The 144,179-nt window shown below is 33.1% G+C and overlaps 1 long non-coding RNA gene across 4 annotated transcripts; it reads right to left on the bottom strand.

The window, feature by feature from the left end:
- Positions 1-29,335: 29,335 nt before the first annotated feature.
- On the bottom strand, positions 29,336-32,579 carry LOC139862254 (uncharacterized). 4 transcript variants are annotated; one of them, XR_011764105.1, is made up of 7 exons: positions 31,666-32,579; positions 31,060-31,240; positions 30,825-30,961; positions 30,656-30,745; positions 30,290-30,451; positions 30,064-30,196; positions 29,336-29,688 (listed from the first exon to the last, which is right to left on the bottom strand). It is a non-coding gene; the product is annotated as an uncharacterized lncRNA (long non-coding RNA). The 4 variants fall into 4 exon arrangements; XR_011764103.1 differs by having other exon boundaries at positions 30,825-31,240; positions 31,666-31,770; positions 32,370-32,579; XR_011764104.1 differs by having other exon boundaries at positions 30,825-31,240; positions 31,666-31,770; positions 32,385-32,579.
- Between the last annotated feature and the right edge of the window lie 111,600 nt (positions 32,580-144,179).

The following is a 144,179-nucleotide window of genomic DNA, read 5'->3' as shown; positions in this document are numbered from 1 at the left end:
GCGGCGAGATTTTCTGCTCCCTTTTTATCTCGGATTTCAATATCAAACTCTTGTAAGAGTAAGATCCAACGGATTAATCTTGGTTTAGCATCTTGTTTTGAAAATAGGTATCTAAGAGCAGAATGGTCGGTATAGACCACCGTTTTTGCTAGAACGAGATATGATCGAAATTTGTCAAAAGCAAAGACAATAGCAAGGAGTTCTTTTTCAGTAGTTGTATAGTTCGTTTGTGCTCCTTGTAACGTCTTACTAGCATAATATATAGGTTGAAATCGTTTTTCAATCCTTTGTCCTAAAACGGCTCCCATTGCAAAATCACTTGCATCGCACATTAGTTCAAATGGTAGATTCCAATTTGGTGTTATCATGATCGGCGCATTAGTGAGTTTTTCTTTAAGAATATTAAAAGATTTGATACATTCATCTGAAAAGATGAATGGCGCATCCTTTTCTAGGAGTTTATTCATAGGAGTGGCAATTTTAGAAAAATCTTTTATGAAACGTCGGTAAAAACCGGCATGCCCTAGAAAACTCCTAACTCCTCTAACATTGGTGGGATGTGGAAGTTTAGCAATTACATCTACTTTAGCTCTATCCACTTCAATTCCTTCTTTTGAAATTTTATGTCCAAGAACGATGCCTTCTTTAACCATGAAATGGCATTTCTCCCAATTAAGTACTAGATTTGATTTTTCGCATCTAATTAGCATTCGTTCCAGATTAACTAGACATGATTTAAATGTATCACCGAAGACTGAAAAGTCATCCATGAATACTTCCATGCATTCTTCTATCATGTCGTGAAAAATCGCCATCATACACCTTTGAAAGGTTGCAGGGGCGTTACAAAGTCCAAATGGCATGCGTTTGTAAGCAAAAGTACCATAAGGGCACGTGAATGTGGTTTTCTCTTGGTCTTCGGGTGCTATTGGAATTTGAAAATATCCGGAAAATCCATCTAGAAAACAATAGTAACTATTTCCGGCTAATCTTTCCAACATTTGATCTATGAAAGGTAAGGGAAAGTGATCTTTTCTGGTGGCGTCATTTAATTTTCTATAATCAATACATACACGCCATCCTGTTACAGTCCTAGTAGGAATAAGCTCATTTTTCTCATTTGTAATGACAGTCATGCCACCCTTCTTAGGCACGCATTGAACTGGGCTTACCCATGGACTATCAGAAATTGGGTAAATTAAACCTGCATCTAGCAGTTTAATAATCTCTTTCTTAACTACATCTTGCATATTAGGATTTAGTCTTCGTTGGCGTTGCACATACGTTTTATGACCTTCTTCCATAAGGATTTTATGTGTGCAATACGAAGGACTTATTCCTTTAATATCATGAATCTTCCATGCAATGGCTGGTTTATGAGCTTTCAACACAGAAATGAGTTGTGATTTCTCATTTTCAGTAAGAGAAGACGATATTATTACAGGTAATTCAGATTCACCATGTAAATAAGCGTATTCCAAATGGTTTGGAAGTGGCTTTAACTCTAATTTCGGAGGTTCTTCTATCGATGATTTATATCGATATCTGTCTTCTTCTTTTAGCATTTGAATTTCTTCTGTTGTTGGTTCATATCCATTAGCTATAAGTGTAGCTAACATTTCAGCTTCATCAATTGGTTCATTACCTTCTCCTAAAGAACATTCTCCTGTTCCTTGTAATTCTGGAAATTCTTCTAATAATTCTGCATGTGCATCTATAGTTTGAATATAATAACATGTATCATCTGCAGATTGTGGTTGTTGCATTGCTCTATCAACTGAAAAGGTAACACTCTCATCCTCTATACTTAGGGTTAGTTTCTTACCGAACACGTCTATCATTGCTTTAGCCGTGTTTAAGAATGGTCTTCCTAATATGAGAGGAACTTGAGAATCTTCTTCCATGTCTAGAACAACAAAATCTACTGGGAATACTAAAGTACCAACTTTAACTAGCATGTTTTCCATTATCCCTCTAGGATATTTTATTGATCTATCGGCTAGTTGTATACTTATTCTGGTTGGTTTTAATTCTCCAAGGTCTAGTTTAGCGTATAGTGAATACGGCATTAGATTTATACTAGCACCTAAATCTGCTAATGCTTCTATTGAACTAAGACTACCCAGAAAACATGGAATTGTGAAACTTCCTGGATCAGATAGTTTTTCTGGTATCTTATTCAACAGCACTGCTGAACAATTAGCATTCATAGTAACAGCCGAAAGTTCTTCCATTTTCTTTCTATTTGTGATCAGATCTTTCAAGAATTTAGCATATCTTGGCATTCCTGAAATCACATCAATGAAAGGAAGATTTACATTTATCTGTTTAAACATATCCAAGAATTTGGATTGCTCGGCTTCAAGTTTTTCTTTCTTCATTTTACTCGGGTAAGGAAGTGGTGGTTGGTATGGTTTAACATAAGGTTTATCCTTAACTGTGTTATCTTCATTAACCTTTTCAACTACCGGTTCTTTTTCCTTATCTTGATCAGGTTGTGGTTCTTGTGGAGTAGGAATAGTTTCATCAGAAGTTACAGGTATTTCAGGTGGTTTAAGTGTTGTACCACTTCTTGTGGTAATAGCTTTAGCTGTTTCATTCCGGGGGTTAGCATTTGTATCACTAGGTAAACTTCCCGGTTTTCTTTCACCTATTAACCTTGCTAGGTTACTTACTTCTTGTTCCAGATTTTGAATAGAAGCTTGTTGATTTCTAAATGCTTGAGCATTTTGTTCATTGGTTTGTTTTTGAGATGTGAAAAACTGCGTTTGAGTTTCAACTAGCTTCGTCATCATATCTTCTAAATTCGGCTTTTTATCATCGGTTTGTTGTGGTGGTTTGTTTTGAAAATTCGGTCTTTGCTGATTATAAGTATTATTGGATACTTGTTGATTGCTAGGACCTTGTTGGTTGTTGTATGGAATATTTCGGTTATAATTCTGGTTTTGATTGTAAATCGGTCTTGGCGGTTGATAATTATTCTGATAATTATTTCCAGGCCTTTGGTTTATGTATGAAATATTCTCTCTTTGTTCCATTGTTAATTCAATACTGAGACAATCTTTTGTCAAATGTGGTCCTCCACACTGCTCACAACTAATTCGTATTGAGTGAATATCTTTAGTCATCTTTTCCATTCGTCTCTCGAAAGCATCTATCTTTGCGGAAATGGAATCTAAGTCATGGCTAGAATCGGCTCTAGCTGCTTTAGATGATCTAATGATATCTTTTTCTTGGTGCCACTCATGTGAGTGGGAAGCAGTATTATCAATAATTTTGTAAGCATCAGTTTCGGTTTTCTTCATAATAGAACCACCAGCTGCTATATCTATGTCTTTTCTTGTAGTGATGTCGCATCCTCGGTAGAATATTTGTACTATTTGACAGGTGTCTAAACCATGTTGCGGACATCCTCTTAGTAACTTTCCATATCTTGTCCACGCCTCATATAGAGTTTCATTTGGCTTCTGTGTGAACGTAACAATTTCTGCTTGAAGTCTTACGGCTTTAGATGCAGGAAAAAATTGTTTAAGAAATTTGTCAACTAAAACATCCCATGTATCAATCGCCCCTTCAGGTAACGATTCCAACCAATCTTTGGCTTCTCCCTTTAAAGTCCAGGGAAATAACATGAGATATATCTGTTCATCCTCCACTTCTCGTATTTTAAACAGTGTGCAGATCCTATTAAAGGTACGTAGATGTTCATTTGGATCTTCCTTCGGCGCACTACTAAATTGGCATTGATTAGTCACCATGTGTAAAATTTGTCCTTTGATTTCATAATCTGGCGCATTAATGTCTGGATGAGTAATTGCGTGACCTTGGCCAGTGCGTTTAGCTCTCATTCGGTCTTCCATACTTAAAGGTTCCAGATTCTCCATAATTGAATTTGTTGAATCGGTATCAATAGATGATTCTGATTTAATAGTTCGTTCCTCAACAATCTCTGTTTGAATGATTGGTGGTTCCGGAGGAAAGTTTAATGGTTCAGGATCTACGAACCGTTCCTGAATATTTTCTGGATTCTCAATTGTGAGGTTGGGTTCAAAAAATGGATTATCGGTAATTTGAACTGAAGTACTTGGTCGACTGGATGACGATTCTAAAGAAAAATCAACGGCTGTTATATTTGTTAAACGATGTCTTGATCGAGTTACAGGTGGTGAACGTACAAAAGGTGATGAACGTCTTGCTCGGTGCATTCACTGAATATCTTATTAGTTTTAAAAAGGAAAGAAAAATTATAATAAGTTATCCAATCAATAGACTTTTCTGATTTTGCCCACGTTTCGAATAGCCAAAAGATGCAGCAGAGGGGCAGGATTCGTTTGGTCTCAATATAATTGAGGACTGTTTGGCTCCAATAACCCGGTCCACGTACAAATCCAACTATTACTACGAACCAGAAAATTTTGATGTCTATCAATTTAACCACTCAAAATAAATTTTCGTAATTTTAAGAAATTTAGATAAGAAGTAGAAAAAAAAAATTCTAAGTCCTAAAAACTAGAATGGCGAGAAATAAGAGAGAAAAAGAGTTCGTCAAAAAAGGTCGAAAAAGAAAAAAAATGATTGAAAAATAAAAGGTGACGGAAAAATAAAAGAAACTTATAAAAACTTAAAAATACTTAACTAATTTAACCTTATTACTACAACTAACTTAAAATTATAATCGCAAATTGAAATTACTAATTGAAATGATAATTGATACATAGTAAAAGGTCTCTAAAAATATTAAAGCTTACAGGAAAAACTAAATTCCAAATGGAAATAACTTAAAAAAGAAACTAAAATTTAAAAAGGCGTCGCAAAATTCTAAAGCACCTAAATCTTAGTCTAAAGAAAAAGTACTTAAGGAATTCTACGGCAAAGCCTAAAAATCTAGGAGTAAAAATAACTATAGCTAAAACTAAGTTTAAAATTAAATATGAGCTAAAAAATACAAATATTACGCTACAACGATTAAAAAGGTACAAAATAACAAAATATATAAAAAGTTGTAAAAAGTACAATTTTTATAAAAATATTATTTTTATATTATTTATTTAATAAAACTATTAATTTTACAATTTTAATAAAACTAATTTAATTAAAATATATAAATAAAAAGTAAAAGTAAAATTAAAACTAATAATAATAATAATAGTAATAAGGTTTAATTAATAATTAATATTAATAATATCCCGTAATTAATGCTCGATTAGGGCTTCCTTGTCGCCTGTCAGAAACCCTCCGCGAGTCGCGGCAAATAAAGAATAACACCCCGCGAGTCGCGGGGTTCAGGAATTCAGTTGACAGCTTTGTGTTTTTACGCGTTTTCTTTATATTTTTTTTTTTTTATTATTTTTTTTTTATTTTCTGTTTTTAATTTAAATAAACGATTTTAAAATAAAACTTATATTTTTATAAACTAAAATAGAAATAAAGAAACTTATAAAACTTAAATATTTACAAAATCTTAAAAATACATATATTTTTGTTTTTCTTTTTATATTTTTGAATAATTAAAACGTATTTTTACAAAAGCGAATTTTTAATAAAAGTAACTAAAATCTTTTTTTTTTTTTTTTATTAGCGTTGCGCTTCCGGCGTTTAAGAGTTGTTCCCCGGCAGCGGCGCCAAAAATACTTGATGTGCAGCGGGGTAGTATATAAAATAGCTTATATTTTACTAGGAAAAACTATTAAATACGATACAATTTTACACAAGATATTTATTTATTTATAGAATGGATATACTTAAACCTTGCTACAACACTTATAGGCAGTGTACCTAATCGTACAGTAGTGTAGTTTTTAGTAAGTCCGGTTCGTTCCACAGGGAAATCTTTAAACAAAGCTCAACGCTATATTAGTTTACTTTTATAAAAATACAAATATATATATAGGTAATATTATTATTATAAAGGGGGGTTTTTACCGTTTAATGACCGGTTTGTCGATTTTAAGATTTTAGTCGCAGTTAAAACCTAATGTAAAATATAAAATAAATACAAGACTTAAATTAAAGCGTAAAGTAAATAACGATAATGAAATTGCGAATAATAAAAATGCGATAAAATAAAATTGCGATAATTAAAAAGTACGATAATTAAAAGTGCGATTAAATAACAATAAATAAAAGTGCGATAATTAGAAGTGCAATTAAATATAAAATAAAGGAAATTAAATATGAAATAAAAGAATTATGCTTATTTAAACTTCCGTAATCATGATGTTTGACGTGTTGATTTTAGTTTTATGCCCATGGGTTAATTGTCCTTTGTCCTGGATTATTTAATATGTCCGTCTGGTTTTTGTCCATAACAGTCCATCAGTCATAAATATAAATTGCAAGTGTCCTTGTCAAATTATTATTATACCCGAAGTTAAATATTCCAACTAATTGGGGATTCGAATTGTAACAAGGTTTTAATACTTTGTTTAATGAATACACCAGGTTATCGACTGCGTGTAAACCAAGGTTTTACTACTTTGTTAACAATTACACCAATTACCCTTGAATGTAATTTCACCCCTGTTTTAATTATTCTAGTGGCTATTAATCCATTCCCGTGTCCGGTTAAATGAACGATTATTCGTACATATAAATACCCCGCCCATCGTGTCCGATTGAGTGTATATGGTAGTTTATAGGGACGCCCAATTGTAAATTTTTATATTAACATTAACAAACTTTCATTTAGTTAAACAAATATAAAGCCCATTAATAGCCCATAGTCTAGTTTCCACAAGTGTCGTTCTTTTGTCCAAACCCCAATTATGGTACAAAGCCCAATTACCCAATTTTAGTAATTAGCCCAACATCATGATTACTTCGTTTTAAATAAGCATAATAATAACTTAGCTACGAGACATTAATATAAAAAGGTTGAACATAACTTACAATGATTAAAAATAGCGTAGCGTTACACGGACAGAATTTCGACTTACACCCTTACAACATTCGCTAACATACCCTTATTATTAGAATTATAATTAAAATTAAAATATAAATTATAAATATAAATATATTTACGTATGAAGAGGAAGAGAAAAAAGATGTGTTAAATTTGATCAGAATTCGGTTGGCTTTATAGCCAGACTTGATTTTTGGGGCTCCGCGACTCGCGGCAAAATGCCCTTAAAACTCCGCGAGTCGCGGAGAGGTATTTACAGCTCACACCCTTGGAGTTTCTTGCTGCCGACGGTTTTTATTATATATATATAATATATATATAATTAATATAATTAATTATATATTATATTATATTTATATACATAGTTAACTTGTAATTTTTAGTCCGTTGCGTCGAGCGTTAAGAGTTGACTCTAGTCCCGGTTCCGGATTTTCGAACGTCCTCGCGTACAATTTAATATCTTGTACTTTGCGTTTTGAATCTTGTACTCTTGTGATTTCGAGACGTTTCTTATCAATAATTGGAACCTTTTTGATTGTCTTTTGTACTTTTGAGCTTTTTGGTCGTTTGCGTCTTCAATTCGTCGAATCTGTCTTTTGTCTTCACCTTTTATTATTTAAACGAATATCTCTTGTAAATAGAACAATTGCAACTAAAAGCTTGTCTTTCTTGAGGAATAATGCTATGAAATATATGTTCGTTTTTAGCATTATCAGGCGTCAATGGACAACTTAATTTAGCACAAAAATCTCTACTCATATAGCTTCTATCCGCACCCGAATCAAATAAAACGTAAGCAGATTTATTGTCAATAAGAAACGTACCCGTAACAAGCTCCGGGTCTTCCTGTGCCTCTGCCGCATTAATATTGAAAACTCTTCCACGGCCTTGTCCATTCGTGTTCTCCTGGTTCGGGCAATTTCTAATAATGTGGCCCGGTTTTCCACATTTATAACAAACTACATTGGCATAACTTGCTCTGACACTACTTGCTCCGCCATTACTCGTTCCGACACCATTTGTTCCTTTCGTTCTATTAACCCCTGGTCCGTAGACCTCACACTTCGCCGCGCTATGACCATTTCTTTTACACTTGTTGCAAAATTTGGTGCAGAACCCCGAGTGATTCTTTTCACACCTTTGGCATAGCTGCTTCTGATTGTTGTTGTTGTTGCGGTTATTATTATTGTTGGGATGATTGTTGTAGTTGCTGTTGTTATTATTGTTGTTGTTGTTGGGCCGTTTGTTGTAGTTGCGATTAATGTTGCGATTGTTGGGATAATTGTTGCGATTATTGTTGTAATTGCTGTTGTTGTTGTATTGGTGATTCTTATCACCGTTTTCCTCCCACTTTCTTTTGACTTGCTTCACATTGGCCTCTTCAGCAGTCTGTTCTTTAATTCTTTCTTCAATCTGGTTCACGAGTTTGTGAGCCATTCTACATGCCTGTTGTATGGAGGCGGGCTCGTGTGAACTTATATCTTCTTGGATTCTTTCCGGTAATCCTTTCACAAATGCGTCGATCTTCTCTTCCTCATCTTCGAATGCTCCCGGACACAATAGGCACAATTCTGTGAATCGTCTTTCGTACGTGGTAATATCAAATCCTTGGGTTCGTAACCCTCTAAGTTCTGTCTTGAGCTTATTGACCTCGGTTCTCGGACGGTACTTCTCGTTCATCAAGTGCTTGAATGCTGACCACGGTAGTGCGTACGCATCGTCTTGTCCCACTTGCTCTAGATAGGTATTCCACCATGTTAACGCAGAACCTGTGAAGGTATGCGTAGCGTACTTCACTTTGTCCTCTTCAGTACACTTACTTATGACAAACACCGATTCGACCTTCTCGGTCCACCGTTTCAATCCGATCGGTCCTTCGGTTCCATCAAATTCCAAAGGTTTACAGGCAGTGAATTCTTTGTAGGTGCATCCTACACGATTTCCTGTACTGCTAGATCCAAGGTTATTGTTGGTATGTAGCGCAGCCTGTACTGCGGCTATGTTTGAAGCTAGAAAAGTACGGAATTCCTCTTCATTCATATTCACGGTATGTCGAGTAGTCGGTGCCATTTCCTTCAAAATAGTCAAATGGAACAAGTTAATCATACAGAATATTAAGAGTAGTTAATAGTATTTCGTAGCATAATATGAACTCATTTATAAAAGCTTTTTCTTCATATTAGCATTTTATAAGTTTAAATTCGGGTAGTACTTACCCGTTAAGTTCATACTTAGTAGCTAATATACAATTCAACTACTTCAATTCTATATGAAAAACTGATTATAATAATATTTCGCGTTCAAACTTTTACACAATATTTTACAAACTTACAATACCGCTTATTTTACATAAAGCATGAAATATAGCACACAATAACTTTGATACAAGATAGTTGTGAAGATAATTCTAGCTAGTACACAAGTCGTTCAGCAAAGGCAATAAAGACACGTAATTCATACGTCCAGAAACAAGTCATGCATTCTGGTTTTACTAGGACCACTTCCCATCCTTGGTTTTGTGCAACATAACCGTTATGGCCGTTGATAAGACAGCGTGTTGTAACGTCGTCAAAGGGACGAGGGTTACGTAATGTCCAACAGTCCCGTAATAATCTAAAAACCTCATTTCTTACCCCAATTACCGACTCCGTCACTTGTGGAAACGTTTTGTTTAATAGTTGTAGCCCGATGTTCTTGTTCTCACTTTGGTGAGAAGCGAACATTACTAATCCGTAAGCATAACATGCTTCTTTATGTTGCATGTTAGCCGCTTTTTCTAAATCACGAAGTCCAATATTCGGATATATTGAGTCAAAATAATTTCTTAACCCGTTGCGTAAAATAGCATTTGGGTTCCCCGCAATATATGCGTCAAAGTAAACACATCGTAACTTATGGGTTTCCCAATGTGATATCCCCCATCTTTCAAACGAAAGTCTCTTATAAACCAAGACATTCTTGGAACGTTCTTCGAATGTCTTACAAACTGATCTCGCCTTAAATAGTTGTGCCGAGTAATTCTGGCCGACTCTAGACAAGATTTCATCAATCATGTCTCCGGGTAGGTCTCTTAAAATATTGGGTTGTCTATCCATTTTGTGTTTCTATACTGTAAAATAGACAAGAGTTAGATTCATAAAAAAAAAATTTACTTATTAATACAAGCAATTTTTACATATATCATAAAGCATAAGCACACTATATTACATATATTACACCACACGAATACAACTATATTATTCCGACTCGCTTGTTTCTTCTTCTTCGGTTTTGGTTCGTTTTGCCAAGTTTCTAGGGATATATGATGTTCCCCTAATACGAGCCGTCGTGATCCACATTGGTTTAGAAAAACCTGGTGGTTTAGAGGTTCCCGGGTCATTGTTACAACTTAAGGACTTCGGGGGTTGACGATACATATAAAGTTCATCGGGGTTGGAATTAGATTTCTCTATTTTTATGCCCTTTCCCTTATTATTTTCTTTTGCCTTTTTAAATTCAGTTGGGGTAATTTCTATAACATCATCGGAATTCTCGTCGGAATCCGATTCATCGGAGAATTGGTAATCCTCCCAATATTTTGCTTCCTTGGCGGAAACACCATTGACCATAATTAACCTTGGTCGGTTGGTTGAGGATTTTCTTTTACTTAACCGTTTTATTATTTCCTCCACCGGTTCTATTTCTTCTTCCGGTTCCGATTCTTCTTCCGGTTCCGATTCTTCTTCTGGTTCCGACTCTTCTTCCGGTTCCTCTTCGGAAACTTGTGAATCAGTCCACGAATCATTCCAATTTACATTTGACTCTTCATTATTATTAGGTGAGTCAATGGGACTTGTTCTAGAGGTAGACATCTATCACATAATATCAAACACGTTAAGAGATTAATATATCACATAATATTCATATGTTAAAAATATATAGTTTCCAACAAAAATGTTAAGCAATCATTTTTAAAGAAAACACGGTCGAAGTCCAGACTCACTAATGCATCCTAACAAACTCGATAAGACACACTAATGCAAATTTTCTGGTTCTCTAAGACCAACGCTCGGATACCAACTGAAATGTCCCGTTCTTATTGATTAAAAACGTTCCATATTAATTGATTTCGTTGCGAGGTTTTGACCTCTATATGAGACGTTTTTCAAAGACTGCATTCATTTTTAAAACAAACCATAACCTTTATTTCATAAATAAAGGTTTAAAAAGCTTTACGTAGATTATCAAATAATGATAATCTAAAATATCCTGTTTACACACGACCATTACATAATGGTTTACAATACAAATATGTTACATCGAAATCAGTTTCTTGAATGCAGTTTTTACACAATATCATACAAACATGGACTCCAAATCTTGTCCTTATTTTAGTATGCAACAGCGGAAGCTCTTAATATTCACCTGAGAATAAACATGCTTTAAACGTCAACAAAAATGTTGGTGAGTTATAGGTTTAACCTATATATATCAAATCGTAACAATAGACCACAAGATTTTATATTTCAATACACATCCCATACATAGAGATAAAAATCATTCATATGGTGAACACCTGGTAACCGACATTAACAAGATGCATATATAAGAATATCCCCATCATTCCGGGACACCCTTCGGATATGATATAAATTTCGAAGTACTAAAGCATCCGGTACTTTGGATGGGGTTTGTTAGGCCCAATAGATCTATCTTTAGGATTCGCGTCAATTAGGGTGTCTGTTCCCTAATTCTTAGATTACCAGACTTAATAAAAAGGGGCATATTCGATTTCGATAATTCAACCATAGAATGTAGTTTCACGTACTTGTGTCTATTTTGTAAATCATTTATAAAACCTGCATGTATTCTCATCCCAAAAATATTAGATTTTAAAAGTGGGACTATAACTCACTTTCACAGATTTTTACTTCGTCGGGAAGTAAGACTTGGCCACTGGTTGATTCACGAACCTATAACAATATATACATATGTCAAACCCCGTACAAGTCCCCCTGGACGAAATCATCAATATCTGGTTCCATTGCGTTGATCGACTCCAAGTAATGTCCTTAACATGAGCAAATGCACAGCGGAAGACTTAAATCGTACCTGAGAATAAACATGCTTTAAAACGTCAACATAAAGTTGGTGAGATATATAGGTTTGATGCTAGCAGCGTAATAACTATGGACCACAAGATTTCATATATAAAAATATAATACACTCGCAAGTGTATAAAATCATTCTGCTTATGTTGAGGCCTCAGTAACCAACCTTAACAATAATATAATAAGTCATCTTCGCAAAGATGGATATGTACACTCGCAAGTGTATAAATAATCCTCGAAGTACTAAACATCCGCCCACTAGTTCTTATGTCTAGTGCAGCCTACTGGATGGGGGTGTTAAACCCGATAGATCTATCTTTAGGATTCGCGCTTACATGCTATTATAACATATAACTAAATTACCTAGCACATCAATCCGCAGAATATCATTTTTAATCACTTGTGTCCATAACGTAAATCATTTATAAAAACAGCGCATGTATTCTCAGCCCAAAATATTTAAAGTTTAAAAGGGACTATATACTCACCATACTGTATTTTGTAGTAAAAATACATATAACATCATTGAACACGTATAAGGTTGGCCTCGGATTCACGAACCTATATCAGTTATATATCTATTAACACGTATAATGGAAATCAAACAAATTTAAATATTTTATTATTAATTATATTTCACTGATTTATATGTTTCATTATTAATCTAGTTAAATATATTTATTTTATATATTTTAAATAATTTTTATATAAAAACTATTAATATTTAATAAGTATATTTTTGTATTCTAACTCTTATTGTTATAATAATAATGATACAGTTGTATTAATGATAATGGTTTTTAATAAGTATAATAATTTTTAATATGTTAATCTTAATAAAAATATTAGTTTTAATAATAATAAAAAAATAATATTAATAATAAGAATGTTAATACTTGTAATAATAATGAAAATGATAATTTTAATAAAATACTTTTGTTGATAATAATAATTAATAAAATGATGATTTTTATTTCAAATAATAATAATAATCATAATAATAATAATAATAATAATAATAATTATAATAATAATAATAATAATAATATAGTAAATAAATGAAAAATTAGAACTACCTTTAAAAGAAAGGGCCCTAAAAAAAATTGTCTCCTCCCGGACTCGAACCCGAGACCTCTCGGTATCCAACCCAACACTCTAACCATCAAGCTATTGTCCATTTTCTGTTATAATACCCATTTCTATTTCTTTTATATAACCCGAAATTAATGTTATATGTCTTCCTCAGTTATTCGCATGAGTCCCAAAAAAAACATTTATACAAGCCCATTAATATTCACGGCCCAATTCGTTTATGAAGTCCAACCTAGCAACCAGTCCATTAATTATTTTTGTGATTAAGTATTACATAATTAAATCGACAGGTAACCAAGTGGGGTTTATTCGCTATCTTCTCCTTTTTAGTCGACAAAACAGAAAACAATACAGCTGTAAACATGATCTTTTGCAAGTGGGTTTGGTGAATAAATCTTCTCAATAATTACGGTATTTATACAGCAACTATCTTTTGAGTTTTCGGTTGAAGCATAAACACAAAACAAAGTTTATTCGATTGGTGAAGATGGAGTCTAATCACGCCAGGTCAGAGAACAAAAGCTCTATATATATCTTCGTTACTGTTGCTAGGTTATAGAAATATATACGTTCTTGCAACGATTAGCTATGGTTTGGCTTGATGGCGTTTCGTTGGTGGTTATGGTGGTGTTCTCTACCGAGACAAAAACAAAAAGAAAACGACTATAGCAGTAGGCGATCCAGATGATGAGTTGATAAAAGTGGTGGTATTTGTAGGTTAACGGGGTGGCGCTGGAATGGTTGATCGATGGTGTTCAAATGGGTGGTGAGGGTTTTGGTGATGGTAGTCTTTGGTTACTCAACAGAGATAAAAGAAGAGCAACATCACACTCGTTTTCATTGGGTTGGAGTGTCGAGTAGCAAAATGGTTAACATAAAAGAATGATGAGTGGTTTGTTCTAGTGATAAAAGAAACAAAATTAGTTGGGTGATCGAAATAAAACTCAAGTTGGTTTCGATTAATGGGTTATGATCAAATGGTGGTTCTCGGTTTAGGTTGGCAAACGGACACAGAAAAAAAATAAACAACAAATAAAATGGTTTGATGGTGGTCGGTGATTAACAATGAGCATAAAGAAGAAGGAAGATGAATAAGGTGATTCGTGATTGTGAAGGTGATTTCCTTTGGTTGTGGTTTGTTTTATAGAGAAAAATGGTTCGACAGGTTCCATCTTGTGAAAGAATAAGAGAAAGAAAAAAAATATATAAAAAAACAAAATACAGCTCGATACTCTTATCTGATTTTGGTTGTATATACTTGTTTTAATTGACTGGAATCAATTTAGAGATAGAATCCAAGATTAGCTACAGAATGATAGATACATATATGTAATTCTATTTCCAAATCCATTTTACACGATGTATATGAAAGAGTTTTAATAATTAATAATTATAATCATAAAAATAATCTAAATAGAAATGATACTGATTTCTAGTATACATCTACATATTATTGTATATACATATATTATATATAGTTGTATATATCTATCTCTATATATGCATAACTCCTATCTTTATATATTTATTGTTATGAATTATAGTTAATATTATTAATAAATATAACTATAATAACAATACCCTTAATATTATGTATAATAATAATACAATTCATAATGATATAATAGTAATAATAATATTACTAACGATAATGATAACAATTACTATAAATGTATAACAATAATATTGTTAATAACAGTAATACTAATTATACTAATATTATTAGTATTAAGGATGTTATTAATAGTAATAATGATATATCAGTTTATATATATCAACTTATTCATATAAAGTTTCAAATATATATATATATATATATATATATATATATATATATATATGTATAATTATATTTTTCATATTTATAGTATATATTATAACTGTACTACATATAACCTATGTTGAATGTTATTTACTTGATATGTTATATTCCATATTAAAATAATTTGCGACATATAATATCCATAATTTTTATATATATAAACACATGCATATTTATTTACAACCAAATGTTCGTGAATCGTCAGGCATGATCAATGGGTAACTATTTATCCGAGTATAGATTTCAAACTTTCTAGACTCAATATTACATATTTTGCTTATCGTGTCGGAAACATATAAAGCTTAAGGTTTAAATTTGGTCGGAAATTTCCGGGTCGTTACAGTACCCACCCGTTAAAGAAATTTCGTCCCCGAAATTTGATCGAGATCGTCATGACTAACAATGAAATGTTTTTATGATGAATATGAATTGATAGCTAGAGTTTTATCACCATTTAGTAATAGTGGTACCACAATTCGGTTATGTGAAGCGTACGAGTGAAGCTGTCACAAGAGATTGAGATAGAGATTTTAACTTTTGACGTAGTCACAGTGAACTTCCGGAAATTAAGGGATTTAAAAGGAAATCTTGGAAATCTAAAAGATTTGATTCTTCGGCGAATAAAGAAATTATGATCTTCTTTTGATTTATGCAGCAATCTGTTCTGAGTCTTCTGTCGAATATTTTACTATAAATCCACTCCCTCCTTTCCTTATTTTTCTACAACTCACACCTTTTATCTCTCTCCTCAATTTATACTTTATAGTATTTGTTAATATGCTCCATCCGGTACTAATTTTTGATATACTCCTAACTTTTATATATGTCATTCTTCTTTTCACCTACCACCAGAAGAATCTATTTACTTCTACTATACTCTTGTGTTTATAGTGTTTCTAGTTCTCCCGTGTCTCTATATTACTATATGCATTGGTATACACGGTTTGTAATTTCGGAGTCGTTATCGAGCTTTATATATTTTTCATTATTCTTCGGAGCTTCATGCTTTCGTTTTCTCCTCCCGATTTCGAGTCAAGCGAGTAATGGTCCAGGATTCGTAGATATGAAATTCAGAATGAACATAGTTAATGTCCTAAGAAAGAAGTTGTAATGACACGATCTTGATTTGTTAAATTACCAGAATACCCTGGAAAAGACCGAATCATCAAGAAATATTTTCTTGATAAGTTTAGAGATTAGATAGAATGTAAGAGTCGTGTAACATGGCATATAATGACGGTACTGTGAATCATCACATTCCATTAGAAACTTAACATGACTTACTGTAATATAATGAAGTTGATCAAGTTTCATTATATTATAATAATTCATGCATCAGTTCCCAACACTGCTTCAGAACATTCCTATTTTAAACTTGAAGGTTTTAGAACTTAGAAACTAACACAGTTTCTTTTATGTTGTAACGCAGATGTTACGGAGAGATAAATGATCCAAGATAAGAATAGTTGTGAAAATATCTCCAGAAATATGGAGAATATGTATAACGGAAGATATGAAGATATTTTATAATATCTAAGATAAAATGATGATAAAGAATATCATCTGGAAAGGTTTAGAATAAGGGGTAGGTTTCTTCTAACGGTTTTAGCAGGCACTGAATCATTTGGATTCTCTGAAGTCAGGTTTAGTTTTCACGATTTGTCCACGGTCTCCTTTATACTTTACTCAATCCGTTTTACAGTTCCAACCCCTCTTTTCTGAGCTTTTCCAACACACCATACTTTATCGTCAAACTTTTGACTGTTAATGTTGTTTACAGTTTTTGCTGCTTCATCAGCATTTCAAGAACTACTTCGCAGTTCAGGGTGTTTTTCAGAAACTTCACATTTGAAATATGAAATTCTTAAGGATAGACATTATAGATATAACTGGAGAAGTTCTGTGAGATTTTCAAAATACTAATTGCGGATTTCGCCAAAGAGATAACGAGTTGCTGGTACGTCTGCTGATGATGTTGTGTAATATAAAAGGTTTTCTGGTAATGACGGCAAAAGGATAAGATATAAATATCGAGGTTATAATAGGAGTAGTCTCACTGAGAAGTCGAAGTGGAGCTGTGACAAAATTAGCTTCTTGAAAAGGAATCATATGATTGTTTTTGCTAATGGATGATAAGGAATTCGACGCGGATGTGATTTAACTATAATTTCGGTTTCGAAAGTTTTTCAGGTGCATAACTGTATGCATAAATCTTTCTTTCGTAGACAAAGTGTGGCTGGTTCAACTTCTCGATCGAGGTGTTTTCAAGAATCATGAAAGGATTTGAATATGGATTGTAATTGTCGAGGTACAAATGAGGTTTATGATGAAATCAAGTGGCAAACTTGAAGAATTATTTAGTTTCATATGTTATAATCAATATTTTAATTCATTTTAATTGTTCAAAGTTAGCAGTCCAATTGACCAATATATTCATATATAAATTATATATAATATTTGATTTAATTAATACGTATCGTTACCCGTGTACCGGTCTCGGTGTCGATCACAACTCAAGGTATATATATATTTTGGAATCAACTCCAACCCTGTATAGCCAACTCCCACCTTCACATATAGAGTGTCTGCGGTTATTCCGAAATATATATATAGATGGGTCGATATGATAAGTCGAAACCTTGCATACGTGTCCCGTTATTTAAAGGGCGTAAAATAAATAAATATATATCATGACCCATTATACAACGTGTTGTCTCAGAATTAATCCAACGTATTGTTGTACATGTGTCCCGACGGTATGTAAAGTGCGGAAATTAAATAACAATAAATAAAATTGCGAGAATGTAAATTGCGATAAATTAAATGTTAATCAGTTAGCTGGGAACAGTTAGCCGGAACAGTTAGCGTGGAATTCTAACATAATTTCAATTAGTTAATTCGTTTGTTTCTAACACTTTTTATTTTGTCCAATATTTTCTTCGTTTTGCCACTTGTTGGATTCTGATAGATCAAAATCAAATTTTGAAATTGGATGAAAATGGCTATTTTTCGGTGAACGGATACGTATATCGATGGTTGTAAATAGGATAATGGATAACCGTTAAATCAGATCCGAAGAATGTACAGTGTAACTTGTTAATGTGAATTCTATATATTCCTCGGGTACTACCCACCCGTTAAAATATTTTCATCATTAACAGTTTGTACAAAAGAATTTTTAATTACAATCTTTATGAAAATATACTTGCATATATATTTTCATCGAATGTAATCATGGATTTAATGAGTCAAAAACTCATCTTATTTATCGTTAATACTAGATTACATAATCTCTATAACTTTGGAAATTACATAATCACCATGTCGAACGAGGAAAAATGAGGTAGAATGATACGTAAAGCGAAGATAGTCGATGTAGATCGATGTGTAGAACGAAGTTCATACTCGAAGTACAGATGGTGATATTGAGGCGTGTAATGTTGATATTCGAGGTACAGATTGTGATGTTGAGAGTTACAGCGTGGTTATTGTAGTGACCCGAACTTTTCCATGTTTATATATATTAATTGAGATTGATATTTACATGATTAAACGTTTCCAACATGTTAAGCAATCAAACTTGTTAAGACTTGATTAATTGAAATAGGTTTCATATAGACAATTGACTACCCAAGTTGACCGGTGATTCACGAACGTTAAAACTTGTAAAAACTATATGATGACATATATATGGTTATATATATAGTTAACATGATATTATGATAAGTAAACATATCATTAAGTATATTAACAATGAACTACATATGTAAAAACAAGACTACTAACTTAATGATTTTTAAACGAGACATATATGTAACGATTATCGTTGTAACGACATTTAAATGTATATATATCATATTAAGATATATTAATATATCATAATATCATGATAATATAATAATTTAACATCTCATTAGATATAATAAACAATGGGTTAACAACATTAATTGAGATCGTTAACTTAAAGGTTTCAAAACAACACTTACATGTAACGACTAACGATGACTTAACGACTCCGTTAAAATGTATATACATGTAGTGTATTTAGATGTATTAAAATACTTTTGGAAGACTTCAAGACATATATCGAAACACTCATACTTAACGAAAATGGTTACAGTTACTTTCCCATTCTTTTCTTTCATCAAGAATTCTAGTCGTATTCTTACCCGTATTATACACAGCTTCAAAACGTACTTACTATGGGTATATACCAATAGGAACTAGCATGGGATTCCACTCTTGATTATGTCATGTATGACTAATCAATTTTAACTTCTACCATGAGCTAGTCAACTAACTAGAACTCCTTTTAACCCCACTCACCACTCACCAATTAACACTCATCATTCACTCCATTTCACTTCCAAATCTCTTTCTAATTCTCTCTCAACACACCCACACTATTATGAACGTATTTTTCCAGTAGTTAGTCATCATCTTCATCAAAAATCACTTCAAGAATCAAGCTATAATCATCATAGGAAGAACACTTCAAGAATACTTCAAAAATCCCTTCAAGTTTACTAATTTACTTCCAAGCTTTCTAATCCATTCCAAGTAATCATCTAAGATCAAGAAACCTTTGTTATATACAGTAGGTTATCTTTCTTATTCAAGGTAATATTCATATTCAAACTTTGATTCAATTTCTATAACTATAAACTATCTTAATTCGAGCAAAAATCTTACTTGAACTTGTTTTTGTGTCATGATCCTACTTCAAGAACTTTCAAGCCATCCAAGATCCTTTGAAGCTAGATCATTTCTTGTCACTTCCAGTAGGTTTACCTACTAAACTTGAGGTAGTAATGATGTTCATAACATCATTCGATTCATATATATAAAACTATCTTATTCGAAGGTTTAAACTCGTAATCACTAGAACATAGTTTAGTTAATTCTAAACTTGTTCGCAAACAAAAGTTAATCCTTCTAACTTGACTTTTAAAATTAACTAAACACATGTTCTATATCTATATGATATGCTAACTTAATGATTTAAAACCTGGAAACACGAAAAACACCGTAAAACCGGATTTACGCCGTCGTAGTAACACCGCGGGCTGTTTTGGGTTAGTTAATTAAAAACTATGATAAACTTTGATTTAAAAGTTGTTATTCTGAGAAAATGATTTTTATTATGAACATGAAACTATATCCAAAAATTATGGTTAAACTCAAAGTGGAAGTATGTTTTCTAAAATGGTCATCTAGACGTCGTTCTTTCGACTGAAATGACTACCTTTACAAAAACGACTTGTAACTTATTTTTCCGACTATAAACCTATACTTTTTCTGTGTAGATTCATAAAATACAGTTCAATATGAAACCATAGCAATTTGATTCATTCAAAACGGATTTAAAATGAAGAAGTTATGGGTAAAACAAGATTGGATAATTTTTATCATTTTAGCTACGTGAAAATTGGTAACAAATCTATTCCAACCATAACTTAATCAACTTGTATTGTATATTATGTAATCTTGAGATACCATAGACACGTATACAATGTTTCGACCTATCATGTCGACACATCTATATATATTTCGGAACAACCATAGACACTCTATATGTGAATGTTGGAGTTAGCTATACAGGGTTGAGGTTGATTCCAAAATATATATAGTTTGAGTTGTGATCAATACTGAGATACGTATACACTGGGTCGTGGATTGATTCAAGATAATATTTATTGATTTATTTCTGTACATCTAACTGTGGACAACTAGTTGTAGGTTACTAACGAGGACAGCTGACTTAATAAACTTAAAACATCAAAATATATTAAAAGTGTTGTAAATATATTTTGAACATACTTTAATATATATGTATATATTGTTATAGGTTCGTGAATCAACAGTGGCCAAGTCTTACTTCTCGACGAAGTAAAAATCTGTGAAAGTGAGTTATAGTCCCACTTTTAAAATCTAATATTTTTGGGATGAGAATACATGCAGGTTTTATAAATGATTTACAAAATAGACACAAGTACGTGAAACTACATTCTATGGTTGAATTATCGAAATCGAATATGCCCCTTTTTATTAAGTCTGGTAATCTAAGAATTAGGGAACAGACACCCTAATTGACGCGAATCCTAAAGATAGATCTATTGGGCCTAACAAACCCCATCCAAAGTACCGGATGCTTTAGTACTTCGAAATTATATCATATCCGAAGGGTGTCCCGGAATGATGGGGATATTCTTATATATGCATCTTGTTATTGTCGGTTACCAGGTGTTCACCATATGAATGATTTTTATCTCTATGTATGGGATGTGTATTGAAATATGAAATCTTGTGGTCTATTATTATGATTTGATATATATAGGTTAAACCTATAACTCACCAACATTTTTGTTGACGTTTTAAGCATGTTTATTCTCAGGTGATTATTAAGAGCTTCCGCTGTCGCATACTTAAATAAGGACGAGGTTTGGAGTCCATGCTTGTATGATATTGTGTAAAAACTGCATTCAAGAAACTTATTTTGTTGTAACATATTTGTATTGTAAATCATTATGTAATGGTCGTGTGTAAACAGGATATTTTAGATTATCATTATTTGATAATCTACGTAAAGCTTTTTAAACCTTTATTGATGAAATAAAGGTTATGGTTTGTTTTAAAATGAATGCAGTCTTTGAAAAACGTCTCATATAGAGGTCAAAACCTCGCAACGAAATCAATTAATATGGAACGTTTTTAATCAATAAGAACGGGACATTTCAGTTATGGTTTAGGGATGATAAGGGTACTGTCGACGTCGATGATGGTGGTACTGATTATGCTGTTGGTGCTGCTGCTGGTGTTCGTAACCTTCGCACCAGGTTCTCCAAAGTCGTTACACGAGCGCGTAGTTCATTAACTTCTTCTAGTACTACGGGATAATTAACGGTTGAAGCGAGCGAATGAATAAGATTCGAAATATGGGATAGTATGTAATCGTGATGAAATACTCGGAAAAAGGGGAGAGAAAATGGTTTCTCGAACAGGTTCGCCGGTAAGCGCTTCAGGTTGAAAAGGGCAATTTGGTGGATGGAAGGGACCTTCGATGTGAAATGATTTTCGGATATCAGATAATATTCTAACTATATAGAATATCTATATATAATCCTAAGGATTTCGTAGACTACAGAGGAATTTACGGCATATGTCAGGAAGTCTACGAATGCGCTAAGATATGAATTTTGTCTATACACTATCAATGCACTAAATGCAGTAAGACGAGTCTAGACTTATGAATGATAAGCAGGCAGTTTCCTAAGGGGGATAAGCAGATGATTTCCGACCAGATATGATAAGCAAAACTTTTTGACATGTAGACACGGTCAAAGTCCAGACTCACTAATGTATCCTAACAACTACTAATCAGACACATTAATGCAAGACCTGGTTCGCTAAGACCAACGCTCTGATACCATTCTGTCAAACCCCGTCCAAGTCCCCCTGGACGAAATCATCAATATCTGGTTCCATTGCGTTGATCGACTCCAAGTAATGTCCTTAACATGAGCAAATGCACAGCGGAAGACTTAAATCGTACCTGAGAATAAACATGCTTTAAAACGTCAACATAAAGTTGGTGAGATATATAGGTTTGATGCTAGCAGCGTAATAACTATGGACCACAAGATTTCATATATAAAAATATAATACACTCGCAAGTGTATAAAATCATTCTGCTTATGTTGAGGCCTCAGTAACCAACCTTAACAATAATATAATAAGTCATCTTCGCAAAGATGGATATGTACACTCGCAAGTGTATAAATAATCCTCGAAGTACTAAACATCCGCCCACTAGTTCTTATGTCTAGTGCAGCCTACTGGATGGGGGTGTTAAACCCGATAGATCTATCTTTAGGATTCGCGCTTACATGCTATTATAACATATAACTAAATTACCTAGCACATCAATCCGCAGAATATCATTTTTAATCACTTGTGTCCATAACGTAAATCATTTATAAAAACAGCGCATGTATTCTCAGCCCAAAATATTTAAAGTTTAAAAGGGACTATATACTCACCATACTGTATTTTGTAGTAAAAATACATATAACATCATTGAACACGTATAAGGTTGGCCTCGGATTCACGAACCTATATCAGTTATATATCTATTAACACGTATAATGGAAATCAAACAAATTTAAATATTTTATTATTAATTATATTTCACTGATTTATATGTTTCATTATTAATCTAGTTAAATATATTTATTTTATATATTTTAAATAATTTTTATATAAAAACTATTAATATTTAATAAGTATATTTTTGTATTCTAACTCTTATTGTTATAATAATAATGATACAGTTGTATTAATGATAATGGTTTTTAATAAGTATAATAATTTTTAATATGTTAATCTTAATAAAAATATTAGTTTTAATAATAATAAAAAAATAATATTAATAATAAGAATGTTAATACTTGTAATAATAATGAAAATGATAATTTTAATAAAATACTTTTGTTGATAATAATAATTAATAAAATGATGATTTTTATTTCAAATAATAATAATAATCATAATAATAATAATAATAATAATTATTATAATAATAATAATAATAATAATAATATAGTAAATAAATGAAAAATTAGAACTACCTTTAAAAGAAAGGGCCCTAAAAAAAATTGTCTCCTCCCGGACTCGAACCCGAGACCTCTCGGTATCCAACCCAACACTCTAACCATCAAGCTATTGTCCATTTTCTGTTATAATACCCATTTCTATTTCTTTTATATAACCCGAAATTAATGTTATATGTCTTCCTCAGTTATTCGCATGAGTCCCAAAAAAAACATTTATACAAGCCCATTAATATTCACGGCCCAATTCGTTTATGAAGTCCAACCTAGCAACCAGTCCATTAATTATTTTTGTGATTAAGTATTACATAATTAAATCGACAGGTAACCAAGTGGGGTTTATTCGCTATCTTCTCCTTTTTAGTCGACAAAACAGAAAACAATACAGCTGTAAACATGATCTTTTGCAAGTGGGTTTGGTGAATAAATCTTCTCAATAATTACGGTATTTATACAGCAACTATCTTTTGAGTTTTCGGTTGAAGCATAAACACAAAACAAAGTTTATTCGATTGGTGAAGATGGAGTCTAATCACGCCAGGTCAGAGAACAAAAGCTCTATATATATCTTCGTTACTGTTGCTAGGTTATAGAAATATATACGTTCTTGCAACGATTAGCTATGGTTTGGCTTGATGGCATTTCGTTGGTGGTTATGGTGGTGTTCTCTACCGAGACAAAAACAAAAAGAAAACGACTATAGCAGTAGGCGATCCAGATGATGAGTTGATAAAAGTGGTGGTATTTGTAGGTTAACGGGGTGGCGCTGGAATGGTTGATCGATGGTGTTCAAATGGGTGGTGAGGGTTTTGGTGATGGTAGTCTTTGGTTACTCAACAGAGATAAAAGAAGAGCAACATCACACTCGTTTTCATTGGGTTGGAGTGTCGAGTAGCAAAATGGTTAACATAAAAGAATGATGAGTGGTTTGTTCTAGTGATAAAAGAAACAAAATTAGTTGGGTGATCGAAATAAAACTCAAGTTGGTTTCGATTAATGGGTTATGATCAAATGGTGGTTCTCGGTTTAGGTTGGCAAACGGACACAGAAAAAAAATAAACAACAAATAAAATGGTTTGATGGTGGTCGGTGATTAACAATGAGCATAAAGAAGAAGGAAGATGAATAAGGTGATTCGTGATTGTGAAGGTGATTTCCTTTGGTTGTGGTTTGTTTTATAGAGAAAAATGGTTCGACAGGTTCCATCTTGTGAAAGAATAAGAGAAAGAAAAAAAATATATAAAAAAACAAAATACAGCTCGATACTCTTATCTGATTTTGGTTGTATATACTTGTTTTAATTGACTGGAATCAATTTAGAGATAGAATCCAAGATTAGCTACAGAATGATAGATACATATATGTAATTCTATTTCCAAATCCATTTTAAACGATGTATATGAAAGAGTTTTAATAATTAATAATTATAATCATAAAAATAATCTAAATAGAAATGATACTGATTTCTAGTATACATCTACATATTATTGTATATACATATATTATATATAGTTGTATATATCTATCTCTATATATGCATAACTCCTATCTTTATATATTTATTGTTATGAATTATAGTTAATATTATTAATAAATATAACTATAATAACAATACCCTTAATATTATGTATAATAATAATACAATTCATAATGATATAATAGTAATAATAATATTACTAACGATAATGATAACAATTACTATAAATGTATAACAATAATATTGTTAATAACAGTAATACTAATTATACTAATATTATTAGTATTAAGGATGTTATTAATAGTAATAATGATATATCAGTTTATATATATCAACTTATTCATATAAAGTTTCAAATATATATATATATATATATATATATGTATAATTATATTTTTCATATTTATAGTATATATTATAACTGTACTACATATAACCTATGTTGAATGTTATTTACTTGATATGTTATATTCCATATTAAAATAATTTGCGACATATAATATCCATAATTTTTATATATATAAACACATGCATATTTATTTACAACCAAATGTTCGTGAATCGTCAGGCATGATCAATGGGTAACTATTTATCCGAGTATAGATTTCAAACTTTCTAGACTCAATATTACATATTTTGCTTATCGTGTCGGAAACATATAAAGCTTAAGGTTTAAATTTGGTCGGAAATTTCCGGGTCGTTACAACATATATATCAAAGTATGTTCAAAATATTTTACAACACTTTTAATATATTTTGATGTTTTAAGTTTATTAAGTCAGCTGTCCTCGTTAGTAACCTACAACTAGTTGTCCACAGTTAGATGTACAGAAATAAATCGATAAATATTATCTTGAATCAATCCACGACCCAGTGTATACGTATCTCAGTATTGATCACAACTCAAACTATATATATTTTGGAATCAACCTCAACCCTGTATAGCTAACTCCAACATTCACATATAGAGTGTCTATGGTTGTTCCGAAATATATATAGATGTGTCGACATGATAGGTCGAAACATTGTATACGTGTCTATGGTATCTCAAGATTACATAATATACAATACAAGTTGATTAAGTTATGGTTGGAATAGATTTGTTACCAATTTTCACGTAGCTAAAATGAGAAAAATTATCCAATCTTGTTTTACCCATAACTTCTTCATTTTAAATCCGTTTTGAGTGAATCAAATTGCTATGGTTTCATATTGAACTCTATTTTATGAATCTAAACAGAAAAAGTATAGGTTTATAGTCGGAAAAATAAGTTACAAGTCGTTTTTGTAAAGGTAGTCATTTCAGTCGAAAGAACGACGTCTAGATGACCATTTTAGAAAACATACTTCCACTTTGAGTTTAACCATAATTTTTTGATATAGTTTCATGTTCATAATAAAAATCATTTTCTCAGAATAACAACTTTTAAATCAAAGTTTATCATAGTTTTTAATTAACTAACCCAAAACAGCCCGCGGTGTTACTACGACGGCGTAAATCCGGTTTTACGGTGTTTTTCGTGTTTTCAGGTTTTAAATCATTAAGTTAGCATATCATATAGATATAGAACATGTGTTTAGTTGATTTTAAAAGTCAAGTTAGAAGGATTAACTTTTGTTTGCGAACAAGTTTAGAATTAACTAAACTATGTTCTAGTGATTACAAGTTTAAACCTTCAAATAAGATAGCTTTATATGTATGAATCGAATGATGTTATGAACATCATTACTACCTTAAGTTCCTTGGATAAACCTACTGGAAAATAGAAAAATGGATCTAGCTTCAATGGATCCTTGGATGGCTCGAAGTTCTTGAAGCAGAATCATGACACGAAAACAAGTTCAAGTAAGATCATCACTTGAAATAAGATTGTTATAGTTATAGAAATTGAACCAAAGTTTGAATATGATTATTACCTTGTATTAGAATGATAACCTACTGTAAGAAACAAAGATTTCTTGAGGTTGGATGATCACCTTACAAGATTGGAAGTGAGCTAGCAAACTTGAAAGTATTCTTAATTTTATGAAACTAGAACTTTTGGAATTTATGAAGAACACTTAGAACTTGAAGATAGAACTTGAGAGAGATCAATTAGATGAAGAAAATTGAAGAATGAAAGTGTTTGTAGGTGTTTTTGGTCGTTGGTGTATGGATTAGATATAAAGGATATGTAATTTTGTTTTCATGTAAATAAGTCATGAATGATTACTCATATTTTTGTAATTTTATGAGATATTTCATGCTAGTTGCCAAATGATGGTTCCCACATGTGTTAGGTGACTCACATGGGCTGCTAAGAGCTGATCATTGGAGTGTATATACCAATAGTACATACATCTAAAAGCTGTGTATTGTACGAGTACGAATACGGGTGCATACGAGTAGAATTGTTGATGAAACTGAACGAGGATGTAATTGTAAGCATTTTTGTTAAGTAGAAGTATTTTGATAAGTATATTGAAGTCTTTCAAAAGTGTATAAATACATATTAAAACACTACATGTATATACATTTTAACTGAGTCGTTAAGTCATCGTTAGTCGTTACATGTAAGTGTTGTTTTGAAACCTTTAAGTTAACGATCTCAATTAATGTTGTTAACCCATTGTTTATTATATCTAATGAGATGTTAAATTGTTATATTATCATGATATTATATTATGATATATAATATATCTCAGTATGATGTATATACAGTTAAATGTCGTTACAACGATAATCGTTACATATATGTCTCGTTTCGAAATCATTAAGTTAGTAGTCTTATTTTTACATATGTATTTCATTGTTAATACACTTAATAATATATTTACTTATCATTTAACATAATTAACCAAGTGTATCAATATCTTAATATGATTCATATGTACCTAGTAAGACGTTGTTATAACGATAATCGTTATATATATCGTTTTCGAGTTTCTTAAATTAATAGTCTCATTTTTATGTATATAACTCATTGTTAAAATACCTAATGAGATACATACTTATAATAAAAACATGTTAACTATATATATAACCATATATATGTCATCGTATAGTTTTTACAAGTTTTAACGTTCGTGAATCACCGGTCAACTTGGGTGGTCAATTGTCTATATGAAACATATTTCAATTAATCAAGTCTTAACAAGTTTGATTGCTTAACATGTTGGAAACATTTAATCATGTAAATATCAATCTCAATTAATATATATAAACATGGAAAAGTTCGGGTCACTACATTATGTAGATATGTTTGTATGGTTGCTTGTATGTATGGATATAGGTATGTATGCACGTACAAGTTTCATGTATGTATGTAGCTTTGCTTATGTACGAATGTATATTGGTATGTATATAGGTGTGTTTTTGTGCGTGTGGGTGTTTCGGGAATGTTGTGTGGTGTGTGTTTTGGGTGTGTGTGTGTGGGGGAGTGGGGGTGTGTGTGTATGGTGGGTGAGTACTTGTGGGTGTGGGAGGGTGGGTGGGGGTGGGGTGTGTGTGTGTGAGTGCGTCTCGCATCGTTCGGTGCATCTTGGGGCTATTAGGACGGAGTGACGACCTTCTTTGCTTTTGAGCTTCGTTGGTTTTCTTTTAGTTGTGTGGCTTCGGGGATGTCTACCGTAAAAGTGCATGAGTGGTGTTTGGTTTTGTTCAAGGTGGTTGGCTCTTTGCGTGCGCAACAACTTCCACCTGGCATGCCTCTCGAGTTATGTTTACAAGGTCTTTTGGCTCTACTATTCGAGGCAACAACAAGCGTCGATTTTGTGGCGTCTTGAATGCCGCTTAGAGCCTAAATTAATCTTTCAGGCAGGTTTAAATACCCATGGAAATTTGATTTCTACCATTTTCATGGCGTATCTTTTTTACTTTTACTTTTTATTTATTTATTTATTCTTATTTATTTCTATTTTTTATTTTTATTTTTATTTTTTTATTTTATTATTATTATTATTATTTATTTATTTTTTTTTATTTTTTTTATAGGCCGGAGGTCCGCACGGAAGCAATCTCTCTACTCTGGGGTAGGGAGAGGGATGACTTTCTCTTCATATGGGTAGAGAATTTTTCTCGACTCGTGGATAGAGAAACGACTTCTCCTCTATTCTAGGATAGAGGAAGGATTGTCTACATCTCACCTCCCTCATACCTCGCATATGCGGGATTGGGTATTGTTGTTGTTGAATAATTTATTGTAATGTGAAAAAAAGATGTCTATTATAGGACGGATCTCAGTTTCGGCTGAGATAAAATTATTACAATACACATTATTAAATTTTAAAAATTCAATTAAAGAGCTTTTTTTCATACATTGTTATTTAATACGTAGTAGTATTATTTATGTTGTAGTATAAGCCTTATATAGTACGAAAAAGACCCAAATTTTATTAACTTCAATATTGCATAGCCCGGGTTAAAGTCAAAGAACAATTAAAAAATGTTTACATAAACATGGTCAAAAAATTCTAGATATACATCATGACTGCAATTGTATCAGGTTATACAAACCTAAAGGTTACTTACTTTGGGTACACTTCTATTAACTTGAAAACCATTGTTGACATCCTACATCATTTAAGCAGTAGAACCAATAACCTTGTTACCGGCCTTTGACCCACAAGGTTTGCATCCAAAAAGTGAACCATCCTTCATAAAATAATAATCTTACAATAATTATTCCGATTGTTGCTTCGCATGTGAACGGGCGAATCTGCAGTCATAGAAGAATAATTTGTTGGACAATGTATAACTCTGTGTGCGAAGGAACTATTTGGTATCCTAATCTTTGCTAGAGAATGATCGGATTTTTCAACTAATGGGTAAATAAAAAATTTGTTTAATCAAAAACTATGGCATTATATAAGCTTCAGATAACTCCATATAGATGAAAATCAAGATAGTACCACTGACATTAGTAAAATAAATTTATACCACAATAATAATAATACTCAAAAGGAGTATAAGCCTATGAAACCGAAATGTGAATGGACAAATCAAGAGAATAAACTATTAATAATTGTTGCAATAATATGGCTGTTAAATGTAAATGTCGTAATATCGTAGTTTTGGTTTAAGTGTGTTGTACCTTGTATGTGTTTGGGTTTTGAAGTATGGGATATTGTGTATCTGTTCTTTTCTTTTCCGGCGTCGGCAAATTGTTCGTTGTCCAGCTCAAGTAGCGGACGGTCTTCAAACTTACTTTTGTACCTGCACAACATCTGCACAAAAGTATGATAAAACAACATTTATAAAATAATAATAAAGACAAATGAATACCACACAACGAATACAAAATGAGATCAAAAACGTACCTACAATATTTGAACTTCGAACAGTCGGAAAAGTGCTCGAATCATGAACCATGGACTTACCAGAAGCAAGCAGAAGTACCAACATACTTATCTCGGTCATTTCATAAATAGCCTTTTATATATAATGCAGTTCAAATTGTCCTGTTTCAAGCTTGCATCCAACTGTAAATTTTCAATTAATAAGGTTTGAATTTATGAAATGAACATTAGATTAAACCACTATCAGACCCAAATTTATGAACCAACTCAAGTCATGAACACTATGTAAGTGAAATTTCAAGCAATAAATGTGATCTATTGCTCCCTTAAAAGGTCAAAGAAATTTGATATGAGTAAAAATAAAAGGAGAAAAGTTGATGATGATACCGTATTAAACGGGTGAGAAAGTAGTTTTCGTTCAAGCTTCTCAATCTAATCAACCAAGTCGACCAACTCACATTCTTCTATTCTCATTTGCTGCCAAACCCAAAAACCGACTAAAATTCAAGTAGTTGCAAATAAATAAAATAAAAATTCACACAATTTACATACTTACATACTATAAAATTTCAAAATCACACTATTTCCAGCCCGTGTATTGCCAATAGAACTCTGTACCGTGCTTAGTTTGAACGCAGATCATTAGGTGTTATTTCGTGCTTGCTCAATGCTCAAGGGCAGTTGAACAGGTACCTTCAATTCGATTTAGTATACATCACATATTTAACTCATCAAGTAAAAATAGATATTAATAGGCATGATTATTAAGGGAGCTGGTAGTATCAAGTAACTGTAATTTGGCCATTTGTAATCCAAACTGATCATATAACCCATCAACCCTCCTCATTTGGAAACCACTACACGTGCCACATGACCATAGTCTGCCATTCAATCACCAAAAACAATCTCTACGCTTTATAACCTTATGCAACGGTGTCTCATCCGTCATACGTTTGCAATAAATTCTTCCAGCTACACACGAAAGAAATTTTTAAACAAATTTCACTAACTCTAATTTGCAAAAGCAGTTGAGAATTATGTCAAAACAATGTTTAAAGGTGCCATCTTTGGGTCGATCGCATAACTAACACAAGATTTGATCCAGATTCCATCAACTACATGATACAATTTTTGTAATTTAGTGTCCCTTTTACCTCAAACACAGAAAAAGTGGAAAAAAAAGAAGAGAGAAAATGAAGGTCCTGATAATCTTTTGGGTCAAGTTCCAAATATATACCAAAATGGTTAAAGACCATATTGAAACACATAACCAACAAACATTGACAAACATGTTTTAGCGAATCAAATTCAAAAGACTACACCAATTTAAGCAGTGTAACCTGGATCAAATCATCTACAAAGATAAAAAAATTTATAAGCAAAAACTGAAAACAAACCTAATCAAACCAACTCGCAAGCCAGAGAAATCACAAATCCATTAAGAAGCCCAGTGTCGGCATCTCAACGAAAAAATTGAGGATACTTCCACCTTTCTCAATGTTCTAAGCACCAAAAAGGAAAAATTGAGGATAAAGATACGCTACAAAACGTACATACTCTACGTCATATGCACATTATATAACACAGTTTCAATAAAGATTTAGATTACTTGTTTGTCACGGGTGTAGTAATTGAATAGTGAATACTACACACCAAAAAAAGAAGTTAACGCTTTATACAACTAACATCGGCTCACAACAGAAAACACACACATACAACATATGCAACGTTAATTAGAGTTAGTGATACAAAAAAATTTGACTTACACAATTATAAGAATCCAAATTTAAAATTACTAAGCAGATAACAAAAATATAAAACTTATTGTACAAATTTACAGTAAAGTAGCTATATACAAAACTAATCGTCAACATAAATTGCAAAATAACATACAATTATCAAATCCAGTTGTAACTATTATGAGTTATATAGACATACGCAGCAGTTGTAAAACCTAATTAAGGTCCATCGAATAGTTAATTTCGCAAAACGAATTGTCGAATAACGCTCTGCTTTGATCAAACCCTAACACTAATAAAAAATGTTTATAAATAATCATAAGGTTCATACTTAAATTATAAATTGATAGATAGATATATACAAATAAGTATCAAACCGGTTTGAATCCAAACTAAGGCATACACCGCTGCAAGGACGGCTAGAGCAGCGACGGTAGTGACGGCGCTGGATTGTCTTAGCCGTCGGTAACAACGGTTGTTTGAGTCCATCCACCTCAATCCGGATGTATGATGATGAACATTGTTTGATGATGAACACTTGAATGTAATCAGATGTATGTACATAATGGTTGGGTATTGTGCGGTGGATTTTAGATGCGATTTTGTTAACCCTAATTTAGTGTTTCTGGAAGCTGGCAGTTTTTAATCTGTAATTTTACGGGGACACGTGGACTAATTATTAAAAATTATAATTAATTAGGGATTTAACATGTCAGCAAGTTTAGGAGAGGATTAAGGATTAGTTGACACATTGGATTAATCTTCACGATTAATACATATGTATAGATAGATGTATAGATGTATAGATGTATAGAAGATTGGTGAGAATGACAAAGTTTTGCGTTTGTTGCCCATTCGAAGGATTTGACATTAACCTTCTTCACCATCGTTTTCTAACACATGAATTCGTCAATAAATTGTGCATTGTTTCTAGCGAGCCAAATGTACCAAATTGTAACTGGTCTAATTAATGCCAAGATTTACCCACTTTGATTCCCATCCCCGCACTCCAATCATGTGTAAACGAGGCTAGGAAAAACGGCATAACCCACCTAAGATTCTACCACCGAAATAGCTCAGTCCATATCAAAGTGGCATTTTGAGAAGAATTGACCATCATAACTCTATTTAGGATTCGTAAGTATTTGACATCAACTTACCAACCTCAAATCTTATATCTTGAAAACAACACTCACTTTCAACTTTTAAGCTTGTTGGTGCATAATCCCTAATTCTACGTTTATTATTTGAATACATTCGGTCATGTAATAACATTTAATCTTATGACTATTAAATTGTTATGTGTGTGCTTTAATATTTTAATCAATAGTTAAACTGCAAACAAAGTCGACCGAGTGAGCCCACACACTCGACCGAGTGAGCCCACACACTCGACCGACTGAGCCCACACAGTCGATCGACTATCTTAGATAGTCGACCGACTGTGTCTGATGGCAGCATATATATGGGTTTAGACCTCAATTGTGAGGTTACTCATTCCCTAAATCCTAAAGGTGTATACTTTCGTTCCAGTCGTTTACCAACACCAAAACTCACCGAATAATCACGTAGGTATTGTTCTAATATAGATTTCATCCTAGGTTTGACTCATTCGACCCCAATACGACCCGTTATTAAATTAATCTTGTTTTAGAGTTGTTCCGCCTCTAGATCGAGTCACAAACGATTCAAGATCCTAAGTCTATTTGTCTACAAAGCTCATTAGCATGTGATATACCTTACATATTTTGGTTCTGCAATATCAGAACACGGGTCAAAAGACAATAATTTGATGAAATAATTACTGTATGGAACAAGCAACATGGCACACAAGTTACTGCATTCGTCTAAACCCCACACAACATCTCTTTAAAGCTTCCAGGCTTTCAATTACTTTTGGGATACTATATCTTTTAACACGGTTTTCTTTTAAATTTGTGATGAAAATCATATTCTAAGACGCCAATCTTATTGACGCTTTTTATTAGGAGGTGTGGATGGCTCACCGTATTGTCTCATCCCGCTAAAGAAGTCATTATACGTTTTCAAATGAATGGCTTCTTTGTTGGGATTAACGAGTTTTGCTACCGGCTTTGATTGTTTATGGGAAATGATAGGATTCGTAAAACCATCTAATCCATCGTCATCAACTTCTACTTGTATGGAAAATGACTCCTTATCTAAGTTGCCCGATTTTGCCCTTAATAGTTTTTTCTTATCATTTTTTGAAAGATGTGTTTTAGCATTTTGAAGTTTTGGATCTGACTCAAGGGATTCGAGATGCTTGACCTTTTGAAAATTAGTATGAAAACTTGAGCATGGATTCCTGCATTCAGTTGTAGGGCAAGAGGTAATTGAGTTTTTGTTGCTTGCTAGGACAATTGGTGTTATTAGTGGGGATGGAATTGACCACTGGTACATTAGAGGAGACAATCGGGTGGGGTAGGTTGAGTGGGTAAAGGACTAACACCACTTCCAGAATTGTACTTACTTTGTGACACTTTTGATACATTAGGTTCCATATGTTCCGTTTTGGAAGTATTAGTTGGATTAGGATTACCTTGGAAGTTGTAAAAAATTTGAAGTACACTAGCGTACATATCAGCCGAAAAGTCTTCTTCATTAATATGGGTTGGTAAATATTCAACTTTTTTCCCACCATTTTCATTTGGTTAGATGTGGGCACATTCAAAATTTGAAACAATAGTATCCAGTAAAGAAATGTCACTTGATTCTTTAAGAACATCCACGTCCAATGAACCACCGGAGTTGTCTTTAGCCACCGATGACACCTCGAAATCAGTGTCCGACAGTGTTTCACTTGAATCAAAATGGGTTTCGACTTCTGGCAAGGGATCTGGAGTTACACATGCAGATAATAATCTTGACACCTCAGAAGTATACTCTTCCACATCTAAATTCGAAAACATTGAGTCGTTCACACAATGGGTTTTGTATTCTTCCACCCAAACTCCACAGGTTTTAGAGTTTTTGAATGTTGGTACTTGGTATTCGTGAATATCACCTGGGTCTTAATATTCCATGAAAAACGTATGAATAACACGATTGTGATTTCTTATCAGTCGACGTGTCTACACATAGCATATTACAGTATTTATTTGCTATAGCAATAACATTACCGACCATTCCACATTCGTATGGTAAGCCTTGTAGTTTTAGCCAAATGTACTTTAAGAAGATACCCTTTCTATCTTCCATCGATTAGACCACTAAGAATTCATCATTACCCACGCCCGAACCATGCATAGCTTTAGAAAAATCTTGTGAATACTGTGCGATACATCCATACACTCCCCATATGCTGATAGAGTTAATAACAATATTCCCGTTTTTCAACCACCTGAGGACTTTATCTTTACAAGGTTGTCGATCTGTTAACATAACAGATCTCCCCAAAGCCATCGATTTGATTAACCTTGAAAGTATAAGAGAGATATTTTTCCAGCTACTATATTTCATACATTTCCTTAAAAATCTCCAAACATTTTCACTTTAAAAAATAATTACTATAAGCACTTTAATCGAAGATACATTTTGTCGTCGTATGCATCACTTTTATAATATATATGGAATATGGATGCATGTAATAGGCGTTAATTAGTATAAGGTATGTACACATCCATTGAGACCCAACGATACATACGCTTCAGTCAATATTGGGATGCAACAACCATTTTTAAGACATGGATGATTCATTATAACAAAGAGGATGTATTGATTATGAGTGGATTGTTGCTATAAAGATGCAACGTCTAAAATTTTTAATGCTTTAACTTTCAACATATATACATTTGAAGGAGGATCAAGGAGGATGCATCTCAATCAAAAATTTGTTACCAATAAGGATGCTTAAAAGCAATTCATTCTAATAAGGGGAAGATTGATCACAAGTGGTTTAATTTTTCAAACTTATAACATGGTTATTGGCTATATAATATGTTGGTTAGTGATCCAATATTAATATTCCAATGTTAACCACTTTGTTTTGATGATGACATCAAGTCTTGTGTGCTTAAATAAACATATAGAACAACACAAGTTCACAAGCCTACACAATCTGTAGCAAACGACCAATACACAAAATCGTTGAGTCAAAAGAGTCATTTGAAAAAATACTGAAGGAGCACGGTCGGTCCACGGTCGACCGCAGGTCTGACCGTTGATGCCCTGTATCTTGATTCTTCGAAACAAGGTACACAGTCGACTCCACGATCAGCCGTGGGTCGACCGCAATTTCTCTTGTTCGATTTTTTGATCGAAAAATGTTTGACTACTTCAGGACATCTATAATTTACAAAACTTATTTAAACATGCTTAGAATAGTTGCCTCCTTCATATTCAAATGGGTTTTGGTCACTAAAACACAAACTTGGTTAATCACACTTAATAACACCTTAATGACACTTTTAGCTTATGATTAATGTTAAACATTCAAGTATGGCTAAAAGTTATTTTTCAAAGTATAATTTTTTTCTAAATTAAAAGTAATAAAACTTAAAGATGGTCATTAAGTCCAAATTAAAGAGACGCTCTCCACTTGATTAACCATTAAGCACTAATCATGTGTTTAATAAGAGTTTAGTGTAAACTCCCAAAAGTCTTCATATAAAAACAAGTTAGTCTAATTTGGAAGCTTGCAAGTAGCCAATGAGAGCACATACTTGCAAAACTAATGTTGACAAAAGGGTTAAAGACTTGTGACTTGAAGTTTGGAAGCTTATGGTTATCATGGGATCAACATTCTGCATTTTCCTTAAAAGGAAATCAATGACACACCTCTAGTACAAAGTGACTTTCCTCTTTCAAGCCAAGCTCAACTTCAAAGAATGCTACCAAGACAAAAGGGGTAATGAAGGTCTTTTTAGATACTTTTGGCATCTAATTGCAGCCATCTAATAAGGAAAAAAGACAAAGTTAAAGATCTCAAACGGTTACAAAATTCAGAGATCAGAACTACACGATCGACCCACGGTCGACCGTGAGGTGAGCTGCAGACATCCGGGTTTGAATTTATCTTGCCTATAAAAGCCAAACCTTGGAGCACTTGAAGACTCACCTCTTACGCTTACATTTTCATACATTTATTGATATCATTCTGTAACGACCCGCCAAAATTGCTATTGACGCGGTACGTTATTCGTCGGTCCCATTGCGAGGTATTGACCTCTATATGATACGTTTTATAAATATTGCATTCTTTTTAAAGACACATCATCAATAAATATATAAATCCAAGGTCTTCGACATCTGATGATATCTATGTATAGACAATCACCATAAATAATAGTATACAACATAACAACTGTGATGATTTCCAAATATGATACTCAATGATAATTTTGAATGCAACGTCTTTTGAAAATATGCCATGAACGACTCCATGTAATATCTTTAAAATGAGCAAATGCACAACGGAAGATTTCTTTAATACTTGAGAATAAACATGCTTAAAAGTGTCAACCAAAAGGTTGGTGAGTTCATAGGTTTATCATAAATAATGATTTCAGTACTAGTAATAGACCACAAGATTTTGATTTCCATAAATATCCTTACACCGCAGTGTAATAAAAAAACATTCTACAACCATGGGCACCTGGTAACAAGCCTTAACAATAATAATAATGGATACCCCTGAATGTATAAAGTGCACCGAATCAAGTGCGATAATAACCTCAAAGTACTAAACACCCGCCGTCACTAGCTCTACTATCTAGTGCAGCATCCTGGGTGGCGATGTTAAACCCGATAGATCTACCTTTAGGATTCTCACCTACTATACATAGACAAGTAGTTTAATGTTACCAAGCTAGGGGATTTTTGATTCAAACCCACGTAGAATTAATTTTAGTACTTGTGCCTATTTCGTAAAACATTTATAAAATATCGCATGTATTCTCATCCTAAAAATATATATAAAAAGGGAGTAATGAAACTCACATATCAATATTGTGGTTCAATATTGCAAGAAAAGTATGCAGACGCAATGATGATAACAAACTTAAGTTTGTCCTTTGATTCACTAACAATACCCCCAAACAATACCCATAATTTCCTTAGTTTAAACTGGTTTGTAACCCGAATTAAATACCCATATATAACCTCGTTGTAGTATATAACTTCTAATACTTTGAAAATGATAGAAAAATACAAAGTATATCATATATAAACCGCTGGTTTTGGAACTAATCACCATACTTTCAAACGATCAAATTGATTGATCTCCTCTTGCATTGCTACCACCCAGTTCGGATCTAGTAAAGATTGAGCAACCATTGTTGGTTCAATCTTACTAAGAAAGGTAGTGTATAGACACATATTCCGAGTAGCCCTTCAAGTTGAAACTGGATCAGATACATCACCAATGATAAGATCAATTGGATGACTTTTAGTCCATCGGCTGTGATGTGGAAGAGGTTGTACATTAGTGGTATCCATTGAAATATCAACCTATGTTGACATTGAGCCATGATCCTCTAGTGCTGATGTAGAATTATCTAATGGATTCATTTGAGTATCTGGAGCAACAACTGGAATTGTATCAACGGATGTATCTTGAATTGATTCAAGATGATCATCAGGAGGTGGGAGGGAGGATGAAGAAGCAACAGGTGAATCAGTTGGGGTTGTATCTTCATCATAGAGACTTGGTTGAGTCTCCACATTAGTTGACTGTGATGGCATAACCGGTACGGCTTGAACATTTGAATTCCATTGAGGAGCATAAAGACTATCAAACAAGATATTCAGTTCCTATGTTTTAACCCTCGGAACACTCTTCTTCAAGAAAATTGAATTTTATGCGGAAGAAGAAGTAGCCAGGTTAGGATCGGGTTTTGAACCGAGTTGTTCAAAAGCCATTCCCGAAAATTCCTCGAACTTGACATTGATGCTTTCTTTGATCGTCTTTGTCCGTTTGTGATAGACACGATAAACAACTTTGTTTGAATAATAACCGAGAAATATGGCCTAATCGCCATGAGGATCAAACTTTTCGAGGTTGTCAAAATTGTCAAGTAAATAGCATATACAACCAAAGACACGGAAATATTTGACATTCGGACGTCTACCATACAATAACTCATAAGGAGTTTTGTAAAAGCGTTTATTAATAATACAACGATTTTGGGTATAACATGCAGTTGAAATGGCCTCCACCCACATTTTTGGAGGTAGTTTGGAGTAGGCAAGCATCGTTCGAGCTGCCTCGCACAATGTACGATTACGTCGTTCGACTACTCCATTCTGTTGAGGGGTTCGTGCAGCAGAGAACTGATGTTCAATGCCTTGGTCTTTCAAATAACTATCAAGCAGGTCATTCTTAAATTCCGTCCCATTATCAGTTCGAATGCTCTTAACATGTTTGTTAAAAGAGCGTTGAGTCTTTTTGATGAACTCAATGATAATGGCGGGGGTTTCAGATTTAGTCATTAAAAGAAAAATCCATGTAAAACGTGTATAATCATCTACAATGACAAGCACATGTTTCCGGCCACCGAGGCTAGAAACTCTCATGGGTCCACATAAGTCCATATGCAATAATTGTAAAGATGATGAAGTGCTGGGGTTTTGCTTAAGCGGATGATTAGTCCGTTTCAGTTTACCCATCGCACATGATGGACACACATGATGCTTTTCATACTGAAAGCTGGGAATACCATCAATTAAGTCTTTAGAGACTAGTTGATTGATACCCTTGTAATGCAGGTGTGACATCCGGTGATGCCATAACCACGAATTTTCTTTTGTAGAACGGGTAGCCAAACACATGTTCCCATGTGATGGTGCATCATTGAGGTCAATAGTATATAGTGAAGCACAACGTTTACCAACAAGAAGATCATTTCCATCGATGGATTGCACCGAGCATTGATGACGTTTGAACAGAACTTTGAGATCTCCTCACAAAATTGGCTGACACTAAACAAACTGCACCCCAAACCCTCAACATATGAGACCCGTTTGATCGTTATGCCATTTTTCACATAATCTCCATAATCCGTAATTGCTGCAATCTCATCATTTCCAAATGTAACCGTTCCTAGGAATTTGTCATTGAAATTGACAAGCAAGGATTTATCGCCCATCATGTGTCAAGAACAACCGGAGTTGATGTACCACACACAGACGTCGAAACCCTGTCAATGTTAAGTTTCCTAGAGTTTAGGTACCCAAAGTTTCTTGGGTTCTCTATGGTTAGTACCAACAAAAAACTTTAGATCACAAATCGATGTATCTCGTAAAGTAGCATGCAATTTTGACATTAAAGCATCATCTAAAGCTACATTACATGAAACATCATAAGCGATATCAAGTTTTACATCATCATCAGAAGTCTTTACACACAATTTATTCCAAGTAGATGTTTTGTTCACACAAGAGAATTGAAAAACATGCGATGACTTCCTAGGTCGACTAGCAGAGTTCTTGGTTTGGTTTGCTACTTTCTTAATCGTGGACTTAGGAACCCATACAGACTTGTAATTCAAGTTAGGATTATAACCTGTGACACGAAAAACACCTTTGTTAGTTAGACGTCCAAAATTTTCAGTTGACACTTGAGTATTTTGATTTTGCAAAATTTCCATTTTTATTTTATGTTCCTTTGCATCATATTCACTCAAATCAGGTTTTGGACTCGTGGTTTATTTTGAAGACTTCTTTGGTTTTGTTAAAAGACTTTCCTTTGTATGTTTTGTCATTAACATCAGAGGAAGTTTTTCACTTAAACATGAACCATCTGGATGATGTACCATCTTCACAATAAATTGTGGTGAAGGTGTAACGTTTGAAACTATTTTCTCAAATTGAGATCGTAAGGGATTTTTAAGAATGGTAATGGGTGTTGAAACTTTAGAAAAATTTGGTTGTAATTTACCCTTAACAGACTTATGAATCTCGCCAGCACACTCAGAAACAGTATTCATACACTTAGTAAGCATTTGTGATGTGTGTGCTTGCATAGCAATCTGTTGTGTTGTTGCCTGTTTTAGTTGAACTATCTTTCGATTCAAACTTTTAATCTCAAGACATAAATCTTCAGCAGATACTAAAACTTCACCTTCCTTAAAATCATAAGTACATTCTTTCTTAGGAAGTTTAGGCAATTGTTCACTCAATTCAAGCATTTGTTTTAAGTATTTGCATCTAAGTTGTAATTCTATGTTTTCTTTTTCAAGTTTGTCAACTAGATGAAACAAATCTAATTCTGCAGGCTTTTCCTCTTTAGGTTCTACCTTAACATCAAAAGCCGTTTGACCTAGTGATACTGACTCAAACAAGACAGTAAGTTCATATAAAATACAAACACAACTAAAAGAGATTCATTCTATACCAAATCTCATTTACCGGATCTAAACCGAAAATTATCAAAACACACTTATTCATATCATATCCAAATCACTGTTCAAATTTTTTTATCAACCTTTCACAACTCCAATCCAAAACACAACATGAATTTAATCAACATCATAACAACAATTCACATTTATTCGTCTTTCATCATCACTATCCAAAATTTGGAGTATCAAATTGAAGCTCAACACAACTATCTGAGTAAACAAATTCGATCCTTACATCCTACTCCAGCTTCGTGATCAATGAACAATGCTTAACAATAATGAATTAATGGAGATTCATCTCGTGTTCGTCGTTCTTCGACAACACAAGTCATTTTGAACTTTGGATCAACTCAGCATGTTTTAGATCGAATCAAGCATATATTCTAAATCATTATCGATCACTTAAGCTTCGTGATTCATCAAGTGAACAACAATTTCATTATTCGATTTGAAAAATCGAAGTCAAATGATTTGCAATTTTGGTCAACATTTTAATTAGCGAATTGTAGGATGTTTATGATGAATATAGTGCTTCGCGAGTGTTTGTGGATGGATTTAAAACAGTTTTTGTGAAGAAATCGTGGCCTAAAACACAATAGATCGTGAATTCATATTTTGTGTTCATGAGTTAAAGTTTTTCACTGTTCATGATGATTCTACAAAATTTGATGAAGTTTTGGCCATGGATTCATTTCACAATGTGCTAATCGCTAGTTCAGGGATCAATTTAAATTGATTTTGAAGCTCAATTTAAACATATTTGATCTTTGACAAATTTGTTCTTCATCAGCTTCATGATGATGACGGTTATGATTTAGATTTGGTACGATTCGGTAGTCAATTTTGCTTCGGTATTGATCCTTGATTGTGATTCAGTATTGACTCGGTATGATAGGTTTTTGCTCATTCGGTATTCCATGGCAGCTATACTGATTTGTTCTTGGATGAGGACACGTGAATTTTTTATCTGATTCGGTATTGGTCTTCTTCTAATTCGGTACTGTTGTCATTGGGCCTTCAAGTTCTACCGAATTGGGCCTGCAAGCTCTGATACCAATTGTAGGATCCTAGATCTAATGAATACCATGAATGTGAGCAATTAACCACATAAATGTAAAGAGCATTAGTCAAACTAGTCAACTATATTCCATGGCTCTCTTGAATACATTACAAATCAGTGGCTAATGTTAGTGTTTCTAGGGAGCCTTGGATCCTTTATCTTGCCCTCGTATAAAGGATCCTCCATAAGGTTAGGGAAACATGTTTCACTATATATATATATATATATATATATATATATATATATATATATATATATATATATATATATATATATATATATATAGTGAAAGGATCCTCGAAGAACTCTCCATAAGAGAGAACCCAGCGAACCACGATCTGATTTTACTAAACATCAAAATCAATAAAATTGAAAGTTAAAATTGATTGAAACAAGATTCTAAGGCAGCGATTATCAACTTCCTTGAAGGATTATACTCCAAATCATCATCAAATTCCTCAATTTCATGAAGAACAGTGACAAATGATGAAGATGAACTGCAACTTTGATTTTTACGATTCAGTTATTTTCAGACCTTGAATCCTTCATAAAATCTTCTAGTCACTGCTAATGGAACAAGGTAACATCAATTTCAAACATTAATTCGACTGATTTAAGAATCTGCACATTCGATTGAGTAGGTGAATTTTGTAGATGAACTCAATCTGTACACAGATTGAGTTCAATCTGTACTCATATTGAGTTCAATCGATAATAACATGTTTGCTTTAATCATTTCGTGTAGTTTTTATGATGTTGCAGAGTTAAATTAAAAAAAAGTTTCAATTTGTTGCAGATTGAAGGTCAATCTGCATACATATTGAAGATCAACCTGCAACAGATTGAAAATCATATGTTGATTCCATCTGTTTGATCAATCTGCACATAAGATAAGCTCAATCTGCAAGCAGATTGACTCAATCTGAACGTAGATTGAAGGTTAGTCTGAAGGTAAGTCCACTGGTTCTCTGGATTCTCTACTACCTTTGGTTCTCTATGGATCCTCACCCTATATATATATATATATATATATATATATATATATATATATATATATATATATATATATATATATATATATATATATATATATATATATATATATATATATATATATATATATATATATACTTATACATGTGGTTGCGAGACGGAAGCCAAAAATAATACGAACTAAAAATATTTAAGTGTTACCCCTAATATCTAAAACTAGTTCGGTTTAGCCCGCGCAATGCCGCGGGGTCTTTCGGTCCGCGTATTCATATTTAACTCAGCTTTATTTACAGAAGGGAAAACGGCCCATGTGTTATGCGTCGTTGTTATTGTTGTCGTCTTTAGTGTTTTTAAAATATGTTCGGTTCAAACGTAGTTAATTTTGTTTTGTTGATAAAATTATTTCGAGCTTGGCGGTGGTGGCGAAAAAATTTAACTCCTGGCGACTAGGAAGATACGGGATGTCGTTGTCTTTAGCGTTTTTTAAAAAGTGTCCATTTCGAGCGTAGTCAGTATCGTTTTGTTCATAAATTTATTTCGAGTCTGATGGTGTTGTCGGGAAAATTTAACTCGAGGCAAGCGGGAAGATACGGGCTGTCGTTTGTTTAGCGTTTTTTAAAAAGTGTCCTTTTCGAACATAGTTAGTCTCGTTTTGTTCATAATAATATTTCGAGTTTAATGGAGTGGTTGGTGAAATTTAAATCGGAGCGAGGAGGAAGATACGGGCTGTCGAAGGCGTTGGGGGGAGTTTTTATTTTAAGTTAGGGAATTGACAATTTAACCCCCTTAGTGCAGGTTTTTTTTTGTAACTTGGTAAAAGTTGAGGGGTGTTTTTTGCCATTTTTGTGAGGGAGATTTGGTCAATGTCATTTTGACCCAAAAATTAACGGGGGTGGGTGTAAAACGACACATCCTCCCACCCCTTTTAGTATATATAGGATTAATGATATGGAGTAATTAATATATATTGTAATGACCTGTCCTAATCCATAAGAACGAATACAATAACATATGATTACATCGCGAGGTAATTGACCTCTATATGATACATTTTACAAACATTGCATTCGTTTTAAAAGACAAACTTTCATTACATCGAAAGTTGACAGGCATACATACCATTTCGTAATATCCATCTATAAATGATCTAATCTGTCATTTACTTAATCATAATCTTTACTGAACTCAACGACTTGAATGCAACGTCTTTTGAAATATGCCATGAATGTTTTCAAGTAATATCTTTAAAATGAGCTAATGCACAGCGGAAGATTTCTTTAATACCTGAGAATAAACATGCTTTAAAGTGTCAACCAAAAGGTTGGTGAGTTCATTAGTTTATCATAATCGATCATTTTCATCATTTTAATAGACCACAAGATTTTCACTTCTCATAAATACACATCTCGTATCAGGCATTTTGCAAATTGCATAGAGATAAAAATCATTCATATGGATTGAACACCTGGTAACCGACGTTAACTTAATGCATAGAATATCCCCAAAACAGAACCTCTCGTCTGTATAATAATCTCGAAGTACTAAAGCATTCGTACCCCGAATGGGACTTGTTAATGTCCATAGATCTATCTTTAGGATTCGCGTCAATCAGGGGCCATTTCTCTAAATTCTTAGGTTACCAGACTTGAAGGGCGATATTCGGTTTAATAATCCAACCATAGAATGTAGTTTTAAGTACTTGTATCTATTTCGTCAAACATTTATAAAAGCAGCGCATGTATTCTCAGTCCCAAAAATATATATTGCAAAAGCATTTAAAAAGGGAGCAAATAAAACTCACCTATTGTATTTTGTAGTAAAAATACATATAACGTCATTGAACAAGTGCAAGGTTGGCCTCGGATTCACGAACCTAAATTAATTATATATATATATATTTATATGTTGATCAATATTTGTCTAACAAATTAAGTCAGGTCGTAGTATACCACAATCCTAATGCTCGAGACTAATATGCAAAAGTCAACAAAAGTCAATTTGACTCAAAATGATTTCCAAAATTTATACATGATTATTATATAATTTAAATATCGTCGTTTTATATTTTTAAATATTTTTAAAAGATTTATTAGAGTACATAATATAATTCATTTATTAATAAACAAAATTTTATATAAAAATATACTTTTATATATCTTAAAATTTGTAAAGTTCATTTAATATCATAAAATATTATTATTATAGGTTTTGTATTACATATTTATTTGATAAAAATAACATTGATAATAATACTAAGTAAAAGTTATATTATTTTGTAATAATAATTGTTATTATTCTATTAATAAGAATATCTATATTTATATTTACTAAAACTGATATTATGATAAAATGATAATCCTAATTATGATAACTTTAATATTTACAATATTTTTTAATATAATTTTATTTAAAATGATAATAGTAATGATATTTTATAATAACAATGACATTTCTATGATAATTTTAGTAAAAATATTAATAATACTTTTAATAATAAATTGATAAAAGTAATAAGAACGATAATTTTTATCCAAATTAATATCTTATAATTTTTTAATTTCATCTTGATACTCATACTCATTATTTCCTAATTGATTTGTTAGTAACTTTTAAATCGTCTTTTATATCGCGTTCATTTTAATGATAATAATAGTAATTATAATAATTAAGTGTTGCTAATATTAGTTTAATTATAATAATACTAATAATAATAAACATTATGATAATGATAATACTAATGACTATTCTAATGATAATAATAATAATAATACTAATTATAACTTTAACGATAGTAATAATAATAAAAATAACAATTTTTAATGATAATACTTTTTATTGATAACAATAATAATAATAATAATAATAATAATAATAATAATAATAATAATAATAATAATAATAATAATAATTTGATAAAAACTAGAACGACGATAATAACGACGATAATAATAATCATTTTTAATAATAATACAAAAATTCAATTGACTATAACTTCTAATCCGTTCATCGAAACCATTCGATATCTAAATGAAAAGTTCTTAATTTTTCGCTAGTTTTCCAATGACATGCATATCTTATACCTTATCTCAACCGCAGGTGTAACTAATTTAAGATTCAACATAACCTATCTAAGGGCAATATCAAAAGTACAAGCATGCATAATCCTAGATACTCGAGCACTAGTCAGGGATACACTATTATTGTGTAAAAATTTATTTACGAGTACTCACGTATCAATATTGAGATTCAATATTGCAGAAAATATACGTAAACGCAACGGAGATGATAAACACTAGGTTGACCTCACGAATAAACCCATGAACCATACCCATAACCTCCATAGCTATAACCAATAATTTCCTTAGCCCTATCCTACTCGCAAACTAGTTTTGAAAATTACACGAACAGTACTCCGTCGTAGTATTTTATGTATAAATACTAATAATAATAATATTAATACTAATACTAATAATTTTAATAATATTAATAATAATAATAATAATAGTAATAATAATAAATATTACTGAGTATAGAGAGATTTGAGAAAGATGGATAGATAGTTCAGCTCGTAACCGAATGAATTTATAGAAGTCATTCATTTTCACCAGTTTTCCTATAATAATAATATAATTAAATAATTATAATAGTATAATAAATAAATAATAAAAAAATCAAAAACGTGTAATGTATGGGTATGAAGAAAAAAAATGGTCACCTTTATGACACCCGTGATTTTGAATAAACACTACGTACCATTTTTTTTATTTAATAATATTATATATAAATATATATTTAATTGTGATGACCCGGAAATTTCTAACCAAATTTAAACTTAATCTTTGTATGAGTAACATTTTTGACACGATAAACAAAGTCTGTAAAACTGAATCTCAAAATTTTTGAACTATTTTCATATATTCAAATACTTTTCGGTTGTTCTCGACGATTCGCGAACAATTATATGTATATATATATATATATATACACTATAACTTGAAAACGTAACAATGTATTAATTTTTTTGATACCGTACATTAAACTTATTGGTTTAAATATTTATTTGAATATATATGATAAGTTGGAATATTAATTGTATGAATAACTTACGACGTATATTTAAAACGTGTTTATGAATGTTAAAATATATATTAACTTGTCATAAAATGATTTGTTATTATTATATATATATATATATATATATATATATATATATATATATATATATTAACAAATAGCGAGACAATGATTTATAGAAGTAAATGACCAAAACACTCGAAAGTTTAAGATACACTTTGAATGATATAGTTTATTGATAATTTAAGACTATATTTTGACAAAAGTACGAGTCACAAAACGTAAATTGCGAGTTTTCTAAGCGTACAAAAGTGCGTTCGAGAAACCGAAACCGGGACATAAGTCGAGTGACAACGTACGAGTCATCGGAACGAAAATTACAAGTCAACTATGCACATGAATTTAATATAATATATAATTAATTATTTAAATTATATATATTATATATTATATTTAATTATGTCGACAAACAAGAAAACAAAAAATATGTGAGCTGGATCTGACGGCCATGCGATCGCATAAGAAATAGGCATAAAACCCACGCGATCGCATGGGCATCAGAATCAGGAATTATGGCTATAAATACCAGGTTTCTTGCGCATGTTTTTTTTACACCTATTACTATGTAAGTATTTATTATTATTATTATTATTATTATTATTATTATTATTATTATTATTATTATTATTATTATTATTATTATTATTATTATTATTATTATATTATTAAGATTATTATTATTATTAATCTTAATATTTTTAATAATATTATACATAAAATATTACGACGAGGTCATGAGCGTGTCACTTTCAAAACAAGCTTCAAACGGGATAGAACTAAGAAAATTATGGGTTATAGCTATGGAGGTTATGGGTAATGTTCATGGGTATTGTTCGCAAGTCAAACCTAGTATTTATCATATCTGTTGCGTCTACGTACTTTCCTGTAATATTGAATCTCAATATTGATACGTGAGCATTCATATCTTATCTTTTATATATTAATAGTGTATACATGTCTAGTGCTCGAGTATATATTTATACATGCTTGTATGCTAAATTTCGTCATTAAACAGTTTATAATGAATCATGAATTAAATACATATATTACTGGTAAAAGGTATATGATATACATGTTTTCGGAAAGCTGGCGAAAAATCAATAACTTTTCATTTAGAAATTGCGTAATTTCGATGAACGAATCAAAAGATATGGTCAACTGAATTATAATTGACGTTAATTGGAATTGCTTTTGAATCTGCAATTAATATTTAAACAACCTGTTTATGAGATTGATAAAATACTACTAGCCAAGTAAATGAATCCTTATATAAGGCACGTCTCGTTTTGTTGAACAATTGTCAAAATTGACTTTTTGAAATGACTTTTGATAACTATTGTATGTCGATCTCGAGCATTAGGATTGTGATACACTATGACCCGACCTAGCTTGATAAACAATTATTGACCAACATATGTTCTCTAGGTTGAGATCTACAGTTATTTGGTAATCCGAGTTTCGGTCACATTACGGTGAACGACTTTATGTGCTGCTAAGGTGAGTTTCATTTGCTCCCTTTTTAATTGCTTTTGCAATATATATTTTTGGGCTGAGAATACATGCACTTTATTTTAAACGCAATGGATACAAGTACATACTAAATTCTACACCGAGTTTGAACCGAAAATCCCTTAGCTTTGGTAACTAGTAACTGCCGGTTATAAAAACTGGTGGGCGCGAGTAGTTGTATATGGATCCATAGGGCTTGATATCCCCGTCTGAGCTAGAGCACTAGCCTTTTAACGAACGTATGCTATTTGAGAAGCGTACACGTTGGTTTGCATGTATTATTAAGATGATTATACAAAGGGTATAAATTATATATACGTTAAGTTTAGTTACCAGGGTGCTCAATTTCGTAGAATATTTTGATAAACGTTTCGGATGAAACAACTGAAATCTTGTGATCCACCTTTATATACAGATTATGCGAAACACTAAAACTATGAACTCACCAACCTTTGTGTTGACATTTGTTAGCATGTTTATTCTCAGGTTCCCTAGAAGTCTTCCGCTGTTTGCTTATATGTTAGACAAACTATGTGCATGGAGTCTTACATGGCATATTTATCAAGGAAACGTTGCATTCACCAAATCATCACCATGTATCTTATTTTGACTGCATTGTCAACGGAATTACTATTGTAAACTATTATTTATGGTGATTGTCTATATGTAGAAATCATCAGATGTCGAAAACCTTTGATTTAAATATTCATTTATGGTGTGCCTTTTCAAAAGAATGCAATGTTTACAAAACGTATCATATAGAGGTCAAATACCTCCCAATGAAATCGATGAATGACGTGTTCGTCCATATGGATTTGGAGCGATCGTCACAGTTGGTATCAGAGCGTTGGTCCTAGCGAACTAGGTCTTGCATGAGTGTGTCTAACTGATAGTTGTTAGGATGCATTAGTAAGTCTGGACTTCGACCGTGTCTGCATGTCAAAAGTTTTGCTTATCATTTTTGTCGGAAATTACATGTTTATCATCTTAAGTCTAAACGCGTCTTATTGCATTGATTGCATAGATAGTGTATAGACAAAATTCATATCTTAGCGTATCTGTTATAGTAAACTTTGACTGCCATCTTCCGAAAATTTCTCCGTAATTTACGGGATTTTGGTATTATACATACATATGTAAATTATGTATTGAAGAGTTCCAATCTAAATTCTATAATCTATTTCATATCAAAAATCATCTCTCTAATTATACAAGATGAATCCCGTATCTAGTTCAAATTCCTTAAACTCCGATAGCTATTCCGATATGGATATTCACTTGAACTCTGAAGAAAGTGTAACCGGAATCGATCAACCAATCAGCCATCACCTATTCTGGATGAATTGGGGATGGGTTCGTAGCCTACTTAATCATTGAAGACAAGAAGAAGGTGATCCCTTCCATCCACCACATTCACCTCTTGGCGAAGAACCTGAAGCACTTACCGGTGAACCTATTCGTAATACTATTTTCTCTCTCATTTCCAGAGTATCTCATCATGATTATATACTATCCCATATTATAAATCTTATTTATTCGATCGTCCGAACCACCAATCATCCCGGTATAATAGAAGAAGTCAACGAGCTTCGTGCTCGGGTAGTGGTTTTGGAGAATATGGTGCAAGGGTTACGAACACCAGCAGCAGCAACCGCAGCATAACCGGTACCACCATCATCCACACCAATAGGATCATTACCACCACCAACAACCACATCTGCATCACACACCTCAACATCACGATTTGTACCTCGGATATCAACATCATACGCACCATAGGTACCAAGAAGTACCAGCAACGACAAACGATGAAGTATGGATTCATAACTTCATCGGAGAAACATTCTACGGCGATTATGTAATTTCTAAAGTTTAGAGATTATCTATTCTAGCCTTAACCCTAAATCTGATAGAGTAGAAACCCTTATCCGAATGGTGTAAGATACAAGCTAGACTTGTTTTACCAACAGCATCAACAGTACCCTTAGCCTCACCAGCACAGTCAGTGCTGTCAACATCGTCAGAATCAGCAGCACCTCTAACATCACAAGCTCCGTCAGTTCAAGAAAGCACCGTGGACATCATTACGAGTCAACAACGAGTATATTGTATCAATGAGTTATGAAGTAATAACTTGTAACAACCTGACTTCATAAACCCAAAACGCGTACCAAAAAAAAAAATTTTAAGGCAGTGCATCTGGACGGCGTCCAGCTCAGAAGGGTGGGACGGCGTCCAGAGTTTTGGGACGGCGTCCAGCTTAACTAACTGGGACGGCGTCCAAGGAATTGGGACGGCGTCCCAATGGCCTTCCAGCCACTGATCACGGGTCCAACTCACATGAGCGGAAAACCCGCTTCCCGACACTTTCAAACGAAAACCTTTTTACCACAAGTCAATATAAATGAAACTAAGAGATTTTCATCATCAAATCGAGTTTTACATCGACGGGTCCACATCTCCCATTTTACGAGTTTCGTTCTAAAATAAAAGTTTCGACCAAATATAAGTTTAAGTTCCAAACGACACTAGAGCATGGTGTTTGGGGTTAAACTACCCAATCTCGGTCGAACTCCAAAAGCTAACACCCAAAAGCATCCCCTAACAAAACAAGCGGGAGATCACTAATCCAATTGAACGCTCTTACCCTTGTCAACGCCCGAGCCTATAAAAAAAGTAAACAACGAGAGGGTAAGCAAAGCTTAGTGAATGCAATAATTATACGAATACATATATAATTATACCTACTTGCATACACTTACACAACCGCAAACATGCTAGCAAACGACATTAGCTTATCGTCGCACTAACGAGCTATAATTCCCCCATACCCCCAAGCTAGCATAACATCCGCATATAAATATAACTCGAATAATATAATATGCTTACAACACAAATAACCATGGTTAACCAATAGTACAAGGGAACGGCGCTCGCGAAAACGCCATCGGTGTTCGTAACATCCGTTAGGGCACTTAACACCTCGCACCACTAACCCCTAGGGTGGCACCTTAACACCTCGGCACATCACCCCGAGTGGCATCTTAACACCTCAATGCAACACTCATTATTTTACGGAGTGGTGTCTTAACACCTCGACACTACACTCCTAGGCGGCATCTTAACACCTCGATGCTACACCCGAGTGGCATCTTAACACCTCGATGCTACACTTTTCACGTGAAACGTGGTGTCTTAACACCTCGACACTACACCTTTCACGCTACAACAAATAGATACATTATATACATACGCATATAATTATTCCACTCACCTCAAAGTCTTCGTGTAAGATAACCGAACTTGCAACGTCAATGTAACGTACCTATTACATTTTAGCACATAATCAATTCACAACCCAAGTCGGTCAAGCAACTCACTTAACAATCTAGAGTCTTTTGACCCTAAGTGCAATCCCGACCCATTTTGCCCCTTTAACCCTAATAATGGGTTAACTTCACCAAAAACCCTAACTTTAGCCAATTAAGGTCTTAACACACTTTTAACCACAAAGTTAACTCGTTTTCATACATGCAAGACAACCTAGGTCATCAAAGACCCATTTGACCCATTTCTAGCTCAACACACCCATTTGGGTCACCCACAACCCAAATCACACCCACTAACATTAACTATAAGTGTATTAGTATTTACTTAGGTCTTTAAGACCCATTTACACCATTTATCCTTTCAAAACCCTAAGTTAGTCACCATTTGGGTCTTCATGACCCAAACTTACCCGAAAACCCCAAATTACTCACAAATGGGTTTTATGTGCAATACTAACCCAAACCCTAACCCTTAAACACGTTAAACTTAGGTAATCAAGTTTAGGGCTTACCACAACAATCAAAACGTAGCTAAGGAGGAGATGAACAACTTTAACTCCCGAGTTCTAACCTGAAATGAGCTTCTTCTTCCCCGATTTAAGCTTTCTCACACTTAACCACCCCCTCTCTCTCTAGAATGAATGGATGATGTTTGGTGGTTGAGAAATGAAGTAATGAGCTCACCAAACTGATCCCAAGGCCTTTAATTCGTCCACCAAGTGAAATTACCAATTTACCCATCTAAAATATTTAAAAACAAAAAGACATGCCTGCCAGCCATTCTGGACGGCGTCCCAAAATGTTGGACGGCGTCCAGGTCTTCGATCTGGGATGGCGTCCTAAATTGTTGGACGGCGTCCAGGTTTCGATCTAGGACGGCGTCCCAAATTGTTGGACGGCGTCCAGACCCAAAAGAAAACAGGATCTTACAACTCTCCCCCACTTGAACCGGATTGCGACCTCGCAATCCACGCCGCATGACAAGCAGGAAGATAAACCAAGACAAACTCTTCGGGCTCCCAAGTAAACTCGGAACCTTTACTTCGCCGCCATTGAACCTTGAAAGTTCTCACCTCTTTATTCCTCAACATTTTCACCTTCTCGTCAAGGATAGCAATCGGTTCCTCGACATATTCTAACTTGTTGTTTAGCTCGATCTCGTCTAAAGGCATCCATGAGGAATCATCCGCAAGACACTTACGGAGGTGGGAAACATGAAATGTATTATGGATCCCCGCAAGCTCTTCGGGTAATTCCAATCGATATGCAACTTCACCAACACGAGCTGAAACTTTGAATGGCCCAATAAACCGAGGAGCTAACTTTCCCCATTTTCGAAATCGAATAATACCCTTCCATGGCGAAACCTTAAGCATCACCATATCGCCTTCTTGAAATTCGATCGTTCGTCTACGTTTATCGGCATACGACTTTTGCCTATCTTGAGCCTTCTTCAAATGTCCCCAAATCAAATCGATCTTGCTATTTGTCTCTAAAACCAAATCGGTACTCCCAATCTCTCTTTGACCCACTTCTCCCCAACAAACGGGAGTTCGACACCTACGCCCATAAAGCATTTCGTAAGGTGGCATCCCGATACTAGTATGATAACTATTATTGTACGAGAATTCCACCAAAGGCAAATGCTCATCCCAACTACCACCAAAATCAATGATGCACGCCCGTAACATATCTTCCAAAGTTTAATTCGTACGTTCGGTTTGACCGTCCGTTTGAGGATGATACGCCGTGCTCAACTTCAATTGCGTGCCCATATCTTCATGAAACTTTTCCCAAAACCGAGATGTAAAACGGGTATCTCGATCCGAAATAATAGATATAGGAACCCCATGTCACTAGACCACTTCCTTGATAAACAACTTAGCCAAAGTCTCCGACGATATCGCTTCTCTAATGGGAAGAAACAAAGCGCTTTTTGTCAATCGGTCAACTATAACCCAAATCGAATCGAATTGGGTTCTCGCCGTTTTAGGTAACTTTGTAATGAAATCCATGGTAATGTGCTCCCATTTCCATTTCAGAATTTCTAACGGTTGCAATTTACCATACGGCTTTTGGTGTTCGGCTTTTACTTGCAAACACGTGACGCATTGCTCAACATACTTCACAACATCACGCTTCATGCCCGACCACCAATAATCTTTCTTCAAGTCAAGATACATTTTCGTCGCGCCCGGATGAATGGAATATTTTGACTTATGTGCTTCATCAAGTAGCACTCGTCGGTAATCCCCCATCTTAGGCACCCACACCCTTCCTTGGAAAGACAACAAACCACGCGGACCCATAGTAATAAACTCCGATTGGCCCACGATTCGCTCCGTATATTTGTTGTGAACATAAGCGTCTATTTGAATATCACCAAGCTTTCCAAGAAAATCGTTGGTAATAATCAAACGTAACGACCCCACTTTTATCGCCGGATGTTGACTCTTTCGACTCAACACATCCGCGACCACATTCGCCTTACCCGGATGATAAAGTATTTCACAATCGTAGTCTTTCACCACATCCATCCACCTACGTTGGCGATAATTCAAATCTCGTTGATTAAAGAGATGTTTCAAACTCTTATGATCCGAATAAATCGTACACTTGACACCATACAAGTAATGGCGCCAAATTTTCAACGCATGCACTACCGCCGCCAACTCAAGATCATGAGTCGGATACCTCGTTTCATGTTCCTTTAATTGTCGAGAGGCATAAGCGATGACTTTACCTCTTTGCATTAGAACACACCCGAGACCATTTAAGGAAGCATCACAATAAACCACCATGTCTTCAACACCTTCCGGTAACACTAACACCGGAGCTTGACACAATTTCTCTTTTAACAATTGAAAAGCAATTTCTTGCTCGTTCTCCCAAACAAATCTCGCATTCTTCCTTGTCAATTTCGTCAACGAAGAAGCGATCTTAGAAAAATCTTGGATAAACCGACGATAATAACCGGCCAATCCGAGAAAACTTCAGATTTCCGTAGGCGTAGTCGGTCGTCCCCAACTCTTCACCGTCTCGATCTTTCCCGGATCTACTTGAATACCATTTTCGTTCACAATATGACCAAGGAATTGAACTTCCCTTAGCCAAAATTCACATTTGGAGAACTTTGTATACAACTTCTCCATTCGTAGCGTCTTCAATACTTCACGCAAATGACGTTCATGTTCGTTCATACTTTTCGAGTAGACTAGTATGTCGTCAATGAACACTATTACCGACTTGTCCAACATAGGTTGGCACACCCGGTTCATAAGATCCATGAATGCCGCCGGTGCATTCGTAAGACCAAAGGGCATAACTACAAACTCATAATTCCCGTAACGCGTTCGAAAAGCCGTTTTCTCTATGTCTTCCTCACGGACCCGCATTTGGTGATAGCCGGACCGTAGGTCGATCTTAGAGAAATACGTTGCACCTTGAAGTTGATCAAATAAATCGTCAATCCTAGGTAATGGATAACGATTCTTGATCGTCACTTTATTCAACTCACGGTAATCAATGCACATACGCATACTACCATCTTTCTTCTTCACAAATAACACCGGAGCGCCCCATGGCGAAGCACTCGGTCGAATAAAACCCTTCTCGAGCAACTCTTGGGTTTGATTTAACAACTCTTGCATTTCCGTTGGTGCTAAACGATAAGGAGTTTTAGCAATGGGAGTAGCTCCCGGAACCAACTCAATACGAAACTCAACTTGTGTTTCCGCCGGAACACCCGGTAATTCGTCCAGAAAAACGTCTTCGAATTCACTAACAACCGGAATTTCACGAATAGGTGGTGGCTCATTACGAGTATTAACAACATGAGCAAGGAAAGCCATGCCACCACTAACAACAAAACGACGTGCCCGTGCAAAAGTGCATATCGGCACCGGTCTCCTTCGCTTATCACCATGAATAATTAACTCTCCCCCACTTAGGGTCTTCACACGAATAAACTTATCATGGCATGCAATATCGGCTCTATAACGATCGAGCCAATCCATACCAACGACAATATCAAAGTCGCCCAAGGTCATTGGAATAAGATCAATTTTAAAGGTTTCGGCACCAAAAATAACATCACAATTTTCACACACATCAAACACTAGCACCGTCTTGCCGTCCGCTATTTCGACTTCTATCGGACGACTTAACTTAGCTAACGGTCTATTAAGTTTAGGCACAAATTTAGGAGATACAAACGACAAATTTGCACCGCTATCGAAAAGAATCCTTGCCGGATTAGAATTAACCATGTAAGTACCTGAGACAACTTCGTGCGATTGTTTGGCTTCATCATTGGTCATCAAATAGTTGCGACCCCTAGCCGTACCCGCCGCCTTCTCTAACCGCTTCACATTATCATTTCGCAAATCGGGACACTCCGGCTTCTTATGCCCCTCTTTGCCGCAATTAAAACAAGTGATTTTGTTTCCGGAACGTGGTTTCGGACACTCACGAGCCATATGACCCGGTTGCCCACAATTGTAGCACGTATAAGAAAACCCGCCGGTAGTGCCCTTCTTTGCACTATTGACACTTTCGGCCCCCCTCTTGCTCTTGCTCTTCTTGCTTGAGGCGTTAGAGTAACTAAAACCTTCAAACTTTCTTTTGGAAAACATGAAATCACTCTTTCTTGGAACCTCCGGCTCAAAACCCCGAGCCAACTCAAACAATTCATCAAAAGTCTTAGCCATACCCCGACTAATCTTCCCCTTGTACTCATCATTTAAAGTGCGGTAGAAATCCTTCATTAGCTTGTGATCATCACCAACATACTCCGGGAAAAAACGAGTCTTTGCCAAGAAGGTAGACTTAAGAGTAACTAAGTCCATTGAACCTTGTTGCAAATGGTGCAACTCGTCCCGGATTCTATCGAGATCGGAAGAAGTTCGGTATTCCTTGAAAAACTCCTTCTTAAACTCTTTCCACGTCAAGCCCATACATTGTTCCTCACCATACAAGTTGATTTTATCATCCCACCATAACTTAGCCTCTTCTCGTAGCATGCTAGAGCCATACCTCGCCTTCTTCTCGGGAGGACATTCCGAGGTACGGAAAGCTCCCTCAATATCGGAGATCCAACATGTACTTTTCAAGGGATCTCGCACCCCATTAAACATCGGGGGTTGAGCATCCTTGAAGTTCTTGTAGTGGAAGTCCCGCCCTCCTTCACCTCCTTCACCACGAGGATAAATGTTTCTAGCATCAAGGGCCTCTTCGATAGTGGCCTTCATTCGTTCATTTATCAAATCGGTCACTTGCCCATCAACCGAATCTTGGAAGACTTTTCGGACGTCCGTAAGAAAATCCGCTTTTAACTTTTTAAAGACGGCCTCAACCTTGGCCGAAAACTCGGCGTCCTCACTTGTACTTCCGTTATCATGATCGGGTCCGTTTCTCGTCTTCATTCTATAAAACGAAGTAGGTTAAACCACAGAAACGAAAGGACAAATTACACATGTATATACATATATGCCACACTACTCCATCTCGCTCAACAATCGTCGTACATTACTTGTTTAACACGATTTGCACCCGTAACAACGGTAGCTACTCGTTGTTATGCGAGCACGTCGCATTCACTTGCTAGTACAACGTCCGTCTTGCTTGATGATTGCTAAACACAACACAAAACAATTAGCACAAGGTTAATTCTCATAAACCAAAGCACTAACAATTCCCGATTAGACCCAAAGTCCTACAAGTCCCGCATAAGGCGCTCACACAATAAAGTCTAAGTCTAGGCACCTATCTCAAGTCACCTAAATCCCTTAGACCATGCTCTGATACCACTTGTAACAACCCGACTTCATAAACCCAAAACGCGTACCAAATTTTTTTTTTTAAGGCAGTGCATCTGGACGGCGTCCAGCTCAGAAGGGTGGGACGGCGTCCAGAGTTTTGGGACGGCGTCCAGCTTAACTAACTGGGACGGCGTCCAAGGAATTGGGACGGCGTCCCAATGGCCTTCCAGCCACTGATCACGGGTCCAACTCACATGAGCGGAAAACCCGCTTCCCGACACTTTCAAACGAAAACCTTTTTACCACAAGTCAATATAAATGAAACTAAGAGATTTTCATCATCAAATCGAGTTTTACATCGACGGGTCCACATCACCCATTTTACGAGTTTCGTTCTAAAATAAAAGTTTCGACCAAATATAAGTTTAAGTTCCAAACGACACTAGAGCATGGTGTTTGGGATTAAACTACCCAATCTCGGTCGAACTCCAAAAGCTAACACCCAAAAGCATCCCCTAACAAAACAAGCGGGAGATCACTAATCCAATTGAACGCTCTTACCCTTGTCAACGCCCGAGCCTATAAAAAAAGTAAACAACGAGAGGGTAAGCAAAGCTTAGTGAATGCAATAATTATACGAATGCATATATAATTATACCTACTTGCATACACTTACACAACCGCAAACATGCTAGCAAACGACATTAGCTTATCGTCGCACTAACGAGCTATAATTCCCCCATACCCCCAAGCTAGCATAACATCCGCATATAAATATAACTCGAATAATATAATATGCTTACAACATAAATAACCATGGTTAACCAATAGTACAAGGGAACGGCGCTCGCGAAAACGCCATCGGTGTTCGTAACATCCGTTAGGGCACTTAACACCTCACACCACTAACCCCTAGGGTGGCACCTTAACACCTCGGCACATCACCCCGAGTGGCATCTTAACACCTCGATGCAACACTCATTATTTTACGGAGTGGTGTCTTAACACCTCGACACTACACTCCTAGGCGGCATCTTAACACCTCGATGCTACACCCGAGTGGCATCTTAACACCTCAATGCTACACTCTTCACGTGAAACGTGGTGTCTTAACACCTCGACACTACACCTTTCACGCTACAACAAATAGATACATTATATACATACGCATATAATTATTCCACTCACCTCAAAGTCTTCGTGTAAGATAACCGAACTTGCAACGTCAATGTAACGTACCTATTACATTTTAGCACATAATCAATTCACAACCCAAGTCGGTCAAGCAACTCACTTAACAATCTAGAGTCTTTTGACCCTAAGTGCAATCCCGACCCATTTTGCCCCTTTAACCCTAATAATGGGTTAACTTCACCAAAAACCCTAACTTTAGCCAATTAAGGTCTTAACACACTTTTAACCACAAAGTTAACTCGTTTTCATACATGCAAGACAACCTAGGTCATCAAAGACCCATTTGACCCATTTCTAGGTCAACACACCCATTTGGGTCACCCACAACCCAAATCACACCCACTAACATTAACTATAAGTGTATTAGTATTTACTTAGGTCTTTAAGACCCATTTACACCATTTATCCTTTCAAAACCCTAAGTTAGTCACCATTTGGGTCTTCATGACCCAAACTTACCCGAAAACCCCAAATTACTCACAAATGGGTTTTATGTGCAATACTAACCCAAACCCTAACCCTTAAACACGTTAAACTTAGGTAATCAAGTTTAGGGCTTACCACAACAATCAAAACGTAGCTAAGGAGGAGATGAACAACTTTAACTCCCGAGTTCTAACCCGAAATGAGCTTCTTCTTCCCCGATTTAAGCTTTCTCACACTTAACCACCCCTTCTCTCTCTAGAATGAATGGATGATGTTTGGTGGTTGAGAAATGAAGTAATGAGCTCACCAAACTGATCCTAAGGCCTTTAATTCGTCCACCAAGTGAAATTACCAATTTACCCATCTAAAATATTTAAAAACAAAAAGACATCCCTGCCAGCCATTCTGGACGGCATCCCAAAATGTTGGACGGCGTCCAGGTCTTCGATCTGGGACGGCGTCCCAAATTGTTGGACGGCGTCCAGGTCTTCGATCTAGGACGGTGTCCCAAATTGTTGGACGACATCCAGACCCAAAAGAAAACAGGATCTTACATAACTTAATTCATCTAAAGAATTTATATGTATATCTTATATATATAAATTTTAAAACCATCATGAATCTTTTCGTACTAAGCTATTACGTGTGAATTTTAAGGGGTAGATACTACTCGGTTAATTCATATTACTAATATGCTATGATGTACATCCTTCGTTAACAACTTAACCATCGTTAACTACAAATATCTGTTTCAACTCAATGAATTCCATTTCATAATGAACTTAGTGTATTAATCAATTACATGTTTGATTTTACACTTTTATCTTCGATGTACTCGAAACTTTCTAGAAAACATCATTTATATCTTATGAAGTTCATAAGAATTCCTCGAGCATCAACATCCTTCACCGAGGAATAAGAATAAATAATGAAGTATTGATTTCATTAGTGCTCCGCGAAGATTATGTAATCCTTAATGTTTTAGAGATTATTCATTCAATTCAAAAATCAAATGAGCTTAATATGATATTAACTCATCAAATCTGTATTACATCTGAAGAAAATATACATACATATATTTTCATAAAGACGGTAATAAAAAAAATTCTTTTGTACAAAGTATTAATTGTGAAATCTTTAACGGGTAGGTAATACTCGGGAAATATATAAGTTCACAATTAATATGTTATACTGTACATTCTTCAACTTTGATTCAAAAATTATTAACTATGCTCACAGCGATATACAATCGTTTCCATACAAATTCAATTACATATTCTGATTTTGAAAAATCAGAATCCAAGCCAAGATTTAACAGAAAACATCACTCTTAGATTCTTACATCTTTCAAATGCTATACTTTGACTTCAAAACTGTGCTAGAACATCACTTCTATTCATAAACCCAGAAAAAAAAGAAAAAAAAAATTGTATCGTTCAAAATTCTAGAACATCATATGTATCTTGACAATTACAATCTTCATGCAAACCCTTCAAACTTTTGAAAACACCTCGGATTGATAACCAACGATTCGGTTATGATAACTTTGAATGCTGATGAAGCAGCAAAAACTGTAAACGACCTTAACAGCCAAAAGTTTGATGATAAAGAATAGTGTGTTGGCAAAGCTCAGAAAAAGAGAAGGTTTGGAACTGGAAAACGAATTGAGCAAAGTATGAAGGAGGCTGTGGATAAATCACAAAGACTAAACCTGCCTTCAAAGAATCCAAATTATTCAATATCTGCTGAAGCCATTAACGAATACCTTGCTTCGGAATCTAAACCCTTGCAGACAATATTCTTCATCATCCTCTGATATTAGAAATTCTAAGATATAATCGTATCTTTCATTATAAATATCCTCCATATTTCTGGAGATAATTCAATAATCATTCTCATCGGAAATCAATTTTCTCCTTGCGATATCTGTGTAACATCATAAAAGAAACTATTTTAGTTTCTAAATTCTGAAACCTTCGAGTTTAAAATATGAATATTTTTGAAGTGGTGTTGGGAACTGAAGCATGAGTTATTATAATATAATGACACTTGATCAACGTGATTATATTACAGTAAGTCATGCTGAGTTTCTAATGGAACGTGATAAAGGTTCACAGATCATACCCTTATTATAAACCATGTTACATAACTCTAACTCTTTCATCCTATTTAACCTCTAAACTATCAAGAAAATATTTTCTTAATGATTCGGTCTTTTTCGAGGTATTCTGGTAATTTGACAAGTCAGATTGTGCTATTACCGTTTTTTAGAACATTAATTATGTTCATTCTGAAATTCATACCTACGAATTCTGGACCATTATTCGCTTGATTTAAAGTCGGGAAGATAAAACAAAAGCATGAAGCTTCAAAATATCAATGGAAGTATATATAAATCACAGTAAATTGGAGAGAGTATTAACTGTGGATGTCAATGATTATGGAAAGATAGAAGCAGAGACATCGAAATATAAGGGAAGATATAAAACCCAACAACCACCCAGAAATTACAAACCGTGTATATCAATGCGTATAGCAATATAAAGACACGGGAGAATGAAAAACACTATAACTCCAAGGTAATGGTAGAAGAAAATAACTTCCTCCGGTGGTAGATGAAAAAGAAGAATGACAGATATGAAAGTTAGGAGTATATCAAGAATCAGAACTGGATGAAGCATTTTTACAATCTTTTGAAAATAGAAAATGAGGAAGAAGATGTAAGAGTGATGAAAATAATGAAACGGAAGAGGTCAATTTATAGCGAAATATCAAATTACGCATTTAATCAAAAGAAATCTTAATTTCCTTAAATTCCGAAGAATCAAATCTTATTTAGATTATGAAGATTTTCTATTCCTTAAATTACGGAAATTAATCGTTAATACGTCAAGAGTTAAGACGAATCTCTATTCTCCATTTCACTCTTTTACGATAACTTCTCTCATACGCTTCAAATAATCGGATTGTTTTATCCATATTATTCAACGGTGATAAAACTCTATTTATCAACATATATACGGCATGAAATTTTTTTTATTGTTAGTCATGACGACCTCACTCAAATTTCGGGACAAAATTTCTTTAACGGGTAGGTACTGTGATGACCTGGAAATTTTTGACCAAATTTAAACTTAATCTTTGTATGAGTAACATTTTCGACACGATAAACAAAGTCTGTAAAACTGAATCTCAAAATTTTTGAACTATTTTCATATATTCAAATACCTTTCGGTTGTTCTCGACGATTCGCGAACAATTATATGTACATATATATATATATATATATATATATATATATATATATATATATATACTATAACTTGAAAACGTAACAATGTATTAATTTTTTTGATACCGTACATTAAACTTATTGGTTTAAATATTTATTTGAATATATATGATAAGTTGGAATATTAATTGTATGAATAACTTACGACGTATATTTAAAACGTGTTTATGAATGTTGAAAATATATATTAACTTGGTCATAAAAGGATTTGTTATTATATATATATATATATTAACAAATAGCGAGACAATGATTTATAGAAGAAAATGACCAAAACACTCGAAATTTTAAGATACACTTTGAATGATATAGTTTATTGATAATTTAAGACTATATTTTGACAAAAGTACGAGTCACAAAACGTAAATTGCGAGTTTTCTAAGCGTACGAAAGTGCGTTCGAGAAACCGAAACCGGGACATAAGTCGAGTGACAACGTACGAGTCATCGGAACAAAAATTACAAGTCAACTATGCACATGAATTTAATATAATATATAATTAATTATTTAAATTATATATATTATATATATTATATTTAATTATGTCGACAAACAAGAAAACAAAAAATATGTGAGCTGGATCTGACGGCCATGCGATCGCATGAGAAATAGGCATAAAACCCATGCGATCGCATGGGCATCAGAATCAGGAATTATGGCTATAAATACCAGGTTTCTTGCGCATGTTTTTTTTACACCTATTACTATGTAAGTATTTATTTATTTATTTATTATTATTATTATTATTATTATTATTATTATTATTATATTATTATTAAGATTATTATTATTATTAATCTTAATATTTTTAGTAATATTATACATAAAATATTACGACGAGGTCATGAGCATGTCACTTTCAAAACAAGCTTCAAACGGGATAGAACTAAGGAAATTATGGGTTATAGCTATGGAGGTTATGGGTAATGTTCATGGGTATTGTTCACAAGTCAAACCTAGTATTTATCATCTCTGTTGCATCTACGTACTTTCCTGCAATATTGAATCTCAATATTGATACGTGAGCATTCATATCTTATCTTTTATATATTAATAGTGTATACATGTCTAGTGCTCGAGTATATATTTATACATGCTTGTATGCTAAATTTCGTCATTAAACAGTTTATAATGAATCATGAATTAAATACATATATTACTGGTAAAAGGTATATGATATACATGTTTTCGGAAAGCTGGCGAAAAATCAATAACTTTTCATTTAGAAATCGCGTAATTTCGATGAACGAATCAAAAGATATGGTCAACTGAATTATAATTGACGTTAATTGGAATTGCTTTTGAATCTGCAATTAATATTTAAACAACCTGTTTATGAGATTTATAAAATACTACTAGCCAAGTAAATGAATCCTTATATAAGGCACATCTCGCTTTGTTGAACAATTGTCAAAATTGACTTTTTGAAATGACTTTTGATAACTATTGTATGTCGATCTCGAGCATTAGGATTGTGATACACTATGACCGGACCTAGCTTGATAAACAATTATTGACCAACATATGTTCTCTAGGTTGAGATCTACAGTTATTTGGTAATCCGAGTTTCGGTCACATTACGGTGAACGACTTTATGTGCTGCTAAGGTGAGTTTCATTTGCTCCCTTTTTAATTGCTTTTGTAATATATATTTTTGGGCTGAGAATACACGCACTTTATTTTAAACGCAATGGATAAAAGTACATACTAAATTCTACACCGAGTTTGAACCGAAAATCCCTTAGCTTTGGTAACTAGTAACTGCCGGTTATAAGAACTGGTGGGCGCGAGTAGTTGTATATGGATCCATAGGGCTTGATATCCCCGTCTGAGCTAGAGCACTAGCCTTTTAACGGACGTATGCTATTTGAGAAGCGTACACGTTGGTTTGCGTGTATTATTAAGATGATTATACAAAGGGTATAAATTATATATACGTTAAGTTTAGTTACCAGGGTGCTCAATTTCGTAGAATATTTTGATAAACGTTTCGGATGAAACAACTGAAATCTTGTGATCCACCTTTATATACAGATTATGCGAAACACTAAAACTATGAACTCACCAACCTTTGTGTTGACATTGGTTAGCATGTTTATTCTCAGGTTCCCTAGAAGTCTTCCGCTGTTTGCTTATATGTTAGACAAGCTATGTGCATGGAGTCTTACATGGCATATTTATCAAGGAAACATTGCATTCACCAAATCATCACCATGTATCTTATTTTGACTGCATTGTCAACGGAATTACTATTGTAAACTATTATTTACGGTGATTGTCTATATGTAGAAATCATCAGATGTCGAAAACCTTTGATTTAAATATTCATTTATGGTGTGCTTTTTCAAAAGAATGCAATGTTTACAAAACGTATCATATAGAGGTCAAATACCTCGCAATGAAATCGATGAATGACGTGTTCGTCCATATGGATTTGGAGCGATCGTCACATTAATTCATATGATTAATTATATATTATATTATATTCACGTTCATGGTAAAAATATAATTTTTACAAAAATGACACGGACGTGGTCTCACGACTCATGTACCACTTTCAGTTTTTCGAGCGCACTTTCGTACGTTTAGAAAACTAGCCTTTTACGTTACGCGGCGTGTACCTTTAGTAATAGTTTGATTTATTCATCAATAAATTACTTTGTAAAAATGTATCTTATAAAATTTGAGCGTCGTGGTCATTTGCTTCTATAAATCAGTGACTCGTTGTTTACCAAAATATTTTATTTTAAATTAAGACGTTTTATGACGAGATTAAAATATATATATATATATATATATATATATATATATATATATATATATATATATATATATATATATATATATACCTTTTTAGAAATATAAATTTTGTATCCAAAATCTTTCATCTAACAATATAACATTTAGTTTTTCAAATTTATTTATTTTTCAAAGTTTATTTTCATTTCATTTAGGAAAATAGTTTAGCGCGTAACATTTTTCTTTTTTTAAGAATTTAAATGGATACAAGTACTAATCGTTTTTAAATATCAATTGCGTCACTAGGCGGGTGTTACTACCGTATACATAATTTGAAAACATATATTTTTAATGAGCATGTTTTAAATACACGTTACAACCAATATTCCAACTTACGTTTATTTAATCAACCGCAGTTTAGATAGACAAGTCCTGTTATATGAAAAAGTGTTTCGTACAGTTGAAAACTACATCAATTGATTACTATGGAATTCCATCGACAAACATATGGAACCAAATACTATATTGTAAAGTATTTATACTTAATATTTCGTTAACGTTATCAAGTTATAATATATATACGCGTATTCATATATAATCTTTTACGTTCGTTTAATGGTTCGTGAATCATTAGAATTTGGTCGAGGTTAAATGAATGTATGAACATAGTTTAAAATTCTTGAGATTTAACTTAACAAACCTTGCTTATCGTGTCGGAATCATATAAAGATAAAGTTTAAATTTGGTCGGAAATTCCCGGGTCGTCACAGTACCTACCCGTTAAAGAAATTTCGTCCCGAAATTTGATCGTGGTCGTCATGGCTAATCATAAAAATATTTTTATGATGAATATGAGTTGGTATATAGAGTTTTATCACTATTGAGTAATATAGATAAAACGATTAGATTACTTGAAGAGTACGAGTGAAGTTTTCAGAAAAAGATTGAAATGAGAAATAGAGTTCCGCCTTAACTTTTGACATTGTATTGGTTGAATTCCGGAATTCAAGGGATTTAAAGAAAATCTTCAAAATCTAAAAGATATGATTCTTCGGCGAATAAGAAAATTATAATTCTTTAATTAAATGCGGAGATCTGCCTTAATTTTTCTATCAATTATTTCACTATAAATTAACTTCTTCCGTTCCATTATTTTTATCATTCCTATACTTAATTCCTAAATTCAAAAGATTATGAAAATGCTTAATCCAGTTCTAATCCTTGTGCTTATCCTTACTATCGCAACAATTATTCTCCTTTTCCAACTTCCACCAGAGGAGTCTGCTTACTTTTACTTTGCCCTTGGGGTTATAGTACTTATAATTCTCCCGTGTCTTTATGTTGCGATAAACATTGATATACACGGTTTGTAATTTATGTGTTGTTATCGGGCTTTATATCTCCCCTTATATTTCAATGTCCCTATTTCTGTTTCCTATAATCATTATTATCCACAGTTAATACTCCCTCCTATTTGCTGCGATTTATACTCCAATTTCTATTTCGAAGCTTTGTCCCTTCGTTTCTTCTTCTTGCGATTGGGCCTCTCTTGTAATGGTCCAAAATTCGTAGATATAAGTTTCAGAATGAACCTTGTTAATGTTCTAAGAAGAAAATGGTAATAGCAAAATCTGACTTGTCAAATTACCAGAATTCAAGAAAAATATAGGACTATCAAGAAAATATGTTCTTGATATGGTCATAGATTTGACAGAATGTAAGAGTCGTGTAACATGGCACATGATGACGTTAGGATCTGTGAATCATCACGTTTCATTAGAAACTCAGCATGACTTACTGTAATATAATCATGTTGATCAAGTGTCATTATATTATGCTAACTCATGCATCAGTTCCCAACACTACTTCAAAAACATTCATAGTTTAAACTCGAAAGTTTTACAGAATATAGAAACTAATAGTTTCTTATATGATGTAACACTGATAGCGCAAAGAGATAAATGACTTCAGATAAGATTAGTTGTGAAAATATCTTCAGAAATATCGAGGATATTTATAATGAAAGATATGATAATATCTTAGAATTTCCAATATTGACGGATGATGATGAAAATTTGTCTGTAAAGGTTTTGAATAAGGAGTAAGGTATTCGTTAATGACTTTAGCAGGCACTGAAACATTTGGATTCTTTGAAGGCAGATTTAGTCCTTGTGATTTGTCCACAGCCTCCTTCATAGTCTGTTCAATCCGTTTTCCAGTTCCAAACCTTCTCTTTTTCTCAGCTTTACCACCTTACTATTCCTTATCATCAAACTTTTTACTGTTAAGATCGTTTACAGTTTTTGCTGCTTCGTCAGCATTTCAAGAACTAGCTTGCAGTTCAAAATGTTTTTCAAAACTTCACATTCAAAGTATGTAAGTCCAGGAGATAGACGTTTTACGTACACATATAACTGTTGGCGTAGACATGCTGTGAGATATCAAAATACTGGTTGCTAATTTCCGATGATTCGTATGGCAATTCTCGTTACAAGATGCGGATGAGTAAATGATGGGATTTCGATAAATATAATGATTTTTCGGAAAGTCAAAGATCAGTGAAGTTGTCGGTCAGTTTATTGCTAATACGATGGAATATGAAAGGTTTCCCAGTAACGTCGGTGAAAGGGCAACGTATCTATCGAGGTTATAATAAGACTGTGTTGATTGAGAAGCCGTAGTTGTCTTGCTGGAGCTATGATAAAACTGTCTACTTTGAAACGGAATTGAAAAGTCATTTTTGCTAGTAAATGCCAAAGGATCTGACATGGATACATGTCGAATTATGACTTTGGTTTCGAGATCTTTTTTGGTATATAATTGTTGGTAACATGTGGTTGGATCATCATCTCGATTGTTCATTATTTGAAGTGTCTTCAGAAATTTTGAAAAATTTAAACGCAGATTGTAATTGTGAAGATACAATTGAGGTTTTAGATGAAATCAAGTGGCAAACTTGAAGAATTGTTTAGTTTCATATGTTATAATCAATATTTTAATTCATTTTAATTGTCCAATATTATTAGTCCACAGTCGATAGTCCACAGTTAACAGTCCAATAATTCATATGTAGTTTAATATATAATATTCGAATTAATTAATACGTATCGTGACCCGTGTACATGTCTCATACTCGATCACAACTCAAAATATATATATTATTGTAGAATCAACCTTAACCCTGTATAGCTAACTCGAGCATTACTGCATATAGAGTGTCTATGGTGATTCCAAATAATATATATATATATATACATATATATATATATATATATATATATATATATATATATATATATATATATATATATATATATATATATATATATATATATATATATATATATATATATATATATATATATATATATATATATATATATATATATATATATATATATATATGCGTCGATATGATATGTCAAAACCTTGTATACATGTCCCGATATTTAAAGTGCGTAAAATAAATAACAGAAATTAAATGACAATAAATAAAATTGCGAGAATATAAATTGCGATAATTAAATTGCAGTAAATAAAATGTAACCAGTTAGCTCGGAACAGATAGCTAGGAACAGTTAGCGTGGATTCTTAACAAAATTCTCATTGTTAATTGGTTTGTTCCAAACAAATTTTATTTTGTCAAATGTTTTCTTCATTATGCCACTTATTGGATTCTGATAGGTCAAAATCCAAATATGAAATTGAATGAAAATGGTTATTCTGTAGTGAACGGATTCGTATATCTGTGGATGTAAGTAGGATAATAAATGACTGTTGAATCAGATTCGAAAAATGTACAGCGTGGATTGTTAATGTGCAATCTAAATATTCCTCGGGTATTACCTACCCGTTAAAATATTTTCACCATTAACAGTTTGTACAAAAGAATTTTTAATTACAATCTTTATGAAAACATATATACATATATACTTTCTTCAGATGTAATTATGGATTTAATGAGTTAATATGATATTAATCTCATTTGCTTTTCGGTTTGAGCTAGAATAAGTAATCTCTAAAACTAAACCACATATTCTTCGCAGAATATTAATGAAGTTATGGATCAATACTTCATTGTTCATTGTTGTTGATACTTCTTGGTATCTATGGTGCGTATGATGTTGATGTTTGTGGGACAGATTGTGATGTTGAGGTGTGGGATGCGGATGTTGATGTTGGTGGTGGTAATGGTACTGTTGGTGTTGCTGATGGTGGTAATGTTTATGTTGCTGGTGCTGCTGCTGGTGTTTGTAACCTTCGTACCATATTTTCCAAAGCCACTACCCGAGCGTGAAGTTCGTTGACTTCTTCTATTACGCCGGGGTGATTGTCGGTTCGGACGAGCGGATAAATATAATCTAAAATTTGGTATAGTATATAATCGTGACGAGATACTCTGGAAATGAGAGAGAAAATTGTGTTTCGGACAGGTTCGCTGGTAAGTGCTTCAGGTTCTTCGCCAAGAGGTCAATGTGGTGGATGGAAAGGATCGCCTTCTTCTTGTCTCCAGTGATTGAGGAGGCTACGAACCCATCCCCAATTCATCCAGAATAGATGATGACTGATTGGTTGATCCATTCCGGTCACACTACTCTTGGAGCTTGAGTGGGATTCCATTTCGGAATCCGAGGGACTTGAATTGATGACGAATTCCATTTCGTACAATTGGATAGAGAATTTTTTGATATGTAATGATTTTCTGGCTATCGGATGGTATTCTAATTACATAGAATATCCATATATATAGAACAAGAGATTTCGTAGATTACGGAGGAATTTACGGAATATGTCAGATAAAGTTTACAGTAATAGATATGATAAGATATGATTTAGTAGATACGCTAAGATATGAATTTTGTCTATACACTATTCATGAAATCAATACAGCAAAACGTGTCTGGACTAAGAATAATAAACAGGTAATTTTCCGACGAAAATGATAAGCATACTTTTGACATGCAGACACGGTCGAAGTCCAGACACACTAATGCATCCTAATGACTTATCAGTTAGACACACTAATGCAGACCTGGTTCGCTAAGACCACCACTCTAATACCACATGTAATGACCCGTCCTAATCCATAAGACCGAATACAATAACATATGATTACATCGCGAGGTAATTGACCTCTATATGATACATTTTACAAACATTGCATTCGTTTTAAAAGACAAACTTTCATTACATCGAAAGTTGACAGGCATGCATACCATTTCATAATATCCATGTATAAATGATCTAATATGTCATTTGATTAATCATAATCTTTACTGAACTCAACGACTTGAATGCAACGTCTTTTGAAACATGCCATGAATGTTTCCAAGTAATATCTTTAAAATGAGCTAATACACAGCGGAAGATTTCTTTAATACCTGAGAATAAACATGCTTTAAAGTGTCAACTAAAAGGTTGGTGAGTTCATTAGTTTATCATAATCGATCATTTTCATCATTTTAATAGACCACAAGATTTTCACTTTTCATAAATAAGCATCTCATATCAGGCATTTCGCAAACTGCATAGAGATAAAAATCATTCATATGGATTGAACACCTGGTAACCGACGTTAACTTAATGCATAGAATATCCCCAAAACAGAACCTCTCGTCTGTATAATAATCTCGAAGTACTAAAGCATTCATACCCCGAATGGGACTTGTCAATGTCCATAGATCTATCTTTAGGATTCGCGTTAATCAGGGGTCATTTCCCTAAATTCTTAGGTTACCAGACTTGAAGGGCGATATTCAGTTTAATAATCCAACCATAGAATGTAGTTTTAAGTACTTGTGTCTATTTCGTCAAACATTTATAAAAGCAGTGCATGTATTCTCAGTCCCAAAAATATATATTGCAAAAGCATTTAAAAAGGGAGCAAATGAAACTCACCTATTGTATTTCGTAGTAAAAATACATATGACGTCATTGAACAAGTGCAAGGTTGGCTTCGGATTCACGAACCTAAATTAATTATATATATTTATATGTTGATCAATATTTGTCTAACAAATTAAGTCAGGTCATAGTGTACCACAATCCTAATGCTCGAGACTAATATGCAAAAGTCAACAAAAGTCAATTTGACTCAAAATGATTTCAAAAATTTATACATGATTATTATATAGTTTAAATATCGTCGTTTTATATTTTTAAATATTTTTAAAAGATTTATTAGAGTACATAATATAATTCATTTATTAATAAACAAAATTTTATATAAAAATATACTTTTATATATCTTAAAATTTGTAAAGTTCATTTAATATCATAAAATATTATTATTATAGGTTTTGTATTACATATTTATTTGATAAAAATAACATTGATAATAATACTAAGTAAAAGTTGTATTATTTTGTAATAATAATTGTTATTATTCTATTAATAAGAATATCTATATTTATATTTACTAAAACTGATATTATGATATAATGATAATCCTAATTATGATAACTTTAATATTTACGATACTTTTTAATATAATTTTATTTAAAATGATAATAGTAATGATATTTTATAATAACAATGACATTTCTATGATAATTTTAGTAAAAATATTAATAATACTTTTAATAATAAATTGATAAAAGTAATAAGAACGATAATTTTTATCCAAATTAATATCTTATAATATTTTAATTTCATCTTGATATTTCCTAATTGATTTGTTAGTAACTTTTAAATCGTCTTTTATATCGCATTCATTTTAATGATAATAATAGTAATTATAATATTTAAGTGTTGCTAATATTAGTTTAATTATAATAATACTAATAATAATAAACATTATGATAATGATAATACTAATGACTATTCTAATGATAATAATAATAATAATACTAATTATAACTTTAACGATAGTAATAATAATAAAAATAACAATTTTTAATGATAATACTTTTTATTGATAACAATAATAATAATAATAATAATAATAATAATAATAATAATAATAATAATAATAATAACAATAATAATAATAATAATAATAATAATTTGATAAAAACTAGAACGACGATAATAACGACGATAATAATAATCATTTTTAATAATAATACAAAAATTCAATTGACTATAACTTCTAATTCGTTCATCGAAACCATTCGATATCTAAAGGAAAAGTTCTTAATTTTTCGCTAGCTTTCCAATGACATGCATATCTTATACCTTATCTCAACCGCAGGTGTAACTAATTTAAGATTCAACATAACCTATCTAGGGGCAATATCAAAAGTACAAGCATGCATAATCCTATATACTCGAGCACTAGTCAGGGATACACTATTATTATGTAAAAATTTATTTACGAGTACTCACGTATCAATATTGAGATTCAATATTGCAGGAAAGATATGTAAACGCAACGGAGACGATAAACACTAGGTTGACCTCACGAACAAACCCATGAACCATACCCATCACCTCCATATCTATAACCCATAATTTCCTTAGCCCTATCCTACTCGCAAACTAGTTTTGAAAATTACACGAACAGTACTCCGTCGTAGTATTTTATGTATAAATACTAATAATAATAATATTAATACTAATACTAATAATTATAATAATATTAATAATAATAATAATAGTAATAATAATAAATATTACTGAGTATAAAGAGATTTGAGAAAGATGGATAGATAGTTCAGCTCGTAACCGAATGAATTTATAGAAGTCATTCATTTTCACCAGTTTTCCTATAATAATAATATAATTAAATAATTATAATAGTATAATAAATAAATAATAAAAAAATCAAAAACGTGTAATGTATGAGTATGAAGAAAAAAAAATGGTCACCTTTATGACACCCGTGATTTTGAATAAACACTACGTACCATTTTTTTATTTAATAATATTATATATAAATATATATTTAATTCAGATGATTAATTATATATTATATTATATTCACGTTCATGGTAAAAATATAATTTTTACAAAAATGACACGGACGTTGTCTCACAACTCATGTACCACCTTCGATTTTTCGAGCGCACTTTCGTACGTTTAGAAAACTAGCCTTTTACGTTACGCGGCGTGTACCTTTAGTAATAGTTTCATTTATTCATCAATAAATTACTTTGTAAAAATGTATCTTATAAAATTTGAGCGTCGTGGTCGTTTGCTTCTATAAATCAGTGACTCGTTGTTTACCAAAATATTTTATTTTAAATTAAGACGTTTTATGACGAGATTAAAATATATATATATATATATATATATATATATATATATATATATATATATATATATATATATATATATATATATATATATACATACATATACCTTTTTAGAAATATAAATTTTGTATCCAAAATCTTTCATCTAACAATATAACATTTAGTTTTTCAAAATTATTTATTTTTCAAAGTTTATTTTCATTTCATTTAGGAAAATAGTTTAGCGCGTAACTTTTTTCTTTTTTTAAGAATTTAAATGGATACAAGTACTAACCGTTTTTAAATATCAATTGCGTCACTAGGCGGGTGTTACTACCGTATACATAATTTGAAAACATATATTTTTAATGAGCATGTTTTAAATACACGTTACAACCAATATTCCAACTTACGTTTATTTAATCAACCGTAGTTTAGATAGACAAGTCCTGTTATATGAAAAAGTGTTTCGTACAGTTGAAAACTACATCAATTGATTACTATGGAATTCCATTGACAAACATATGGAACCAAATACTATATTGTAAAGTATTTATACTTAATATTTCGTTAATGTTATCAAGTTATAATATATATACGCGTATTCATATATAATCTTTTACGTTCGTTTAATGGTTCGTGAATCATTGGAATTTGGTCGAGGTTAAATGAATGTATGAACACAGTTTAAAATTCTTGAGATTTAACTTAACAAACCTTGCTTATCGTGTCGGAATCATATAAAGATAAAGTTTAAATTTGGTCGGAAATTCCCGGGTCGTCACATATATAGAGTATGTGTGAGAGACTGGAATCGATGAATATATATACATATGAATGTGCTATGTTGGGTGAAAACAATAGAGGTATATATATCTCTTATTTGGTAACAAGTGAAAACAAAAGGAAAAAAATTTTGATTAGTCTCCATGCTTTTGTCCAACCTCCACGTGAGGTATAGTAAGACCAAGAAAAAAAATATGGTGACTTTTATACTTTAATTATACCCATTAAACATGTTAGATAATCAAGAGTAATACAAATTTTGTCGGTGCTTGTTATAGTACCATATCAACCAAAAATGTTAATAAATGTTAAATGGAGCTCCTGTTTGTGTGTGTATGTATACGTGTAGTTTAAACACGAAAGCAAATAGAGTGTAAAATAATTAGTGTCACCCCTTGTTTCATCTTTACGTGAGGTAACCAAAAAAAAAAAATTCATGACATTTACGTGTATTGTTGTGCCCACATTTGATAAATTTTTTTTACGTCTCATAAAATTTTAAGGACAACATGCGCCTTATAAAATGAAAATGCGCCTCATAAATAATTTGGTATGCCTCATATTAATTATATATAAGCGTCATATTAATTTCATAACATATTTCTTATTTTGATCCTTACATTCGTCTCATATAACATGCGCTAATTATTATTATTATTATTATTATTATTATTATTATTATTATTATTATTATTATTATTATTATTATTAATTTTTATTAGTTCAATCTTTATATCTTGCTTGAAAATCGAAAATATAGCGGTTAAACTAAATTTTCTTGGGTTAGGAATATAAATAAATTTTACAAATTTAAGTGACATGACATGAGAAACGTGTGGTAAAAAGTGTAATCATGTCTAAAATACTTTATATATTTGTTTAAAGAAAACTGACCACTTAAAAGGTAATATATAAAGTTTATAGTTTATATAACTAAAAGGATAACTATATTTTAAACAAACTTAAAGTTTTTAAAATCATTTAACTCCCATCTTATATATAATATATGAAAATATTATAGTTTGTTGATTAGTATGTTTGATATATAATAACATTTATTAATATAAGTTTGTTCGTGAATCGTTGGAAAAGTCAAATGGGTATATGAATGTTTGAAAACATTTTAAATGCAACACAATCATTTGCTTATCTTGTCGAAAATATAAGAGTTTGAGTTTAAATTTGGATCGAAATTTCCGGGTCATGACAGTACCTACCCGTTAAAAGAAATTTCGTCCCAAAATTTAGCTGATGATAGTCAATATCGAAAACCAGGATATTTTCATATCATTTGACTTTATGTGGATTTGGATTCTTTTACGAGAATCATAACAGAGTTTATTAAGAATAATTATTTTTTCGAAATAGATACATAGAAAGAATTTTTGAATGCCTATAAGTTTTGTGATGCATACGAATCAAGTGATATTAAAATTCTCACTATTGAGGAGGCACAGATGAAAAAAATTCAATTATGAGAGATGATGTCAGATTTAGGTGTAAAGTTGCTCCTTATTGAAAAATGTGGATGAAACTATAGAGATTACGCGGAATGTACAGAAACAGCTGTCACCAATAATTTTTGATGTGATAATAATTGTCCGCCTTGACTTTTCAGTGGAATCACTGTAAATTCTGAAATTTAAGGGATTTATAATCTTTTAAATCCATAATGGATTTGGCTTTCGATATAAATAAAATAAATTAAATGTACAAATTTCGAATATGAAAAATGCTTTGAATTACCAGCCTTGGCTGGAATTTTGAATGAACATCACTAATGTTCCGGATAAGAAAGTGTTCTAGTACGAATAATTATCAGCAAATTGCTTAAAATTATAGGAATGATAAAACCATCAAGAAAAAATTCATTCTTGATATTTTCAGATGTTAATAAAAATGAAAGAGTCATGTAACATGGTACATGGTAAGGGTAATGTTGTTGATGAAGTACTACCATAATCACATTCCATTAGAACTTCTGGATGACTTACTGTAATATAATCATGTTGATTGGGTGTCACTATATTACACTAACTCATGCTTTCATCCCAACACTACTCCAAAATATCAATGAATCTAAACTCGAATGTTATTGAAATCTGGAAACTAAAATAGTTTCTTTTATGATGTAATACCGATAGTGTGAAGAGATAATTAATTAAGAATAAGAGCAGTTATGGAATTATCTTCAGAAATATTGAGGATATTTATAATGGAAGATATGATGATATCTTAGAATTTTTGAAAATATCTATAATCGAATAATGATAAAGAAAATTCTTTTGCAAAGAATTTTAATACGAGAGGAGCAAGATGTTTACTAAAGATTTCGTCAGTAACCGAATCATCCAAATTCTTTGGTTATAGGTTTGGTCCTTGTAATTTGTCTGCAGCCTCCTTCATGGTTTGTTCAATCCGTTTTTCAGTTCCAAATTTCCTCTTTTCTGAGCTTTTTTCAACACACCATTCTTTATTATCAAAATTTTGGCCATTAAGACCATCTACAGCTTTTGCTGCTTCATCAGTATTTTCAAGGTTAGTGAAACCGAATCATTTGTTATCAATCCGAGGTATTTTCAAGAATTTTGAATTGGAGTGTTTAAGCACAGAATGTATCCGTCAATATATATATATATATATATATATATATATATATATATATATATATATATATATATATATATATATATATATATATATATATATATATATATATATATATATATATATATATATATATATATATATATATATATATATATATATATATATATATATATATATATATATATTCGATTAATAATTATATCATATTTATATGATATTCTTAATTAGTCAAGTTAGTAGTCCAATTAATAGTCCAATAATATACGATCTTAGAATTAACCAAGATTATTATATAATCTTAAAATTAATCGAGACTTATTGTTTACATATCATCTTAAAATCAATCCAGAGGCTTATTGTATACGTATTTGATGTGGTAGCGTGGGGGTACGTGATAGTACTATATTTTACTACGAAAAGTGATACAAACTACACAAGTTTTAATTATTTATTTACAAAATGGATATACCTAAACCTCGCTACAACACTATAGGCAGTGTACCTAATCGTAGAGTAGTATAGTTTTTAGTAAGTCCGGTTCGTTCCACAGGGAGCGGGCTTATTGCACACTATATTTTTAAACAACTATATTTGTACAAAATATATAATATATATATATATATATATATATATATATATATATATATATATATATATATATATATATATATATATATATATAATAATATATAAAAAGGGGGTTTACCGTTTAATGACCGGTTTGTCGATTTATATTTTAAGTTACAATTAAAACCTAATGCAAAATATAAATGACGATAATTAAAGTAGCGAAAAATAAATGACAATAAATAAATGACGTTAAATAAAATAGCGAGTAAATAAAAGTACGATGAAAAATACAATAAAACAATTATGCTTATTTAAACTTCCGTAATCATGATGTTTGACGTGTTGATTTTGGTTTTATGCCCATGGGTTAATTGTCCTTTGTCCTGGATTATTTAATATGCCCGTCTGGTTTTTGTCCATAACAGTCCATCAGTCATAAATATAAAATGCGAGTGTCCTCGTCAAATTATCCTTATACCCGAAGTCAAATATTCCAACTAATTGGGGACTTAAACTGTAACAAGGTCTTAATACTTTGTTTAATAATTACACCAGGATATCGACTGCGTGTAACCCAAGGTTTTAATACTTTGTTAACAATTACGCCAAGTGTTCTTGTACATAATTTCACCCCTGTTTTAATAAGTCCATAGACTATTAATCCATTCCTGTGTCCGGTTAAATGAACGATTATTCGTACATATAAATACCCCGCCCATCGTGTCCGATCGAGTGTATATGGTTATTTATAGGGACGTCCAATTGTAAATCTTTATATTAAAATTAACAAACTATCATTTAGTTAAACAAATATAAAGCCCATTAATAGCCCATAGTCTAATTTCCACAAGTGTCGTTCTTTTGTCCAAACCCCAATTATAGTACAAAGCCCAATTGCCCCGTCTTTAATATTTAGTCCAACATCATGATTACTTTGGCTCAAATAAGCATAATAATAACTTAAGTACGAGACATTAATTTAAAAAGGAGAACATAACTTACATTGAGTATTTATCGCGTAGTGTTACACGGACAGAATTTCGACTTCAAAAACCCGTAAAAATAACTTTTACATAACCCGAACTAATCTAATATAAAACTACCTTATACTATATATATATTATATATATATTTATTTATTTATTTATTTATTACAGAGTATTATTATTATTATTTTTATTATTTTTATCGAACGAATGCATGGCCTTTTATAGGCGTTTTGATTTCTGATAGCTCCGCGAGTCGTGGAGTTTTTGGCCTTCAAACTCCGCGAGTCGTGGAGTTTGAAAATCCAGCTCACAAACTTTTGGCTCCTAGCTTGTCGACATAATAAATATATAAATATAAAATATAAATAATTAATATAATTATTTATATATTATATTATATTCTTGTGCATAGTAGACTTGTAATTTTTGGTCCATTGCGTCGGGCGTTGATAGTTGACTCATGTCCCGGTTCCGGATTTTCGAACGTCCTTGCGTACAATTTTATATCTTGTACTTTGCGTTTTGTAACTTGTACTCTTGTCATTTTTAGACGTTTTTCATCAATAAATTGAACCTTTTGAATTGTATCTTGTACATTTGAGCTTTTTGGACGTTTGTGTCTTCAAATCTTCGTTCTCGCCTTTTATCTTCGCACTTATTTATTTAAACAATTACAATGAAAATATAATACAATTACATATGAAAACCTATTATTTAGGAGGGATATTGCTATGAAATATATGTTCCTTTTTAGCCTTATCAAATATCTCCACACTTGAGCGTTGCTTGTCCTCAAGCAATACAGAACTTGAAATAAAAACATACATGAATCACTTTTTTATTCATCACACTTTGTACATCAGTGATTTTGATATGGTGGTATAAACAATGATAGTAACGATAGAACCATGGTTAAAAGTGGGTGTGTCATCCACAGTTACCTCGGGTTTAGGTCAACGACACTTGCAATCAAATAGCCGATTTACTTTCGGTTTCCAAAGCAAAGTGCACATTTGAAAGGCGGTTTACAGTCCCACATGACTATGGAAATTTAGATCCGTTAGGAAATTGGATCTTTATGAAAACATTTGATCTTTTGAAATTCAAACTAGCTTTTACCCTAGACAAGTTTTCCGGAATAACCCTTCACCGGTGTTTGCAAAATATTTTTGTGGGTTGTGTGGGTTTCAGATTTGAAAATTTTAGCTCAACACTTGTGATTTTGTGTTACCCACTTGCTAACCTTGTATTAGGAAAGCAACACGTCCAGTTTACTTGTTCCATATATTACCTTTCGGTAAACTACCGTCCGGTTGTAAAGGAAAGCGATGAACAAGAAACTGTTAAGGCAATGTCTAATGACATGCATTTGATTATGGTCCAAAAACGTGTCGGATGCTATTACTATCCTTGGTAGGAGCAATAGTAAAGATCATCCTAAAATTTTTCTGGTCTGGTACAAGGTCCTGTCTTCGATCATGCTATGCAACCACCGTTCTTACGGTTGACACCCGATTTGGTTCAGGTGACCTAATGAATTCCAGGTGAATTCCTAGGATTTTACCTTCAATGGTAATGAACGCATTGAAAATGGGTTTTCAGAAAACAAATCAGTTTTAATTTTGATCAAAATATTTTCTCGTTCAAGCTCGAGTTTAGATATCATTGAATTCCATGAGTTTGTAATTCTCAATCTTTAAGGTCAATCTCAAGGATTGAGTAATATCAGTCTTAAAAGATGATTTTTGATTTTTAAGGAGATTATCCTTTCTGGGGATCTGATTCATTAGTCTTATCAAGCTAATTTGCACGGTGCCCCCCATTGTACGAGATAAATCCTTCTCATGGTTAGGATAAATCTGACCACCTGGCGACCCTGTTTGATGCTGAGGTCCGTGGATTTCCTGCTGATTTTAGAGATGACTTTTCTAGATTTTTCGTCAACCTACAGCTGGTCTGGACGGCAACTTCTTGACCTAAATCAAGAAGCGTGTGTCTTTTTCGGAAGACTTTACTTCCTTTTAATGATGTAATTGATTCATCGTGTAGATCCATCTTTCATTACAGTAAATCGGGTAAAACAGTTAATTTAGTCCAAAACAAAAGCACCTGCAATAACTTTACAGAAACATGTGATAGATAATTTTTTATTGAATAACTTGGTATATTCTCCCCACACTTGGCTTTTATTTATTATGTTCTTTGCCTTTTTATTCTCTTATATTCCATTTTAAATGAATTCAAGCGTTTTGGGTTGTTTCTCAATTTATGTCCTTTCCGAGGTAATGATAATTTCGGTATTAACACCTAATTTTCATCGTTCATAAATATGTATAAACATGATTTTGAATTCATTTATTTGAAAAATTTTAAAATCTTCACAAAATTTGGCAAATAAACTAAGTGCAAACCCGAGCGAATTTATAACCCTTCCCCACACTTGAGATCATGCAATGCCCTCATTTGCATGAAATCAGACTATAATTATAAATTCACGAGGGTGATTAGTGTAGAAAGTAGTTAAAGATACCATAAAAATGCAGGATGATAGATGGTGCACCTCATCGTTCATTCCTTCTTGTTTTATCACACATGTTTTTCTTCAAAAACGGTTGCTTTTCTGAACTGTTTGATAATTTTTGAAAATGCGTCTTTTACCCTAACTTATCATGCATTTTTATTAACGAGTTATGCATTAACCCGAACCCCGAATTTAACGTTAAGAGAGGTTAGACTTCTCCACATTTAGCTGACGACATGTGAAGTCGGTAGAATAAGTTCCACGAATTAAAATAGTGAGCCAGTTATTTACATCTCGGGTGGTGTATAATATATCAATGGGTTTAAAGTTTAGACTCACCCAATCGTCACTACTTAATTCTTTTTTAAGTGTAGCTTTTAGTAAATGGATATGTCTCTTTTCTGGTTCTTGGTCAAATGGATCGATATACACCGACATACATATTTCTATAGGGTGGACAATTCCTAACATTTCCTTCCTTTTATTCTCAGGATCAAAGTTTTCACCTCTATTACCCAATTGGGTGAAATTCGAGGTGTCATTATCTATTACAGCTCGTAGTTCATTTCCGGTGGATGACTCGTCTATTGAGAATATTGGGTTGGAAGGTTGTGGAATGGTGAAGTTCGGTTTGGCCTCGGGGGTAAAATTTTCAACGTTATCGTATTCCCAAGAGTACCAATTTGTTACCCTTACTTCTTCTTTATCCATTGATGGATCGATGATTTCGTCGGTAGAGGCTAATGTGTCGATATGTTGTGAAATTGGTAAGACTGAATAAAAAGTATCATCGGGATAGTTGGTGATTTCGGAGCTCTCGAATTCATCAAAATTCGATGATATGAGATTTTCTTACACACGACTCCTCAGATCAACAGGTGTGTAGTCTGATAGAGTTTCAGCTTGCCGGTTTACAAACTCTCTCATTTGTTCATTTTGAGCATTGAGTTCTTCGAGTTTGATTTTCATATTGTCTAATAAATTTTCAGACACGTAATTTTTCTCGTCTACTGGTTGTTGAGTTTGGATATATTCTTGGAAATAATCCCAATTTGAATTGTATTCTTCGTAATCGTTCCATTCAGGTTCCGTGGGTGCGTAATTTTCCATAGGAACGTAATAGTAACATTCCCATGTTGAGTGATAATCTCCACAAATTTCACAATCAGTTATTGTTTCGTCATTCGTGATCCAAGATTGACCGAACGAATTGTCATCAACACCCGTTTAAGAGGATTGATTAAATTGATTTTGGATATCAAAAAGAGTTTCCATAGCCTTGTTTTCAAAATTTTCCATTTTATTGCGATCGCCAAATTTTAGCTACAATGTGGTGCATTTACTAATTATCCTATTAGTTATAAAAATAGAAAAACTTATATAAGTTGTCCAATTAATAGATTTTTCTGCTTTTGCCCACGTTTCGAATAGCCAAAAGATGCAGCAGGGAGCCAGAACCCTTTAAATCGGAAGCTCACAACTCAGCCACTAACAAATCCAACTATTACTACGAAGCAGAAAATTGTCAACGTCCATTAATTTAACCACTTAAATAATTTTTCTTTCCGTTTGAGATATTAGATAAGAAATAGAGAAAATTTCTAAGTCCTAAAAAAAAAACTAAAGCGTCGAGAAATAAGAAAGAAAAAGAAGTGCGTCGAAAAATATCAAAAAATAAAAGTGTCGAAAAATAATAGGCGTCGAAAAATAAAAATAAGAAAGTAGCGCTTCGAAACTTAAAAAGGAATTAAAAACTAAGAATTAAAAGTTGCGTCTAAAAATATTAAAGCTTAAAAGAAAAACTATATCCCAAATGGTAATAACTTAAAAAGGTACTAAAATATAAAAACGGCGTCGCAAAATTCTAAAGCACCTAAATCTTAGTCTAAAGAAAAAGCTCTTAAGGGATTTTATGACAAAGCCTAAAAATCTAGAAATAAAAATAACTACGGCAAAAACTATGACTTAAAACTAAGTACGAGCGATAAAATATAAATATTACGCTAAAACAAATAAAAAGATACAAAATATAAAAATAATCTTAAAGTTGTAAAAAGTACAATTTTTATAAAAATATTATTTTTATATTTTTATTTTATAAAAGTATTAATTTATATATAAATAAAACTAATTAAAATTTAAAATACAATTTAATTAAAAATTAAAAATAATTATATTAAACTAATAAAGTAATTAGGGTTTAAAAATAATAATAAATAATATTACTCCGTAATTAAAGCAAAAATAGGGTTTCTGTCAGCGCGTCAGAGCAGCTCCGCGAGTTGCGGCGTTTTAAGCCTGCAAACTCCGCGAGTCGTGGAGTTTGCATTTTCGGTTTTTTTTTACTTAATTTTTATTTATTTATTTATTTATTTATTACAGAGTATTATTATTATTATTTTTATATTTTTATCGAACGAATGCATGGCCTTTTATAGGCGTTTTGATTTCTGATAGCTCAGCGAGTCGTGGAGTTTTTGGCCTTCAAACTCCGCGAGTCGTGGAGTTTGAAAATCCAGCTCACAAACTTTTGGCTCCTAGCTTGTCGACATAATAAATATATAAATATAAAATATAAATAATTAATATAATTATTTATGTATTATATTATATTCTTGTGCATAGTAGACTTGTAATTTTTGGTCCATTGCGTCGGGCGTTGATAGTTGACTCATGTCCAGGTTCCGGATTTTCGAACGTCCTTGCGTACAATTTTATTCTTGTACTTTGCGTTTTGTAACTTGTACTCTTGTCATTTTTAGACATTTTTCATCAATAAATTGAACCTTTTGAATTGTATCTTGTACATTTGAGCTTTTTGGACGTTTGTGTCTTCAAATCTTCGTTCTCGCCTTTTGTCTTCGCACTTATTTATTTAAACAATTACAATGAAAATATAATACAATTACATATGAAAACCTATTATTTAGGAGGGATATTGCTATGAAATATATGTTCCTTTTTAGCCTTATCAGTATTATATTTGCATCAATCCAGAGACTTACTGTGTACGAGTTGTCTTAGAATCAACCAAGACTTATTGTAGACGTATTGTATTAGGATTTATCAAAACTTATTGTATGCGTGTTGTCTTAGAATTTATTAAAACTTATTATATACGTATTGTCTTAATTAATCAAGACTATAATATTATATATATATATATATATATATATATATATATATATATATATATATATATATATATATATACAAGAATAAAGTCATAACATGTTTAAATACATTTAGGATATAGAAAAGGTTAGCTGGGATAAGGTTAGCATAGTTTTTATGTTACAAAAACCGTAGCTAAAAATCATTGATTCTAGCCGATATTGTTTTATAAGTTTTTCGTTACAAATCCAATTTTTTTTAGTGTTTCAAATTGCTACGGACTCCTTATGAAGTCAATTTGTAAAAGTTCAGGTTAGAAGTCGTGATCAAGGGTTATATATAATCGAAACTGAAGAATGTACAGTGTAACATATTAATATGAATTTAAGTATTTCTTGGGTATTACCTACCCGTTAAAATAAAATTTCACATGTAATAGTTTGTACAAGAGAATTTTATTACAATCTTTATGAAAGTATACATACATGTATATTTTCTTCAGAAGTAACGTGGATTTAATGAATTAATATGATATTAATTTCATCTGATTTATGATTGGAACTAGAATAAATAATTTCTAAAACACTAGAGATTACATAATTGCCTCGGAATATTTTCTAACGTAAATGAAGTTATGAATCAATACTTCATCATTCCTTGTTATTGGTATCTCTCGGTGTCTATGGTGCGTATGATGTTGATGCTCGTGGTGCAGACATTGTTGTTGCTGGTGCTGGTACTGCTGGTGGTGCATGCGGTGCTTGAAAATTGTGCACCATATTCTCTAGTGCCACTACTCGGGCACGAAGTTGATTAACTTCATCTACTAAGTCTGGTTTATTGTTTATGCGGAGTAAAAGTCGTATAGCCTCAATTATATTAGTATTATTATATTCATGGCGACATATCCTGGAGAGGAGAGAGTAAATGGTATTTCGAACGAGTTCGCCGGTGAGTGCTTCAGGTTCTCCACCGAGAGGCGAATTTGGTTCATGAAAGGGATCGCCTTCTTCTTGTCTAAATTGATTGAGTGGTCCACGAACCCATCCCCAATTCATTCAGAATTGATGATGACTGATGGTGTGGTTCATTCCGGTTACACTGCTCTCGGAGCTTAAATTAATTTCCATATCGGAATAGCTTTCGGAATCTGAGGAACTCGAATTAGTTGTAGGATCCATCTTACACGATCAAAGAAAAGATTTTCAATATGAAAAAGATTTTAGGACTTAGTTTGATATTCTCAATACATAATTTACATATGTACATATAATACCAAAATCCCATAAGTTACGGAGGAATTTATGGAAGATGTCAGGAAAAGTTTACTGTAACAAATACGATAAAATATGAATTTGTCTATACACTATCTATGCAATAAATGTAGTAAGACGTGTTGTAACGACCCAAAAATTTGGTATTTGGAATGTCGAGAGTTTGATGTGCAAAAGTTTGGTGTATATTGCGAGGTTATGCGCGTGTTCACCGTTTGGGCCATAACTTCCACATACGAACTCGGATTGAGGCGAATCAAAAGCCCATACGACCGTAATTCGAGCCTGGAAATTTTAAATTTCAAGTTGTGAGCTGGAAAGCTCCAAGAGCACTACTTTTAGGGTTAGGAGTGCCGCATTTTGCGCTGATCAGGTGCTGTTTAAATTTTTGGACTTTTAATGAAGGGCACTTTGGTCTTTTAATATATGGACTGATATAAAGCTTGGGATCAGATCTAAAAATCATTCTTATCCTCATTTTCATCCTCCAACTTCATTCTAGAGAGAGGAAGCAAACCCTAGAGAGAGGAAGCTTCCATTGATGAGGGAGATGATGATTATTGCTCAAGATGGAGGTGGAACTTGATGCATCTTGGTGATCCTAGTTACTAGCTTCTTTTTGGTGCAAAGGTAAACCCTAGATCCAAATTTCCTTGTTTGATTCTTGTTTTGGGTTAGGGTTTATGTTGGTGATGAGTTATAAAACCCATTTCTTATGAAATTTGGGGGTTTTGGGGCAAGCTTGTGATTAAGAACCCTAATATTATGGGTTTAAGATTTAATAATGAATTTGGGTGTATTTGTCTTGGATTTAAGTGATAATCACTAGATTGGATGAGTATTGGTGAATTTGATGTTCATAAGAACAAGTTTGAAGTCATGCACACAAGGTGTTTGATGAAATGCCTCAAAGAGGTGAAGTTGTTGTGGATGTCTAGGTTAATGATCTAAAGTCAACCTTTGATAGTGTTTTTAATCAATTGGTGGTATGGTGGTGATTTGGGTGTGTTAAAGAATTTAATTTTGGTCAAAATTGGATGTTGACTTGATTTGGTGTCAAACTAAGGATTTGGGTCAAGTTTTGTGAAATGGATACTTGAGTACTTGATTAAATTAGATAATTGGTGTTTTGAAAACTGAATCGCTAGTCATTATTGGCATTGGGTGATATTGGGAGAATTTGACTTAAGTCAAAGTTGGTCAAGGGCAATATGGGTCGTTATTGCCTAAGTTGGGTGATTTGGGCAAGTTATGTTTGTTTGATCACTAACTAACTAGTGATCTAGTGTTGAGACCTAGGTTGGTGTATTTGGGTTGAATTGTGCCTATTGGTGTGGGTACGGATTACCACCCGTAGTTGTAATTTGGATATGTCCATTTAGGTGATTAAATGGGCGAGTTTTGGCGAGCAAGGTGTGATCCCTCGGGTAAGGGACATTTGTGTCGGGTTCTCTTTTAGAGAATGGTTATTTATGTGCATATTGTACCTATGTGTGATATAGGTTGTTACTTGCTCGGATTTGAAGACAGAGATCATGTTGTACATGACTTGTGCGGGCATTCCAAGGTGAGTGGAATAATTATATGTGTATGTATATGATGTATTTATTTGTATAGCATGAGATGTGAAGTGTCGAAGTGTTAAGAAACCACATTTCACGCGATGAGTGAAGTGTCGAAGTGTTAAGACACCACTCCTGATATATGATGAGTGAAGTGTCGAAGTGTTAAGACACCACTCCAGGAAGTTTAACGGGTGAAGTATCGATGTGTTAAGATGCCACTCGGGGTGAAGTATTGATGTGTTAAGATGCCACCCGGGAGTTAGTGATACGCAGTGTTAAGTACGCTAACAGATTTTGTGAACACCAATGGTCTTTCGTGAGCACCATTCCCTTGTACGATTGGTTAACCATGGTTATGTATTGTAGTTTTAGCATATTAAATTGTGAACTTTATGCTATTGGCGATGCTAGCTTATTGTGAATTGCAGATATTTAATTTATGCATTGTGATTGCATGGTTGTTGAATTGCTAGCTCGTATGCGGTATTTGTGTAAGTGTTTGCAAGTAAGTCGATAATATATGTATATGTTTAATTATTGCATTCACTAAGCTTTATGCTTACTCCCTCGTTGTTTACCTTTTTTATAGGTACCGTTGGTGGTATTGGAGAATTCTAGTAGCTTGGCTAGGTTGCTAGAAGTTGGCTTATGACGGAGTAGCATTGGCTTTGGATGTGGGTTGGGGTTTGGTAAAATCCCCGGAATCATGCTCATGGTTTTGGGTTGGGATGTTGAGTCTTAATCCTTTGTTTTGGTATAATTGGGTTGAAATTGTCACCTTAATTGTAACGGGTCGTTCTGTTGCAACTAATGATTGGTCATGGTTATGTAAGACTAAAATGTGTAAACGGTGGTATTTTGTGTCATAATGAACTTGTGTTTAGGTTCTTGGAGTGTAAACTTATGTTTGGGCAATTGGGTTGGAATGACACTTAGTCAAATTTCGAATCTGCAACATTCAGGTGCGAGAGCGCCAATTTTAAGGGTAAAAGCGCCGCTCCTGGTCAGTAACTGGTGGTCTTTTAGAGTAGTCGGCAGAAGCGCCGATTTTGGGCAACAAAAGCGCCGCTCCTGAGTCACAAAAGCGCCGCACCTGTTGGATGGTGCGCCGCTCCTGTTTAAAAAAAATTTTAGTCAGTTTTTAATTAAACGGTTTGGAGTCGTTTCAAGTGGTATCAGAGCATGGTCTAAGGGATCTAGGTGACTTTTGTGATTTGTGCCTAGACTTAGACTTGATGGTGTGAAATTGTATGCGCGACTTGTAAAAATATGGGTCGTATTGATGATGGTTAGTGCCTTAGCGTAGGTACTCTTATTGGGACTTGAGAAATGTGTAGGGCCTTAATTGGTGCTTGCTTTTGAGCTTTAGTTAGATAGTCGCATAAAGTAGTAGGTTGGCTAGGAAGTTGCTTTTTGTGATAAATCCTTATGTTGTAGGATTGAATGCGGATATGATATGTGTATATATATTGTTATATTATTATATATATAACTATTTGGGTACGTTGTTTTAAGATAAGAATTCGGTTTCGGGATTCGGTTGTTCGGTGATGGTGAATGGTCAACTCCATCGGTGGGACTTCGATAAATTTGGGGTTCATGAGATTCCGCATGATTTGTATTGTGGGAATGTCACACTAGTCTGGGTAAAGTACTTTACATGGCCACGTGGAGGTGGTAAGATATGCAATTGTAATGATGCTTGATCACCATTTATTATAACCGTATATCTTGGCACTAAGCATGACAATGTCGGGTACCGAGCGGGTGAATGCGACATAGTTGGGGTAGGTTCAGGAATTCTTTAGGAATCGAACGATGGTTCCTAGGTTATGTTGATCTTGAAGGATGTGCGGTGTGACAACCCGGAAATTTCCGACCAAATTTAAACTTTATCTTTATATTATTCCGACACGATAAGCAAAGTTTGTTAAGTTAAATCTCAAGAATTTTAAGCTGTGTTCATATATTCATTTACCCTTTGACTGTTCTCGATGATTCACGAACATTTATGTGTATATAGATATGTATATATAATATATATTTATATTAATTGAAAACATTAAACAAAGTATTTGATGAATAATACTTTACATAAACATATTAGTTTCAATATATGATTATCGACGGAAATTAAAAGATAATATCAAATGATTGAAGTATCAGATACAGTGTGATATGATTACGGATCTCTGTAGTAAGGTCCACTATGATTTAAAAAATCTGTTCTTTTTAACGGTATTCGAAATAATTGGTAATGTGATTTACAAATAAGAACAAATGTGTCAATTAACGGAAACTAGACAAGGGTTAGTAGAGATTCCTGTTTGATTTCCAATTCATACTTTACAATATTTTTCTCGTGACTTTAATGTTGGGTACCGACAAGTTAAGTAAATAGACATTTTACATTAAGATAATTTCATATGTTTTTTTTTTTGAAAGGCAAGCAGATAATTTCATATGTTTATTTAACCTTTGGACTTTATCCCACACTTCACCAACAAACTGTAATTTAAACACTTGAAACCTATTATGAGTATATATAACTTTACTTTTCTAAAACATTTTATGATATAACAATTTTCATTATTTTAACCTTTTAACGAAATGATTCTTAAATGTATTTAGTTTTGGAAAAACAAAATTATCATATTTATTTGATTTAGTTTCAAACGTACAAAAATGTTTTCAGTTTAAAAAGAACTTTATTAGTAAAACGTTTTATAAGATAATTTATTTATGAATTTTGAAGAAATTAATTAAAGCTTTGTATTATAAATTTGTAAATATATTGCTTCAAAAAGATAAGGATATTACTAAATATTAATTTCGAAACAATTTTATAAAGAACTTTGAAATATATTTAGTTTTGAAAAATCTTATAATATATTATTAAATAAATATTTATATTTTGAAATAGAAGTATATATATATATATATATATATATATATATATATATATATATATATATATATATATATATATATATATATATATATATATATATATATATATTTTACAATGTAATAAGATTTAATATTAATTTAACTATAAATTGTTTATTTAAAATACTACTCCCTCCGTCCCAATTCAAATGTCCACCTTTCTATTTTGGGATGTCCCATATCAAATGTCCACTTTGTATATTAACCAATGAGAAGAGGTTATTATGGAGAGAGAAGATTTCTGATTGGTAGAGAATGAAGTTAGTGGGATTTTCTAAAACTGTGTGCAAAAAGTAAGTGGACACTTGTAATGGGACGGAGGTAGTACTATTGTGTATATATATGTATATGTATATATAACGAGATGTCAATTTAAAGAAGCAAATGACCAAAACACTCAAATGAATAAGTTACACTTTGAGTGGGATAGTTTTCATTGATTTGAGTCTTGTTATTTATAAAGGTACAATACACGAATCATAAAGTATCAGTTTTCTAAGCGTACGAGAAACCGGAACTGGGACATAAGTCGAGTGACAACGTACAAGTCATCGGTGCTAAAATTACAAGTTAACTATGCACATGAATATAATATAATATATAAGTAATTATATGAATTAAATAATTATTTATATATAATTATATTTAAAAATGTGTCAGCAGGCATTGTAGAACAAACATGTTATGGAATTAGGCCTCATGCGATCGCATGAGTGCCCCTCACATTCCTCATGCGATCGCATGAGGGGGGGTAGGTAAGTCAAGTTCTTTAAATTGACGATTTCAGTTCAGTTCTTCATTCTATCTCTCTCTTTCTATCTCTGCACTCCGTATTATTTATTTAAAATTATTATTATTAATATTATTATTATTAGTAGTAATAAAGATTATTATTATTAATTCTAATGTTATTATTAGTAGTATTAGTATTATTATTAGTATTATTATACATAAAATACTACGATAAGGTCATGAGCGAATTATTTCAAGACGGGTTTTTCGAGCGGGATAGGCTGAGGAAATTATGGGTTATAGTTATGGAAGTTATGGGTAATATTCGGGGGTATGCTCGTGAGGTCAATCTAGTGTTTATCATTTTCGTCGCGTCTACGTACTTTCCTGCAATATTGAATCTCAATATTGATACATGAGCACTCATAACTTAACTTTTATATATTAATAGTGTATCTCTGACTAGTGCTCGAGTACATATGATTATGCATGCTTGTATGTTTAATTTTTGTCGTTAGAAAGTTTATGATAAATCACAAATTTGATAATTATGCAATTGAGATAAGGTATATGATATGCATGTCGTTGGAAAGCTGGCGAAAAATTAATAACTTTTCATTTAGAAAGCGTATGGTTTCGATGAACGGATTAAAAGGTATAGTCAATTGAATTATTTATAATTTTAAGTATTATTGTTAAAATGATTATTATTATTACTATCGTCCTTATTATCGTCATTATTATTATTAACTAATTATTATTATTATTATTATTATTATTATCATTATAAATGTTATCATTAAAAATTGTCATTTTTATTAGTATTACTATCGTTATTATCATTGAAATTATTGTTAACATTATTATTATTATTATTATTATTATTATTATTATTATTATTATTATTATTATTATTATTATTATTATTATTATTATTATTATTATTATTATTATTATTTTTATCATTAAAATAGTTATTAGTAATATAATTAATGTTATTATAATATTTATTATTATTAGTATCATTATCATTAAAATTTGTATTAGTAACATCTAATTATTATGACTAGTATAATTATCATTATGAATGCGATTTAAAAGAGGACTAAAAGCTATTAAATAAGTTGAGTAAGAAATAATGAATATAAGTATCATGATTCAGTTAAAATGATGCTAAGATTATGATTTAGATAAAATATCGTTTTTATTATTATCATTATTATTATTAAAAGTATCGTTAAAGTTAAAACTATTAGTTTATCAAAATTATTGTTTTAATAGAAATATTATTTTTATTATAAAATATCATTATTATTATCATTTTAGTATTATTATTATTAAAAATTATCATTTTATGATTAATATCATCATTAGTAAATAAATATTGTTATTACTATTATTAGTAAAATAATAATAATTATTATTATTTCAAAATAATACAACTTTTATTCATTATTATTATTATCTATAGTATTTAAATATGTGATACAAATATACTTTCATCACACGTAATATAATTACATTAATAATACATACCACTATATTTTTATGATATTAAGTAAACTTTATAAATTTTATTACTTAAGATATATAAAAGTATATATTTTTATCATATATATATTTTAATATAAATTTTTATTAATAAATGACTTTTATTATTTACTTTAATAAAATCTGATAAATATATATAAAATATATATAAAATAACTATATTTAAGTTATATTAAAAACACGTATAAATTTTGGAAATCATTTTTAGTCAGATTGACTTTTCTTGACTTTTGCATGATAATCTCGAGTATTAGGATTGTGATACACTATGACCAGACTTAAATTGGTAGACAGTTATTGACCAACATATAAATTTATATAATTAATATAGGTTCGTGAATCCGAGGCCAACCTTGCATTGTTCAATGTCGTCATATGTATTTTTACTACAAAATACAATATCGTGAGTTTCATTTGCTCCCTTTTTAAATGCTTTTGTAATATATATTTTTGGGACTGAGAATACATTTGCTTTTATAAATGTTTGATGAAATAGACACAAGTAATTGAAACTACATTCTATGGTTGAATTATCGAAATCGAATATGCCCCTTTTTAGTCTGATAATCTAAGAATTAGGGAACTGGCCCCTAATTGACGCGAATCCTAAAGATAGATCTATGGGCACTAACAAGCCCCAGTTAGAGAATTTGAACTGCTTTAGTACTTCGAATTTATCATGTCCAAAGGGAGTCCAGGAATGATGGGGATATTCTATATGCATCTTGTTAAGGTCGATTGCCAGGTGTTCACCATATGAATGATTTTTATCTCTATGTATGGGATGTATATTTATGAGAAATGGAAATGAAAATCTTGTGGTCTATTAAAATGATGCAATTGAATATTGAGGATAAACTAATGAACTCACCGACCTTTTGCTTGACACTTTAAAGCATGTTTATTCTCAGGATTGAAAGAAATCTTCCGCTGTGCATTTGCTCATTTTAAAGATATTACTTGGAGTCATTCATGGCATATTTCAAAAGACGTTGCATGTGACAACCCGGAAATTTCCAACCAATTTTAAACTTTAATCTTTATATATTTCCGACACGATAAGCAATATTTGTTAAGTTAAATTTCAAGAATTTTAAATTATGTTCATACATTCATTCAACCTCGACCAAGTTCCAACGATTCACGGACCATTAAACGAATATGATTATATATGTATATGTGTATATATATTATAACTTGAAACGTAAACAAAATATTAGATTAAATACTTTATATGATTGTATCTGTTTCAAAATGTTTATCAATGGAATTAGAAGATAAGATCAAATGATTGAATTATCAGATATATTGAATTATGATTACAAGTCTCTGTTGAAAGGCCCACGTTGATTTGAGAAATCTTTTTATTTTAACAATATTCGGAAAATGGTAAAGTGATTTATAAATATGAACAAATTGTCAATCAGTGAGAACTAGACAAAGGATAGTGGAAGATTGAATCTCATAAAGACTCGATTGATCTATTTAGTTTCAAACGTACAAAAATGTTTTCAGTTTAAAAAGAACTTTATTATTAAAACGTATATAACTTTTATAAATATCTAGAACCACTTTTGACAACTCATTACTTAACTAGTATGATAAAGATAACGATATTTATATTTTATTTTATTAAATATATATAACGATTTAAATTAATATTATCTATATTTATACGCGTATTATACGTACATAGTTTTATACTTTTACTATACTTAAACTTTACCTTTACTTTATTTTTACTTTACTTTAACTTTAATAATTCATACTTTAATAATTCACTTTAATAATTCCTACTTTAATAATTCACTTTAATAATTCATACTTTAATAATTCACTTTAATAATTCATACTTTAATAATTCACTTTAATAATTCATACTTTAATAATTCACTTTAATAATTCAAAAATCTATTATAAATAGAATTCAATAGGTTTCATTATTTCATAGAAACTTGAAAATAGTTTTCTCTAAACTCTCTCAATCGATTTACATATATATATTTACTCTGTATTATCTCAAGATATTATTAGTATACATAAAATATTACGACGGAGTGCTGTCCGAGTGATTTCGAAGTTGTTTTTTCGAGTGGGATAGGATTAAGGAAATTATGGGTTATAGCTATGGAGGTGATTGAGTATGGTTCATGGGTATGCTCGTGAGGTCAATATAGTGTTTATCATCTCCGTTGCGTTTACGTACCTTTCCTGCAATATTGAATCTCAATATTGATATGTTCGTGAATCCGAGGCCAACCTTGCACTTGTTCAATGACGTTATATGTATTTTTACTACGAAATACAGTATGGTGAGTTTCATTTGCCTTTTTACCCTTTATATTTTTGGGACTGAGAATACATGAGCTTTTATAAATGTTTGACGAAATAGACACAAGTAATTGAAACTACATTCTATGGTTGAATTATCGAAATCGAATATGCCCCTTTTTATTAAAGTCTGGTAATCTAAGAATTAGGGAACAGACACCCTAATTGACGCGAATCCTAAAGATAGATCTATTGGGCCTAACAAACCCCATCCAAAGTACCGGATGCTTTAGTACTTCGAAATTTATATCATGTCCGAAGGAGGATCCCGGAATGATAGGGGATATTCTTATATGCATATTGTTAATGTCGGTTACCAGGTGTTCACCATATGAATGATTATTTTTGTCTCTATGCATGGGACGTATATTTATGAGAACTGGAAATGAAATTCTTGTGGTCTATTAAAATGATGGAATTAAATGATTATGATAAACTAATGAACTCACCAACCTTTTGGTTGACACTTTAAAGCATGTTTATTCTCAGGTGTTAAAGAAATCTTTCGCTGTGCATTTGCTCATTTTAAAGATATTACTTGGAGTCTTTCATAGCATATTTCGAAGAACGTTGCATTCGAGTCATTGAGTTCATCAAAGATTATTATTAAATCAATTTATAGTTGGATAGTGGATATTATGAAATGGTATGCATGCCTGTCAATTTTCGATGTAAAGAAAGATTGTCTTTTAAAAACGAATGCAATGTTTGTAAAATGTATAATATAGAGGTCAAATACCTCGCAATGTAATCAACTATTGTGAATCGTTTATAATGTATATGAACGGGTCCTTTCAGTTGGTATCAGAGCGGTGGTCTTAGCGAACCAGGTCTGCATTAGTGTGTCTAACAGATAAGTCGATAGGATGCATTAGTGAGTCTGGACTTCGACCGTGTCTGCATGTCAATAGTTTTGCTTATCATTTTGTGTCAAAAATTAACTACTTATCATCCTCAGGAAATTACCTGCTTATCATTTTTAGTCTAAGACACGTCTTGCTGCATTGATTGCATGAATAGTGTATAGACAAAAATTCATATCTTAGCGTATCTGCTAAATCATATCTTATCGTATCTATTACTGTAAACGTTGCCTGATATATCCCGTAAATTCCTCCGTAAATTACGAAATCTTTTGTTCTATATATATGGATATTCTATGTAATTAGAATACCATCCGATAACCGAAAATCATTTCATATCGGAAAAAAAAATCCTTATTCAATCGTACGAAATGGAATTCATCATTAATTCAAGTTCCTCGGATTTCGAAATGGAATCCCACTCCAGCTCCGAAAGCAGTGTGATCGGAATAGATCAACCAATCAGTCATCACCTATTCTGGATGAATTGGGGATGGGTTCGTAGCCTCCTCAATCATTGGAGACAAGAAGAAGGTGATCTCTTCCATCCACCACATTGCCCTCTTGACGAAGAACCTGAAGCACTTACCGGCGAACCTGTCCGAAACACCATTTTCTCGCTCATTTCCAGAGTATCTCGTCACGATTATATATTACATCAAATTTTAGATTTTATTTATCCGCTCGTCCGAACCGACAATCACCCCGATGTAATAGAAGAAGTCAACGAGCTTCGCGCTCGGGTAGTGGCTTTGGAGAATATGGTGCAGAGATTACAAACACCAGCAGCAGCATCAGCAGCATAACCAGTAACACCATCATCAATGCCAATAGTACCATTACCACCCCAACCACAACCACGTCGTAAACCTCAACTTTACACTCTGTCCCACGAGCACCAATGTCATACGCCCTGTAGATACCAAGGAATACCAACAACAATAACCGATGAAGTATTAATTCATAACTTCATTGGAGAAACATTCCGCGCAGATTATGTAATCTCTAAAGTCTTAGAGATTATCTAATCTAGCCCTAACCATAAATCAGTTAAGCGAACCAAAATGATAGAAGGAAGAGTAGAAACCCTGACAAAAATGGGGTGTGATTAACAAGCTAAACTTGTTTTACCAACAGCATCAACAGTACCGTCAGCGTCACCAGCATCATCAGTACAGTCAACATCAGAATCAACAACACCTATAACATCACAAACTCCATCAGCTCAAGAATCACTATGGACATCATTACGAATCAATAACCCGTATATTGTATCAACGAGTTATGAAGAATTAACTCATTCCCTTTGAAGAAATTATATGTATATTTTATATATTTTGAAATAAAAATAAATCTTTCCGTGCTAAGCTATTGTGTGTGAATCTTAACTACTCGGTTAATTCATATTACAAATATGCAATAATGTACGTCCTTCGGCCGCAACTTAACCAGCGTTCACTACAATCTCTGTTGAAATTCAACAAATTCCAATTCATAATAAATCAAGTATATATTTGATTTTACACTTTCATCATCGATGTACCCGAAACTTTTCAGATAACATCATTCGTACTTTGCGAAATTCACAAGAAATCCACGAACCGAACATCATACATCAACAAATAACGAAGTATTGATTCATAATTTCAATGTCATTAAAGAAATACTGCGTAAAAGTTATGTACTTTTTAAAGCCTTTAGGGATTACTCAATTCTAGTTTCAACCGTAAATCAAATGAGTTTAATTTAACATTAACTCATTAAATCTATGTTACATCTGAAGAAAATATACATATATATATTTTCATAAAGACTGTAATAAAATTCTTTTGTACAAAATATTAATTGTGAATTTTTTTTTACGGGTAGGTAATACCCGAGAGATATATAAATTCACAATTAATATATTACATTCTTCGAATCTGATTCAGCAAATCATCCATTATACTCCCTACTTTCACAACAATATACATTCTTTTATAGAAATCAAAACAACCATACTCATTCAAAATTTAATTACATATTCTGATTTTGAAATCTCAAAATTCAACTTGAGATATGACCAAAATCATCACTCTTAGATCCTTACATCTTTCACAAGCTATATTTTGACTTCAAAACTATGTTAGAACATCAAATATATGTTAACAATTACAATCTGTGTTCAAACTCTTCGAAAATTTCTGAAGACACTTCGAATGATGAGCAATCGAGATGATGATCCAACCACATGTTACCCACAGTTATGTACCCGAAAAACTCTTGAAACCAAAGTAAAAGTTTAAACAATGTATCCGCGTCAGATTCTTAAGCATTTATTAGCAAAAATAACTTTGCGACTCCTATTCAAAGTAGCCAGTTTTGTCACAGCTCCAGCAAGTCAACTTCGACTTTTCAGTCAGACTAACCTTATTATAACCTTGAGATATACACTATCGTTACCAGGGAACCTTTTATATTCCACCACATTATTAACAGATGTATCAACAACTTCATTACCCTTTGACTTTAGCCTCTCCAAAAAGTCATTATAATTATTCATTGAAACCCCATCATTTACTCATTCGCATCTTGTAATGAGAATTTCCATACGAATCATTGGGAATTAGCAATCAGTATTTTGAAATCTTGCAGCATGTCTACGCCAACAATTATATGTGTATATATAACGTCTATCTTCTGGACTTAATTTGAATGTGAAGATTCTGAAAAACACTTCGAACTACGAATTGGTTCTCCGAAAATGGAAAAATACTGATGAAGCAGCAAAAAAACTATAAACGACCTTAACAGTAAAAGTTTGATGATAATGAATAGGTGTGCTGGCAAAGCGCAGAAAAAGAAAAGTCTTGGAACTGGAAAACGGATTGAGCAAAGTAGGAAGGAGGCTGTGGACAAATTACAAAGACTGAACCTGACTTCAAAGGATCCAAATAATTCAGTATCTGCTGAAGTCATTAACGAATACCTTGCTCCTGACTCTAAACCCCTGCGGACAATATTCTTCATCATCCTCTGATATTAGAAATTCTAAAATATCATCATATCTTTCATTATAAATATCCTCCATATTTCTGAAGATATTTTCTTAATTTTTCTTATTTGAAATCATTTACCTCTTCGCGCTATCTGTATTACATCATAAAAGAAACTATTTTAGTTTCTAAATTCTGAAACATTCAAGTTTAAAATAGGAATATTTTGAAGTAGTGTTGGGAACTGAAGCATGAATTAGTATAATATAATGACACTTGATCAATGTGATTATATTACAGTAAGTCATGCTGAGTTTCTAAATGAAACGTGATGATTCACAGATCATAACATCATCATGTGCCATGTTATACGACTTTTGTATTCTATTTAACCTCTAAAATATCAAGAAAATATTTCTTGATGATTCGGCCTTTTCCAAGGTATTTTAGTAATTTGACAAGTCAAGATCGTGCCATCACAATTTCCTTCCTAGAACATTAACAATGTTCATTTCAAAATTCATATCTGTGAATTCTGGACCATTACAAGTGGTGCTTAATCGCAAGAAGAAGAAACGAAAGGACAAAACTCCGAAATAGAAATTGGGGTATAAATTGCAGCAAATAAAAGAGAGCATTAACTGTGAATGATAATGATTATAGAAGACAAAAGCAGAGACTTTGAAATATAAGGGAACATATAAAGCCCAACGACAAACCAGAAATTATAAACCATATATATCGATGCATATAGCAATATAAAGACACTGGAGAACTAGGAACACTATAAACCCAAGAGTATAGTAGAAGTAAATAGATTCTTCCGGCGGTAGATAAAAAAAAGAAGAATGACCGATATGAAAGTTAGAAGTATATCGAGAATCAGAACTGGATGGAGCATATTGATGAATACTTTAAAATATGAGTTGAGGGGGAAAGAATAGAAGGTGATGAAACATGACTAGGAACTTAGAAATCAACAGATTTAACTCACACAATGGCAGAATAAGTGAATCAACCCCTCTAGTGAATAGGTTAAGTTTTTTTTTGATTAATTTAGTCAAACCACAACTAAATCAAGTGTGATTAGATCAACACCTAGAGCTATTATTCACCACCTGGGTGATTTGGACTGAGAGAGAATCGAAGGAGCTCACTAGATCTGAGTGTGTGTAACAAATGAGAGGCTTAACCTAAAATGAAGAACATAAGACTTTATATACCCCTTCTGTTGACACACCTATACGATTCATTCATCACACGTACGAGTTGGCTTCATCAATCGTACGGGTGATCACTCACTCGTGTCTTATCATTTAGGTTGTAATTGTGACTTAGCTCAGCATCAACCATGCGTATGAGCCTGTCAGCCGTACTAGTGAGGCTTCACTCGTACGTCTGACTAAGTCTAACATAGTCAAACATCTAAATCTCGTTCCTGCAGTTCCTGTAACCACATACAAACACGGATAGGATAATAACGAGCAATCATGGTGGCCTGTAAACTGTTATACCTGCAATGGACGTGGGTAGATGTCTAGGGACTTGCATAAAATGCATCAACAGATGGTGTGAGTTGTAAGGAAACGAAGGAGGTGAATTTATATGAAAATCTCTGACAGAACAATTAAAATGGACGATCGCATTTAAAGCGGATCCTAATTCCCTTGATTACCGGAGAGTCAAATCTTATTAAGAAGATTTTCTTCAAATCCCTTAAAATCTGGGAATCAATCATATCTACGTCAAATGATAAGATGAATCTACACTTACTCATTTCACTCTTCTATGTTACCTTCATTCGTACTCTTCATATAAATGGATTGTTTATCCAAAGTATTCGCTGATGATAAAACTCTAATTTTCAGCCCGTAAGCATCATGAAAACATACTTATTATCATTCACGACCTTTCCACTCAAATTTCGGGACGAAATTTCTTTAACAGGTAGGTACTGTGACAACCCGGAAATTTCCAACCAAATTTAAACTTTAATCTTTATATATTTCTGACACGATAAGCAATATTTGTTAAGTTAAATTTCAAGAATTTTAAATTATGTTCATACATTCATTCAACCTCGACCAAGTTCCAACGATTCACGAACCATTAAACGAATATGATTATATATGTATATGTGTATATATATTATAACTTGAAACGTAAACAAAATATTAGATTAAATACTTTATATGATTGTATCTGTTTCAAAATGTTTATCAATGGAATTAGAAGATAAGATCAAATGATTGAATTATCAGATATATTGAATTATAATTACAAGTCTCTGTTGAAAGGCCCACGTTGATTTGAGAAATCTTTTTATTTTAACAATATTCGGAATATGGTAAAGTGATTTATAAATATGAACAAATTGTCAATCATTGAGAACTAGACAAAGGATAGTGGAAGATTGAATCTCATAAAGACTCGATTGATGTATTTAATTTCAAACGTACAAAAACGTGTTCAGTTTAAAAAGAACTTTATTATTAAAACGTATATAACTTTTATAAATATCTAGAACCACTTTTGACAACTCATTACTTAACTAGTATGATAAAGATAACGATATTTATATTTTATTTTATTAAATATATATAACGATTTAAATTAATATTATATATATTTATACGCGTATTATACGTACATAGTTTTATACTTTTACTATACTTAAACTTTACCTTTACTTTATTTTTACTTTACTTTAACTTTAATAATTCATACTTTAATAATTCACTTTAATAATTCACTTTAATAATTCATACTTTAATAATTCACTTTAATAATTCATACTTTAATAATTCACTTTAATAATTCATACTTTAATAATTCACTTTAATAATTCAAAAATCTATTATAAATAGAATTCAATAGGTTTCATTATTTCATAGAAACTTGAAAATAGTTTTCTCTAAACTCTCTCAATCGATTTACATATATATATTTACTCTGTATTATCTCAAGATATTATTAGTATACATAAAATATTACGACGGAGTGCTGTCCGAGTGATTTCGAAGTTGTTTTTTCGAGTGGGATAGGATTAAGGAAATTATGGGTTATAGCTATGGAGGTGATTGAGTATGGTTCATGGGTATGCTCGTGAGGTCAATATAGTGTTTATCATCTCCGTTGCGTTTACGTACCTTTCCCGCAATATTGAATCTCAATATTGATATGTTCGTGAATCCGAGGCCAACCTTGCACTTGTTCAATGACGTTATATGTATTTTTACTACGAAATACAGTATGGTGAGTTTCATTTGCCTTTTTACCCTTTATATTTTTGGGACTGAGAATACATGAGCTTTTATAAATGTTTGACGAAATAGACACAAGTAATTGAAACTACATTCTATGGTTGAATTATCGAAATCGAATATGCCCCTTTTTATTAAAGTCTGGTAATCTAAGAATTAGGGAACAGACACCCTAATTGACGCGAATCCTAAAGATAGATCTATTGGGCCTAACAAACCCCATCCAAAGTACCGGATGCTTTAGTACTTCGAAATTTATATCATGTCCGAAGGAGGATCCCGGAATGATAGGGGATATTCTTATATGCATATTGTTAATGTCGGTTACCAGGTGTTCACCATATGAATGATTATTTTTGTCTCTATGCATGGGACGTATATTTATGAGAACTGGAAATGAAATTCTTGTGGTCTATTAAAATGATGGAAATAAATGATTATGATAAACTAATGAACTCACCAACCTTTTGGTTGACACTTTAAAGCATGTTTATTCTCAGGTGTTAAAGAAATCTTCCGCTGTGCATTTGCTCATTTTAAAGATATTACTTGGAGTCTTTCATAGCATATTTCGAAGAACGTTGCATTCGAGTCATTGAGTTCATCAAAGATTATTATTAAATCAATTTATAGTTGGATAGTGGATATTATGAAATGGTATGCATGGCTGTCAATTTTCGATGTAAAGAAAGATTGTCTTTTAAAAACGAATGCAATGTTTGTAAAATGTATAATATAGAGGTCAAATACCTCGCAATGTAATCAACTATTGTGAATCGTTTATAATGTATATGAACGGGTCCTTTCAGTTGGTATCAGAGCGGTGGTCTTAGCGAACCAGGTCTGCATTAGTGTGTCTAACAGATAAGTCGATAGGATGCATTAGTGAGTCTGGACTTCGACCGTGTTTGCATGTCAATAGTTTTGCTTATCATTTTGTGTCAAAAATTAACTACTTATCATCCTCAGGAAATTACCTGCTTATCATTTTTAGTCTAAGACACGTCTTGCTGCATTGATTGCATGAATAGTGTATAGACAAAAATTCATATCTTAGCGTATCTGCTAAATCATATCTTATCGTATCTATTACTGTAAACGTTGCCTGATATATCCCGTAAATTCCTCCGTAAATTACGAAATCTTTTGTTCTATATATATGGATATTCTATGTAATTAGAATACCATCCGATAACCGAAAATCATTTCATATCGGAAAAAAAATCCTTATTCAATCGTACGAAATGGAATTCATCATTAATTCAAGTTCCTCGGATTTCGAAATGGAATCCCACTCCAGCTCCGAAAGCAGTGTGATCGGAATAGATCAACCAATCAGTCATCACCTATTCTGGATGAATTGGGGATGGGTTCATAGCCTCCTCAATCATTGGAGACAAGAAGAAGGTGATCCCTTCCATCCACCACATTGCCCTCTTGACGAAGAACCTGAAGCACTTACCGGCGAACCTGTCCGAAACACCATTTTCTCGCTCATTTCCAGAGTATCTCATCACGATTATATATTACATCAAATTTTAGATTTTATTTATCCGCTCGTCCGAACCGACAATCACCCCGGTGTAATAGAAGAAGTCAACGAGCTTCGCGCTCGGGTAGTGGCTTTGGAGAATATGGTGCAGAGATTACAAACACCAGCAGCAGCATCAGCAGCATAACCAGTAACACCATCATCAACGCCAATAGTACCATTACCACCCCAACCACAACCACGTCGTAAACCTCAACTTTACACTCTGTCCCACGAGCACCATGCATTCGAGTCATTGAGTTCATCAAAGATTATTATTAAATCAATTTATAGTTGGATAGTGGATATTATGAAATGGTATGCATGCCTGTCAATTTTCGATGTAAAGAAAGATTGTCTTTTAAAAACGAATGCAATGTTTGTAAAATGTATAATATAGAGGTCAAATACCTCGCAATGTAATCAACTATTATGAATCGTTTATAATGTATATGAACGGGTCCTTTCATTGCATTCAAGTCATTGAGTTCAATAAAGATTATGATTGAGTAAATGACAGATTAGGTCATTTATAGTTGGATATTATGAAATGGTATGCATGCCTGTCAACTTTCGATGTAATGAAAGTTTGTCTTTTAAAACGAATGCAATGTTTGTAAAATGTATCATATAGAGGTCAAATACCTCGCAATGTAATCATATGTTATTGTATTGTCCTTATGGATTAGGACATGTCGTCTCATGTGGTATCAGAGCGGTGGTCTTAGCGAACCAGGTCTTGCATTAGTGTGTCTAACAGATATTTATTAAGATGCATTAATGAGTCTGGACTTCAACCGTGTCTGCATGTCAAAAGTTTTTCTTATCATTTTTGTCGGAAATTACATGCTTATCATTCTTAGTCTAGACATATCTTACTGCATTGATTGCATGAATAGTGTATAGACAAAATTCATATCTTAGTGTATCTGTTACTGTAAACTTTGACTGACATATCCCGTAAATTCCTCCGTAATCTACGAAATCTTTTGTTCTATATATATATATATATATATATATATATATATATATATATATATATATATATATATATATATATATATATATATATATATATATATATATATATATATATATATATTCTATGTAATTAGAATACCATCCGATAGCCAGAAATCATTTCATATCGAATAATCCTTTATTCAATCGTACGAAATGGAACTCGCTACTAGTTCAAGTCCCTCAGATTCCGATATGGAGTTTCACTCGAGCTCCGAAAGCAGTGTGACCGGAATGGATCAACCAATCAGCCATCATCTATTCTGGATGAATTGGGAATGGGTTCGTAGCCTACTTAATCATTGGAGACAAGAAGAAGGTGATCCCTTCCATCCACCACATTGCCCTCTTGGCGAAGAACCTGAAGCACTTACCGGCGAACCTATTCGAAGTACCATTTTCTCTCTCATTTCCAGAGTATCTCGTCACGATTATATACTATCTCACATTCTAGATCTTATTCATCTGCTCGTTCAAACCACCAATAATCCCGGTGTAATAGAAGAAGTCAACGAACTTCGCGCTCGGGTAGTGACTTTGGAAAATATGGTGCAAAGGTTACAAGCACCAGCAGCATCACCGGCATCAACAGTACCACCATCATCAACACCAACAATATCATTATCACCACCAAAAACAACATCCGTATCCCACACTTCAACATCACAATCTGTACCTCGAGCATCAACGTCATATGCACCATAGATACCAAGGAGTACCAACAACAATTACCGATGAAGTATTAATTCATAACTTCATTGGAGAAACATTTTGTGGCAATTATGTAATATCTAAAGTCTTAGAGATTATCTATTCTAGCCCTAACCATAAATCAGATGAGTAGACCGAAATGATAGAAGGAAGAGTAGAAACCCTGACAACTATAGTACGTGATTTACAAGTTTTACCAGCAGCATCAACAGTACCGTCAGCATCACCAGCACAGTTAGTGCCGTCAGCATCATCAGCACTAGCAGCACCTATAACATTACAAGCTCCGCCAGTTCAAGAATCATCGTGGACATCATTACGAATCAACAACGAGTATATTGTATCAACGAGTTATGAAGTATTAACTCATTTCCACCGAAGAATTTATATGTATATCTTATATATATAAATTTTGGAAACCATAGTATATCTTTTCATATTAAGCTATTATGAATAAATTGAATAAGGGTAGATACTACTCGGTTAATTCATATTACTATTATGCAATGATATACATCCTTCGTTAACGACTTAACCATTGTTAACTACAATCTCTATTCCAAACTCAATGAATTCCAATTCATAATAAATCAAGTGTATTAATCAATTACATGTTTGATGTTATACTTTCATTTTTGATATACTCGAAAATTTCTAGACAACATCATTGTACCTTGCGAAGCTCACAAGAATTCCACGAACACCGACATCATTCACCGAGTAAATATCAATAAAAATGAATAATGAATTATTGATTCATAATTTCATTTATGTTGAAGTGATAATCCACGAAGATTACGAAATTTCTAAAGTTTTAGAGATTATTCATTTCTAGTTCCAGCCAAAAATCAAATGAGTTTAATTTAATATTAACTCATTAAATCTGTATTATATCTGAAGAAAATATACATATATTTTCATAAAGACTGTGATAAAATTCTCTTGTACACAATATTACTTGTGAAACTTTTAACGGGTAGGTAATACCCGAGAGATATATAAATTCACAATTCATATGTTACACTGTACATTCTTTGATTCTGATTCATCAATTATTAACTATACTCACTACTTACACAGCGATGCACATTCTTTATAGAAATCAAAAACAACCATCCTTATCCAAATTTGATTATGTATTCTGACTTTCACAAATCAAAATTTAAGTCAAGGTTTAACAGAAGACATCACTCTTAGATCCCTACATCTTTCAAGGCTACACTTTGACTTTAAAACTATGCTAGGACATCATTTCTATTCATAAAACCCAGAAAAGTATTTGTATCATTCAAAATCCCAGAACATCATATGAATATTAACGATTACAATCTATGTTTGAATCCCTCGAAATTCCTGAAGACACTTCAAATAATGAATCATCGAGATGATGATCCAACCACATGTGACCCATAGTCATGCACCTGAAAAACTCTCGAAACCAAAGTCATAGTTCAACATGTATTCGTGTCAAACCCTTTGGCATTTATTAGCAAAAATAACTTTGCAATTCCTTTCAAAAATAACAAATTTTGTCACAGCTCCAGCAAGTCAACTTCGACTTTTCAGTCGAAACAGTCTTATTATAACCTCAATATATACGTTACCCTTTCGTTATAACCTTTTATATCTCACCACATTAGAAATAAACTTACCAACAACTTCACTGATCTTTGACTTTCCGAAAAATCATTATATTTATCGAAACCCCATCATTTACTCATCCGCATCTTGTAACAAGAATTGTCATGCCAATTACTGGGAATCAGCAATCAGTATTTTGAAATCTTGCAGCATGTCTACGCCAACAGTTATATGTGTACATATAACGTCTATCTCCTAGACTTATATACATCGAATGTGAAGTTTCTGAAAAACACCCTAAACTGCGAACTAGTTCTCGAAATTTTGAAAAATGCTGATGAAGCAGCAAAAACTGTAAATGACCTTAACAGTAAAAGTTTGATGATAAAGAATAGTGTGTTGGCAAAGCTTAGAAAAAGAGAAGGTTTGAAACTGAAAAACGGATTGATCAAACTATGAAGGAGGCTGTGGACAAATCACAAAGACTAAACCTGCCTTCAAAGAATCCAAATAATTCAGTATCTACTGAAGTCATTAACAAATACCTTTTTCCTGACTCTAAACCCTTGCGGACAATATTCTTCATCATCCTCTGATATTAAAAATTCTAAGATATAATCGTATCTTTCATTATAAATATCCTCGATATTTCTGAAGATATTTTCATATTTATTCTTATCTAGAATCATTTATCTCTCCGCGTTACCTGTATTACATCATAAAGAAAACTGTTTAGTTTCTAAATTCTGAAACCTTCGAGTTTGAAGTATGAATGTTTTTGAAGTAGTGTTGGGAACTGAAGCATGAGTTAGTATAATATAATGACACTTGATCAACGTGATTATATTACAGTAAGTCATGCTGAGTTTCTAAATGGAACATGATGATTCACAGATCATAACGTTATCATGTGCCATGTTACACGACTCTTATATTCTGCTTAACCTCTAAACATATCAAGAAAATATTTTTCTTGATGATTCGGCCTTTTCCAAGGTATTCTGGTAATTTGAAAAATCGAGATCGTGCCATTACAATTTCCTTCTTAAAACATTAACCATGTTCATTCCGAAATTCATATCTACGAATTCTGGACCATTACATGCGATACTTAATGGCAAGAAGAGAAAACAAAAGAATGAAGCTTCGAAATAGAGATATGAGTATAAATCGCAGCAAATAAGAGAGAGCATTAACTGTGGATGACAAAGATTATAGAAAACTGAAGCAGGGACTTCGAGAAAAATAAGGAAAGGTATAAATCCCGACAGCAACACTTAAATTACAAACCGTGTATATCAATACGTATTGCCACGTAAAGACACGGGAGAATTAAAAACATTATAACCCCAAGGTAATAGTAAAAATAAATAAAATCCTCCGGTGGTAGATGAAAAAGAAGAATGACAGATATGAAAGTTAGGAGTATATCAAGAATCAGTACTGGATGGAGCATATTACGAATGCTTTAAAGTATGAATGGAGGAAGAAAGAATAGAAGATGTGAGCTGTGGAAATAAGAAAACGAAGAGAGTGGATTTATAGTGAAATATCCGACAGAGAAATTGGGACAGATTATCGCATTAAATCGAAGAGGATCATAAGTTCCTTAATCACCGAAGAATCGAATCTTATATAGATTACAAAGATTTTCTATAATCCAGAGATCAAGTGTGATGACGTCAAAAGATAAGACGAATCTCTATTTTCTAATTTCACTCTTTTATGATAGCTTCACTCATACGCTTCGAGTAATCGAATTATTTTATCCATATTTCTTAATCATGATAAAACCCTAGGTATCAACTTATATTCTTCATAATAACATTCTTACTGTTAGCCATAACGACCTCGATCAAATTTCAGGGACGAAATTTCTTTAACGGGTAGGTACTGTGACAACCCGGAAATTTCCGACCAAATTTAAACTTTATCTTTATATTATTCTGACACGATAAGCAAAGTTTGTTAAGTTAAATCTCAAGAATTTTAAACTGTGTTCATATATTCATTTACCCTTTGACTGTTCTCGATGATTCAAGAACATTTATGTGTATATAGATATGTATATATAATATATAGTTATATTAATTGAAAACATTAAACAAAGTATTTGATGAATAATACTTTACATAAACATATTAGTTTCAATATATGATTATCGACGGAAATTAAAAGATAATATCAAATGATTGAAGTATTAGATACAGTGTGATATGATTACGGATCTCTGTAGTAAGGTCCACTATGATTTAAAAAATCTGTTCTTTTTAACGGTATTCGGAATAATTTGTAATGTGATTTACAAATAAGAACAAATGTGTCAATTAACGGAAACTAGACAAGGGTTAGTAGAGATTCCTATTTGATTTTCAATTCATACTTTACAATTTTTCTCGTGACTTTAATGTTGGGTACCGATAAGTTAAGTAAATAGACATTTTACATTAAGATGATTTCATACGTTTATTTAACCTTTGGACTTTATCCCACACTTCACCAACAAACTGTAATTTAAACACTTGAAACCTATTATGAGTATATATAACTTTACTTTTCTAAAACATTTTATGATATAATGATTTTCATTATTTTAACCTTTTAACGAAATGATTCTTAAATGTATTTAGTTTTGGAAAAACAAAATTATCATATTTATTTGATTTAGTTTCAAACGTACAAAAACGTTTTCAGTTTAAAAAGAACTTTATTAGTAAAACGTTTTATAAGATAATTTGTTTATGAATTTCGAAGAAATTAATTAAAGCTTTGTATTATAAATTTGTAAATATATTGTTTCAAAAAGATAAGGATATTACTAAATATTAATTTTGAAACAATTTTATAAAGAACTTTGAAATATATTTAGTTTTGAAAAATCTTATAATATATTATTAAATAAATATTTATATTTCAAAATAGAAGTATATATATATATTTTACAATGTAATAAGATTTAATATTAATTTAACTACAAATCATTTATTTAAAATAATACTATTGTGTATATACATGTATATGTATATATAACGAGACGTCGATTTAAAGAAGCAAATGACCAAAACACTCAAATGAATAAGTTACACTTTGAGTGGGATAGTTTTCATTGATTTGAGTCTTGTTATTTATAAAGGTACAATACACGAAACATAAAGTATCAGTTTTCTAAACGTACGAAATGCGTTCGAGAAACCGGAACCGGGACATAAGTTGAGTGACAACATACAAGTCATCGGTGCTAAAATTACAAGTTAACTATGCACGTGAATATAATATAATATAATATATAATTAATTATATGAATTAAATAATTATTTATATATAATTATATTTAAAACTGTGTCGGCAGGCAAGGTAGAACAAACATGTTATGGAATTAGGCCTCATGCGATCGCATGAGTGCCCCTCACATTCCTCATGCGATCGCATTAGGGGGGTAGGTGAGCCAAGTTCTTTAAATTGACGATTTCGGTTCAGTTCTTCATTCTATCTCTCTCTTTCTATCTCTGCACTCCGTATTATTTATTTAAAATTACTATTTTTAATATTATTATTATTAGTAGTAATAAAGATTATTATTATTAATTCTAATGTTATTATTAGTAGTATTATATTATTATTAGTATTATTATACATAAAATACTACGACGAGGTCATGAACGAATTATTTTAAGACAGGGTTTTCGAGTGGGATATGTAGTGACCCGAACTTTTCCATGTTTATATATATTAATTGAGATTGATATTTACATGATTAAATGTTTCCAACATGTTAAGCAATCAAACTTGTTAAAACTTGATTAATTGAAATATATTTCATATAGACAATTGACCACCCAAGTTGACCGGCGATTCACGAACGTTAAAACTTGTAAAAACGACATGACGATATATATATGGATATACATATGGTTAACATGAGATTATGATAAGTAAGTATCTCCATAAGTATATTAACAATGAGTTATATACATATAAACAAGACTACTAACTTAAGGATTTCGAAACGAGACATATATGTAACGATTATCGTTGTAACGACATTTAAATGTATATATATCATATTAAGATATATTAATATATCATAATATCATGATAATATAATAATTTAACATCTCATTAGATATAATAAACAATGGGTTAACAACATTAATTGAGATCGTTAACTTAAAGGTTTCAAAACAACACTTACATGTAACGACTAACGATGACTTAACGACTCAGTTTTAAAACGTACTTACTATGGGTATATACCAATAGGAACTAGCATGGGATTCCACTCTTGATTATGTCATGTATGACTAATCAATTTTAACTTCTACCATGAGCTAGTCAACTAACTAGAACTCCTTTTAACCCCACTCACCACTCACCAATTACCACTCATCATTCACTCCATTTCACTTCCAATTCTCTTTCTAATTCTCTCTCAACACACACACACACACACACTATTATGAACGTATTTTTCAGTAGTTAATCATCATCTTCATCAAAAATCACTTCAAGAATCAAGCTATAATCATCATAGGAAGAACACTTCAAGAACACTTCAAAAATCCCTTCAAGTTTACTAATTTACTTCCAAGCTTTCTAATCCATTCCAAGTAATCATCTAAGATCAAGAAACCTTTGTTATATACAGTAGGTTATCTTTCTTATTCAAGGTAATATTCATATTCAAACTTTGATTCAATTTCTATAACTATAAACTATCTTAATTCGAGTAAAAATCTTACTTGAACTTGTTTTTGTGTCATGATCCTACTTCAAGAACTTTCAAGCCATCCAAGATCCTTTGAAGCTAGATCATTTCTTGTCACTTCTAGTAGGTTTACCTACTAAACTTGAGGTAGTAATGATGTTCATAACATCATTCAATTCATATATATAAAACTATCTTATTCGAAGGTTTAAACTCGTAATCACTAGAACATAGTTTAGTTAATTCTAAACTTGTTCGCAAACAAAAGTTAGTCCTTCTAACTTGACTTTTAAAATTAACTAAACACATGTTCTATATCTATATGATATGCTAACTTAATGATTTAAAACCTGGAAACACGAAAAACACCGTAAAACCGGATTTACGCCGTCGTAGTAACACCGCGGGCTGTTTTGGGTTAGTTAATTAAAAACTATGATAAACTTTGATTTAAAAGTTGTTATTCTGAGAAAATGATTTTTATTATGAACATGAAACTATATCCAAAAATTATGGTTAAACTCAAAGTGGAAGTATGTTTTCTAAAATGGTCATCTAGATGTCGTTCTTTCGACTGAAATGACTACCTTTACAAAAACGACTTGTAACTTATTTTTCCGACTATAAACCTATACTTTTTCGGTTTAGATTCATAAAATAGAGTTCAATATGAAACCATAGCAATTTTATTCACTCAAAACGGATTTAAAATGAAGAAGTTATGGGTAAAACAAGATTGGATAATTTTTCTCATTTTAGCTACGTGAAAATTGGTAACAAATCTATTCCAACCATAACTTAATCAACTTGTATTGTATATTATGTAATCTTGAGATACCATAGACACGTATACAATGTTTCGACCTATCATGTCGACACATCTATATATATTTCGGAACAACCATAGACACTCTATATGTGAATGTTGGAGTTAGCTATACAGGGTTGAGGTTGATTCCAAAATATATATATAGTTTGATTTGTGATCAATACTGAGATACGTATACACTGGGTCGTGAATTGATTCAAGATAATATTTATCGATTTATTTCTGTACATCTAACTGTGGACAACTAGTTGTAGGTTACTAACGAGGACAGCTGACTTAATAAACTTAAAACATCAAAATATATTAAAAGTGTTGTAAATATATTTTGAACATACTTTAATATACATGTATATATTGTTATAGGTTCGTGAATCAACAGTGGCCAAGTCTTACTTCTCGACGAAGTAAAAATCTGTGAAAGTGAGTTATAGTCCCACTTTTAAAATCTAATATTTTTGGGATGAGAATACATGCAGGTTTTATAAATGATTTACAAAATAGACACAAGTACGTGAAACTACATTCTATGGTTGAATTATCGAAATCGAATATGCCCCTTTTTATTAAGTCTGGTAATCTAAGAATTAGGGAACAGACACCCTAATTGACGCGAATCCTAAAGATAGATCTATTGGGCCTAACAAACCCCATCCAAAGTACCGGATGCTTTAGTACTTCGAAATTTATATCATATCCGAAGGGTGTCCCGGAATGATGGGGATATTCTTATATATATATATGCATCTTGTTAATGTCGGTTACCAGGTGTTCACCATATAAATGATTTTTATCTCTATGTATGGGATGTGTATTGAAATATGAAATCTTGTGGTCTATTGTTACGATTTGATATATATAGGTTAATAGGTTAAACCTATAACTCACAAACATTTTTGTTGACGTTTAAAGCATGTTTATTCTCAGGTGAATACTAAGAGCTTCCGCTGTTGCATACTAAAATAAGGACAAGATTTGGAGTCCATTTTTGTATGATATTGTGTAAAAACTGCATTCAAGAAACTGATTTCGATGTAACATATTTGTATTGTAAACCATTATGTAATGGTCGTGTGTAAACAGGAGATTTTAGATTATCATTATTTGATAATCTACGTAAAGCTTTTTAAACCTTTATTTATGAAATAATGGTTATGGTTTATTTTAAAAATGAATGCAGTCTTTGAAAAACGTCTCATATAGAGGTCAAAACCTCGCAACGAAATCAATTAATATGGAACGTTTTTAATCAATAAGAACGGGACATTTCAGTTGGTATCCGAGCGTTGGTCTTAGAGAACCAGAATTTTGCATTAGTGTGTCTTATCGAGTTTGTTAGGATGCATTAGTGAGTCTGGACTTCGACCGTGTTTACTTGAAAAATGATTGCTTAACAAATTTTGTTGGAAACTATATATTTTTAACATGTGAATATTATGTGATATATTAATCTCTTAACGCGTTTGATATTATGTGATAGATGTCTACCTCTAGAACAAGTCCCATTGACTCACCTAATAATAATGAAGAGTCAAATGTAAATTGGAATGATTCGTGGAACCAGAAGAAGAGTCGGAACCAGAAGAAGAATCGGAACCGGAAGAAGAATCGGAACCGAATGAAGAAATATAACCGGTGGGGGAAATAATAAAACGGTTGAGTAAAAGAAAATCCTCAACCAACTGACCAAGGATAATTATGGTCAATGGTGTTTCCGCTAAGGAAGCAAAATATTGGGAGGATTACCAATTCTCCGATGAATCGGATTCTGACGAGAATTTCGATGATGTTATAGAAATTACCCCAACTGAATTTAAAAAGGCAAAAGAAAATAATAAGGGAAAGGGCATAAAAATAGAGAAATCTAATTCCAACCCCGATGAACTTTATATGTATCGTCAACCCCCGAAGTCCTTAAGTTGTAACAATGACCCGGGAACCTCTAAACCACCAGGTTTTTCTAAACCAATGTGGACAACGACGGCTCGTATTAGGGGAACATCATATATCCCTAGAAACTTGGCAAAACGAACCAAAACCGAACAAGAAGAAACGAGCGAGTCGGAATAAGATAGTTGTATTCGTGTGGTGTAATATATGTAATATAGTGTGCTTATGCTTTATGATATATGTAAAAATTGCTTGTATTAATAAGTATTTTTTTTATGAATCTAACTCTTGTCTATTTTACAGTATAAAAACACAAAATGGATAGACAACCCAATATTTTAAGAGACCTACCCGGAGACATGATTGATGAAATCTTGTCTAGAGTCGGTCAGAATTCCTCGGCACAACTATTTAAGGCTAGATCAGTTTGTAAGACATTCGAAGAACGTTTCAAGAATGCCTAGGTTTATAAAAAGCTTTCGTTCGAAAGATGGGGGATATCACATTGGGAAATCCATAAGTTACGATGTGTTTACTTTGACGCATATATTGCGAGGAACCCAAATGCTATTTTACGCAACGGGTTAAGAAATTATTTTGACTCAGTATATCCGAATATAGGACTTCGTGATTTAGAAAAAGCGGCTAACATGCAACATAAAGAAGCATGTTATGCTTACGGGTTAGTAATGTTCGCTTCTCACCAAAGTGAGAACAAGAACATCGGGCTACAACTATTAAACAAAACGTTCCCACAAGTGACGGAGTCGGTAATTGGGGTAAGAAATGAGGTTTTTAGGTTATTACGAGACTGTTGGTCATTACGTAACCCTCGTCCCTTTGACGACGTTACAACACGATGTCTTATCAACAGCCATAACGGTTATGTTCCACAAGACCAAGGATGGGAAGTAATCCTAGTAAAACCAGAATGCATGACTTGTTTCTGGACGTATGAATTACTTATCTTTATTGCCTTTGCTGAACGACTTGTGTACTAGCTAGAATTATCTTCACAACCATCTTGTATCAAATTTATTGTGTGCTATATTTCATGCTATATGTAAAATAAGCGGTATTGTAAGTTTGTAAAATATTGTGTAAAAGTTTGAACGCGAAATATTATTATAATCAGTTTTTCATATAAAATTGTAGTAGTTGAATTGTATATTAGCTACTAAGTATGAACTTAACGGGTAGGTACTACCCGAATTTAAACTTATAAAACGCTAATATGAAGAAAAAGCTTTTATAAATGAGTTCATATTATGCTACGAAATACTATTAACTACTCTTAATATTATGTATGATTAACTGGTTCCATTTGACTATTTTGAAGGAAATGGCACCGACTACTCGACACACCGTGAATATGAATGAAGAGGAATTCCGTACTTTTCTAGCTTCAAACATAGCCGCAGTACAGGCTGTGCTACATACCAACAATAACCTTGGATCTAGCAGTACAGGAAATCGTGTAGGATGCACCTATAAAGAATTCACTGCCTGCAAACCTTTGGAATTTGATGGAACCGAAGGACCGATCGGATTGAAACGGTGGACCGAGAAGGTCAAATCGGTGTTTGCCATAAGTAAGTGTACTGAAGAATACAAAGTAAAGTACGCTACGCATACCTTCACAGGTTCTGCGTTAACATGGTGGAATACCTATCTAGAGCAAGTGGGACAAGACGATGCGTACGCACTACCGTGGTCAGCATTCAAGCACTTGATGAACGAGAAGTACCGTCCCAGAATCGAGGTCAATAAGCTCAAGACAGAACTTAGAGGGTTACGAACCCAAGGATTTGATATTACCACGTATGAAAGACGATTCACAGAATTGTGCCTATTGTGTCCGGGAGCATTCGAAGATGAGGAAGAGAAGATCGACGCGTTTGTGAAAGGATTACCGGAAAGAATCCAAGAAGATATAAGTTCACACGAGCCCGCCTCCATACAACAGGCATGTAGAATGGCTCACAAACTAGTGAACCAGATTGAAGAAAGAATTAAAGAACAGACTGCTGAAGAGGCCAATGTGAAGCAAGTCAAAAGAAAGTGGGAGGAAAACGGTGATAAGAATCACCAATACAACAACAACAGCAATTACAACAATAATCGCAACAATTATCCCAACAATCGCAACATCAATCGCAACTACAACAAATGGCCCAACAACAACAACAACAACAACAACAACAACAACAACAGCAACTACAATAATCATCCCAACAACAATAATAACCGCAACAACAACAACAATCAGAAGCAGCTATGCCAAAGGTGTGAAAAGTATCACTCGGGGTTCTGCACTAAATTTTGCAACAAGTGTAAAAGAAATGGTCATAGCGCGGTGAAGTGTGAGGTCTACGGACCAGGGGTTAATAGAACGAAAGGAACAAATGGTGTCGGAACGAGTAATGGCGGAGCAAGTAGTGTCGGAGCAAGTTATGCCAATGTAGTTTGTTATAAATGTGGAAAACCGGGCCACATTATTAGAAATTGCCCGAACCAGGAGAACACGAATGGACAAGGCCGCGGAAGAGTTTTCAATATTAATGCGGCAGAGGCACAAGAAGACCCGGAGCTTGTTACAGGTACGTTTCTTATTGACAATAAATCTGCTTACGTTTTATTTGATTCGGGTGCGGATAGAAGCTATATGAGTAGAGATTTTTGTGCTAAATTAAGTTGTCCATTGACGCCTTTGGATAGTAAATTTTTACTCGAATTAGCAAATGGTAAATTAATTTCAGCAGATAATATATGTCGGAATCGAGAAATTAAACTGGTTAGCGAAACATTTAAGATTGATTTGATACCAGTAGAGTTAGGGAGTTTTGATGTGATAATTGGTATGGACTGGTTGAAAGAAGTGAAAGCAGAGATCGTTTGTTACAAAAATGCAATTCGCATTATACGAGAAAAAGGAAAACCCTTAATGGTGTACGGAGAAAAGGGCAACACGAAGCTACATCTTATTAGTAATTTGAAGGCACAAAAACTAATAAGAAAAGGTTGCTATGCTGTTATAGCACACGTCGAGAAAGTACAAACTGAAGAAAAGAGCATCAATGATGTTCCCATTGCAAAAGAATTTCCCGATGTATTTCTGAAAGAATTACCGGGATTACCCCCACAGCGATCCGTTGAATTTCAAATAGATCTTGTACCAGGAGCTGCACCAATAGCTCGTGCTCCTTACAGACTCGCACCCAGCGAGATGAAAGAACTGCAAAGCCAATTACAAGAACTTTTAGAGCGTGGTTTCATTCGACCAAGCACATCACCGTGGGGAGCTCCTGTTTTGTTTGTCAAGAAGAAAGATGGTACATTCAGGTTGTGTATCGACTACCGAGAGTTGAACAAACTTACCATCAAGAATCGCTACCCACTACCGAGAATCGACGACTTATTTGATCAACTACAAGGCTCGTCTGTTTATTCAAAGATTGACTTACATTCCGGGTATCATCAAATGCGGGTGAAAGAAGATGATATTCCAAAGACTGCTTTCAGAACACGTTACGGTCATTACGAGTTTATGGTCATGCCGTCTGGTTTAACTAATGCACCAGCTGTGTTCATGGACCTTATGAACCGAGTGTGTGGACCATACCTTGACAAGTTTGTCATTGTTTTCATTGATGACATACTTATTTACTCAAAGAATGACCAAGAACACGATGAACATTTGAGAAAGGTGTTAGAAGTATTGAGGAAGGAAGAATTGTACGCTAAGTTTTCAAAGTGTGCATTTTGGTTGGAAGAAGTTCAATTCCTCTGTCACATAGTGAATAAAGAAGGTATTAAGGTGGATCCGGCAAAGATAGAAACTGTTGAAAAGTGGGAAACCCCGAAAACTCCGAAACACATACGCCAGTTTTTAGGACTAGCTGGTTACTACAGAAGGTTCATCCAAGACTTTTCCAGAATAGCAAAACCCTTGACTGCATTAACGCATAAAGGGAAGAAATTTGAATGGAATGATGAACAAGAGAAAGCGTTTCAGTTATTGAAGAAAAAGCTAACTACGACACCTATATTGTCATTTCCTGAAGGGAATGATGATTTTGTGATTTATTGTGATGCATCAAAGCAAGGTCTCGGTTGTGTATTAATGCAACGAATGAAGGTGATTGCTTATGCGTCTAGACAATTGAAGATTCACGAACAAAATTATACGACGCATGATTTGGAATTAGGCGCGGTTGTTTTTGCATTAAAGACTTGGAGGCACTACTTATATGGGGTCAAAAGTATTATATATACCGACCACAAAAGTCTTCAACACATATTTAATCAAAAACAACTGAATATGAGGCAGCATAGGTGGATTGAATTATTGAATGATTACGACTTTGAGATTCGTTACCACCCGGGGAAGGCAAATGTGGTAGCCGATGCCTTGAGCAGGAAGGACAGAGAACCCATTCGAGTAAAATCTATGAATATAATGATTCATAATAACCTTACTACTCAAATAAAGGAGGCGCAACAAGGAGTTTTAAAAGAGGGAAATTTAAAGGATGAAATACCCAAAGGATCGGAGAAGCATCTTAATATTTGGGAAGACGGAACCCGGTATAGGGCTGAAAGGATTTGGGTACCAAAATTTGGAGATATGAGAGAAATGGTACTTAGAGAAGCTCATAAAACCAGATACTCAATACATCCTGGAACGGGGAAGATGTACAAGGATCTCAAGAAACATTTTTGGTGGCCGGGTATGAAAGCCGATGTTGCTAAATACGTAGGAGAATGTTTGACGTGTTCTAAGGTCAAAGCTGAGCATCAGAAACCATCAGGTCTACTTCAACAACCCAAAATCCCGGAATGGAAATGGGAAAACATTACCATGGATTTCATCACTAAATTGCCAAGGACTACAAGTGGTTTTGATACTATTTGGGTAATAGTTGATCATCTCACCAAATCAGCACACTTCCTGCCAATAAGAGAAGATGACAAGATGGAGAAGTTAGCACGACTGTATTTGAAGGAAGTCGTCTCCAGACATGGAATACCAATCTCTATTATCTCTGATAGGGATGGTAGATTTATTTCAAGATTCTGGCAGACATTACAGCAAGCATTAGGAACTCGTCTAGACATGAGTACTGCCTATCATCCACAAACTGATGGGCAGAGCGAAAGGACGATACAAACGCTTGAAGACATGCTACGAGCATGTGTTATTGATTTCGGAAACAGTTGGGATCGACATCTACCGTTAGCAGAATTTTCCTACAACAACAGCTACCATTCAAGCATTGAGATGGCGCCATTTGAAGCACTTTATGGTAGAAAGTGCAGGTCTCCGATTTTTTGGAGTGAAGTGGGGGATAGACAAATTACGGGTCCGGAGATTATACAAGAAACTACCGAGAAGATCATCCAAATTCAACAACGGTTGAAAACCGCCCAAAGTCGAAAAAAGAGCTACGCTGACATTAAAAGAAAAGATATAGAATTTGAAATTGGAGAGATGGTCATGCTTAAAGTTTCACCTTGGAAAGGCGTTGTTCGATTTGGTAAACGAGGGAAATTAAATCCAAGGTATATTGGACCATTCAAGATTATTGATCGTGTCGGACCAGTAGCTTACCGACTTGAGTTACCTCAACAACTCGCGGCTGTACATAACACTTTCCACGTCTCGAATTTGAAGAAATGTTTTGCTAAAGAAGATCTCACTATTCCGTTAGATGAAATCCAAATCAATGAAAAACTTCAATTCATCAAAGAACCCGTCAAAATAATGGATCGTGAGGTTAAAAGACTTAAGCAAAACAAGATACCAATTGTTAAGGTTCTATGGAATGCTCGTAGAGGACCCGAGTTCACCTGGGAGTATGAAGATCAGATGAAGAAGAAATACCCGCATCTATTTCCAGAAGATTCGTCAACACCTTCAACGGCTTAAAATTTCAGGACGAAATTTATTTAACGGGTAGGTACTGTAGTGACCCGAACTTTTCCATGTTTATATATATTAATTGAGATTGATATTTACATGATTAAATGTTTCCAACATGTTAAGCAATCAAACTTGTTAAAACTTGATTAATTGAAATATGTTTCATATAGACAATTGACCACCCAAGTTGACCGGCGATTCACGAACGTTAAAACTTGTAAAAACGACATGAAGATATATATATGGATATACATATGGTTAACATGAGATTATGATAAGTAAGTATCTCCATAAGTATATTAACAATGAGTTATATACATATAAACAAGACTACTAACTTAAGGATTTCGAAACGAGACATATATGTAACGATTATCGTTGTAACGACATTTAAATGTATATATATCATATTAAGATATATTAATATATCATAATATCATGATAATATAATAATTTAACATCTCATTAGATATAATAAACAATGGGTTAACAACATTAATTGAGATCGTTAACTTAAAGGTTTCAAAACAACACTTACATGTAACGACTAACGATGACTTTACGACTCAGTTAAAATGTATATACATGTAGTGTATTTAGATGTATTAAAATACTTTTGGAAGACTTCAAGACATATATCAAAACACTCATACTTAACGAAAATGGTTACAGTTACTTTCCCATTCTTTTCTTTCATCAAGAATTCTATTCGTATTCTTACCCGTATTATACACAGCTTCAAAACATACTTACTATGGGTATATACCAATACGAACTAGCATGGGATTCCACTCTTGATTATATCATGTATGACTAATCAATTTTAACTTCTACCATGAGCTAGTCAACTAACTAGAACTCCTTTTAACCCCACTCACCACTCACCAATTACCACTCATCATTCACTCCATTTCACTTCCAATTCTCTTTCTAATTCTCTCTCAACACACACACACACACACTATTATGAACGTATTTTTCTAGTAGTTAATCATCATCTTCATCAAAAATCACTTCAAGAATTAAGCTATAATCATCATAGGAAGAACACTTCAAGAACACTTCAAAAATCCCTTCAAGTTTACTAATTTACTTCCAAGCTTTCTAATCCATTCCAAGTAATCATCTAAGATCAAGAAACCTTTGTTATATACAGTAGGTTATCTTTCTTATTCAAGGTAATATTCATATTCAAACTTTGATTCAATTTCTATAACTATAAACTATCTTAATTCGAGTAAAAATCTTACTTGAACTTGTTTTTGTGTCATGATCCTACTTCAAGAACTTTCAAGCCATCCAAGATCCTTTGAAGCTAGATCATTTCTTGTCACTTCCAGTTGGTTACCTACTAAACTTGAGGTAGTAATGATGTTCATAACATCATTCGATTCATATATATAAAACTATCTTATTCGAAGGTTTAAACTCGTAATCACTAGAACATAGTTTAGTTAATTCTAAACTTGTTCGCAAACAAAAGTTAATCCTTCTAAATTGAATTTTAAAATTAACTAAACACATGTTCTATATCTATATGATATGCTAACTTAATGATTTAAAACCTGGAAACACGAAAAACACCGTAAAACCGGATTTACGCCGTCGTAGTAACACCGCGGGCTGTTTTGGGTTAGTTAATTAAAAACTATGATAAACTTTGATTTAAAAGTTGTTATTCTGAGAAAATGATTTTTATTATGAACATGAAACTATATCCAAAAATTATGGTTAAACTCAAAGTGGAAGTATGTTTTCTAAAATGGTCATCTAGACGTCGTTCTTTCGACTGAAATGACTACCTTTACAAAAATTACTTGTAACTTATTTTTCCGACTATAAACCTATACTTTTCTGTTTAGATTCATAAAATAGAGTTCAATATGAAACCATAGCAATTTGATTCACTCAAAACGGATTTAAAATGAAGAAGTTATGGGTAAAACAAGATTGGATAATTTTTCTCATTTTAGCTACGTGAAAATTGGTAACAAATCTATTCCAACCATAACTTAATCAACTTGTATTGTATATTATGTAATCTTGAGATACCATAGACACGTATACAATGTTTCGACCTATCATGTCGACACATCTATATATATTTCGGAACAACCATAGACACTCTATATGTGAATGTTGGAGTTAGCTATACAGGGTTGAGGTTGATTCCAAAATATATATAGTTTGAGTTGTGATCAATACCGAGATACGTATACACTGGGTCGTGGATTGATTCAAGATAATATTTATCGATTTATTTCTGTACATCTAACTGTGGACAACTAGTTGTAGGTTACTAACGAGGACAGCTGACTTAATAAACTTAAAACATCAAAATGTATTAAAAGTGTTGTAAATATATTTTGAACATACTTTGATATATATGTACATATTTGTTATAGGTTCGTGAATCGACCAGTGGCCAAGTCTTACTTCCCGACGAAGTAAAAATCTGTGAAAGTGAGTTATAGTCCCACTTTTAAAATCTAATATTTTTGGGATGAGAATACATGCAGGTTTTATAAATGATTTACAAAATAGACACAAGTACGTGAAACTGCATTCTATGGTTGAATTATCAAAATCGAATATGTCCCTTTTTATTAAGTCTGGTAATCTAAGAATTAGGGAACAGACACCCTAATTGACGCGAATCCTAAAGATAGATCTATTGGGCCTAACAAACCCCATCCAAAGTACCGGATGCTTTAGTACTTCGAAATTTATATCATATCCGAAGGGTGTCCCGGAATGATGGGGATATTCTTATATATATATGCATCTTGTTAATGTCGGTTACCAGGTGTTCACCATATGAATGATTTTTATCTCTATGTATGGGATGTGTATTGAAATATGAAATCTTGTGGTCTATTGTTACGATTTGATATATATAGGTTAAACCTATAAATCACCAACATTTTTGTTGACGTTTAAAGCATGTTTATTCTCAGGTGAATACTAAGAGCTTCCGCTGTTGCATACTAAAACAAGGACAAGATTTGGAGTCCATGTTTGTATGATATTGTGTAAAAACTGCATTCAAGAAACTGATATCGATGTAACATATTTGTATTGTAAACCATTATTTAATGGTCGTGTGTAAACAGGAGATTTTAGATTATCATTATTTGATAATCTACGTAAAGCTTTTTAAACCTTTATTTATGAAATAAAGGTTATGGTTTGTTTTAAAAATGAATGCAGTCTTTGAAAAACGTCTCATATAGGGGTCAAAACCTCGCAACGAAATCAATTAATATGGAACGTTTTTAATCAATAAGAACGGGACATTTCAGGATAGGCTAAGGAAATTATGGGTTATAGCTATGGAGGTTATGGGTAATGTTCGGGGGTATGTTCGTGAGGTCAATCTAGTGTTTATCATTTCCATCGCGTCTACGTACTTTCCTGCAATATTGAATCTCAATATTGATACGTGAGCACTCATAACTTAACTTTTATATATTAATAGTGTATCCCTGACTAGTGCTCGAGTACATATGGTTATGCATGCTTGTATGTTTAATTTTTGTCGTTAGATAGTTTATGATAAATCACGAATTTGATAATTATGCGATTGAGATAAGATATATGATATGCATGTCGTTGGAAAGTTGGCGAAAAATTAATAACTTTTCATTTAGAAAGCGTATGATTTCGATGAACGGATTAAAAGATATAGTCAATTGAATTATTTATAATTTTAAGTATTATTGTTAAAATGATTATTATTATTACTATCGTCGTTATTATAGTTGTTATTATTATTAATTAATAATAATAATAATTATTATTATCATTATAAATGTTATCATTAAAAATTATTATTTTTATTAGTATTACTATCGTTATTATCATTGAAATTACTGTTAACATTATTATTATTATTATTATTATTATTATTATTATTATTATTATTATTATTATTATTATTATTATTATTATTATTATTATTATTATTATTATTATTATCATTAAAATAGTTATTAGTAATATAATTAATGTTATTATAATATTTATTATTATTAGTATCATTATCATTAAAATTAATATTAGTAACATCTAATTATTATGACTAGTATTATTATCATTATGAATGCGATTTAAAAGAGGACTAAAAGCTATTAAACAAGTTGAGTAAGAAATAATGAATATAAGTATCATGATTCAGTTAAAATGATGCTAAGATTATGATTTAGATAAAATATCATTTTTATTATTATCATTATTATTATTAAAAGTATCGTTAAAGTTAAAACTATCAGTTTATCAAAATTATCGTTTTAATAGAAATATTATTTTTATTATAAAATATCATTATTATTATTATTATCATTTTAGTATTATTATTATTAAAAATTATCATTTTATAATTAATATCATCATTAGTAAATAAATATTGTTATTACTATTATTAGTAAAATAATAATTATTATTATTATTTCAAAATAATACAACTTTTATTCATTATTATTATTATCTATAGTATTTAAATATGTGATACAAATATATTTTCATCACACGTAATATAATTACATTAATAATACATACCACTATATTTTTATGATATTAAGTAAACTTTATAAATTTTATTACTTAAGATATATAAAAGTATATATTTTTATCATATATATATTTTAATATAAATTTTTATTAATAAATGACTTTTATTATTTACTTTAATAAAATCTGATAAATATATTTAAATATATATAAAATGACTATATTTAAGTTATATTAAAAACACGTATAAATTTTGGAAATCATTTTTAGTCAGATTGACTTTTCTTGACTTTTGCATGATAATCTCGAGTATTAGGATTGCGATACACTATGACCTGACCTAAATTGGTAGACAGTTATTGACCAACATATAAATTTATATAATTAATATAGGTTTGTGAATCCGAGGCCAACCTTGCATTGTTCAATGTCGTCATATGTATTTTTACTACAAAATACAATATTGTGAGTTTCATTTGCTCCCTTTTTAAATGCTTTTGTAATATATATTTTTGGGACTGAGAATACATGCGCTTTTATAAATGTTTAATGAAATAGACACAAGTAATTGAAACTATATTCTATGGTTGAATTATCGAAATCGAATATTCCCCTTTTTAGTCTGATAATCTAAGAATTAGGGAACTGACCCCTAATTGACGCGAATCCTAAAGATAGATCTATGGGCACTAACATGCCCCAGTTAGAGAATTTGAACTACTTTAGTACTTCGAATTTATCATGTCCGAAGGGAGTCCCGGAATGATGGGGATGTTCTATATGCATCTTGTTAAGGTCGATTACCAGGTGTTCACCATATGAATGATTTTTATCTCTATGTATGGGATGTATATTTATGAGAAATGGAAATGAAAATCTTGTGGTCTATTAAAATGATGGAATTGAATATTGATGATAAACTAATGAACTCACCAACCTTTTGATTGACACTTTAAAGCATGTTTATTCTCAGGATTGAAAAAAATCTTCCGCTGTGCATTTGCTCATTTTAAAGATATTACTTGGAGTCATTCATGGCATATTTCAAAAGACGTTGCATTCAAGTCGTTGAGTTCAATAAAGATTATGATTAAGTAAATGACAGATTAGGTCATTTATAGTTGGATATTATGAAATGGTATGCATGCCTGTCAACTTTTGATGTAATGAAAGTTTGTCTTTTAAAACGAATGCAATGTTTGTAAAATGTATCATATAGAGGTCAAATACCTCGCAATATAATCATATGTTATTGTATTCGTCCTTATGGATTAATACGGGTCATCTCATGCGGGTTGTCACATTTGGCGCGTGTTGGGTCTAGGAGAGTTATGGCGTTCATAGACATCTAAGGTGAGTAGGTGGACTTGCGAGATTGCTGTGTTGTAGCCACCTAGAGTAGTGGGTGCAAGATCGAGATTGTAAAGATATGGTCTTCTACCGAACTAGGATGACCAATTTGAGTGTGTAGTGGAGACTTAGATTTATGTATTGGGATACAATAGTTCTCTTGAGGGCGTTTTGAGTTGGTACTCAGTTGAGTACGGAGTTACTGAATCCGGTAGTGATTCCGATTGTGAGTCGTCTTCAATGATGGTGTATGGGAGTGTGCTTGGGTCGTTAAACTCGCGAGAGTGAGACCCTTATGACAACGGTTCGTGTTGATCTTTTGTGGAATTCGGATAAGTTCCTTACGGAATCTTCCTCGTGATGATAGTTGCATCAGCGTGCGTCGGGATATAAGTCTTGGTGTTCCCAAGCATTCCTTAGTGGAAGGCGGAGATTTGACCAAACCGCATGGTTTGACTTTCGTATATGGTAGGTGGTGTGTGTTCGCTAAGAACACGATGAACAAGTGAACTGGAAGGTTCTTTGAGCAAGTATGACTTCGGGTCATTTAGTTGTGTATTGGGTGAAAATGGATGTCTGGAACCTAAGGACCAAGTTTCTAAACTTTGGTTGATGGTGTTGGGAGTCGATATGACGAGACGTCAGATGCCTTCCTATACCTGCTAGTGTAATGTGCGACTCTGGAGTTGATGTAGCCATGTGGTACTCAATGTGCTATCGAAAGACCCTTGGGTGCAACAGTGGTGACAATGGAGGATTGACAGACGAACGTGATTCAACGATTGCGGAGGTGAAATTGAGAGGGTTGTCGTGCGTACTTCATGTGAATTGAATTAGAGTGATTAACTTTATTGTCAATTGCTATGTGCAACCCGGTGGCGATGACGAATTGTGTGTGTGTTTGATGAGCTCATGAGACGGGCGAACCCCGTTTCTCCTAAGTGCTCGGTCGGCTGGAATGATTGGTGAAGCGTCTATTTACATGGTTGTCTGCTCGGTTGCTGTTGATGACGACGTGTTTCTATGCGGGCGACTTATTCTTTGTACCTGATTAGTCAATCCCTTCCATGAGAGTGAGCAAAAGGGCTGTTAGCGGTTAACTGTTAATTGAGTGGAGGGTCGAGTGAACTCGATTGACGTGTAGGATTTATGAAGCGTGATGGCGTATGCTTAGGCTCATAGGTGTGCGTAGGAATTTTTTGTGAGAGTCTACCTTGCGAGGGAGACGGGTGCGACTCATGTTATTGAAGGTGTGATGTCATGGTATGTATGATGTCGGGATGACTGCGTTAGATGGGTTTCAGATCTTGAAGTTGATTCTAGGGAACTTGACGTTATATGATCGGCTGTGACGATGGCCATGTCTGTTGGTGAGCGGCAAGTCCACATAACGTTACTATTTTGGAAATTTAGGGAATGGAGTTAAATCCTAAGTGGGGGAGTCTTATTGTTCCCCGAGGAGGTACGATAGTGTGGTATGATGATAAGTGTCGAAGAACACTGTTCTGGACTGCTATAAGGATGTAAATTCCTAACGAGGTAGAGAGACATGCTATTGACATGGACTCAAGGTCAGGGCGCTACGACCGTTGAGTTATGATTCGAGAGAATGAGTGTGTTATCTTTTACGGAAAACTGTGAGACTCGGATGATGTTGATGGACGATACTGAGTTTGTGGAGAGTGGGTTACATAATTCATTGTTGGGAAGCATGCTTGTGTGAAATCGTCAGTGGACTATTCCACTTTGCGGGAAATTATGAGATGCGGATTGGCAGTTCTGATTGCCTCGTTTAAAGGCGAACGGTTGCGGCTTGATTTTCGAGAGTGCGTTACTTCATTTTTCGAGGACTTGATGTATTGGTAGGCCAAGACCTTCCTTATCGAACGGTCAAGGCGAAAGACTCATCCGGCATTGGTGAGCGTATTATGGTTGGTGTGGCGACGTGCGATGAATGATGGGACGAGAACTTATTGTTGACGAAATTATGGTACGTGGATAGTTTTGATACTAGTGCGGGAAAGCCATTTGGCATTGACGCTAATGGGGATCGAGAAGAAACCCTGTGTATTGAGGTTGTAAACTGTTGAGAGTGATGCATTGTGATCTTGTCCGGATTTGATTCAAGGACGACCAATCGGTTGTGAGTACGGTGTGGACGTGTCTACTTCTTAGATTGGGTTCGTTATGCTGGATGTGATACTACGGGAGTGAATGGAGTTCATAGTACATCAAGAATGTACAAGAGTTTCCAAGCATCAGGGATGACTTAGTTGGTGGTTTGGCATTGGGTATGCCTATGCTGATGACATCGGGTATGTCTATGGAGTTTACTTGGTCGGAAACTAAGTAAGGACTCATTTTAGCATGGGGTGCGATTTGTGTGTTATGGGATTTTGCTTCTTGACGGAACTAAACAAGGTTTTTTTTTGTATGCTTATTGAGATTAATGCGGGTTTTAGTACTCGATTTTAGCGGACTTGGTAGATCGTGATCGATGTGGAGATCGTTGGATGTGGTTCCAAGATGCGGGTTGTTGGTGCGTTGATGTTGCAATACTTACCTTATCGGTATGGGGCGTGGATCACGGGGACGTAATCCAGTTTAAATGGGGGAGACTTGTAACGACCTAAAAATTTGGTATTTGGAATGTCGAGAGTTTGGTATGCAATAGTTTGGTGTATATTGCGAGATTATGCGCGCGTTCACCATTTGGGCCATAAATTCCTCATACGAACTCAGATTGAGGCGAATCAAAAGCCCATACGACCATAATTCAAGCCCGAACTTTTTAAATTTCAAGTTGTGAGCTGGAAGGCTCTAGGAGCACTGCTTTTGGGTCTAGGAACGCCGCTTTTGGGGCTGATCAGGTGCTGTTTAAATTTTTGGACTTTTAGTGAAGGGCACTTTGGTATTTTTACATATGGACGGATATAAGGCTTGAGATCAGATCTAAAACTAATTCTTATCCTCATTTTAATCCTACAACTTCATTCTAGAGAGAGGAAGCAAACCATAGAGAGAGGAAGCTTCCATTAATGAGGGAGATGATGATTCTTGCTCAAGATGGAGGTGGAACTTGATGCATCTTGGTGATCCTAGCTACTAGCTTCTTTTTGGTGCAAAGGTAAACCCTAGATCCAAATCTCCTTGTTTGATTCTTGTTTTGGGTTAGGGTTTATGTTGGTGATGAGTTATAAAACCCATTTCTTATGAAATTTGGGGGTTTTGGGGCAAGCTTGTGATTAAGAACCCTAATATTGTGGGTTTAGGGTTTAATGATGAATTTAGGTGTATTTGTCTTGGATTTAAATGATAATCACTAGATTGGATGGGTATTGGTGAATTTGATGTTCATAAGAACAAGTTTGAAGTCATGCACACAAGGTGTTTGATGAAATGCCCCAAAGAGGTAAAGTTGTTGTGGATGTCTAGGTTTATGATCTAAAGTCAACCTTTGATAGTGTTGTTAATCAATTGGCAGTATGGTGGTGATTTGGGTGTGTTAAAGAGTTTAATTTTGGTCAAAATTGGATGTTGACTTGATTTGGTGTCAAACTAAGGATTTAGGTCAAGTTTTGTGAAATGGATACTTGAGTACTTGATTAAATTAGATAATTGGTGTTTTTAAAACTTAATCGCTAGTCATTGTTGGCATTGGGTGATATTGGGAGAATTTGACTTAAGTCAAAGTTGGTCAAGGGCAATATGGGTCGTTATTGCCTAAGTTGGGTGATTTGGGCAAGTTATGTTTGTATGATCACTAACTAACTAGTGATCTAGTGTTGAGATCTAGGTTGTGCCTATTGGTGTGGGTACGGGTTACCACCCGTAGTTATAATTTGGTTATGTCCATTTAGGTGATTAAATGGGCGGGTTTTGGTGAGCAAGGTGTGATCCCTCGGCTAAGGGATGTTTTTGTCGGGTTCTCTTTTAGAGAATGGTTATGTATGTGCATATTGTACTTATGTGTGATATAGGTGGTTACTTGCTCGGATTTGAAGACAGAGATCATGTTGTACATGACTTGTGCGAGCATTCCAAGGTGAGTATAATAATTATATGTGTATGTATAAGATGTATTTATTTGTGTAGCATGAGATGTGAAGTGTCGAAGTGTTAAGACACCACATTTCATGCGACGAGTGAAGTGTCGAAGTGTTAAGACACCACTTCGTGATATATGACGAGTGAAGTGTCGAAGTGTTAAGACACCACTCCAGGAAGTTTGACGGGTGAAGTATCGATGTGTTAAGATGCCACCCGGGGTGAAGTATCGATGTGTTAAGATGCCACCCGGGGGTTAGTGATACGCAGTGTTAAGTATGCTAACAGATGTTGTGAACACCGATGGTCTTTCACGAGCACCATTCCCTTGTAAGATTGGTTTACCATGGTTATGTATTGTAGTTTTAGCATATTAAATTGTGAACTTTATGCTATTGGCGATGCTAGCTTATTGTAAATTGCAGATATTTAGTTTATGCATTGTGATTGCATGGTTGTTGAATTGCTAGCTCGTATGCGGTATTTGTGTTAGTGTTTGCAAGTAAGTAGATTATATATGTATATGTATAATTATTGCATTCACTAAGCTTTATGCTCACTCCCTCGTTGTTTACCTTTTTGTATATGTACCGTTGGTTGTATTTGTTGGTCCGTTGATAACAACATGAGTATTGTAGAGGGGGGTGAATACAATTTCTTTTAAATAACTTAACAATTAAACACGATTAGTATTCAAACATGAAGATTAAATAGAGTCACAGGTAATTTTCAACGGTTATTCTTTATTGATTGAATCACAAAGAATTACAACTATCCTTGGCGGAATGATAGTTGGTTGATACAGATTACCTAGAATATAGCTAAGAGGTAAACTAAAAGCTATTACACGTTTTTGACTCTAAATAAATAAACCCACACCACTAGTTGTTACAATAGTGGATACAACAATTTATAGTAGTCCTATTAACCGTGTAATGGTTCTATTGTCAACTGGTACATAGGATGTCTGTACTTGTGGGGATAACTGCATCAGAGAGCATGCTCTCCTCTTTCTTCTTTGGTAGCTATTTGTAGGAACACCCCAATTCGGTTTGACACCACTATTTGATTAAACAAATAGAATGTTGTGTTCCCTAGGTGTTGACAAAGTATAACCCATGTCTGCACATGCGTTAAAATTCTGCATTCCCACGTGGTCTTGTAAGGTCACTTGTCAGCCGCCGACGCGTGTCCTTTTCTGTTCAACTTTATCTTTGACTTCTGTTGAATAGTGCAATTGATGTAGACCACTCGGGAAACTACTATGCTTATAATGGAGCATAGCTGTCTTGTGTAGTAAGCTGCATTCTAGCTGTGCTGGTTCTTCATTGCTGAGACACTTGATATTCTTGAATTGCTGAGTACACATCCTGTGATGATTGAAGGACACTGTCTACCTTGTGCTGGTAGACTGAGCAGCAAACTAAATATCCGATACAGCAATATCTGCTGTCTATACATAAACAAACTTGTGCTGGCTGCACATAACATTTTAGTGCAAATAAATTACAATTTTGTCATAATTAAATCCTTAATTATTTTGGGGACTCAACAATCTCCCCCTATTTGATGATGACAAAACCTATGACATATAGAGAAAACACTGAAGCTAGCACAGAGGGACCTAATGAAAAATAGGCAGTAAATTTGTCCCTTTTAAGTTTGTTTTTGGGATCTTTTGCTGAGTTATTTATATCTTATAATTTGATATGATTTTGAAGATAAACTCATTTCACTTTCATTACAACAGAGTATATACAGAAATTACAAGAACATCATAATGAAAAATGAAGTAAACAGAAGATACAATTTAAGCACTAGAGGGCTATATATCTTTATCTTTATCTAATTCCTCTTCAGATAGCTCCTCTTGTTTGATTCTCCAGGCTTCAGGAAACAGGATAGGTATATCAGCAGGATCAAATACAGGGATATGAGGAGGTAGAATGATGCGATCTCTTCTTTGTGGGCCTTCACCAGTAGATTTCTTCCCTTTAGGTTTTTGAGAAAGTACCTCTTCTACATTTACTACTGGTGCATTCCCAAATTTTGTAGCTTTGTTGAAAAGATCTTGGAGTTCTGGTTTTAATGACTTTTTAATACCACTTTCAGCTTTACCAATGAAATACTCCAATATCTCCATCCATTCACTGAATCCTAAAGATCGTAACTCATCATAATTTATCCTTTCTTAAACATTATTCTCCCTGCTGATATTGAAATCTCTTTTTGAGCCTCTGTGTACCTTGATGATCTTGCTGGGATTTGATCTTCTGTTCATCACATCACCATACTTGCTCCTATAATAATGATCATATAGTTCTATGGTTCGGGCAGTTTCCATAGGAGCAATAACAGGTGCTTTCTCAGCAGCTTCTAGTTCATCAAGGGCCTTATCCTGTTCCTTGATAATGGCTTTAGCTAATTTGAGGGACTCAACCTCTAGCTTTCTATCAGCAGCCAATTTGTCTTCTATCTCCTGAAGCCTTACCCTCTCAGCGAGTTCAGCATCAGCTGTAGTGACTCGAACTTTTCCATGTTTTTATATATTAAATGAAATTGATATTTACATGATTAAATGTTTCCAACATGTTAAGCAATCAAACTTGTTAAGACTTGATTAATTGAAATAGGTTTCATATAGACAATTGACCACCCAAGTTGACCGGCGATTCACGAACGTTAAAACTTGTAAAAACTATATGTTGACATATATATGGATATATATATAGTTAACATGATATTATGATAAGTAAACATATCATTAAGTATATTAACAATGAACTACATATGTAAAAACAAGACTACTAACTTAATGATTTTGAAACGAGACATATATGTAACGATTATCGTTGTAACGACATTTAATGTATATATATATATCATATTAAGATATATTAATACATCATGATATCATGATAATGTAATAATTTAACATCTCATTTTATTTAATAAACAATGGATTAACAACATTTAACAAGATCGTTAACCTAAAGGTTTCAAAACAACACTTACATGTAACGACTAACGATGACTTAACGACTCAGTTAAAATGTATATACATGTAGTATTTTAATATATATTCATACACTTTTGAAAGACTTAAAGACACTTATCAAAATTCTTCTACTTAACAAAAATGCTTACAATTACATCCTCGTTCAGTTTCATCAACAATTCTACTCGTATGCACCAGTATTCGTACTCGCACAATACACAGCTTTTAGATGTATGTACTATTGGTATATACACTCCAATGATCAGCTCTTAGCAGCCCATGTGAGTCACCTAACACATGTGAGTCACCTAACACATGTGGGAACCATCATTTGGCAACTAGCATGAAATATCTCATAAAATTACAAAAATATGAGTAATCATTCATGACTTATTTACATGTAAACAAAATTACACATCCTTTATATCTAATCCATATACCAACGACTAAAAACACCTACAAACACTTTCATTCTTCAATTTTCTTCATCTAATTAATCTCTCTCAAGTTCTATCTTCAAGTTCTAAGTGTTCTTCATAAATTCTACAAGTTCTAGTTTCATAAAATCAAGAATACTTCCAAGTTTGCTAGCTTACTTCCAATCTTGTAGAGTGATCATCCAACCTCAAGAAATCTTTCTTATTTACAGTAAGATATCTTTCTAATACAAGGTAATACTCATATTCAAACTTTGATTCAATTTCTATAACTATAACAATCTTATTTCGAGTGGAAATCTTACTTGAACTTGTTTTTGTGTCATGATTCTGCTTCAAGAACTTTCAAGCCATCCAAGGATCCTTTGAAGCTAGATCCATTTTTCTCATTTCCAGTAGCTTTATCCAGAAAACTTAAGGTAGTAATGATGTTCATAACATCATTCGATTCATACATATAAAGCTATCTTATTCGAAGGTTTAAACTTGTAATCACTAGAACATAGTTTAGTTAATTCTAAACTTGTTCGTAAACAAAAGTTAATCCTTCTAACTTGACTTTTAAAATCAACTAAACACATGTTCTATATCTATATGATATGCTAACTTAATGATTTAATACCTGGAAACACGAAGAACACTGTAAAACCGGACGTACGCCGTCGTAGTAACACCGCGGGCTGTTTTGGGTTAGTTAATTAAAAACTATGATAAACTTTGATTTAAAAGTTGTTCTTCTGGGAAAATGATTTTTCTTATGAACATGAAACTATATCCATAAATCATGGTTAAACGCAAAGTGAAAGTATGTTTTCTAAAATGGTCATCTAGACGTCGTTCTTTCGACTGAAATGACTACCTTTATAAAAATGTCTTGTAACTTATATTTCCGACTATAAACCTATACTTTTTCTGTTTAGATTCATAAAATAGAGTTCAATATTAAACCATCGCAATTTGATTCACTCAAAACGGATTTAAAATGAAGAAGTTATGGGTAAAACAAGATTGGATAATTTTTCTTGTTGTAGCAACGTGAAAATTGGTAACAAATCTATATTAATCATATCCTAGCTAACTTATATTGTATTATACATGTATTCTAATATATTATGTAATCTTGGGATACCATAGACACGTATGCAAATGTTTTGACATATCATATCGACCCATGTGTATATATTATTTGGAACAACCATAGACACTCTATATGCAGTAATGTGGGAGTTAGCTATACAGGGTTGAGGTTGATTCCAAATATATATATATATATATATATATATATATATATATATATATATATATATATATATATATATACTTTGAGTTGTGATCTAGCCTGAGACATGTATACACTGGGTCGTGGATTGATTCAAGATAATATATATCAATTTTTTCTGTACATCTAACGTTGGACAACTAGTTGTAGGTTACTAACGAGGATAGCTGACTTAATAAACTTAAAACATCAAAATGTATTAAAAGTGTTGTAAATATATTTTGAATATACTTTGATATATATGTACATATTTTTTATAGGTTCGTGAATCGACCAGTGGCCAAGTCTTACTTCCCGACGAAGTAAAAATATGTGAAAGTGAGTTATAGTCCCACTTTTAAAATCTAATATTTTTAGGATGAGAATACATGCAGGTTTTATAAATGATTTACAAAATAGACACAAGTACGTGAAACTACATTCTATGGTTGAATTATCGAAATCGAATATGCCCCTTTTTATTAAGTCTGGTAATCTAAGAATTAGGGAACAGACACCCTAATTGACGCGAATCCTAAAGATAGATCTATTGGGCCTAACAAACCCCATCCAAAGTACCGGATGGTACTTCAAAATTTTTATCATATCCGAAGGGTGTCCCGGAATGATGGGGATATTCTTATATATGCATCTTGTTAATGTCGGTTACCAGGTGTTCACCATATGAATGATTTTTATCTCTATGTATGGGATGTATATTGAAATATGAAATCTTGTGGTCTATTGTTACAATTTGATATATATAGGTTAAACCTATAACTCACCAACATTTTTGTTGATGTTTAAAGCATGTTTATTCTTAGGTGAATACTAAGAGCTTCCGCTGTTGCATACTAAAATAAGGACAAGATTTGGAGTCCATGTTTGTATGATATTGTGTAAAAACTACATTCAAGAAACATATGTCGATGTAATATATTTCTATTGTAAACCATTATGTAATGGTCGTGTGTAAACAGTATATTTTAGATTATCATTATTTGATAATCTACGTAATACTTTTGAAATCTTTATTGATAAAATAAAGGTTATGGTTGTTTTAAAAATGAATGCAGTCTTTGAAAAATGTCTCATATAGAGGTCAAAACCTCGCAACGAAATCAATTAATATGGAACGTTTATAATCAATATGAACGGGACATTTCAGTTGGTATCCGAGCGTTGGTCTTAGAGAACCAGAAAATTTGCATTAGTTTGTCTTATCGAGTTTGTTAGGATGCATTAGTGAGTCTGGACTTCGACCGAGTTTTCTTTAAAAATGATTACTTAACATTTTTGTTGGAAACTATATATTTTTAACATGTGAATATTATGTGATATATTAATCTCTTAACGTGTTTGATATTATGTGATAGATGTCTACCTCTAGAACAAGTCCCATTGACTCACCTAATAATAATGAAGAGTCAAATGTAAATTGGAATGATTCGTGGACTGATTCACAAGTTCCCGAAGAGGAACCGGAAGAAGAGTCGGAACCGGAAGAAGAATCGGAACCGGAAGAAGAATCGGAACCGGAAGAAGAAATAGAACCAGTGGGGGAAATAATAAAACGGTTAAGTAGAAGAAAATCCTCAACCAACTGACCAAAGTTAATTATGGTCAATGGTGTTTCCGCCAAGGAAGCAAAGTATTGGGAGGATTACCAATTCTCCGATGAATCGGATCCCGACAAGGATTCCGATGATGTTATAGAAATTACCCCAACACAATTTAATAAGGCAAAAGAGAACAATAAGGGAAAGGGCATAAAAATAGAGAAATTTGATTCCAAACCCGATGAACTTTACATGTATCGTCAACACCCGTATTTCTTAAGTTGTGACAATAACCCGAGAACCTCTAAACCACCAGGTTTTTCTAAACCAATGTGGAAAACGACGGCTCGTATTAGGGGAACATCATATATCCCTAAAAACTTGGTAAAACGAACCAAAACCGAAGAAGAAGAAACGAGCGAGTCGAAATAAGATAGTTGTATTCGTGTGGTATAATATATGTAATATAGTGTGCTTATGCTTTATGATATATGTAAAAATTGCTTGTATTAATAAGTATTTTTTTTATGAATCTAACTCTTGTCTATTTTACAGTATAAAAACACAAAATGGATAGACAACCCAATATTTTAAGAGACCTACCCGGAGACATGATTGATGAAATCTTGTCTAGAGTCGGTCAAAATTCCTCGGCACAACTATTTAAGGCGAGATCAGTTTGTAAGACATTCGAAGAACGTTCCAAGAATGCCTTAATTTATAAAAGGCTTTCGTTCGAAAGATGGGGGATATCACATTGGGAAATCCATAAGTTACGATGTGTTTACTTTGACGCATATATTGCAGGGAACCCAAATGCTATTTTACGCAACGGGTTAAGAAATTATTTTGACTCAATATATCCGAATACAGGACTTCGTGATTTAGAAAAAGCGGCTAACATGCAACATAAAGAAGCATGTTATGCTTACAGGTTAGTAATGTTCGCTTCTCACCAAAGTGAGAACAAGAACATCGGGCTACAACTATTAAACAAAACGTTCCCACAAGTGACGGAGTCGGTAATTGGGGTAAGAAATGAGGTTTTTAGGTTATTACGAGACTGTTGGTCATTACTTAACCTTCATCCTTTTGACGACGTTACAACACATTGTCTTACTATCGGTCACAACGATTATGTTCCACAAAATCAAGGATGGGAAGTGGTATTAGTAAAACCAGAATGCATGACTTGTTTCTGGACGTATGAATTACGTGTCTTTATTGCCTTTGCTGAACGACTTATTTATTAACTAGAATTATCTTCGTAACTACTTTGTATCAAAGTTTTATGTGCTATATTTCATGCTATATGTAAAAAAAAAGCGGTATTGTAAGTTTGCAAGTTATTGTATAAACGTTTGAATATGATTTTTTTTTTGTGATTAGTTTTTCATATAGAATTGTAGTAGTTGAAATGGTATGTTAGCTACTAAGTATGAACTTAACGGGTAGGTACTACCCGAATTAAAGAGTATAAAATGCTAATATGAAGAAAGAGCTTTTATAAATAAGTTCATATTACGCTACGAAATACTATTGACTACTCTTGATATTCTATATGATTAACTCATTTCATTTGACTATTTTGAAGAAAATGGCACCGACTACTCGACACACCTTAAATATGAGCGAAGAGGAATTTCGTGCCTTTCTTGCTTCAAACATAGCCACAATACAGGCTGCGCTACATAATAACAATAACTCCGAATCTAGCAATGCAGCTAACGGCGCAAGAAATCGTGTAGGATGCACCTACAAAGAATTCACTGCCTGCAAACCTTTGGAATTTGATGGAACAGAAGGACCGATCGGATTGAAACGGTGGACCGAGAAGGTCGAATCGGTGTTTGCCATAAGTAAGTGTACTGAATAGGACAAAGTGAAGTACGCTACGCATACCTTCACAGGTACTGCGTTAACATGGTGGAATACCTATCTAGAGCAAGTGGGACAATATGATGCTTACGCACTACCATGGTCAGCATTCAAGCACTTGATGAACAAGAAGTACCGTCCCAGAACCGAGGTCAATAAGCTCAAGATAGAACTTAGAGGGTTACGAACCCAAGGATTTGATATTACCACGTACGAAAGACGATTCACAGAATTGTGCCTATTGTGTCCGAGAGCGTTCGAAGATGAGGAAGAGAAGATCGACGCGTTTGTGAAAGGATTACCGGAAAGAATCCAAGAAGATATAAGTTCACACGAGCCCGCCTCCATACAACAGACATGTAGAATGGCTCACAAACTAGTGAACCATATTGAGGAAAGAATTAAAGAACAGGCGGCTGAAGAGGCCAATGTGAAGCAAGTCAAAAGAAAGTGGGAGGAAAACGGTGATAAGAATCACCAATACAACAACAACAGCAATTACAATAATAATCGCAACAACTATCCCAACAATCGCAACATCAATCGCAACTACAACAAATGGCCCAACAACAACAACAACAACAACAACAATAACAACAACAACAACAACAACAACAACAACAACAACAACTACTACAACAACTACAACAATCATCCCAACAACAATAACAACCGCAACAACAACAACAATCAGAAGCAGCTATGCCAAAGGTGTGAAAAGTATCACTCGGGGTTCTGCACCAAATTTTGCAACAAGTGTAAAAGAAATGGTCATAGCGCGGCGAAGTGTGAGGTCTACGGACCAGGGGTTAACAGAACGAAAGGAACAAATGGTGTCAGAACGAGTAATGGCAGAACAAGTAGTGTCGGAGCAAGTTATGCCAATGTAGTTTGTTATAAATGTGGAAAACCGGGCCACATTATTAGAAATTTCCCGAACCAGGAGAACACGAATGGACAAGGCCGCGGAAGAGTTTTCAATATTAATGCAGCAAAGGCACAGGAAGACCCGGAGCTTGTTACGGGTACGTTTTTTATTGACAATAAATCTGCTTACGTTTTATTTGATTCGGGTGCGGATAGAAGCTATATGAGTAGAGATTTTTGTGCTAAATTAAGTTGTCCATTGACGCCGTTGGATAGTAAATTTTTACTCGAATTAGCAAACGGTAAATTAATTTTGGCAGATTATATATGCCGGAATCGAGAAATTAAACTGGGTAGTAAAATATTTAAAATTGATTTGATACCAGTAGAGTTAGGGAGTTTTGATGTAATAGTTGGCATGGACTGGCTGAAGAAGGTGAAAGCAGAGATCGTATGTTATAAAAATGTAATTCGCATTGTACGAGAAGAAGGAGAACCCTTAATGGTGTACGGAGAAAAGGGCAACACGAATATACATCTTATTAGTAATTTGAAGGCACAAAAACTAATAAGAAAAGGTTGCTATGCTGTTCTAGCACACGTCGAGAAAGTACAAACTGAAGAAAAGAGCATCAATGATGTTCCCGTCGTAAAAGAATTTCCCGATGTATTTTCGAAAGAATTACCGGGACTACCTCCACATCGATCTGTTGAATTTCAAATAGATCTTGTAACAGGAGCTGCACCAATAGCTCGTGCTCCTTATAGACTCGCACCCAGCGAGATGAAAGAACTGCAAAGCCAACTGCAAGAACTATTAGAACGTGGTTTCATTCGACCAAGCACATCACCATGGGGAGCTCCTGTTTTGTTTGTCAAGAAGAAGGATGGTACATTTAGGTTGTGTATTGACTACAGAGAGTTGAACAAACTTACCATCAAAAACCGTTATCCACTGCCGAGAATTGACGACTTATTTGATCAACTACAAGGCTCGTCGGTTTATTCGAAGATCAATTTACGTTTTGGATATCATAAAATGCGAGTAAAGGAGGATGATATTCCAAAAACTGCTTTTAGGACGCGTTATGGTCATTACGAGTTTATGGTTATGCCGTTTGGATTGACTAACGCACCAGCTGTGTTCATGGACCTTATGAACCGAGTGTGTGGGCCATATCTTGACAAGTTTCTCATTGTTTTCATCGATGACATACTTATTTACTAAAAGAATGATCAAGAGCACGAAGAACATTTGAGAAAAGTGCTAGAAGTATTGAGGAAAGAAAAACTGTACGCTAAGTTTTCAAAGTGTGCATTTTGGTTGGAAGAAGTTCAATTCCTCGGTCACATAGTGAACAAAGAAGGTATCCAGGTGGACCCGGCAAAGATCGAAACCGTTGAAAAATGGGAAACCCCAAAAACTCCGAAGCATATACGTCAATTTTTAGGATTGGCTGGTTACTACAGAAGATTCATCCAAGATTTCTCCAAAATAGCAAAACCCTTAACTGCATTAAAGTATAAAGGGAAGAAATTTGAATGGAAGGATGAACAAGAGAAGGCATTTCAATTATTGAAGAAAAAGCTAACTACGGCACCTATATTGTCATTGCCTGAAGGGAATGATGATTTTGTGATTTATTGTGACGCATCAAAGCAAGGTCTCGGTTGTGTATTAATGCAACGGACGAAGGTGATTGCTTATGCATCTAGACAATTGAAGATTCACGAGTAAAATTATACGACGCATGATTTGGAATTAGACGCGGTTGTTTTTGCATTAAAGACTTGGAGGCACTACTTATATGGGGTCAAAAGTATTATATATACCGACCACAAAAGTCTTCAACACATATTTAATCAGAAACAACTGAATATGAGGCAGCGTAGGTGGATTGAATTGTTGAATGATTACGACTTTGAGATTCGTTACCACCTGGGGAAGGCAAATGTGGTAGCCGACGCCTTGAGCAGAAAGGACAGAGAACCCATTCGAGTAAAATCTATGAATATAATGATTCACACTAACCTTACTACTCAAATAAAGGAGGCGCAATAAGGAGTTTTAAAAGAGGGAAATTTAAAGGATGAAATACCCAAAGGATCAGAGAAGCATCTTAATATTCAGGAAGACAGAACCCGGTATAGGGCTGAAAGAATTTGGGTACCAAAATTTGGAGATATGAGAGAAATGGTACTTAGAGAAGCTCATAAAACCAGATACTCAATATATCCTGGAACGGGGAAGATATACAAGGATCTTAAGAAACATTTTTGGTGGCCAGGTATGAAAGCCGATATTGCTAAATATGTAGGAAATTTTTTGACGTGTTCTAAGGTCAAAGCTGAACATTAGAAACCATGAGGTCTACTACAACAACCTGAAATCCCGGAATGGAAATGGGAAAACATTACCATGGATTTCATTAGTAAATTGCCAAGGACTGCAAGTGGTTATGATACTATTTGGGTAATAGTTGATCGTCTCACCAAGTCAGCACAATTCTTGCCAATAAGAGAAGATGACAAGATGGAGAAGTTAGCACGACTGTATTTGAAGGAAGTCGTCTCCAGACATGGAATACCAATCTCTATTATCTCTGATAGGGATGGCAGATTTATTTCAAGATTCTGGCAGACATTACAGCAAGCATTAGGAACTCGTCTAGACATGAGTACTGCCTATCATCCACAAACTGATGGGCAGAGCGAAAGGACGATACAAACGCTTGAAGACATGCTACGAGCATGTGTTATTGATTTCGGAAACAGTTGGGATCGACATCTACCGTTAGCAGAATTTTCCTACAACAACAGCTATCATTCAAGCATTGAGATGGGGCCGTTTGAAGCACTTTATGGTAGAAAGTGCAGCTCTCCGATTTGTTGGAGTGAAGTGGGAGATAGACAGATTACGGGTCCGGAGATAATACAAGAAACTACCGAGAAGATCATCCAAATTCAACAACGGTTGAAAACCGCCCAAAGTCGACAAAAGAGCTACGCCGACATTAAAAGAAAAGACATAGAATTTGAAATTAGAGAGATGGTCATGCTTAAGGTTGCACCTTGGAAAGGTGTTGTTCGATTTGGTAAACGAGGAAAATTAAATCCAAGGTATATTGGACCATTCAAGATTATTGATCGTGTCGGACTAGTAGCTTACCGACTTGAGTTACCTCAACAACTTGCGAATGTACATAACACTTTCCACGTCTCGAATTTAAAGAAATATTTTGCTAAAGAAGATCTCACTATTCCGTTGGATGAAATCCAAATCAATGAAAAACTTCAATTCATTGAAGAACCCGTCGAAATAATGGATCGTGAGGTTAAGAGACTTAAACAAAACAAGATACCGATTGTTAAGGTTCGATGGAATGCTCGTAGAGGACCTGAGTTCACCTGGGAATGTGAAGATCAGATGAATAAGAAACACCCGCATCTATTTCCAGAAGATTCGTCAACACTTTCAACAGCTTAAAATTTCGGGACGAAATTTATTTAACGGGTAGGTACTGTAGTGACCCGAACTTTTTCATGTTTTTATATATTAAATGAAATTGATATTTACATGATTAAATGTTTCCAACATGTTAAGCAATCAAACTTGTTAAGACTTGATTAATTGAAATAGGTTTCATAGAGACAATTGACCACCCAAGTTGACCGGCGATTCACGAACGTTAAAACTTGTAAAAACTATATGATGACATATATATGGATATATATATAGTTAACATGATATTATGATAATTAAACATATCATTAAGTATATTAACAATGAACTACATATGTAAAAACAAGACTACTAACTTAATGATTTTGAAACGAGACATATATGTAACGATTATCGTTGTAACGACATTTAATGTATGTATATCATATTAAGATATATTAATACATCATGATATCATTATAATGTAATAATTTAACATCTCATTTTATTTAATAAACAATGGATTAACAACATTTAACAAGATCGTTAACCTAAAGGTTTCAAAACAACACTTACATGTAACGACTAACGATGACTTAACGACTCAGTTAAAATGTATATACATGTAGTGTTTTAATATGTATTCATACACTTTTGAAAGACTTCAAGACACTTATTAAAATACTTCTAATTAACAAAAATACTTACAATTACATCCTCGTTCAGTTTCATCAACAATTCTACTCGTATGCACCAGTATTCGTACTCGTACAATACACAGCTTTTAGATGTATGTTCTATTGGTATATACACTCCAATGATCAGCTCTTAGCAGCCCGTGTGAGTCACCTAACACATGTGGGAACCATCATTTGGCAACTCTCATGAAATATCTCATAAAATTACAAAAATATGAGTAATCATTCATGACTTATTTACATGTAAACAAAATTACACATCCTTTATATCTAATCCATATACCAATGACTAAAAACACCTACAAACACTTTCATTCTTCAATTTTCTTCATCTAATTAATCTCTCTCAAGTTCTATCTTCAAGTTCTAAGTGTTCTTCATAAATTCTACAAGTTCTAGTTTCATAAAATCAAGAATACTTCCAAGTTTGATAGCTTACTTCCAATCTTGTAGAGTGATCATCCAACCTCAAGAAATCTTTCTTATTTACAGTAAGATATCTTTCTAATACAAGGTAATACTCATATTCAAACTTTGACTCAATTTCTATAACTATAACAATCTTATTTCGAGTGGAAATCTTACTTGAACTTGTTTTTGTGTCATGATTCTGCTTCAAGAACTTTCAAGTCATCCAAGGATCCTTTGAAGCTAGATCCATTTTTCTCATTTCCAATAGCTTTATCCAGAAAACTTGAGGTAGTAATGATGTTCATAACATCATTCAATTCATACATATAAAGCTATCTTATTCGAAGGTTTAAACTTGTAATCACTAGAACATAGTTTAGTTAATTCTAAACTTATTCGCAAACAAAAGTTAATCCTTCTAACTTAACTTTTAAAATCAACTAAACACATGTTCTATATCTATATGATAT

This window comes from Rutidosis leptorrhynchoides, chromosome 8 (assembly GCF_046630445.1).
Source record: "Rutidosis leptorrhynchoides isolate AG116_Rl617_1_P2 chromosome 8, CSIRO_AGI_Rlap_v1, whole genome shotgun sequence".
NCBI classification, from domain to species: domain Eukaryota; kingdom Viridiplantae; phylum Streptophyta; class Magnoliopsida; order Asterales; family Asteraceae; genus Rutidosis; species Rutidosis leptorrhynchoides.
The sequence above is the reverse complement of the archived record's forward strand: the minus strand, read 5'-3'. Positions and strand labels throughout refer to the sequence as shown.